The sequence below is a fragment of the Trachurus japonicus genome, chromosome 10 (assembly GCF_045865225.1).
Source record: "Trachurus japonicus isolate A0001 chromosome 10, Traja_1.0".
Classification (NCBI taxonomy): Eukaryota; Metazoa; Chordata; class Actinopteri; order Carangiformes; family Carangidae; genus Trachurus; species Trachurus japonicus.
The window spans coordinates 25,496,801-25,638,332 of NC_140916.1; the positions used below are offsets into that span (position 1 = coordinate 25,496,801).

A 141,532-nucleotide genomic window follows, 5' to 3' on the forward strand; every position below is an offset into this window, starting at 1 on the left:
CCGGGTGTCTGGCTGTAGCAGTCGGGTAGCTGGGACCAGTCCTTCAGGGTGAGCACCTTGGTGGGGATAGGGCAGCTTTTCACCTGGTTTGTGCCTGACATGTTAGCTTCTGTGTAGCTGCTGCAGACGGAGTGGGTCGAGTGTTTTTAAAGAGCCCTCCCACCGACTGTCTGGTACTGAAACAAAAAAAGTTTCAAAGTTCTCTACCGGTATCTTTTTTTTTCCTTTCCTTTTTTTTTTAAACACAATTATCAGTAACTAAATTTAAAGTTGTAAAACTTGACTTGAGAGCTGAGAGTTCAAACAAACTCCGTACTGTTCCTCGTTACGAGCAGCTACCCGATGCTACCATGTGCTGGATTTGTGGCACAGCTGCAGAAGCCACTCGTGATGTTTTTGTGCAGCAGCTCGGAGCCACGTGGGGCAACCGCTATGTGGTGGTGCGACTGTTTTCCTGCAGAAGACAGTCCGTGTGAGCGGTGATAACAATGGAGGAAGGAGCATGGATGTATTAGGAAGGAGGGGGGGAAAGTGTTTACCAAGCATTGATGACCTGTCCACAAAACATTTGCAAACTCGACTGAACGTCTAAATGTTATTTTACAATACAGCATGAAGTAATAATGAGGTACATACGGACAGTCAAATGATTTTGCACCATTGCACTGCATAAAACAATAAAATGTGAACATTTTGTTTTCATGAAACAAACGCATTAAATTCTCACACCTGAGATGCTGCTCTGCTAAGGTCTCTATAAGTTATCTGTTTGATTAATGGGGCTAATGACTTAAGGTTTCAGTGTGGGGTCAACACGTGCATCGAGGAAACTTTATTTCATGGCTTACGGTTCTCAAAACACGCGCTCCTCCGCTCTCTGCTTGTTCCTCCCTCGACAGCACTGCCCCCTACAGGCCTTTCACCATGGAGGTTTTTAATGGACTTTACAAACACGTGCTTCCATAAACGCAAATGTGGTGCAATGTGCGCAATATTGAGACATTTGCACATACGCTCGCACAACTTTCTGTTAACATTTATTGTGGGTTATTTTGTATACGGTTTGTATATACGTTGAAAGCTGTGTGTGTGGTGGCCACGTGACGTGTGACTCCTTATTTCTGCCTCGAGGTGCAGTTACTCTGTGCACCACCAGATGGCAACACTCCCTCACATGATCTCGATCAGAATCCACCAGGCATCCGTACATTTGGAGCATGACATACGGTATGATGCGAATTAGTTAAAATCCACCAAAGGGGGAAAGAAAAAACATAGAGGGGGATTCCCCACCAGGAGTTGTTCCTATGTCTTTTATGGGCAGTCTCATCGCCCTCGAGACATCCCACCTGAGACGGTGTTACAAATTATAGGCTGGAGTAAATTATGTAAATTATTTTCATTCAGTTTTCAAGAAACAAATGCACCAGCAGTACAGATTAAACAAAGAGTACCACAAGAATGCTACAAGACTGGTCCCTAAAATAAAGATGGTTATGACATCCATGCAGTGAGTTAATCAATAAAGGCTCAATGGCCATAATAACGTGATCAATTCAACAATAAATATTTGAATAAAACCCATGTCCTTTGTTCCCAAGCAAAATAATACTATGATATTAGCTGTTTTAGTCCAGATTATAGCCAACTCAAAAAATTCTAGTGTCCTCAATTTCTGAGTGTCTAAGTTTTTCTCGAGTTATGGCCTCTGAGATCAGAGATTTTCACATTGAAATAGAGGGAGTTTCATCTACCCATTTTGCTGTTCCTCTCTAGTAATCGAGTCAACTGAAACAAGTCGAGTCATTTTATCTGTGTTAGCACCAATTCACCACAGAAGCTATTATGGCACTTTACAAACAGAGATGGCGTTGACCTTCTCTTTAATAAAAATATTTACTGAGACCCAACAGTTCCTACCAAGAGGAAGTGTACATGGCAACAGTGGCAAGGAAAACTTCTGCACAAGACAGAAACCATGAGCAGAACCAGAATAGGGATAGATAGATAGATAGATAGATAGATAGATAGATAGATAGATAGATAGATAGATAGATAGATAGATAGATAGATAGATAGATAGATAGATAGATACTTTATTTATCCCAACAACAAGACAACAGATCAGTTCATAAAATTAGTGCATAAAGAATAGAAGGATAATTAAGAATAAAAGAAATTCAAGGTAATAAATAATATAAACAGTGACAATAAATAGCCCATGGTAATAAAAATGCAGGATTGCTGTGGAAAGTGCAAGTGCATACATGTGTGGGACATCATTCCCCTCGTTCCTCTCCCTCCCCTCCCCAGTGATGTGTTATGGAGCTCCTGAATCTGTCTGTGGAGCAGTTCAGTGAGAGCAGCCTCCCACTGAACAAGCTCCTCTGTCCCACCACCAGTTCATGTAGTCGTCATGTAGTCGTTGTCAATGATGGAGAGCAGTTTGGAGAGAGTTCTCCTGTCAGCCACAGACACCACCGAGTCCTGCTCTGCACCAATGACAGAGCTGGCCCTTTTGATTAGTCTGTCCAGCCTCTGTGTGTCCCTCTGTTTGGTGCTGCCACCCCAACACACCCCTCCATACAAGAGGACGCTGAAGACCACAGGCTGGTAAAATGTTTGCAGCATTCTTCTGCAGACATTAAAGGATGCCAGTCTCCTCAGGAAAGACAGCCTACTCTGCACCTTCTTGTAGACATGGTCAGTGTTCGCTGACCAGTCAAGCTTGTGGTCGAGCTGCAGCCCCAGGTACTTGTAGGGGCAACCATCTCAATCTCCTCGCTACTGATGGTGACAGGCGGAGGAGACGGATGACCATCTGCCTCAACTGGTTTGGTTGGAGAGGAAGAGATAGATACTGTAGATAAAGATGATGAATCACATCCTCATTTTCTTTAAGAGAGAAAATAACATTACCAAGCAGACATAGTGGATTTAGCACCTGCTGACCTATTGCTGTACTAGACATGAGCATACTTCCTTCCAGAACATTTGAATTTAATTACCTTTACCTTTATTTAACCCATGGTATGTCCATCAGGTGACTGCAGTGCTTGCCTATTCACTTAAATTGCCTGCAGTTGGCTGGCTTCATATTAGTTATAGGTAGCTACAAGTACTACATTGTCTAAGAGGCATGGAAACCGATGCTGACAAGTTATCTAATATATTTCCAGACTATTACTACCTAAACTAAACTGCTGCTCACACTCCAACCAACCATATGGCCTTTCAACAAGTGTTGCTAAACCATCAGGGGCCCAGCAGCTTATAAAGATTAGATGGTAAAACAATGGTCTCAAAAGACAGAGCTGGCTTGACTGCAGTGTATGTTACCTCCCATGTTTGGATTGAGCAAGTGTTAAATAGAAATTTGAATTACATTTACATGTGGTAAACATGCATGTTTACATGATGTAAATGATATTTACTTGTCCATTTTTAATGCTTGGTCAGCTTTTCTGTTAGACTTTAACCCTGCCTTTCAGCAACAATGTAAATGAAGGTCCTTTCTTCAGTTTTCTCCTGCATAAAATAAAGGAGGATGGTGATCATGGTGATGATTACGTATCTCTTTGACTGCTCAGTTGTAAAGCTACAAATAATATTGATCACATCAAATATGGGCTTACATCTCATTCCATTAATCATCAAAACAAGACCTATTTTCTACTACAATTTTTAGATAATGTGAATACAATGCCATGGTCCACTTTTTTTTTTTTACTTGCATGATCATATCTGTCTGTCTGTCTGTCTGTCTGTCTGTCTGTCTGTCTGTCTGTCTGTCTGTCTATCTATCTATCTATCTATCTATCTATCTATCTATCTATCTATCTATCTATCTATCTATCTATCTATCTATCTATCTATCTATCTATCTATCTAAAAGAAAGAAAATACGTGTTCATTCAGTTCCCTTTAGGCAAATTGCCTCTGGATTGCTGACGGGCTATTTACCCCGATGTAAACAGTTTGTCTTTTACAAAACGTAAACAAGTGATATAGAATTCTACACAGATGACACATTGTGCAAATTTACACATAATCTGTTTAAAAATGAAAGAACATAGATAAACCATGGATGTATTGAGATAAACACGGCAATGGCAATGACACCACCGCCGCCGTGTTGACTTCCTGTAACGTATTTCTTTTATGTAGCGGATATCAGGGGGGGTTGGAGAAAAAAAAAAAAAAAACCGAGGGCAAAGTCGGCGTCGGCAGCCCATTGGTCCAGAATTATGGAATCAGATGACGTAGTGGTTCCGGGTTTCTAGGTCCTCACAAAAGGTAACTCTCGGTCATTTCTCGGCGGCAGGGACAAGAGGCTGATTTCCACGGCTGAAGGTAAGAACAGGCAGCGGACCTGCCAGTTTAACAGGGTATCACTCTCCAGCTGACCGGTGTAATCCAATTACCGCTCTTTTATCCGTTTGTAGATTTACGTTAAGGTTAATTTGTGCTGGCGATAAAGAAAGGGTTTAAACCACCACATCCTCAGTGGCTTGCGCTAATCAACTTGCCCGACGGTTGCTCAGTGATAGCTGTACCAGCAGCCTGAGTGAGTGAGGCGGCTTTTGTCATCGTTTCGTCCGTCATCCCGCTCCTCTCTCATTGTCACATAACCGCCATATAACGCATGAACAAAGAGGTTAGAGCCTCCTCAATATTTTTGCCGCTTTTATTGAAGACGGTCCATTCTGTTCAGGTTTCTTTGACAATTCAGGTTTTTATGCTCTTTTTTATGACGTACTTATAATGAACTTGAGCATTCGCCGGTAGCCTGTTCATTTATGTGTATGTATTTATCTATATGTCATTTCTGTCGGCTGAATTCATGGATCTATACATCCATGGTTGAATAGCCACATCCGTCCGAACCGAGTAGTTCACGTTGCCATGGAGATAACTCATTCATATTGGATGAGTGAATAATGTGGAAATTCGGACTACTCAGCCCAAACATAACGTTACAGTCACCCCTATCTGGCACATCGGTTTGGCACATCTCGCTTTCTCTGGTCGTGCCTACTCATGTATTGTGTAATGTATGATTTTCCATCGTTTATAATGTATTCCAGTAATAACGGGTCTGAACTTAGTGACCCTAACAGCTGTATTACCTGGTAGGGAGTCAAGAATGTCTCAGGATTACTACTGGGTTGCATTCAGATTTTTTTTTCCCTTTAAGATGTGGAAACATCTGTGACGCAGACTAAAGATAATTCAGATATGATTCACTGAAATGTTAAATCACACTATGTGCCGGGTAATGTTTCAGGATAAAAGAGGATCACATTAGTACACTTCTGACTTTTATTACCATCAGTCTTGAACACATACTCTAACTGAGTAGATACACGAGTAGAGATATGAATATTCATTAGAATAAGTAGTTTTTCCTGTTAGAGGGGATCATATCTTTCTGTATCTGTAGCATGAAAATAAGTCCCACATGATAGCTGACATTTGTGAATAGCAGTTACTTTATTACACGGTGTGTGAAGTTGCATTCCTTTTCCTGTTGCAGCGGGTTATTTTATCACGTGTTGGCACTGATAATTGATACTTTGTTGAACACCAGTTAGCCCAGCATTTAGTTTTAACCACTTCATCCACCCCATGCACTGTGAGGTTATTAGTGAGCTAAGCTTGACCTAGAGTGGCCTTTCACTCGCCACACAGTGGGGTGAGGCTTAAGAGTATTGTCATTGGTTGTCCACAGCCCGATCCTCTTCAGCATAACTCATAGGGCTGTGGTCATTGGGCAGTGGTCAGTCTGTTCAGAAGGGCCATGTCTCATCATCACTGTTTCATCCTTTTGTGACCTCGCAGATAACCTTCCCTTTATTGTTGAAAGGGAGGCAGGTGTTTGGACACTATGAGGGCAGGGACCTTAAACTATTGCAACACGCCCATCTAGGAGACCTCACTTATAAGCTTTGAGAGCTGACAGACACACAGAAGCTGCTGGAGCAAGAAGGCGGTGAGTCTCTGAGTGTAGAGGCCAGGGACCAACTTTCATACAGATGGTAGATAACTTTTGGTTTAGTCTGATGATTCACAAGCCATGGTTATGTGGGAGTTCTGTTTTTCTTTTGAGAAGTGTGCTACCAGACACACGTTACCCAACTTCCTCTTCCAGGCAGATATTGACAATATATTTGGGGTAAAATCAGTTCTTTTTTTTTTGGCTTTTAATTTTGACTATAGAAATGCTTAGATTAATTTATTTATTTCATGTTGGCTTGATACACTTTTTTTTTCCTGTCCTAGGTGTAACATCTGGGAGATAGTGGACTGAAGAATTTTTAATACTACAGCTGTGGGATTCTTAAAATCATCTATTCTGGGGGGGCTTTTCTCTTTCTGAGGCTTCCCTTGTGACACAATCCTCCTTACACACATCAAACATCTTCTGGACCAGTGTACCATATAAAACAAGAGTTCCCTTCCTCTGCCACAGAACAGTATGGGTCTCCAGGTAGACTCGGCACTCCAATCTATTCTCCTCTTTCCAATCCACCTTCTGGTATGGCTGTACTCCGTCCTGTCCTTCCTGCCCTGGTACTACATCACTGGTGCGGGGCAGAGACAGACTTTGTCCAAGCGGATAAAGGCTCGCTCCACTTCAGGCCGTCCTGAGGGACCTTACCGCTCTGTGGACCAATTCGACGATCTGGCCAGGGAGGACTTCCCAGGCAAGGACACGCTGGATAAACTTTTCGAGTATGCTGTTCAGCGCTTTGGAGACTCACAGTGTCTTGGCACCAGAGATGTCCTGAGTGAAGAGAATGAAATACAACCTAGTGGTAAAGTATTTAAAAAGGTAAAAGCTTTTAATTTTCTTTATTCTTTTGGTCAGGGATACTTGTGAGGAGGACAAATGTATCTGATGTTGCATCTGATTCTTTCTTCTTCAAGCTGATCCTGGGGGAGTATAGATGGATATCGTACAGTGAACTGGATACTATAGTGAGTCAGTTTGGCAGTGGATTGGCAGCTCTCGGACAACAGCCTAAAAATACCATTGCAATCTTCTGTGAAACCAGAGCAGAGTGGATGATCACTGCCCAGGCGTGCTTCCGGCGCAATTTTCCATGTAAGAATATTCTGTCTGTTGTACAAGATGTTATCTGACATAGTATGAATAATCTATTAGCTGCTGTTGATATGTTTTTGCTCACTGAGTGTTTTGTATTCACAACAGTGGTGACATTCTATGCCACACTGGGAGAGGAGGCTATCGCATATGGACTGAATGAGACTGGTGTTACACATCTAGTCACCAGTGTGGAACTGCTTGAGAGTAGACTGAAAGTGAGTTAATCCCTTCCAACACATGAATTAAAGGGATAGTTCACCCTAGAATGATATTTCGCTCATTATCTACTCACCCTCATGTTGACTAAGGGCTGGAAGAAGTTTCAGAGTCCTCCGTCCCTTCTCTGAGTTACAGGGGGTCTTAGCGTAGCAGTGCATTTCAAAGCAACGGTTGTAAAGGGACACCAGAGCTCTTCGTAAAAAAACACACACAAAAAAACATCCAAATACCTCCATGATGCTCGTATGTAATGTCCGTCTTGTGCTGAAGCCCCAAATTGCGTAATTGTCCCGAAAAAAATTAAATAAGTCCACATTCCAAGCATGTTTGTAGCATTAGCTCTGTGTCTGTTGTCCGGTCTTCCGCTGCCAGCGCGCATGCGCAACCAGACTGAGACTCGAGTCGGTCTCAGTGCGAACTTTGCGCATGCGCGCTGGCAGCGGAAGACCGGACAACAGACACAGAGCTAATGCTACAAACATGCTTGGAATGTGGACTTATTTAATTTTTTTCGGGACAATTACGCAATTTGGGGCTTCAGCACAAGACGGACATTACATACGAGCATCATGGAGGTATTTGGATGTTTTTTTGTGTGTGTTTTTTTACGAAGAGCTCTGGTGTCCCTTTACAACCGTTGCTTTGAAATGCACTGCTACGCTAAGACCCCCTGTAACTCAGAGAAGGGACGGAGGACTCTGAAACTTCTTCCAGCCCTTAGTCAACATGAGGGTGAGTAGATAATGAGCGAAATATCATTCTAGGGTGAACTATCCCTTTAAAACCACTCATTTTAATCAGGTTTTTCCTCGTACGTCTTGTTCCTTAACATCAAATGGGTGAAGGAATGTAAAGAGGAAAAGTAAATTGCATTAACTTCCTGCAAGCGTCTAAGGCCATATGAATAAACACACTATCTGCTATTCAAACTGGATAGGAGACACACACCAACATTAAAAGCCTGCAATGTTACTATATACTTGTGTTTTCAAGCTGGTGTCATTACAAAGTAAGGATGAATGAAAGTCATTATGGCAGATATTTTCACTATGGCATGCTTGTCAGGACAACTTTAAATTAGGTATAACAAAATATGATCTGTATTAGTGTGAGCATTTTCATCGCATTACGTAAGTTCTGTGAATGGAGTGATTAAAATTCTCACATACTCAAGATAAGACGGGAAGGAAATTAATGTAATGTGTTGTAAAAAAAAAAAAAAAGCTCATAGGGATATAAGATCTCAGACATACCTCCTTCGTTTAACATATTTGTGAGTTCTCTGCTCAAGCTGCTGCTCATTATAAAGGTCACGTCAATTATGGACCCGTGTTATAAGAGGATTTAATATTTGGCATCCTGTTTTGAAAGCGGTGTTGTCCTCTCTCTCTGTCCAGAACGTGCTTCCTCAAATCCCCAAACTAAAGCATGTGATCTGTGTGGACCAGAAGAAAGTGAACACAGAAGGCTACCCAGCAGGACTCTCCATCCACAGCATGGAGGCTGTACGAGAGCTGGGCGCACAGCCTGAAAATAGTGTGTATTTCTCTGACTCACTGTCGTTCTTTTTTTTTTTTTTTTTTTTTCTGTGACAAATTCCAAGTGGAAATAGACAGTGTGAGACAATAACTGATTGTTTGTCCTGCAGTGGGTAGAGCAATTGTGAAGCCCGAGTCTGCCGATCTGGCTGTGGTGATGTACACCAGTGGCTCCACAGGCAGACCCAAAGGAGTCATGATTGTCCACAGTAACCTGATCGCAGGAATGACAGGACAGTGCGAGCGCATCCCTGGACTCGGGTGAGTTTCAGTATCGGTCAGTATGTAGGCACAGAGTTCACATAAGACCAGCTTTACAGCTCTTACTGAAAAAGGCGTCTCCCAAAAGGCCTTTTATCTGTTCTATCAAAAACAACATTGGCTTAGTAAAAGCCAAACAGATAACAGTATTTTCCATATAAAATCCGTACTGCAACAGGATTCAAGCAGCACAACAGCCAGAAAGAACCACACTCAAAAGGTTCTGTGTTGAAATTTGGAAAGAGGAACAGAAAACACGTAGAGGCTCCTGTCTCCAACCTTAACTTTCCCCTCTTTGTATTTCTGTAGACCTGATGATACTTACATCGCCTATCTGCCCCTGGCTCATGTTCTGGAAATGACAGCTGAAATCTCCTGTGTCACATATGGCTGTCGGATCGGCTACTCATCTCCGCAGACACTGTCAGACCAGGTAATACTCAGCGCCAACACTAGGTCTCACCTGTATATCACATCTGTCAACATGTTTGGCATATTTTTTTAATACCAGGGTTACCTGGGTGTGGTTGCCAATACTTGCCTACGTACGTTGTGGTTAGCTTAATCACTGTTTTTGTCTAATGTAATCAGGCCTTCAACACTGTTTTCCCCTCCTTTCCCTTTAGTCCACTAAGATAAAGAAGGGGAGTAAAGGAGACTGCTCAGTGCTCAGACCCACCCTGATGGCAGCTGTGCCAGTGAGTACCTTGTGTTATATATATTTTTCTCTCTTCATATTAGTCACAACTTGTTCTCCCTCTCTCTTCTTGTTCAGTCTTGCCCTCTTCCCTTTTTCCACCTACTCGTTACCAAGTGTAGAGATAAATCCTGTATGTCTGTGTTCCCCCTAAAAAATAGGAAATTATGGATCGCATCAACAAGAATGTGATGAGCAAAGTGCAGGAAATGAATTTCATTCAGAAGACTCTGTTTACACTGGGCTACAAGTATAAACTGGAGCAGATCAAGCGGGGCTATGACGCACCACTCTGCAATGCGTAAGAAACCACTATGTTCTTTCTGCCTGAAGAAATACATTTGTTTGTCTGGTTCAACTTCAAACACACAGCCATTTGCTTTTATAGGCTGTTATTCCGGAAAGTCAAGAAACTGCTGGGAGGAAGAGTGAGGATGATGTTGTCAGGAGGAGCTCCTCTGTCCTCAGCCACTCAGAGATTTATGAATGTATGCTTCTGCTGCCCAGTGGGCCAGGGCTATGGCCTCACGGAAACTTGTGGAGCAGGCACCATCACAGAGGGTAAGACTGGATTTAAAGGGCAGACAAAGAAAAAAGTCAAGGTGTGAATTAACAACAACATGTCATTAAGATATTATGTCTTTTCACACAGTTGTGGACATCAGCACAGGCCGCGTCGGAGCACCTCTTATTTGCTGTGAGGTCATGCTCAGGGACTGGGCTGAAGGTATGACTGAAAAATGTTTTGTGTGTTGGTACATGCTGTACTTACTGTGAATGAAAGGTATTTAATTGGAGGGTAATTATGTTTTTGTTAAAGGTCACATGTTTCCACTTTACCACAGGGGGCTACACCAGGAAAGATGAACCAAACCCAAGAGGGGAGGTCCTGGTTGGTGGTCCCAATGTCACTATGGGTTACTACAGGCACGAAAGCAACGATCAGGACTTTTTTGTGGATGAAAAGGGGCAGAGATGGTTCTGCACTGGCGACATAGGAGAGATTTACCCGGATGGCTGTCTACAAATAGTGGGTGTGTACATTCCCAAACCAGTTCCATGTTACAATCATCTGACAGTGTTTGTAAAAGGCACTCCTTTCATACTCAATTTCACAGCCCTAATATGAAGTCAATGTGGTTGTAACATTTGTATGGAAAACTGTCATTACTTGAAACCGCAGCACTGTTGTAAACACATTTATCTTCTCATTTAGACCGCAAGAAAGACCTGGTCAAACTTCAGGCTGGGGAGTATGTGTCTCTTGGTAAAGTCGAGTCTGCGCTGAAAAACTGCCCCATCATAGACAACATCTGTGCTTACGCAAACAGGTGAGAAACTTGATAAGGTATAAAAAAAGTTGGGAGTGTCAGGTTCAAATAAAATTACTAGATAATTTCCAGGTTAGGAAAAAAGTCTTCTGTGATTTTAACAATTTGTCTTATTTTCCAAAATTAAACCAAACTGGGTGAACTTTATTAACCTCTCATATAGTTCTGAGACATTGACCTCATAACTTCAGAGAAACAGCAAGATTTTTTTTTTCCTAAAAACTTTTCATAGGTTTCTGAGATATTTATCTCTTAACTTAAGAGGAATAAAGCTGGAACTTGTTTTTTCTCATTTAATTTATTCTCAGAATTCTGAGACATTTTCTTTGTTAATTCAGAAAAACAGAGCAGATCTTTTACCCTCAGGAAATGTATTACGCCTCCATTGATAAGATCAAACCATGACATTTCCAACTCTTAGAATCTTAAATATTCCCAAGTTTCAAACTCTACTTTTTTTTTTCTTTTAACAGCGATGTTAGCATGACTTTTATTAACCTTGTTTCTTATGTTCATCCTTGCAGTGACCAGAACTATGTGATCAGCTTTGTGGTTCCCAACCAGAAAAAGTTGACGGAACTGGCCAAACAAAGAGGCATCGTGGCACCATGGGAGGAGATCTGCACTCACCCCGAAATGGAAAGCATAGTTCTGAAGGAAATCAAACTGGTCGCTGCTAACAGTAAGAGACACTCATGTCTTGACTTTTACTTCTGACCTTATCTTTACCTCTACATGTATGTTACCAATGCTTTTGTAAAAAAAGTGAACATTGTTCCTCATATTGGTGATATTTAAAGGATCGCTGCTTCACTGTTCTCTTCCTCTTCACTTTTCATCCAGTTAAACTCCAGCGATTTGAGATTCCAGTGAAGGTACATCTGAGTCCAGAGCCGTGGACTCCAGAGACGGGACTCGTGACAGATGCCTTCAAGCTGAAGAGGAAAGAGCTGAAGAACCACTATCTCCAGCACATAGAGAGAATGTATGGTGGCAAATAACTTTGACAAGTTCACCTAAGGTTCACAAGTTATTATCATTACCACTGTTCTGATGTACAGATCATTTTTCCTGGCACCCACTTTAGTTTTTCATGTTGTTTGTGTACCACAGACTCCCAAATGGAAATGTCTTGAACAGAAAAGTTGAAGCTGTAGATAGTGTACCTGTTGATCCATATGTGCTGCTTTTTATTTTTGTGTGTTTTTGATTGTCAAAGAGATGCACTTGAGCGGCAGCTCTTATTCCACGAGAAGGGTTTCAGACCATTATAGCACTCAACTGCCATCCACTTAAATCTGTTGGCACTCTGTAGCTGATAGAGTACCACTAACCTCCATATTGCCAACGCTTTGTTGTACCTCCATTGAAAATATTAACTGTAATCATTGCAGTCGCTTTTTTTTATTTTTTAAGTTGGAGTACTGATGTTACTGTGCCTTCAGTCTGCAGTACTGTGTAGTCAAGCAGAACTAAGTGGCATCTATATGAAAACAAATAGTTCGTGTTCGTTACAATAATGGCTAAACCGCCATGTTAATGTTTACTTGATGCTTTAGGAAAAATGTCCTTACCCAGAGATAAACCAACATGGATCATAGAGAAAGATGCTCATGTCCATGTCTGCTTATCCTTTATTTTGACCAATGTTTTATTTATTCAGTTCTTTGTGTCAGTTTATTGAGAAAGTAAGACCAAAATGTGCAAACATAAATGACTCAGGAAGATAGGCAAATGTTTTAATATATGAATCAAATGATGGGTTGCTTGCATAGACAGCACTTCTGTCAAAATTAGGGGCACCTTATTTATTTGAGCGCAGGATTGCTTAACTACTAACTCCTTACTAAAATGCTTTAAAGCTATAGTTTGACCTGGTATACTGTAATACTGTACGTATTTTACCTCAGTTAACAGGATAACATACAATTTGGTATCAGATGGTTAAGTCTGTGCATTTTAATATTAGAGGAGTGTTTTCTATGTATTTTTCAACGTATTGTGTTGATGGATTTGCATCACTAAAACCTTTAAGGAAGCAGACATTGACAGTCACTTTACAGTTGGTTGTTTGGTGATCCTATTTGTATTTATTACTCCATCATTATGATCACATGCCTTGGTCAACATTTCAGAAATAAAACATTTTTTCGTAAATAGTGTTGTGTATAATTTTTTTTTTATTATTATTTCATTACAAAAACATAGAAAACAGCCAACAGCATGTCAACTTTTCAACATTAGCATAGAAGGGGAGAGCCTCAGTTGTTCCAGTCTTGAAATCGGAAACAGTCACTAGCAATTTTCCAAACAGGCTGGTCATTGTTGGGTGAAGCCTGAGCCGTTAAAAGAAAATTCTGGTTGAAGAAACGCGGTTTGTTCCCTTCAAACTTGACTGTGCCACCAGTCACGACGAGCAGGGTCGTCTGGCCTTGGGTTGCTTGTTCTGAGAAGGAAGAAAGAGGAGATTGATGTTGGAATACCACACCACAACCACACCTTCAGAAGAAAAACATCACATGTTTATGATATTACACTGTAATTTGATAGATTTAACACCCGATACTGATGCAGGCAGCTCTCTTCTATTCCAGGGAATAGAGTGGGAAATCCACCTGACCTGCACTCATGTACAGTCTATTACAGAATACTTAATTGAAAAGTGTATAATCATAAAAAAAAGTATAGCTATAGGTTAATTTTTAGCTCTATTTTTTTATGTATGGTTTTGACTTTGTTTAGTCATTTGATAAAATTCATTGTTTGTTAAAAGCAGGTGTCTTTTGGGATAAAGAGTGTGATCTAATATCTGAGAATCACCATTAGCACTTGAATTGGCTTTTGCAACTGCGGCACTGACCGTGAACTGGCTGACAGTCCAGTGTGTGAACTTGGAACTCGCTTGATGGCAGCGACTCAAAAAACTCTCCCAGAGAGTCGTGTCCTGACACTGCATTTCCATTCCACACCAACGTCGACTTGTCCAGGTAGAGTCGCGTCAAGTTCTGAAACATAGAAGCCAGTCGATTAGTTCAGAATAACAGCAATATACGACATCAAACACAAGCAGAAGGTGTGTGTTCAACAGCCTGACGGACACTGGACACAGGACCAACAATGACACTGCTATTTGAAAACTGAACCAGACTAAAACCATGGCTAAAGGTTTTAATACCCTTAAGTTTGTTCCTAAGGAAAATGTTTACATTAAAATGTCTTTTGTCATGCATACCTGCATGCTTTGGTAAAATAGCTTGGACAAAATTACTGGTATGTATAAGATGTGCTAGTAAATTGTTACCATCCCATTTAAACAGAGAAAGTTCCCATGACTGTTTGGTGTCACTGTGTTAACACTATGCATGGAAAAAAAGAGAGTCGTGCTATATGTTCCTATTAGTATGATTAAGAGGCCGAGGTCCATCCTGCAAGAAGAAAACTGACCCCAGATTGAACAGACATACAGTAGTTCACACAGAACCAAGAAAAACTGCAGAGCAGACCTCTGTGACCAAGGTACAGCTGTGTCCAGTTGCACCCTATGTTGTTTTCTGAATAAAAATGTGCCCTATGGAAGAAAAACACCCTTTTGAAAGGGATACGTACATTAAAAAAAAGGCTGATGACATGATGCATCTGAGATCCTCAGAGATGATGATGAAGAGGATGATGGACAATACTTTTAAGTAGTTTTTTCTTTTCTTCTGAGGATACAGTTTATTACCTAAGTGAAAAGCTACATCAAGCCACGTCTGTGTATGTTTACCTGGAGAGTAAACATAGATACATAGTATGTGGCGTTGTTAACTTACTGCTCCCTAGTGAGCAAACAGTGCAATACCATGACTGTAAGATGCCTCAATCGTGTTAGTAATTATTATGTCGTATTGTCTGATACCAAGACAATAGTCGATAAGTGGCCTTATTGGCTCTATGGTGTTTAATTAAAATAAGTGGAGAAACTTCCAACATGTCATTACTCACCCTCCTTTTCTTGTCCATGCAGTCGTAGTAAATGTTAACAAATTCTTCTGAATATCTGCACGACTGGTCGACATGGGTCCTGAAATCCTGGTGATACAATGACTTATTAAAAACTGATCACGATCATCAAAGACAAAGACGAGTTGTCTACGACTGTTCATAGAGGCGCACATTGGAAACCGGCTGACTAGCAAAACACAACGTTAGCTGGTTGATTAACTTACAGTCTACAAGTCTTTAGGGAAAGTTAGCTTACCAGCGAGCTAGTCATGGCTACATATATGAGAATGGAGCCAATACTAAATAATACTTTGAGATGGACAATAGTAAGTCTTCTCTAGAATCAAGTTCAGGTTGGCTTCTTCTCATGGATGTATTCTTCTTCATCTGGGAGCTAGTACCACCATTTTGTGGCATGTATTACTTCCGCCGGGCACAAGCTATACCTACCAAAATAAAATATTTGTATTGTACTCCATTTCGTAATTTCGTACTTGTACTCTGCTGTATTTTATCCAACAGTGCTCCATTTTTGTTACATTTAATGTAAGTTGCTTTCGCAAGTGCAAATTAAACATAATAAATAAATACACCACGCTCAAAACACATAAAGCTTATAAATACAGCCGTAGCAAAGTGTATTTACATTATGTTATACATTTTTTTACTCAAGTAAATTATCTTAATTATCTGAATTATTCTTAACATTGTATCATGGTATGGTAATTCAGTGTCAGACACTAACGGTATTTTAATTTGAAGGGGGAAAAATCGAGCCATGCGGAAGTAAAATTGTTTCCTGAGTCATTCTGAGTTCGGTTCAAATCTGAAGCGAAACAACTCTAAAGCGCTGAAACTCTTGGCAATTATCAATTTAGCCTGGCACTTTGTTCCAGTACATTCAACAATGGAGGGTTCAGTATCTAATGTGGAGGTCTGTAATTTTGCCTACACGGGGCAGTTTGAGAAATTAAAACAGTGTATTCTGTCAGATAAAACGCTTGCCTGCAAAACGGACCAGGTAAGTGCATGACCCAGCAAATCCCCGCGGCATTTGTTTGCATTATCCTGCCATTAGTGATCAAATATCAACTGAATGCCAACTTTCACATTCTTAATTGTAGATTTTGTGTTATTTCAGGACCGTAGAACCGCCCTTCACTGGGCTTGTTCTGCTGGCCACACCAACATTGTGGAGTTTCTGCTCGACCTGGGAGTTGAAGTGAATCTGCAAGATGATGTAAGTTACACTTGTTTTTTGTCAACTGTATTTATATTTCTTGTGTAAAACCAATTGTGATGTAGTAGTAGTTTTGTCCTTTAAAGTGATGGAGGGATGTCATACCGTGTAACGTTAATTCACCTGTCATAGACAGGTGAAATGCTCCAATTATATCAAACACCACCCAAAGAAATATCATACAATATTCATATTAAGATTTTAGTAGGTAATTTAGTTTATGTTTTAGATGTTCAAGTCGTGTGTGTGTGTGTGTGTGTGTGTGTGACTTTGTTTTAATATATTACTCAAGATTGCTCAACACTGTATGTTAAACATACAGTGTTGAGTAATCTAAATATTATACAGCCTATTTGTTTGTGAAATTAACATATATAATCACCTCCTAGGCTTCGTGGTCTCCTCTTCACATTGCTGCATCTGCAGGCAGAGAAGACATTGTGAGATCTCTAATATCCAAAGGAGCTCAGCTGAATTCGGTGAATCAGAATGGCTGCACTCCTCTGCACTATGCTGCCTCTAAAGACAGATATGAGGTAACTCTCTCACTTTGTGGTAATATTAGCTAATAGTTTAATCCACCACATGATGCCATTTGACTGTACTTAATGCTTGTGATCCTACAATGTATTCAAATTTGATTATAGTTTATTCTGATGCTTTATTTCCAGTATACAGATCAGTTTATTTCTGGATATATTTAGTAATTTCTTTCAATGGCAAAACATTTATTTCAAAACTATATTTTTTCAATAGTTACTTTACAAGCTTGTTAAGCACACTGTGATAGACAGATCAGTATAGAACGATTTTTAATTGTTTGAATTGTTTTTCACTTAGCTGCCTGCTACTTTTCTCATTGAGGTTGAATGATAACTTTAATAATTAGTGTACTCCAGGGTTTGTTATTAATTATTACTGTAATATATAGCTGTTGGTCATTGTATAACAATAAGACTAGAGAATGCATTTCCTGAAGGAAATACGGGTGAATGCTGAAAGCTTGAAGCTGAATGAGCTGAATAAATTGTTGAAACAATGCTGAATTAAATGAAGAAATTGCTGAAGCAATCTTGAAAAGATTAAACAATATCTGAAGAGTTAAACTAAAACATGCAAGAAGGAGGCTGTATGAAATGGTTGGAAATTACTTGAATTGTTGAAGATTAGTATGAAGAAATTGAAAGGCAAAGTACTTCTAGGCACAATATAGAACGTCTCTGCTGAAGTCTACTCAAATATATTTAAAACTGACAGCTTGAAAACATTGTTGAACCATGACTAATAGCCATCTTTTTCCGAACGTCAAAAATGTAAGCCGGTTTTGCTCTTCCGGTGGAATTTTATGTTTACATTTCCATGGTTTCGGTAGTCGCGGTAAATGCACAGATTTTACATTTCAATGAAAATCTGTAAAATGCATGGATCATCACACCAGCTTTTAACAATAGATATCACACAAATTGACATCCGTGTTAGCCAGCGTTAATAGATCCATGTGTTTACCAAAACGAAAAACGTACAATTCCACCAGAAATGCAAAACCGGCTTCCGGTTTTGACCATAGATGACGTTCGGAAACTTGTGGATAGCAAGTTAGAAATGGGACGTTTCTGCTTTTCTCTGAAAATCAGCTCCTACTTTTGAATGGAAGTGAATGAGAGGAAGGGAGGGAACTGGCTGATCTCAGAGGCTCACAGTTCAAATTCTGTAAGTCTCTCTGCATTGTCAAGCACATTGTAAGAGACAGGACAAGCTTGTCTACAAAACTGGAGAAAATTATGTGTACAGTGTAATTTGTGGCCATGGTGACAGGTTAGAGAGTAAAGTGTCAGAGGATTTTTAGACCCTCTCACACTCTAGCTGATGATGTCACCCACTCTAGGTCTCAACATTCTGTGTCATTGACTCCCATTATAAATTTGAATATTTGGTCAAAAATGATCATGAAATTTGAAAGGGTACTAATTAACAATGGTAGAAGATATGAAAAAGTTGAATTCAACGTGAATACTATGATGTTTTGTGAACGTTTTCGAAATGTAATGAAGTCTGTAGGTGAAAGTATGTTGAAGCAGCTGAAGTTCAAAGAAGCAGAAGATTTGAAGAGTTTGAAGACAGTTTCTATTCATTTCAGTGGGGAAAAAATTCAATAAAGTTTGAATATTTTGAAAAGTGTGAATAACATGAAAAAGTTGAATGTACACTATGTTTTCCTGAAGAAGCTGAACTTTTTGATATATGAATTGTTTGAAATTTAGTACAAATTATGAAGAAGTAGTTGAAGACCGAAAAAAGGGAAGAAGAAGCAAGAATAATAAGTATAAAGATTTGAATAACAATAGTGTGATTGCTTTAAGCATTCGATTCCCACCTTCCTCTTAGTAAGAAACAAGCATGGGGGAACCAAACCATACCCTAGAATCACCACAATGATGAGATTTACTTGTGGGCGAAAAAGCCACACAGAAAGTGAACTTTCTTGCTCATTGTTATAGACATTTGGCCATTCCACTGATTCGTCAGATGTGAATAAAATAGTGTCCAACTTATTTCCAGATGAGTGGGGTATTATGTCATTACTTATTCATACTGAGATGAAATGTTTTTTTTAATATAAATAAATATATATATATATATATATATATATATATATATATTGAAGTCTGTGAAAGCACCCTGTAATCAACCTTTTGGCAACATGCAGAAAGTCACAAAAACACAGACATATGGATGGTAAAATGTACAGTATTTATCAGATGAAACACATACATTTTCGTTGCTAATCTAAAATTATATTTTCATGTGAGAATAGACATTCCGTTTTATTGCTGCTTGTTAACCAACGCAGGAACAGTGGCTTACCTTTCCAGGAACTGAGATGGTGCATTTCATGTGAATGGGACATAGAGAAATCTAAAATAAGGATGCCTGTGACTGAGTGACTGCAGAGTAAAGCACTTTTCACTCTCTTTGTAGATTGCCTTGCTGTTGTTGGAAAATGGAGCAGACCCCAATGCCACCGACAAGTTGGAGTCTACTCCTCTTCACAGAGCATCAGCCAAGGGCAACTACCGTCTCATCCAGCTGCTTCTCAAACAGAGTGCTTCTACAAACATCCAGGACACACAGGGCAACACCCCACTGTAAGTGCGAATAAATAGTGGGATTTTTAAAGGCTGATAGAATAAAGTTATAGTTTGGAACAGGAAATGGTTGATGGCCAATTAATCAGCTAATAGCCCACAAAAAAAGACATTGAAATGAGTCCATTTATATTAAAAGAAAAAAAATAGAGTCTACACATTGGAGGGCCCCAATTAAACCTTGAGAGGACACTGATAGACTGTAAGGAAGCTATCTGTACGTCATCTGACCATTAAACTTAGTTTGACACAAATCTAAAATGTGTCAAACTAAGTTTAACTAATGCTATGTGTGCGTGCAGCGATAACACACACCACAGCGTCAGACACAGGGGAAGTTGTCGGTGGCATTGGGGAAGCTGACATTGGCCACCATCAGAGCCTAACTTCTGCATTAACGATAATTTATAAAATGTGCTATCAGTCTGAGAGTTTTACATTCACCTTAATAAAAAAGCATTCTTGTACTTACAATTCTGCATGCATTGTTTGTCACCAGTCACCTGGCGTGTGATGAGGAGCGTGTGGAAGCGGCCAAGTTGTTGGTAGAACACGGAGCCAGCATCTACATTGAGAACAAAGAGGAGAAGACACCTCTCCAGATAGCCAAGGGTGGTCTAGGCAACTTACTTCGCCGGATCGTGGAGGGATGATGCACTGACTTACTGACCTACAAGTCCTATTCCAGCTTGAATCCCCACCGTCGCCAAGTTACATAATGAGAATTCTCTGCCCTGTCAATCCTCATTGAGTGGACTGATGTGACACATTCAGATGTGTAACATGTGGAAGATGAGGCAGCGTGAGCGAGAAAAGTTGGACCGAACTGCATCAGTCCAACATCCCCTCAGCATGGGATTTAAAGCTATACAGACTTTAGATGCCTGATTAAAAATACTCTTCTGCACTAAGTGTAGTCTAAAACTACAGCCTATTTTCTGTGCAGTCTGATTTGTTGCAAAAACAACTCAATAAAAATCAGTGGTCAGACTCTTAACATGGTATGTTTGGGATACATTTGTGCATTGGATCTAGCTGTTTGTCATTTGACCTATTGCCAGGTTTGTTTGAATGTTTGAGTGATGTTCACTTATTGTTATTAGTGTGGTATTTGTGTTAATGCAGAGACAGTTGAATAGGAGCAGGCATTAAAACAGTTTAGAAAAATAGATTGATAAAAATGTAGCCCTCTGTAAAATAAGTAGCAATAAGCTTTGATGCAGTGTTGGTTCCTCTACCCTGTGATATTAATGTTTGATGTGGTTACTGATGCAACAAAGCTCACTTGGTGTATTCACAAGTCACAGCACAACTTAATGATAAATAAAATGAAAAAGAAAGTAAACTGTTGAACCTTAAAATGCGGGGCTTTATGAGTTTTATAGGGAATACCCCACCTACACCCCTCTAAAGGGATTTATTTTCATGACCTCATCGCAACCATACCACGCTTTTGTGTGGTTTGGTACAAGAAAGCACGTTTACATATCTGTAATGCTTAGAGGACTATAACATTTGTACTATTTTAAAACATGTCACAATTGGCAGCTTTTCCCATGAACCTGACCCTAGCTTCAATATAGTATTCAAAGGGAAAGGATGACTGAAGCATTAACATGCAAGAATATTTTGTTTTAATGGAACAAGCCAAGGAGGAACATTCTGTTTGATAGCTCTGAAATAAATGTGGACTAAAATACAATTGTTTCTTCATAAATGTAGCGTTATTAAGTACAAGTGGCAAAATTGTAACTAGTCAAGTAAAAAAATACCTCAGAATCGTATTTACATAAGTAGTAATAGTTAAACTATGGGTTTTTATTTTTATTGGGAAACCCCAGCCTAAAACTCAGCGGAATGTCTGTTTTCGTGACGTCAGAATGGGTGGTCGGTGCACGAGCCGATGCGCTGCGCAGTTCTCACTTCCTGAAACCGAGGTCACTTATAAACGGAGTTCTCGTTAATCATTGGTGTCTCCTGTAGGCGGTGTCCACGCCAAAGACTGACGAGAATTACAGACCGAGGAGCTGCTTATAAGGTATTAAAAGATAATTATCGAAGTTTTGCGACGATTTTAACTTTTTTTAAACGTAGAATATGTAAGCTAACCTAGCTAGCTAACATTTGTTGCTAGCGTGAGATGATATTTTTTGTCAATCCTACTATCTAACGTAACCTTGCAGCGAACGAGCACTGATCAAAGTCTATTGTTTCTGTAAAAAAAAACGCACTGAGCAAAGCCTGAACTCCTGTTACGGCTATAAGTACGCCACGGAGCTGGTGCACTGCGTGTCTGGTTAGCCAAGTGCTAGCTGTCAGATTAAAGCAGCAGTCCGTTTGCTTTCATCGACGTTCACCCACCACCAGACACCATGGGCTGTTCAGTCGCTATTGTCAAACTGAAAGCGTGACTGCGTTTCTCGAGGTTTCGGGGGCCAGTAAATATGTGGTTGGTGGGTTCCTGAGCTGTGACTCGTTATTGCATACCTTTGACGGCGTGTACGTCAAAACTTTTGCGAAGAGCAACTTGGACTGAATCCAGATCTTGGGAGTGTGTTTACAAAAGCCTCTCATGTTACGCGACACAAAATGCACGAGTAGTTTAGTCACACTGTTTAGGTGCTGACGCGTAAGTTGTTCCAAAGATCACAAGCCTCTCTAATCAACACCGTTCAGGACAGCTAGATCGATAAATAGGTATTTATTTAGTTCTGATGGTGCTGATGTATGTAGGTTGCCATGCCCTGTGCATATCTGGCGCTACTGATCTAATCTGTCAGAGGTCAGTTAAGTTGATATTTAGCCTTACACACAAATAATTACATATTTAAGAATATTATCTGTACCTATACTGGATGAGGAGGCAGCCCAGGCACTCAGATAAAGAGAAGACATTGTGCTAGACAAATACTTTAATGAATCGTTAAAGTCACACCCTCTTGGAAAATATCTTTGAGGGAGTGAGACATGCTCTCCCATGAAGTGTTGCAACATAATTTGCACCAATATCTGCTTTTTAAACTATTGTGACATGTCTGTCCATTATACTTACCTCTTCTTTTAGTTCTACGTCATATTGTATTGGTTTTTCATTTAATAATATTTTGTTTTTGTAAATGATTATAAGTTGCGTAACTGCCTCACATCTTTATGGTGTATTGGCATGGGATACACCCCACACACACACACACCACCACCATATTACGTGTACGGTGTACCTAGTTTGTAGACAATCCTGCCTCTCCTGTGCCCATCCCTCACATGGAATATTCAATGCCTACATGTGATTACTGACTGGGTGCTTCTCTTAAAGGCACAGTGACCCTCTAGGAGCCTATTCTCAATGTGCACTGTAGAAGTTTGCATTTCAAATAGTAGAGAAAAAGTAGCATAGTCATTTTCTGATATTGTTTGACCTATTAAACTTTGTTTTGCTTGACTTCAAGATTTAAAGGCACTCTTTGTCTCTGTTTTTCCTGCAGACCTTCTGTCCATCAAGTGATCCCACTCTGCAGGTTCCATCATGTGTGCTCCTGGACAAGACAGCAATTTGGAAACGGATCATATGGCTGATTTTTCTTTGTTGAAGAGTCGCCTGGACTCATTCCGTGGCTCCAGCCTGGTCCAGCAGGTCCCAGCAGAAAGATTGGCCCGAGCCGGCTTTTATTTCACAGGCCAAGCCGACCGTGTCCGCTGTTACTGCTGTCAGACGACTGTGGAAAACTGGTGCACGGGTGACAGACCTGTAGAGAGGCATAAAGAGGTGATTATAATAGTATTGGAGACAAATGTAATTAACTTTTTTATTCTCCATTCTGTTCCCTAATAACTGAATCATGCAATCCCTCTGTCACAGGTTTCCCCATCATGCACGTTTCTCAACTGCATCTACCGCAACAGTTTTAACCCTAATTCTGATACCACACTGACTAATGGTTCAATCTACAACGAAGCAGCAGAGGACCTAGAGTTTCGTTTGAGAACAGGAGAGGTGGTTGATGAGTCCACCTACCCTATGGTCCCTCACATGAAGAGTGAGGAGGCCCGGCGTCAGACCTTTTCTTCTTGGCCGTCTTCTGCACCCGTGACACCCCGTGATCTGGCCCAAGCTGGCCTCTACTACTTGGGGGAGAGCGATCGGGTACAGTGTTTCTGCTGTGCTGGCATGCTGGCTGGCTGGGAAACAGGGGACACCGCCTGGGGAGAACATACCAAACATTTTCCCAACTGCTTCTTCATCCTTGGACACGATGTGGGCAACATACCGTTCCTGGGGGATACAGAGGAGGAGGAGGATAGCAGCAGCAACAGCCAACACAGAAATGCTCACATCCCTATGGGCAGTTTTGAGGAGAGGCTTCATAGTTTTGCAGACGTCAGGCTTCCTGTTGACCATGAGAGGCTTGCCAGAGCTGGCTTCTACAGCATAGGTAGAGCAACATAAAAGAAATTGAGTTATTACGTTGGCTGGGTGGTGTTGATCATGGCCCTTATAAGGTCTAAATTGTGTGTATGTTACAGGGACAGGAGACAAGGTGCTGTGTTTCCGATGTGGTGGAGGTTTGAAAGGCTGGCAGCCTGAGGAAGATCCTTGGGAAGAACATGCCAAACACTACCCTGGGTATATATTTACATACTATATGTAAATACATTACAAAGATTAACCAATGTAGTGGCAGTTTAAGTTTTGTTTTGTTCTGTATTAATTCAGTTGCATGTTTTTCATTCAGATGCAGCTTCCTATTGGCAGAAAAAGGACAAGAATTTGTCAACAGCATCCAGCTGCAAGGCCCACGACAAAATGGAGCTGTAAGTTTTCAGAGCATTTACCACTTGCTTTTTATGCTTTGTGATTAAATAGCTAAGTTTCTATGTTTATTTATTTGCTATTTAAGTTAGCTTAACTTGGTTTCTAAATATGTGTTTACATGTGGCAGAAGTGCATGATACGTTATTGCTGTGTATACAAATGTCTAAATCCAGAATTTGGACAGAATTGAAGTAAAGAAAAAATTCACTCCCCAAAATTAAACTGGACAGAGATGTCACAGTAAGGAGAGAATTAAAATACACCAGTCTTTGTTGGAAAAAAAAATAAAGAAAATTGGTCAGGTCGTCTTATAACAGCACCAGCTAAACGTAACTGGCTTTTAGAGCAGCCCAATTATTGCAGTGCATGAAACACTTTTCTGTGGTTTTCTGCTCTAATCTGAGTTCTCTTAATAGGCTTTAAACTTCTGTGCAGGCATGCAAAATCAGCCTAATGTATGTCTCTCAGACAGTTACACAGATGCACACATAAGTGACACATGACAATATTGTCATTTCTAGTCAAAGTAAAAAAAACAAACTTGTTTTAAAAAAAAGTGCACTTACACTGTTAAAGTGAAGTACTTTGGTTTGCCAAAAGTTTGAGTATGGGGAAATATCACAAACCACATGGGCCATATTTATAATTACACTCAAAATAACTATTTAACTGTTTGTTTCCAGGCTTCAAGTCACCAGAATGGATTTTCAGGAAATGTGAATGGTAAATATTTCAGTATTTTATGTTGTCTACCCTTTTAATTAAAATTATGACTCTAAACATTTAAGAAAGTCACCACATTTGATGCATTTTTTTCTACAATCTGAAAAATCATTTTAATAGAAAATTCCAACTTCACTGTTTACATGGACGTGAAATAAAGTGATCCGATTAAAACGTGCGTGTACTGGGGGGGCGGCGTTTAGCTCACTGTGTAGAGCTGCCGCCCCATGTTGAGGCTCAGTCCTCGGTGCAGGTGGCCCCGGTTCGAGTCCCGCGTCGGACGGCCCTTTCCTGCGTGTCATTCCCCCACTCTCTGCCTCCCCATTTCCTGTCTCTCTCTCGACTGAACTATCAATTAAAGGCAATAAAAGCCCAAAAAATATACTTAAAAAAACAAAACAAAAAAAAACAAAAAACGTGCATGTATGTGCGTGTATGTGCGTCAAGCAACGATTTGTGTCCATGTAAACATGGCTAATGAAAGTTACAAATACACTGATCAGACATTACATTACACACCACCTGCCTCATATTATGTTCCTCACGTGTATCAGTGAGCCTTGGCCTTATCTGACAGATACTGACCACTGCAGACCGGGAACTCCCAACAAGAGCTGCAGTTTTTGATGCTCTTTCCCAGTTGTCTAGCCATCACAGTTGGGCCCTTGTCAAACCGGCTCAAATCCTTACGCTTTTCCATTTTTCCTGCTTCTAACGCCTCAACTTTGAGGACATAATGTTCACTTGCTGGCTAGTAAACCCCACCCACTAACAGGTGCCATGATGAAGTGTTATTCAGTGTTATTCACTTTAACTGTTGTCAGTGGTCATAATATTATGCCTGTTTGGTGTATATTGCTAATATACTAAAATAAAGAAGTTGTTGCACACACTGATGTTTCCTTCTTGTGTTCAGGGGTACTCCAGTCTGAGGTCGCTCAGACTGCTATTGGAATGGGTCTAGAGCCGTGTGTGGTGGAAAACACCATCTTGATGAAGATCAGAAGAACGGGCTTGGGCTACTCCAATGTGGAAGCACTTCTGGAGGATTGCTTGCACAACACACCAGAGAGTGTGACTGCCATGTCGGAGCAGCAAGGTACTTTACCCCATATACTGTGCCAACTTTCCACTACAAACAACTAATGTTGTCGGCTACATCAAATTGAACCTGAGCATAATTTACGAGCACATACATTCTTATCCTTTTTTTTCTTTTCATCTTTCAGATGAGGACCCCCTGCAGAAACTAATGAAGCTACAGAGAGAAAAACAGTGTAAAATATGTATGGACAAAGATATTTGCATGGTCTTCATCCCATGTGGTCATCTGGTGGCTTGTGAGACATGTTCAAAGAAATTGGTCAAATGTCCAATCTGCTGCGGAGCGATATCACAGAAGCTCAAGACCTACATCTCTTAAGAAAACACAGACTCTTGCAATACTCAATGCTGCTTTCTCTCTTTGTAATATTGTAATTTAATATCAAAGGTAAATCACCTGTACTATGTTTAAGGACCATATTGTTTGTATGATAGTGTCACAATAAGATAATATTTTAAGAGATGGTAAATGGATGTTAATACTGAGATGATATTGTAAATAACTTATGTTAATTTTCATAGGTACTGATGCCTGTTAATAAACACTAAAAGACACTTCCCATTTTGCAACAATTTCTCACCAGAGGTGCCTTTCTCTAGGTTCATGTACTTGTGCCATGTGTTTTTTTTTGTTTTGTTTTATTTTGGACATTTAGCACAATTGAATTGGAGATGGGATGTAATATTTCAGTACTTTCACAACATTTCCATACACTTATGTGCTCTGCTCATTTATTCTGTCTGGTGTGTTTAATGTTTTAGACCCAGTTTTCTCAATGTTTGCTGCTCTGTGTGGACATTTATAATGGTAGATCAGTATATCCTTTTAGACTTTACTTTGTAATCAACAAAATCAGCTCTAGTTTAAGGACTGCGATTAATCAGTGTGGTGTGAAATTATTTTACCATTCCATCATGCAATCTGTTGTCATCAAGAGTGAATAAATTTGAATAATTGGAGTTGATGTGTTTTCTTTTTCTTTCTTATATATATATATATATATATTTTTTTTTTTTTGACATTTTCAACTACAACTAATTTTTTAAATTAGCATCATGAATTTTCCTCAGGACTTGTTCCAGTGTCAGCTGGAAACATTACTTTTTGTGCGGTAAGTGCAAGTTAGATTTGACTTTTTATAAGTGTAGATATTACTTATCTATATTAATTCTGCATTAGAGATACATGTATAGGGATTAATTGGATCCCCACCTCATTTGCTATTTCACATTCTGCCTGAATGAAGCTATAGATCCACGTAATGGTAGTTGTGAGTTTTGTGTAAAGAAAAAAAAACTAATTTCTCAGTTCACTTTTTTAAATGGGAAGAAGATGAAATTTCAGTCATGTTTTTTTTTTTTTTAAATTATTGGACGTTTTCCACAGCAGCGTGTGGGAGAGGATCAGGAGAGGACAGCACACAAAAAGCGACGGTCCTCAGCTGTAGTACTCGGCAGTGACCACTGGGTGTCAGTTCATCAAAGGTTTATCTAGCACGGGTATTGTGGCCGCTAGGTGGTAGCTCTGCACCAGGATTTCCTCCTCCCAGGTCGTCGAAACAACAAACCGAACTACGGAGCAAGCGGGGTGAGAGAACGTCCGAAACCGCCTCTGACCGCGACTTTTAAACTCTTTTTGCTGAATTGTGGCGGAATCCAGGCGGAGGCTGTGTAAGAATAGTAAAAGTTACGATTCTAGCGGGACTACATTTCTCAACAAGGTAAGTTAGCTGTAAAATGGCGGAGAGCTATCTGGAAGTTAGTTGATTTGTATTTTGCTAGCCGTCTCGCTAGCCAGGCTAGCTCTGGATGAGCCCAGAGCGCGGATGTCTGCCTGAACCAAGTCGCTTCGCTAGCCCGCGGTACGAGGCTACTTCGGTTGTTAGCAGGCTAACGAGCTGGATTTTTGGCACACTAGCTCAAAATATTTAGTTCGTAAACAAAATAATCGTTTTGTTGTTTCGAGCGACTTACTTGCACTTTATATATTTGTAAACAAAGTGTTTGTTGCTTATGCAATACGGCACTGGAACTCCCGAGGCAAGATGGAGGACGCAAGGACGTGATGTTTTTTTAAGGTAACGTTAGCAGTAGCAGTTAGCACAGATAACTAGTGGGAGTTATTCTCAGCTCGTTAAAAGCAGCATATCAATTGTGATTAGTGGCTTCGTCTTCGGATGAGCATTATATATGACCAATGTGAGGACAGAGGGTGGTTATTGTCCTTGGAAATTTTAGAGACTAGCCTTATTGTGTATTAGCCACCGTTAGCTTGCGCTAGTACAGTAGGGCTTGCGTTGTTTTGTTATTATGGTCTAACTACGATAGCGTCAGTAAACGCTGGTGTGTGCCCGATATCTAACCATAATGTGTTGTATGAGACTGTCGCCCTTCCTGGTCAACAGATCGCAGTCAGTTTGAGCTTGAGCTATGCACGCTCACTTTATCAAATTTCAAGTAGCCGACGCTGGTGAAAGACGCCAAAATCCTCCGTCGCTTAGCTAGTGGCGCTAGCACCAGCAGCGCACCGGTGTCAATTTTGACAGGAACCGACCGAGAGCATAGCCATGCCGGCGTTGTTGGAGGGAACCGGCGCGGTACATCGTGGAGTCGTTGATTTGCAGCAATTCCCATAGTTAAGTTTCTCCATTTCGTTTTCTCCAAAATCGCTCTGTCTTAGCGTCGCAGTAACAAGTTTATGAGATACACTGCTCGATTTGGCGCCACTTTTTTCAGTCTACACCCATAGATTGTCGTCGTCTTGTCATGCAGTAGCCCCTCACTACTAAGGAAATAGGCACGTAAACACATCTCCAAACAAAATAAATACCCCCAATTTAATTTAAACTCTGAAACTCGCAAGTAACCCATGCCGAGTTGATGTTGTATTGGTCGACGCTGACAGAGTACTCGACGGTGGGGGGATTTCACGTTGATTATTGTATACAAAAAAAAAGGTCGGAGGGGAAAAAACTGTCTGGCATATGTGGGCCATCATTTGCAGGATACTGAGAGGGAAATGAGTGTGTGACTAACGTTACGTCGGGTGTATGTCGTACAGTTACCGTGAGAGAAAGTCTACTCTTTTCTCATGCATGCTATTGTAATGTAAGAATGACACACTTTTATGTCATAACTGCGTGTACTAGGAGTGAGACACGCACCTACGGGAACTAGATTTGGAATAAGATGGGCGGAGTTTATGTTTTGCTGGAGTGCTTTTATTGACTTCTTTGAAAGCTGAGGAGGTTTTATCATTTGTTTTTGAATTGCGGAGAAAATAAGAATCCTTTTTATTTTAAGTTGTGTATACTGCCCCCGTTTGATGTATGTGCCGTTAATTTACACATCACTACCCAGCAATAGTTTCTCTGTGGCCTGCGGTATCTTGTTGATGTTGAGACTGTATTTTGATTGGTTAAGATATGAATGGGGCGGATAGGCAGTGCCATATTTGGCCATTGAGGAAGACACTCCAATCTTCATTGCATGACGTTGTCTGTAAACCAAGGGAAGCAGAGAAAGAGAGGGAGCCAATGGCCAGACAGCTGAGTGTGACAGGAGCATTTGTGTCCGCCCCCTGTTACCATGTGAAACCGTTTTTTTTTCCTTGCTGAATGGCATCAGAAAACATTTGCACACTACAGTGTAGATTTCTGTGAGCACGTATTTGATGTTTGTTTTTGTGATGTGTTTTGTTTCTGCTCTGCTGTAGAGAAATGTGAAATAAATCTTCATGTGCAGCTCTCTAAATTACTGTTTCATTTTCTAGGTCACATGCAATCTCTCCTGTCTTGTATTTTCTGAGGATCTCAAGTCAGTTATAAGTTGGAAGTTGTCCAGAAGATGTTACAGAAATGATAGCAGCACCAGAAATACCATCAGAGTACTCCTATACTCAGTAAGTGTATGCTTCCATGTGTTGTTTGCTGTTAAGTTTGATGTTGATATGAATTTTCAGTCTAACGTCTACTTGTGTCTACCAGGGACACAGACACACGATTCTCTTCAGACACAGACTTTTCTGAGGATCTAGATGGAAGGACTGCAAACACAACTAAAGGAAAGGTATAGAAACCTTCGGAACATCCTGGTCAAATAATACACTCTTGAATCATTTTGTTCAGAGATAAATGGATAGATATTTGTGAAACGTACAAAATATCTTTGTCCTCTCCGATAATCATAGCATACTCAGTTGATCCTCATGCTCTTCTACTCTGTTCCAGGGTGGGAAGAAGGGGAAGAAGGCGGCCGGGGAGAAAGGCAAAGGAGGGAAGGGCGCTGGTCGGCTAAATGGCCACCACCAAGAGAATGGCATGGAAAACATGATGCTGTTTGAGGTGGTGAAGCTCGGCAGGAGTGCAATGCAGGTATGAATGTCAAGAGCTGTAATAGCCACTTTGTTTTAAAAAAGGTCATGCGAAAAAATGGTGGTCTACATTCTCTATTAATTCATGATTGTGTATCTGTCATTATCTTCCTGCAGTCTGTTGTTGATGACTGGATTGAGTCTTACAAACATGACAGAGATGTTGCACTACTAGACCTCATCAATTTCTTCATCCAGTGCTCAGGATGTAAAGGTATGCGTGTCTGTCTTAGTCACTGAATATTGCAATGGATCCCTTTTTATAATGTGTTGTGGGAACTGAGTTTGTGCATCCCACAGACCCACCCAGATAAACTTGGTACCCTCTAGATGACTTTCTCTTCCACTTACAACTTGCAGTGTCTTCAGTCTAACCCTCTCTGTGTTTATCAGGTGTGGTCAGTGGTGAAATGTTTCGCAACATGCAGAATTCTGAGATCATCCGACGAATGACAGAAGAATTTGATGAGGTAATTCAACTTTTCCCAGCATAATCATTACCATATTACAAACCCGTAATTTTAGATTAAATATTCACCATAGAATTCTTCTGTCTACAAACAACAATGGAGCTTGCTAACCTTTTTTGCTGGATAGAGATGGTAACCAACTATAGTTGCATGTCATCATTGCGTGATCTGATGTTCTTCCCATGTGGTCTCTGTAGGACAGCGGCGACTACCCTCTAACCATAGCAGGGCCCCAGTGGAAGAAGTTCAAATCAAGCTTTTGTGAATTCATTTCGGTGCTAGTGCGCCAGTGTCAATACAGTATCATCTATGATGAATACATGATGGACACAGTCATCTCTCTTCTCACCGGACTATCAGACTCCCAAGTCCGAGCCTTCAGACACACCTCAACACTGGCAGGTAAAGTGAATCGTATTTGTTTGCAGCTGTGAGTGTTGATGTGTGAGGGGTACATTTGGTTTTCTGTGTTTGCCATTGTGTTATGTTTTCACAATACGCTGTTGTGAAACACATTTTCCCTGATCCCAAAAGTAAGTAGTGATTTTAAGCAAATGACTGAATTTATTATAACTACTGATAAACATCCACAAGTTTTTTGACTTTTGGCTGATCAGACCTCTTAGTTTTGTTAAAAGGGAAAAACAGCTTCCACCTATGTTGTTGGCTGTGTTATTTTTCACAAGAGTGATAGGTTGTTAGCCGTGTAGGTGGATTTACCCAACAAAATTAAGTACTAAAAGCACCTGGTTGAGGCAGATCATGTGTTCCAAAATCACCAACGGTATGCAAAACATGCAGCAAATATTAGTTATGTAGAAGCAGCATTGTAGTTTACAGCACTTTCAACTGACAAACATGGAATAAACCTTAAAACATAGTTGAGGTTAGCATTTTTGCACCTCTGGTTCCCTTGTCCCAAAATCTTTTTCTTTTCTTTTTTGAGTCATTTTAAGCCAGGTGCCAGAAATGCATTTGTTCTACAATATAAAATAAAGTAAATATCCAACATATGATTTTTCTTTTTAGCTTTTATCTTTCTTAAAAAAATGTGGCAAAATGTCATCAAGTTGTGCAACGTTAACGTTTTACTTGTGGCAATTGTATTGAGACTTCCTTGCTGAAGAAAATGTGTAAGTAACCAACCGTTATCAGTTAAGGGTATTATTATTTTTTGCGAGAGGTGGGAATTATAATACATATCAAAAAATTTAGTTGGCTTTTTGTCAAGGTAAATTCTAGCCAGGTCACGTGAACTTCCAGGTTGGCCTACAAAATCACCCCTTTAGTTCTCTGTTGTCTGTCTTGGAAACAGTTTTTGTTCTAACCTGTCAGTGTTTAATTGTAATGGGTTTTTTCTACTCAAGACATGTACTTATAAAAACGTATTACTTATGTACTTGTCCTTCTAACAGCCATGAAGCTGATGACAGCCCTGGTGAATGTAGCTCTGAACCTGAGCATCAACATGGACAACACCCAGCGCCAGTATGAGGCGGAGAGGAATAAAGCAGTGCCTAAAAGGGCCAACGACAGGCTAGAGCTTCTCCTGCAGAAACGCAAAGAGGTAAGGTCAGCCATGTGGCTGAAATACCCATTACTAAGTACATGCCTTTTTCATTCATGCACATGCACACTGGTTGGTTCAGAATCTAACTTGAGTGTCAGCAAGTTCTGGGTCGGCTGTATCTGCATCTTCCTTTTCACATCTGGTAGAGAGTCTGATGACAATATAGTCCTGATGTTCCACATCAACCATTCAGCCCCCCACCCCCCTTTCCTCTCACTGTACATACTGTAGTGTTCATTGACTGAAGGTCTCATATTGCAGGTAGAATTAAATGTCAGCAACTAAATCTGATTTAAGGACATTTTTAACTTTGCCCTACACAGTATCCATTTTTCTATCCATTTTGTATCTATTCATAACATGAATTTGATTGAGGATTTAATTTAGACTATTTTACCATAACTGAAATCATAATTGATCATTGGCCGTTGATTACTGGATGTATTGTTCAGGCAAGTCAAGAAAGCCACATGCACACAGGAACCTTGCCATCCACCACACACACACATAGGTGTTAATAATTACTCTAGCTTGTGATCATAAATCTGTTCCATTTTTAGAAATGCAACATCTCTGTAGGTGGTGGACCTGCAGTGACTGTGTTAGTGCTGAGTGTTATTTAGCTAGCATTGTCAGTTTATTAGGTTATATAACAGCGGGTCCCACCGGGCATCCATCTGTTAGTCGACTGTGCAGCCACACCACAGCATGGTGGCATATTTGGCCATCACACATGTCTTGTTATGTTAACCATGCCTCTTCGTCACCTCTTACGGCAACATTCTAGTCAGTCAAGCCTTATGTTTGACCAAACAATCATGCTCATGTATTTTGTTTTTCATTTCAGCTCCAAGAAAATCAGGATGAGATTGAAAACATGATGAATGCAATATTCAAAGGAGTGTTTGTTCACAGATATCGGTATGACTTGATAGAGCACATCTTTTGTCAAAAATGTAAATTTTTTTGTACTGTTTTGGTTGGTTTCATTGATGTAAATTTTAACAAGGAATGATGTTTCAACAGTGATTCGATAGCAGAAATCAGGGCAATCTGTATAGAAGAGATTGGAGTTTGGATGAAACTATATAGCGATGCCTTCCTCAACGACAGCTATCTGAAGTATGTCGGATGGACAATGCATGATAAGGTGAGTAAGAGCATGATTTCTTTAATTCAGGTTTGTAGTCATAGTAAAGCTCTTACACTTTCACTGTCCACAAGAGTTTTCACATTATTCTCCTGATTAGACCCCTTCTCAGGACTGTGTGGGCATACACAGACTGAGTCTGATTGACATCTTCCTCACTCTCCAGCTAGTGTTGTTGTTTGAGTGTAGGATGACTTAAACCTCTAAGTAGCACAGATGTCTAATCAGCCAGTAAAAGTGAAAACACCTGTGTGGGTGTGCAGGGCTGTTAAAGCCACAAACTCTGACTAAATTGTAAACAAAGTGAGGCCACAAAAATTCAGAGCACAGGACTGAAACTCCAGCAGTGATTGACAGTATAATAATAATAATAGTATAATGGGAAATCAGAAATTAAAAAGCAGGTAAAACACAAGAAATTTCATGATTGTTTTATTTTTAAGATTGGATCATTTCAGGTGATTCTGTAGGCAAGAGAAACATGTTACTTCCATTTTCAAACGGCACTTATGCATTATGTTAATTTTTATGGTTTTACATTGATTAAAAAAAGTGATTGCTGTTGGTAACTGTAGTATCAATAACTGATAAATAACTGCTTTATATTTCTGTATTACAGCAAGGAGAGGTACGTTTGAAGTGTCTGACGGCTCTGCAGGGTCTCTACTACAACAGAGAACTCAATGCCAGATTGGAACTCTTCACCAGTCGCTTCAAGGTCAGCACCGCCTGCTGGACAAGTTACACACAGCAGCTCACACTGAATTGTTTAACATGTGTTCACACTATACCGTCTACATTGCACTAATATAATTTCACACAGTAATGAAATTACTCCCTTTTGCCCAATAACTTATTCAGTCTGTTTTTTCTTTGCCCAGGACCGCATTGTCTCCATGACTCTTGACAAGGAGTATGATGTTGCAGTACAAGCAATTAAACTACTCACTCTAGTGTTGAAGTAAGTGACAGTTTTCTTGATATTGTAGTGCTGTTATTGTCCCAACTGGGATGTAGACTCTGCCAAGAGCAAGAGTGTGTGTTATTTTTAACTACTTTTTGTAACTTTAGTTGACTGATTCTTTGTGTTTGTCTCTGCAGTAGCACGGATGAGGTGTTGACCCCTGAAGACTGTGAGAGTGTCTATCACTTGGTCTACTCGGCACACAGGCCTGTTGCTATTGCAGCTGGAGAATTCCTCTTTAAGAAGTATGTCAGATATAAATCTATCTCTACACTAAATAGTGGTGAAAGCTGGGAACAGAAGCTTTGAGCAGATTCATGGAAATTAATATACAGCAGGATAAGAAAGAAGGAGGAATAAAAAGAGACAGAAAATTAAAGATGTGTAAAAATATGAGATTGTTAATGAGAGTTAAATAGTTGCCTCAGCATCACTAAGTTGTAGGTGATGTAAGAAGTCTATGATTGGCCTCCGTTAGAAGTTGAATTAAACAAGTTAGTCAGTTATCAGCCTGGCTTATGTGTTTTTAATTTAGAAGTTTTCTAAGAAATGTAGTTCAAGGGTTATGTGGGGGCTGTTTCTGCGTGATACCTAACTAATGATTAATATTTTCAAAGATTGTTCAGTCAACGGGAACCAGAGGAGGAAGGTGCCCCCAAGAGAAGAGGCAGACAAAGCCCCAACGCCAACCTCATTAAGACCACTGTCTTCTTCTTCCTGGAGAGTGAGGTATATAATCATTCTCTTTAATCCTCAGACGTGGACTGTCATTTCTGTCTTCATTGGCTTGCTGTAACCAGACCGAATTATCCATTCTTTGTGTGAACATCTCTCGTTAGCTCCACGAGCATGCAGCCTATCTGGTGGACTCTCTCTGGGAATGTGGTGCAGAGCTACTGAAGGACTGGGAGTGTATGATCAGCTTACTGCTAGATGAACCATTACCAGGAGAGGAAGGTATGGCCCTGGTTTATTGCAGTCCCGCATACATTGGTACATTTAAAGTACACTACCAACACCGATTCTGTTATTTGAACAGAAGAGAAAAAACCTTATTCTTCACAATGTGAAAATAAGTCTTGAACTTCACAGTTCTTTTCACCGTTCTTCTGTCTTTCTTTTTTTTTGCACCATACGCTGCTTTGAATTCAAGTGTGATTCTGAAAGAAGATCCAATAGAAATACATTTTTAAAAATCTGTCAAAATTGAGATGCTGTGTTGACAAGCCACAATGCATTTAGGACAATGTCTTTTGGACAGATAAGAATAAAGAGAGAGAATTATGTGTATGATGATGTGAGCTCTATGTTCACAGAAAAAAAAAATCAAAGTAGACTGATACAATTTGTAACTCTAAAGTATGCAAAAAGCTCCTACAGTCTTGTGAGTTTGGCTTGATCAACTGTTCAGTACTAAATTTTACACAACATGAAAATGGTGTGACATACTCCCAAGACTGTCTACAAAGTGGCGCGCCTGTCCCCACTGTAGAATGGAAGAGGCACATTGTGTAATGGGGATACTTTGTTGGGTCTGGCACAGGGTGTCTTGAATCTGTGGCAGGCAGGTTGTGGCTCCTTCAGCAGGATAATGACTCAAAACATAAAATCAGCCAAGAATGGATGAGACAAACACATTGGACCGTTTTGAAGTGGCCTGCTATGAGTCAATAATTTTAATCCAATTGAATATCTATGAAAAGAGCTGAAATTCTCAGTGAGGAGAAGGCAACCAGAAAAATGAGAGAACATGTGCTGTTTGTCCAAGTGTGAGTCAATCTACCTGCAGTGTTTTTAAGGCCCTGTTAGACCTGGTGTCAACATGTCTCCATGTGCATCTCGAGTGAACACTTGTGATTGGATCTGACTTCCCCATCCTGTGTACAAATAAGAACATAGCCATTCTTGTTTTCCTTATGTGGTTTGAGTAATTGCATCTCAGATGCCAAATGTGCAAATGCATCTCGGGCATTTTCCTGCTTGTCCTTGCAGCTGTTCACTTGTTTGGATCACCTGAGGTGGATGTTAATGCCAGTTCAGAACAGGGCTTAAGACCTATTGATGCAGTGATTGCCTCAAAACGATGTTGTTATTAAATGTCAGGTCAAGGGTTCTAATATTTTTGTCAGTGCTATTGATAGTTGTATGTTAAAAATATGTTGAAGAAAAGTGGAAGCCTGAACTTCTCTCAACCTTTAATGATTACAGAGATTATATAGGCTATATTTTTTCTTTTTAAGGGTATCAGCCCTGTCAAAATACAGATTGTGTGGTGTATATTGATTGTTTTTTCTGTTTTGTTTTTGTAGCTCTTACAGACAGACAAGAGACAGCCTTGATCGAAATCATGCTGTGCACTGTACGCCAGGCTGCTGAATGCCACCCACCTGTTGGAAGAGGCACGGGGAAGAGGGTAAGTGTGGCTATCACATCTAGAACAATGGTAGTAGATGTACTGTTTAAAGGATAATTCACTTTTTTTCCCCCTAACATGGACATAGCTGTCCTGGGATCGCCATGATGACAGGGTTGAACATTGATCACTTAGCAGGGCCAGAACAGACTGTACTTGGGTTGAAAGGACCTGTTGTGCTACATATTTATAATTGAAACAGTGGGAAATTGAGAAATATAGCATTAATGAAGAAACAGCTGAGATAGAAATTAAGGAGAATAAGTAGTAACAGGAGCTTTGCTGACATTATATTGAGAGTCAGACAACAGTGTACCAAAATTTAGGTAGCACTCCCTGAGGGGTTAAAGATTAAAAACAATTCTTGGGTTAAAAAAAAAAAAAGAGCAGTCAGAAGTTTTATGCTTGTTCTTAAAACTAGTTTGTATGCAAAAAGTCAACCGTTTTCTACTATGATCTCTGCCTCTATGATCAGGTGATGACGGCTAAAGAGAAGAAGACTCAGCTGGATGACAGGACCAGAATGACAGAGCTCTTTGCTGTGTCTTTGCCCCCTCTACTGGCCAAGGTTTGTTACATCCACTCACAGTGTTTTCAACAAGCAGGGCTGCGAGCTTCAGGTGTGTATTCATGAATCAGAAAATGTGATTTGGTTGAATTGTTTGTTCTGCAGTATGCCGTGGATGCAGAGAAGGTGACCAATTTGTTGCAGTTGCCTCAGTTCTTTGACCTGGAAATTTATACCACAGGGCGTCTGGAGAAGGTAAGAAATGCACAGCAGTAGTGCATATAACACGCTCATATTGTTGCTTATTTTCCTCATTGATGATCTCACATGATTTTATCTCTAATCCAGCACCTGGAGTCCCTGTTACGTCAGATCAGGGAAATTGTGGAGAAGCACACAGACACTGAAGTTTTGGAGGCCTGCTCCAAGACTTATCATGCCCTCTGCAATGAGGAGTTCACAATCTTTAATAGGGTGGACATTGCCCGTTCCCAGCTGCTGGATGAGTTGGTTGACAAGTTCAACAGACTACTGGAGGATTTTCTGCAGGAGGTAGGAGTAACAGGATGCACATGTCAACATTCCTGAGCATGCATCATTATTCTCCCTTTTCTCTTTGGAAAAGTGGGCCTAATCCTCTTAGACCAACATATGCATTGCCTCATTTTATAGTATCACCACTTGCCTCTTTGTTGGCCATAAATTGTTGCACTCTTCTCTTATTTTATGTCAATGAATTCTGTACATCTTGATTCATCTGCAGAAGAGATTTACGTCTCAGATTGTGATGTAATTTCAATGGTTATTTGTTAAGTGCACCCTGAAAGTAGTGTTTGTGTGGTTATATTTTGAATAATCAAAGCATATCTTACAAAGATGTTAACACTAGAAAACTAAATTAATCTCCTTCAATTTTTGTATTTAACCTTAGAAATGTATTTTTCCCTCTTGTAAAAAAGATGTTCATGCACAGGGCTTTACATTAACTAGACCAGTATAAATGTTTTGTTGTTGTTTTTTTTGTCCGTAAATTCAACACAGTTGTAATTTCTCTTTCCAGGGTGAAGATGCTGATGAAGATGATGCATATCAGGTTTTGTCGACTCTAAAGAGGATCACAGCATTTCACAAGTATGAAAATTATACACTCCATATTTCTCCTTCACAGTTCCTGAAACGTGTCCTTTTTAGAACAATGATGTGCTTGTGTCTAAACCTGACAGAGACTTTCTTAAATCTGTTGCAGTGCACATGACCTGTCGGGGTGGGACCTTTTTACCAGCAACTTCAAACTTCTCAACACAGGCATAGAGAATGGGGATATGCCTGAGCAGGTTATTAAATTGTTATCATAAGGTTATGTGGTTGCGACGATGACAAATTATGAGTTTTTAAGAAATGTTGACCCCTCTGGGAATTTTTTGTTTTTCCCTCCTCTTTTGTGAGCAGATAGTCATCCACTCATTGCAGTGCACCCACTATGTGATCTTGTGGCATCTGGCTAAATTATCTGAGGGGAGCTCCAGGAAGGTGAGGTCCAGGTTCACTGTCTCAAGTCTGTTTCTACACTGTTTTGAGGATATTTTAATAGGTGTACAGAGTGTAAATTAATGAAAATTCTGATTTTTGTTTTTGAATCAGGATGACATGGTGACCCTGAGGAAGCAGATGAGGGCATTCTGTATGATGTGTCAGCGCTACCTCACCAATGTCAACACAGCTGTCAAAGAACAGGTGACACAGACATGACAACTAATCTGCATTTTTAGCAGCAGCGGTGGTTACAGTTGTCAAAGCAAGGATTGTATGTAAAATGGACAACATTCACCATGGGGCAACATGGTAAAACCTTTAAAGTCAGATGAACTGGCGTGGCTGTTTAGCTACGGTGGATTTTTAATCGACTAAGTGCCATGAAGAATGGTGTTCTCACAAAAATAGATTTCACTGCTTATTCTATATTTCTATACTTCGTTCATGATGAAACAGTCTTTGATGCCGATACCACCTGTGCCTCATAACTGACATAAAGAGTAGGATTTACATGAATCCATATGCTGTCCTATGTGATTATGTACAGATATCAATGATTAAAATCTAATTTGCAAGTACTGCTTTTATACTTTGCTTGTGCAAACTGAGCTTTAACTTGCTTTCCTTTTTTCCCCCCTGTTCTCCCTCAGGCATTCACCATCCTGTGTGATCTCCTGCTCATCTTCAGCCACCAGATGGTGTCCGGAGGCAGGGAACACCTGGAGCCCCTTGTCTATTCCCCAGAGGACTCGCTGCAGTCTGAACTACTCTCCTTCATCCTGAACCATGTCTTCATAGACCAGGACGATGATACAAATAGCACAGGTACAAATGCAAATGTGCAGTTACTCTCCGCTCTGCTCCAGTGACCTGGGAGAGCAAGTGAAAGCACAGTTTTGTGCATCTTAAAGAACTACTTTTCCCCTTCCTCTCTCTCCAGATGGGCAACAGGACGACGAGGCTGTAAAGATTGAAGCTCTGCACAAGAGGAGAAACCTCCTTGCTGCCTACTGTAAACTGATCATCTACTGTGTGGTAGAGATGAAGACAGGAGCTGACATCTTTAAGCAGTATATGCGGGTAAATTCAGCTTTTCTACAACTTTAGCTATACAGTTTGCAAATACTTTTTCAGTATTAAACACAGGGTTTGTCAAACAAGTGGGCATGTAAATCATCTAATGTACATAGATATATAATTATTTTTCCCTTCTTCACAGTATTACAATGATTATGGTGACATCATCAAGGAGACTATGAGTAAGACTCGGCAAATCGACAAGATTCAGTGTGCCAAGACGCTCATCCTCAGTTTGCAGCAGGTCGGCGAACACTCACTCATTGACTCACTTATTCAGCAGTTTTATTGTTTTTGATCATGTATCTCATTTTTAACACATTGTTCAAGCAATCTTTCCTATTCAATTTCTTTCCAGTTGTTCAATGAAATGCTGTCTGAGCTGGGTCACGGGTTCGATCGCTCCTCCTCTGCGTTTTGTGGAATCAAAGAGTTGGCTCGTCGTTTTTCTCTAACCTTTGGTCTTGATCAAGTCAAAACCAGAGATGCCATCGCTATGCTGCACAAGTAAGGCTTCACTGTGGTCTTGTTACACTGCATTGCTCTTCTCACATTTTTGGACTTGCATCTGGGAACTGCCATGTCAGACAAATTACTCTTTGAATAGTGTGTTTCCTCTGGCCATGTTTTTTCCTCCTCTGGATTTCAGAGGCTTAAGTGATAAAATGGTGTATTTTTTTTTATTCCCATGCACTGGTAAGTACTGTAGTACTGAAGAAAATGTACAAACACTGTCAGACTGTTCAAACACAGAAGAGCCACGGTGCTTATAAAAACAAAAAAGGTCTGTTGCCAGCACCATGTAAGAAACCCACACATAAGCTCTTATCTAGTAAAATATTGAGAAGATTTGTAACACAACACTTTTGTCTGCCACTGCATTATCCTGTTTTTCCCACCGCTTTGTGTAAACATTAACTGGTGCAGTGGAAAAATAAGAAAATATTGTTCATGCAGTCTTGACCTTTCAGGATGATGCATGTTGTTTCATTTTAGCAGTGATGGAGAGTTGAGTGTATAAAATCACACAATCCTTCACATCTGTAATTACCCAATTCATCACAGTGGCTTTGTTTTTCCCCTGTGAATTATTAAATTATAATCTCAGTCTGGTTCCAAGGAAGCCAGTATTTGTGATGTTTGCCTGGGTATCTCCCATACTTGTCCAACATATGGGCATGCTTTACAATGTTGAGCGTGTGTGTGGATGTTGAGAATTCAAGTAATGAAACACAGACTGAAAGATCTGCTTTATATCTGTCTTGATTTTATTTACCTTTTTATCTAACAAAATAAAACATATTGAGGTTAACAGTCTCGCTTAGACCTAGCTGGCAGCATTACGAGTTTCAGACAAGACAAAATTCTGACTTTGAACACCTCATACATAATCACCTTAGTTTTTAGCATCACTTATGTCAATTTTTGTTTTGTTGTATTAGGTCATGTCTACTGGCTGTAGTTGTGAGGAACAGACCAAACATCTTTCCACAGTGATGTAGGGAATGTGCATTGCCTGAGCAATAAGGCTGATAGATTTAGAAAACCATCAGGGTTCCTTTAGAAACAAACAAAAATCATGTATCTTGGCACATTTAGTGGTCATGCACTTTAAGATGTGGGACTCTGTTTAGAAGAATTCATTTTGACTTGGTGCGTCCCAGAGGACAATATACCTTTTAAGAGAAACTTCAGTTTTTTATGATACCTTAGACTTTGAATTTTCACCCCTCGGTATGCATCTGTCTTTTTTGGTTCGATGTCCATTAAACCGTTTCTTCTTCTCTGCTCACTGTGTGTTACTGTTCCTCTCTGTCTCTGTACAACTCTCAGGGATGGTATCGAGTTTGCATTTAAGGAGCCTAGTCCCCAGGGAGAAGGAGGCCCTCCCCTCAACCTGGCATTCTTAGACATCCTCAGCGAGTTCTCCTCCAAGCTTATGAGACAAGACAAGAGGACTGTGTAAGTTGTTGTTTTTTTTCTGCTGAGCTGACAGGTGGGAGGCCTCAGAGTGTCAGTGCAACAGGTGTTTGTGACAACTGGTGCAACTGGTGTTTTGTGATGCGTGTGGGGCTGCTCTGAGGCTTGTTTTTTCACCCTCCAGTTGGAATGTGCACCTGGTTTTGTGTGTAAAGTTTGTTCTCTGCATGCATGGATGCATGGGTTTATTCATCTTGTCTATGTGACCTCCTGCTTCTCCCCAGCCACATGTACCTGGAGCGCTTCATGACGTTCCAGATGGCACTGCAGCGAGAAGACTGCTGGCTCCCCCTCATCTCCTACAGAAATTCCCTGCAGGCTGGCGGTGATGATGATACCATGTCAGTGATGAGTGGCTACTCCAGCAGAGGCTCTTCCATTCGCTCCAAGAAGACCAAGCCCCCTGCTGCTGCAGCTGGAACTTCAGCAGCCAAGAGGAAGCTGCCAGAAGGTACAGCACGTTTGGGAATCAACAAAATCATTAATAATGTTTTGTATCTGGCACTCTGAGCTTCTTCTTTTTTTCCCCACTTGAGGAAAAAAATAAAAAATTACCTTCATTGTAGATAGTGGTGACAGCTACAATTGGACTCTGGCAGCCTCCTTATTAACAATAAACATCCATCAGTTCAACTCCTCAGTGTCTGCCGATGTACAAATACACAGAGCACAGTTTTTCATGAGAACCACATACATTATAACCCAGCCCAACCATGATTTTACGAAAAGCAGCATCAGAGCCCAGATTAACCCAGATGCGTTTCTACTGGCCTAGCTCAGCCAGTGGAGCTGATGGGTGAGGAGATTAAACAGCAGATGGGTGGAGAGAGTTGTCACAGACTGTTTCCTTACCAATCACAGCATCACTTAAATCTGTGTCCATGTGTTTGCTTAAGACTTTCATGACCAGAGGTTTCTCTAGAATATATAATAGAGGGCCTTGTATAGCATTTTAGTTACAGTGTACTGTTTGGGGAAAATCAGTGAGTAGGGCTGCCAGTATGGTGCCGGCAAAGTCAAATTGCAGAAAATATCAGACGCTCCAGTGTTTGATTCAACCACTCCTGTTATCTTTGTTTTTGATGTCACTGATTATTTCTGGTTTTCCCTCTTTCACCATGAATTGCAAATTTCCTCTGGCATCAAAGGGCAAACCTCTGAATGGAACATTGCAACCAGAACTGGATTCGATTTTGGAAATAACTGCACCAATGCTCTGACATCTTTTTTGAGGTCTTCAGAAAAACAAATGATGAGAACCCCTGCCCGAGTTTTACAGATAAAAACATTTGTTTTGTTATTGTAGCCAATAACGGTTTTAACATTCGCTCAGTTATGTTTTGAAACTCAACATTTGTTGACAGTAAAGGAACATTTCCCCCCAGAAATTGGCTTTCTGGAGGAAAATATCAGGCCCTTCAAACAAGTATTAAAAAAAAGAAAGAAGAATGTGCACATTTGTTTAGTTTGTCTCACACTTCTGCCCTTCCTCTCCAGAGGAGAGCAGCAGCAGCGGTGAGGTGTGGCAGCAGACCATGCAGACCCCAGTCATGATGCCGTCCCCTCACCTCACCTCCACTGCCATGCGAGACCCTAAGAGGGGTCGTGATGACAGCTACATGGGGGTCTACCCTCTTCCTCATGACCAGCCGCAACCCCACCAACACCCACAGCACCATCAACAGACGCCTCAGCACCACCAGACACCCATGGATTACAAGTAAGCATTCCTCTGTTTTAAGGTACAGCGACAGTTTGGTACAACACATGTTGCACATGATTACAAGATGTTTACAAGTCCATTGATTCTTTCTCAGTCGCAACATGTAAACACTGTTTTTGATTTTCATTTAAGGGGACACTTGATTGCATTGAAAAGTTCCATTTCATGACAAAAACTTTTATGTCCCCAGACATACTCTGATACTCAAATAGTTAGTGCAGCATTAACTTTTCTTGTACATTTGTAGTGTGGGCCTAGCATTTCCAAAACTCTTTGAAGGCCTTTTACTTTTAATTAACTGTGTTATTTTTCAATATGTCCTATCACAAGATTTTATAAATTTAACTGGGCATATATCCAAGCCCATCACTCAGTTCCATACATCCCTGATCGCCTAAGAATGGGATCGGAGGACTGGAATACGAGCCAGAATACATTAGGACAGCATTCACTGTAATTTCCAATTTGGTGTGTTATTAATTTGGAGGGCAAATGGTAGCAAAATGCTTGTACTTAACAGCCTGCCAAGTGTTAGCTCTTCAGGGACAGTGACTGACTAGTTTATTTATCCACCCTGACTTTTCACAGGCACCAGTCCAGTGGCCATCTATATTGCTCTAACTGAGCTCCTTGTGGTATAGCCAGTTAAATCACCAAACAACATGGCTAATTACTCTTTTGCATTCAGTTCCCAGGTGACGTGGATGCTGACTCAGAGACAGCAAGAAGAGGCACGCCAGCAACAGGAAAGAGCCATGAACTACGCCAAGCTCAGAACCAACCTGCAGCATGCTATGTAAGACACAAACCCACCTCTACAAAAATGCGCCTGTGAAAGGAATTCACATCATCCATTGACAGTATGATTCCATCTTTTTATAATGGTGGTGGTGTTGTTTTTTTTACAGTCGTCGCGGCACTGGGCTTATGGAGGAAGATGAAGAGCCAATTGTGGAGGATGTGATGATGTCGTCTGAGGGACGCATGGATGACCTCAATGAAGGCATGGACTTTGACACCATGGACATTGATCTGGTGAGATATACATTTTACACATTCATTCTTGACTGTTATTTTTTGGTTCCCCTTTCACAGGGAAAAACCTGGAGAGGTGTAACTTCAATCGTCAATTAAATCCCCTTTCAAAATCACACTAACTGTGACCATAATATATGCCAATTTAATTATATTTTGGTAGCTGGTTTCATGCACACTCTGTCTGCGTTGACAAGAGACATCATCCCATAGAATTGTAGCCTGGGGGAAAGGATATATCTGGTCTTTAGGCTTTAAAAATATGATGAAACCCACTCTGTTGACCGGGCCATGCAACTGTTGGTACAACACGAGAAAACATGGCTAATTTATTTGACTGTTTCACGCCAAGACTGCAGAACCATGTATGCCGAGTGTAAAGCCAGAACTAAATTTTATCCAAGACAAATGTCTATTTTGGATGCTTCTGCTAGTGCTGGGCTCCAAATGTCATGTTGAATCAACCAGAAAATTGAACAACTGCCCTAGATCCTCTAAATTCAAATGTTTGTTGCACATGTGATTTAATTATTTCCATTTAACTTCTTTTTTTAATATTGTCATGCATGTTGCAAAAATCCATTTCACCACTTAGTTTTTTCCCAGTATGATTTAAACCTGGTTTTTAGTATAAGCGAAGGTTGTTCAAGCATTCATTGGTTGTCTGCCAAAGCAGCTGTTACAGCAAGAAAAGTTAGTGAAATATGTGTTGCTGAACTGCTCCTCTTTGTCTTCCAGCCACCCTCCAAGAACCGTCGTGAGAGGTCTGAGCTCAAGCCAGACTATTTTGACCCTGCTTCTATCATGGATGAATCAGTAAGGAGCACTTCTCTATTACTAAAATTTGAAAGCCATGCATATTCACAGGCTAGCTCCGCAATTCAGTTTTCCTTTCAGACTGCTCTTATTTGGAGCACTGTAAACAAAAACCAACACACTTGTTGAGACTCCAGGTGTGTTTGTGTTATGGCATGCTGGAGAACCTTGGAGGCACAGTGAGAGTCACACAACCTGTGATTTTCTTCAAAGAAAGAAAACACTAAAATTAGTATAACTCTATGGAAGTCATTTGAAAATACATGGCTTGCAACCAGTTACATTACATGGAACACTTGCAAGCGTGTTGTATTTGGGGCACTGAATGAGACATCAAAACATTTAGACAAGTTCAGTAGACCAGGCTGCACGCATGGCAGCCAAATGCAACATTTCTTATTGGTTGCAAAGCTGCTATTTGTGCCTGTATAAACACGCCAAATTTTATTTATTCCAGAGTTTACTGCCAGCCTTAAGTCTTGTTAAAATATGTCCCGACCTTAAGAAACCCTGAGGTTATGCCTTTTAAAATGCAGGATTCTTCAGACACCATCTCACTAGAGCACTGTGTGGGTGTTCTATGTCGACTTTTTAAATGATTTAATTGTCATAAAAACAGAAACACTTAACTTCTTCTATTAAGCTTTTTTTTCTGAACTAAGTTATAATACAGCACATTTGGTCACTCGGTGTATGACACAACTCACTGCACCACAGCTCAGAACAAGTCTGGCTCAGGGCCATTTTTTCCACTCTGAATTATTTTTCCAGAGTTAAAAATGGATGTGGCTGTAGATAAGATTATATTGTGAAACAGCAGACAGAAAGTCAAAACACCCAATGCAGCATGATGTCAGCAATGTTGAAAACAGACAGCAATTTCCATACTGCATTCTTGCTGTGAGCAGGCATTAGTCAAAACCTTGTGACGCTGTCACTTTCTGTCCCAGTGTCTTATGTTGTCTGATTTTACACAACATGACCTTTAACCTTTATATTTAGGTTTGAATAAACCTAGCATCATTGTTTATTTAAATTTGATCAGCAGCCGCAGCATTATCAGCTAGTTTTCATTAAAAGGTGTGACTGGTAGATTGGTGACTAGAAGCATTAAGTCCAATCACCTTTAAGTAATCACCTGTGGTTAACACTCTGGTGTCTTCGATTGAGAGAAGCAGTGTGTGCTGTGTGTGTGCTGTGGAGTGTAGTCCTGCCTCCCACCCTGTTCAAAGCAACGATGCGTGACAGGCCACCAAAACAAAACATGTCTTCCATGTGGAACAAGTACAAAGTACAACGTCTTTCTTTCTTTTTCCTTTATTTGTTCGAGAGGGACAGTGTCCATTAATGAACATTTTAAAAAGATAAAATGTAAATGCACCCAATTATAGCCAATAGGCTAATTTCCGTTGGCAGTCCCCCTGCCGGATGGAGCATGGCAATGAGACCTATAATAAAGGTAGCAAATTACATTAAGACAAATAGCACAATATTTACAGCAGTAACATTATACTTTGACCCCCACCCCTCCCACCCATACGCACACATGCACACACACCATCCAATCCACAACCAGTACTCCCTTTACCCCTCAACCACACAGAAATGTACATCCCCCATTCAGACAGGGGAATATTCATATCAACAACAAGAACAACAAGTACATGTCAGATTACACTTAATTAATTAAGCCATGTACTACAGGGGATTCAGGGACTAGTGTTCACAAATTTGGTTTTCTATTAACCATTTCTTTAGATTGGCTTTTAATGCACCGTATGAAATGGACTCTCTTATGTTTTGTGGTATTGTATTCCACTCTTTGCCTGCCCTACAGGAAAACACTGACTGACCAAATAAAGTTTTTCTAAATGGGATCTCGCAATCTCCTCTAGCGTGTGAGATTTAATGTTCATCATCTGCAATACAACCATCCTGCATTCTTCATTTTTATTCTATACAAGGGAAAGTGTAATTTCCAGGTTTTGTCTTTGACAATCAGCATGTCATTACTCGAACAATTCCTTTCATATTAAATGTGAGTTTAACTAAATTAAAATTGTTGTTAATTGATTTTCTTTCTCCTTTGCTTCTTCCAGGTTCTTGGGGTGTCCATGTTTTAAGCTAATATCCAGATGATTTTGACGCTGGGATAACAGAAGAGGCGCTTTGTATTTAAAGAGAATTTTAGATGCGAAAACAGAAGCGTTTTCTCTAAGAAAAAGCAAAAACAAGACAAAAAAAATTCTGGCTTGTACTCCACGTGGACCAATGACAACCCACACTCAGTGTTGCTTGCTCAGAGAGGACTTTGTTTCAAATATTTACTTTTATAATCTTGGGTAAGCTCTTCCTGTTCAGAAATAGTGTAACAGGCCACTTCCAAACCTATTAGAAATGAGACATGTCTGAAGAAAAATCCATAATAGCTTTTTTTTTTTTCCCTTTCCTTTTTTTTTCTTTTTCCTATATTTTTTTTTAAACGGGGATGAATTGGTGTGTTTAACTTAAGAAACATTTTTTGTTTATGTCTAACCCTTTTTACAATTGTAGTAAGTTACCAGGTGTGAAGTAGTAATTTATAAACAGACTGTAGTAGCTTGCTTGTACTGTGTTAGCCAAGTGGATGGAGGTCTTTATGTTTCTGTGCTCTTTCTTTTTTTTCTCCCCTCCCTCTATCTCTTAAGTTTCTTTTCCCTGTTGTTGGGCCTGAGTTGAGGTCCTGATAAACCACTGGTGGTTAAGATGGTGAGACGTCGCGTAGAATCAGTCAGGATCTCTTTATGCTGTGAAGATTCCCAGAGTCCACTGAATGCTCCACACTGTTAAGCAGTAAATCCTAGAGCTTACCCCAAGATCTGGACCACTCCTGAACCACCATCTACTAGGGAAACATGTCCCCCAACAATGAGCAGAGATAATTCCCAGTAGTGCCACTGTGTGGGCTCTGGAAGGAAGACGCTCAGTCAAAGAAAATCACAGCAAACTCCAGCAGCATAATGTTGAAATGGGTATCTCTACATTTTAAATAAAAGTTATATATGAATTGGTGCTGATTTTATATGTGCTTTTGGTTTTCTTATTTTCAACTTTTCAACCTTCAGTCACAAAGTTTGAGAAATGTGTAAGTACAACTTAAAAAAATGAAAGCATGTGAAGCCATGCATCAAGGAAGATTTTTAAATTTGTATTTTTATGTTTTTTCTTTTTTTCTTTATTTTCTTTTTGTCTTGATAATGTCTTCGGGTTTCTACCTTTTTTCCTACATGTAAATTAGTTTGGATAAAACTAATGAAAAGACTTGTGAAATTCAGCTTTAAGGTTTTCTCAACATGAAAAGTCCTGTCACAAAATACTTAAAGATTTCAAATGTTAAAAGTGAAAGGTAGTCATTCAGACAATACTGAAGATGAAAGTTATTCAGCAGCGCTGTGGCAGCTAGACAAAGCTTAGATTTTGACATATATTTGTCACACACAAGTTTTAATGAAATGTTTTGTCTACTGAGGTTTTTATTTTGTAGTCATTCCATGCTTAAGCCTTAAACATGCTTGTGAAGGTCACCTTCTCTCACAGTAATCTTCCATGTCAGAGGATCAGTCATGTTTAAAGGTGGATAATTGGCTTCTTAGAACATGAAACATGAGGTGGTCAGATGTAATGTGATAAAGTAGATGAACAGCCTATATGTGTTTTGCCTAATTATTTTATGTAAGTAAAAAAGAAAATTCTTTTAAGGAAAAAGTACTGTTTATTGTTTGTTACTTACCACTACATTGGTATAAATTCTTATTAGATCATGTGTATATATACAAAATTTAATTTCTTTCCTTCCTTCCTTTTGGCCATGTCTGTGTTTCGTTTTATGTTTTTTTTTTTTTTTTCATGCACTCTTGCCTACACTCTAAGTTGTTGTCTATTATCCCATCCTCCTTCAGTCACTCTGTTTTCTGATTTGTACTTGTCTGGAGACAGTAACTTTTGAATAAAAATCAACACATTTCATCTGTGCTACTTTTTACTGACCACACTGAACTCAATGTGCTATTTCACTACAATGCACTTTTTGTTTTTACCCACATCCAGACGACACACAACTACAACTATAGTCTTTCTCCACAAGCAGTTTGTGGGGGGAAAAATGTAGTTGGAAGTTCTGATGATAATCCCTTAAAATGTGTTCACTTTAACACCATAAGGGGGCAGTATGGTCTACAGCAGACAGTCTAATCTCTCCACAGTGGCAGTGCTATTAGTCTATATGGTGTCACACTGTGTAATATATGTATCTTTTTCCGCGTGCTGACGGGGCTATGAATATGTATCCATTGGTCCTCTGCATCTTAAATGTACATATCTCAGTGTGTGACAGCTCTTACATTTGTGTTGACTATCAAAAGGGCCCATTGTGGCGAGAGTAATGTGTTCAGTGGAGACAAAGCGCGCCACAGTTGCTGTAATGATAAAAGTAAGGACACGAGGAAGCAGAGGAAGGGATGAAAGCATCAGAGACTTCTGTGTTAAGTGCATGATTAATAAAGAGGAGCTCAGATCAATGCGGGCCTATTAGAATGGGACCTGGCAGAGAGCTCCCCTTCATGTCCAGCCTGTGATACATGAAGAGACTCATCTATCACTACGTCAGTCTGCTTGTCACATGTCGCCTGTCAGAATAATGTGCAGAAAAGCACTTACCTCGGCAGCCCTGCTTGATTCTCTTTTGAGCTGTCAGCCCTTTCTGAAACGTACTGCTCGTGGTGTTCCTGCAGAGAGAGACCAAAGTGAAATTTTAGATTAGTGTATAGCGGTTGTCACACAAGTTAGAAAAGTTTAGGGGGTGTTTTATTCCACATCTCACACATTCATGCACCAAACAATTGTTCCCCCTCTGCTTTTCTCTCTGATTTGCTCTCAGTGCATCTGTATATGGGTTGACTTTGGTTCGGTGACTAAGTTGTGTTGCTGAGGTCAGAGCTGCTGAGTTGAAATCAGAGCCACAGCCTCTGTGGGGCTTCCAGCTTCTATTTACCTCTGATAACCCGGAGGCCTCCAGAGTCCCTATCAGTTTAGCTGTGTTGAGACCTCAAAGAGGGTCAAGGAGGACTGGGAATTGTGAATCACACCAAACGTGGGGGACTCACTCATCTAACTAGAGCTGAAAAATATTTCACAGGCAATTTGAAATATACTCGTTTGCTGTACATCTTTAATTGATTACAACTCTCAGAAGAGCTGTTATATATGGAGGACGAGGCTTTGCCAGAGTTTTGCGAGAAGATAAACCCACAGAATTTTAATTCCGTGGATAAATCATTAATGAGAGCATTGGATGTAATCTCCTTGGCTTGTAAGGGCAGAGGAAAGCAGCTGACCCTGGAAAATCATTTACCAGAACCTGCCTCAGATTAAGCACAGGGACACATGCACATAGACAGAGCAGCTTCCAGGCCACTGAAGCTCAAATGTCTCGTCTTCATCTTCTAGAGCCCCGTTGTGCGCTTTAGTGCAGCCCATCCTTGACATTTCCGTCACACGCATCATTCCAACAATGCACCGTGCATTCAATAAAATATCTGGTAACCAAATAAAGGGAAAGAATCTCTCCAGGATTAGGAGTAGACGCTCTGTGGACCGCAACACAGATGTCAAGGTGAATGTGAAATGAGAAAAAGGATCAATGCCCTTCATTATGAGGAGCAGGTTTCATGAGACAGGCCAGAACAGGTCAAAGATTCCAGTGCTAAAGCTATGAATAGAGTGCCGTGGGAACCTACTGTCTGCCTCCTGTCGGTTTTCTCGGTATTGACACACAGGCAGAGCAGCTAAAGGTATTCTGAATGAGTGAACGAGTGACAGGACTATTGTACTTGGAGGACAGAAGCAGGAGGATTAGTCTCCCTTTGGCACTGATGGTCCTGTGTGCGAAGGGAATCTGTCATCAGCATGGCTGCAGGTGGTCCAGAGGTCTGGGCAGGGCAAACGAGAAAACAAGACGAGGTTTTCAGCAGGGAGCAGAGTGATATTTACCCTGGGTTACCCTGGAATCTGATTCTCTACACCTTCTCTCTTCACCTCGCATTCATTGTTGTGGAGCCACTTTCACTCGTCCCAGTGGGGCCTGAGCTGTGCAGCGAGGATAATAATGTTTTCCCTGCAGGAAGAGGAAACAAGATTATGGTTTTTCAATTAGAAAAGGGGAGGGAAACTGGAAAACATGCAAGCTAGTCAGCTAGCAGCACAATGTTGCCACACAAAGACGGCATTTTCTTCGCTCACATTTTTGAATCCCTTGCAGCTCATTCAAAGGTGACCTGCAGATGACTGAACGCGTCTCTGGGCCGAGCCAGCTCTGCTAAATCATGAGTCTCAGTAAAGTTTGGATGAGTGTCTTATAAGGGCGTGATGAGACAGGTCTCATAAAGATGACAGAGAGCTCTGCATGTCACCAGCCCCTGCCAGGAAACCCCAGTGATTAACGAGGGCCAGGACACCTCTGCTAATAAGACTCATCTCTTTAATTGGCTCTATGATATGACTGTGCAAATGGCCCAGGGTGTATGTATGTGTGTGTGAGTGTGTATGTGTGTTAAATGTGCGCACAATGTCCACGTCTGCGTTGTGTCCATTGGTGCATGTATATTGTGCATGTGCATGTGGAGGGCATGTGTATGCAGGGGGAAGGTGGGGGGCAGGTGTCTCATGCATGTGCCTGTTATTAGCTTTCTCACTTCCCTCCTGCACGGATACGAGCCAGAGACGAGGCAGGGGAGCCTCATTAGAAAGAGAGCACTTCTATTGCTGGCCAAGATTTAACACCTCACCCAATAATAATTTATTCAATCTATTCTTAAGTATTGCATGCGCTGGTAGATAGGGGTTAGGTTATGTAAGAGTGCGACAGTGCCTAGTTTGAATGTGATATGATGATAATTTTAAATCCAGGGGAGACGACAGATGGTGCGGCACTTTAAAGGTTCAGCAGGTATAAGTATTGCTACTCTGCTTCTGCCAGATCAGTTCCCAGGAGAGTGGAAAGGGGGAGGCGGGGGAGAATTAGAAGTAGTCAAAGACAAGAGGAGAGAGTGCAGACACAGTAAAGAGAGAGCTGGTCCCCGTTAACACGCTATTCATCAGTCCTGTGAGGTCAGGGTTCAGGGAGCCCTGAGGGGTGGTGTGTGACCTCTGACCCCTCACCTCTCACCTCCCAACCAGCACCTGGAGCTGAGGTATTTCCTCATAACATTACCTTGTAACATTTTGTCTCTATTACCCATGTTGGACCAAGCAGCTTCAGATGGTTGTAAACTTGGCTTCCACTCTACAGAATACATCGCATACCGGCCGAGCGGGGAGCGCGCGGGAGTGGACGACACGGACAGGAAGGAGGAAATGCAGAGGGCACAGGGAGGTACAGGAGAGAGAATAGACTGGATAAGGTTTGAGGAGGGAGGTCAGGTCACAGCTGCGATAAAGAGGTCAGAATGAAAGATGTTGCTTCAGTCCAGCCATGAGGAAAATAAACATCCTCCTAAAAATACTTTCAAGAGCTGCTCCTTTGCCGTCGCTGCTGCTACAGCCAGGTGCGAGCAACTTTGCTCTCCACAACAAGAACCAGGGATCTGCCGAGTCGACCTCGCTGCACAATCTGGGTTAATAATGTAAAAAATGTGTCCGAGGCCCTCGACCCTCACATCTCCGGAGCTCATAGGCCCTTTGAGACTCAGAGTCAGTGATTATCTTAACCCCTCCAATAAATATGACAAGCTGGTCTTAACTTCATATCTGCCCCCTGTCTACTAAATCTTCAACTCTGACCTTTTTACCCCAACCGGAGCTGTTGACCTTCCGTTTCTTCATACATCTTAATTTCCTGTGAAGATTTTATCCTGAGCTGAGAAGAAGCTGCTTGGAAATCACTTTTTTTTCTGGTCTGGCTGATTGACAGTGTGAATGAGCCCAAATGCCCAAGGCAAATAAGACAAGCAGAAACACACAGCCCTGTGCCTCCCTCTACCTATCTTTCATTCTCTGTTTTTCTCTATGCGCCCCCTCCCAACCCATCCTACACTCCCTTGCTTCTTCCGGTGCCCCTCCTTCCTTTATTTATGCCTGCAGAGCCACTTTGTTGTGCTTTTAGTGGCTGGGTTTGTAGATGGAGCAGATGCTGGAGCTGATATTCCCTGATCCTGCAGCGAGCTGAGATAAGAGCAGATTTATGCCAGAGTGAGGGAGCATGGGAGTAATTGCTGAGGCTTTGATGATGCGGCTGAGAGCACTCGTGCACCCTCAGCTGCTTACCAACAAGGACACCCTCAGATTTAGGAGTTTGTCTCCCTGGGTTTAAAGTGTGGTTTTTTGGTGTACATTGTTAGTTGCCCAGAGGTGTGTTTGTGTATTCCCCTCTTCAACAGCAGCACGCTAGGGTGCGGTCCCACCCTGTTCCCTCAGAGTGTGTATTTCAGGCATGTGCACATTAGCTATGATTATTCTTGCGTCTTTGTTTTACAGGCGTGTCACAATTACCGCATTGTGTGTATGTGTGTGTGTGTGGGCATTACACATTACAGACCTCCTCCAGGATTTTTATGGCCTCTTTATTTATAGCTGCACAGAATAACGCTCAGCTGAAAACACATGACATAATCAGGATGACAGATAACATTCTATCTGCAGATAAGGTTATCTCAATGTGATTTTCTATAGCTCAAACATAAGCGTATTTTCCCAGAGACAGATGACAGGGAAACTGCTAGATTTAATGATTTAAAGGCATATTGAGAGGATATTTCTCAACACAAGGACTGTGCCTGCGTGCAAGACTACTGTTCTATCTCTTAAAATATAAATATATGATCAAAGCTGCAGCAGCCTACGCCACCACAATACACCTGCCAGGAGAGGATTTAAAAAAAAAAAAAAAAAAAAGGCACCGCTGATGAGGTTGATGGGGCTACTTTATTCTGTACTCTGATTAGAGGTGGGTTCTAATGGCTCTTCAGCTGGGCACTGAATAGAAATGAATCATCTGTTCAGTGTCCCCAGGTGATGATGTCACTGAGGACATGTCAGTGACACCAGGCAGCAACAATGACACGTTGATCCCAGGGGCTTTGGAGCCTGACCTGACTCTTGACTGGTGCAAGTGGGCTTGGACAGGACAGATACCTTTGTGAGGCCTGCAAACACACACACACACACACACACACATGCACACATGATAACACAAATGCCGAAGCCCACAGAACACATACACAAATCTTATCTGTGTGCGTGACCTGGCCATCACCCTGTGGTCTTCCTGTTTTTCTCAGGGGCCCATGCAGAAAGACTCTGTGTAGTAGTCATCAGAGTTGTGTTAGGCTATTAGCTGTTCTGGGAGAGACACTTTGAGGAGTGTCTACTGTACAGAGAGAGGGGTGATAAGTGGAGGATCATTAGAGGCCCTGAACCACAGCCAAATAGAATTAGATGACGCACACCGCAAGATCATAGCACAGGCCAAAATCAGTAAGGACACTGGGATCAAATTAGACGCTAAATCCCTCTGTATCATTTAGCAACAATAATTTCTTCAACACGTCAGCTCTGTGGGCTACTTGTTTCACTTCCAACCCTGCCAAAGAGAGCCAGCACTCAGTTCAGAGAGAGAGAGCAATGAGTCAGATCCCCTGCTCCAATTATATCTGCATCCTGCAGTCTGCTCTTTAAAGCAAACACACACACACACACATCCCAGCGTAAGAAAGAAACACACACGGACAGACCGACACACTTGAAATCCACACTGCACGCAAAGCTGCCAAGAAATGCATGTAGCAGTCAGAAAATAACAGACTCACACATGCACACACACACACACGCACGCATGCAGACACACACATAGACACACTCCACTTGAGCAGAAGCTTGTTGACCATCACACAGCCAAGGGACTGTGAAGAAGAGGTGGTGGTGGTGGTGGTGGCGATGGGGGGGGGGGGGGGCTGAGCTCACAGAGGTCGCTTTGAAGTTTCTATTCAGGTCTTTGTCCCATTCAGGCTGCTGGCAGTAGACATCTCTACTAGAGGCCTGGCCCCTCCCATCGTCACACCGTCCACAGAAACTCTCTCTCTCACACACACACACACACACACACACACACACACACACACACACACACACACACACACACACTCAAACTGAAAAGAAGGCACGTCCGCAGGTCCTGTCCATCACACATCACACAGGCCTTGATTAGAGTGGATTCGAATGCACCCCTTTGTACCCTTCTCACTCTCCCCTCTTTCTTCAACCCCCCACCCTCACTCATTTCACTTTCTCCCATCACCGGCTCCCACCCTCTCTCTTTCACCCGGTCCTCCCTCTCTCTCCCCTAACCCTTTTTCACTTTTGTTGCCCTCCTTTTCTTGGCAGGGAGCGAGGCACCTCTCGAGACGTTTTCTTCTCTGTGCCTTGAGCCCCCTTTACCACCCCCCCCTCATCCGAGTGTGGAAGCTGAGTGTGACCTAATGTTTGACAGACAAGTAGCCTTGGAGAAAAGACTCATCTATCAGAGGCTTGTAATTCTATTAGAATGGACAGAACACCCCCCCAGGGCCAGCATTTGGCATATTCTCTCCATCAATTTAGCTCATCTCTAAACCCTTCGGGCCACGGGCCTACAAAATGCAGTTTACGCTGACAAATAATCACAGGGAGTTAATAACATGTGTGTCTGTGAGCGTTCCTGTCCCAACTTTTGGCCCATTTTTTTCACGGGGAATTGTTGAGCGTCGAGTTCTTTGATATTTAGCATCAAAGAACAGTTTCTCTTTTCAAATTCTAATCTCATCTGAGAGACTAAAAAGGTATAATGCAGGGGAGCCGTGGTGAGTGAAGCTGGGAGGATCACAACCAGCTACTAGTCAGGATTGTTATCAAGATTTCACAATGTTTATATGTAGACAAAGATGGCTATACACCAAACATCTATTGTCTCGGCTTGTTATCAGTCCTAATTACTGATTGGAGAGACGTGGAAAGGAGACGAAAAGATGTTTTTTTGCTTACATCACCTGCTGGGATGTTAAATCGAGGACGTGTTTGGCACAGATTGTTATTTGTCTGTAATCAGTGCTTTCCTGTCAGTCGTGATCGCTGAGATGAGTAAGGGAGAGGACGAAGAGTGAGGAAGCAGAACGAGATGAGAGAAGAGGAAGACGTCTGGACAGCAATCAGCCACAAACAGGAAATGTACGTCTGCGGATGCCCCCAGCTGTTGTGTTTGGCCCTGCTGCTGTTACAGTGAAATCAAAGCAGCACGAATGGCTCATACAACAACTTTTCAAGTGTCTGCCTCCGAAAATAGTTGGTTTACATTAACAGAATTTTCCCACTGTTACAGTCGGCTCAGTGTTTGGAGTTAGTCCATGTTGTTTGCGTTTGTGCCCTTGTGTTTCCTTTAGCGAGTGCATTACAGTGCGTGAGATGGACGGGAAACATGTGCTGTTAAGTGCCTGTGTGTGCGTGTTTGTGAGGGTGTGTTGTCTCAGTGGTTAATGGCTGTTCAATATTGATTACAGCTGGAACATCTGAGTCACATGTTCCTTGTCCTCTCCAGATAAAAAGGGGTTAACCACTTGACCCCGTGCATGCCAAAGGGTCTCCGCTCATACCTGGATCTGTGCAGCCCAGGCTGTAACCACATCTCCAACAGCTCGACCGAGGCCGCAGCCCTCTGGTCTCCAAGCCTGGCCCCGTAGATCACTGCCGTGTCATGGAGCCACACCAGAGAGGGAATTGTGCCAGACTTCATTAAGGGCAGATTAAAAGCAAGAAGAGGCCACTTTAACTGTGATTTATTTTCTCTGAGGTTGCTGGACTGACTGCAGACCCACAGAGCCTTCATCCCGGAACGATGATGTCATGGTTTCAGTGTTTACCAAGCGTAAATATCAGATTGGGAAGGAGCTATGTCCTCAGCACCAAGGTTCATCTTGGAGTTTCAGAGAGCAGAAAACAAAAGCTACAGCAAATGATTAACTATTCTTCGTTTTAGAGCTTAAACAAACAATTAGACAATGAGTAATGGCATTGAATAATAATTTACAGCAATTAATAATAGCTCTATCATTTCATATAGAAAGAATGCAAAATATTCTCTGGTTTTAGCCTCCTAAACGAAAGGATTTCCTGCTTCTGCTACAGTATAAACAGGACATTTCTAGCTGTGATTGCGGCATGTTGGTCTTTTGCTCCAACACTTTGGACTTTAGACTGCTACATCTTAACTGCTACATGAATTTGCTGGGAAGTTTTTTAGACATTTTAGTTTCTAGTGGATGAATCCTTTAGTGGCCATTAATGCATCTTCACGACTGCTTGTCAGATGGCTGAGTAATTTGGGGACCCTCCTCCCCTCAGACCCTCCTGACAGCACATTAGGGAAGACCGTGTTCAACCACTTCTGTACATTTTCTGAAAAACCAACAATCTGACATTCACATCCTGTTCAAGCTGTGAGTGGTCAGCTTTGCAGAGGTGAGGCAGCAAGATGGCTTTGAACTTCTCTCTCTCTTGCTCTTTTTTTCCTCCCCACTCTTAACACAGCTATTTCTGTCACTTTTCATGTACCAGGCTATTAATGCCTTTCAGGAGAGACTGCCTGAAAATGAACACCATTATCACCATGTTTAAGCAATATCACAGGCTTTCTACTCCAACTTCCAGAGCGACCTTTCAGAACAACTAAATACTTGTGATTTCTGACATTGTCGGGCATAGCATTAAATGAACTAGTTCTTATGGAGTATAAGCTGATCCTTATGACTACGATTACCCATTGACTTTTCCTCTATCAGCACCATGATGTTGATATTTTTGGTTTCAAGTAGGCCTAAGACATTTCAACAGCTTTTGAATGGGTTGCAATAAAATTTGGTACATTCATATAAGCCTACCCCTCAGGATGAACTGCAATAACATTGATGACCCTCTGACTTTTCCTCCAGCCCCTTTATCGTGTCATAATTTCAATCTGTAGGCCTAATTCTTGATAGGCTAACACTTTCCAAGCAGTCTCAGCTGTGAATAATGCTAATTAGCCAATGTTAGCGTGGTAACAAGCTGATGGTGTACATGGTAAACATTATACCTGCTTAGCAGAAGCACAGTAGCATTGTCAGCATGTTAATATGCTGACCTTAGCATTCAGCTTGAAAGCACAACTGTGCCTATTCCAGCCTCACAGGGCTTTCGTGGCTGCAGACCAGCAGTTTGAAGGTGTCAGATTTGGTACGGGGAGATTTTTGTCATGATCTAATTCATCAAAACAATTATCATTACTGAAAATTACCTAGCTGCAGCCCTACTTTCTGAAGCATAGGGGGAATGTCTGCATATGAGCTACTGAGGTATCAAAGTACATTCTGGCTATTTATAGAAGCACTAATCAGCCACCTATAAAGATTAACATGATGACCTCATTACTTGAAAATGCCTGTATTTTATAGGTGGCTGTCTGAGGAGGAAAAAAAAAAGTACACTGCGCTCCATGGAGAGTTTGAGTGAACATGAGTAGCCCAATGCGCTCCTTTGTCCTTACATGCAGCTACTGCACTGTGTCACATTGCATAAAGTTTTTGTGTTTATGTAGAGTAATGTGGACAGTCCATTATCTGCTACATATCCTCTACAATCCCTCTGTGCTGTATATGATGTTTTGTTCTCGCACCACGTGTACTGGTGCATACTGTCAGTGATGATTTGTTGAGATTACTTCCCAAGGCAAAGCTCTCTGTATGGTGTTGTACTTGGCTTATGGTGTGTTTTTGATTCTGCTGATCCCAGACTGTGGTTTGATCAGAGTCTTACAACAACAGCTTGGTATGTCCGCCATCATTGTCCCGCAGTCAGTCATTGGTCAGTCAGCGTTGGCCGCAGCTGTGACAGCCGTCAAAGTTGTACACGGGAGGCGTCTCATTGGCTCGCAGCAGATCAGGTATCTATCTGTGACCATTTGATTGGCTGCTGAGGTATCGGTTGTCCCATATGGCTACGTCTAGGCCATCAGATGGGACATGCCAGCTCTGTGGCAACTGGCCTATGTTTGCTGTTACTATGACAACACTATGATAGTCTGTAGCCAGGCTCCTTAGGACGCAGCTATGGCACTCCAACTTCTGTGGCCTCTATTATGACACACACTCAGCCTACACACACACACACATAAAACACACACATAAAACACATACAAACATAAATACACTCACATAATTAGAGTGTATAACAATTTGGGCGTGAGGCTGATAGTGAGTCTACAGTTTCATAAAGATTTATGGGCTGTCAACCCACAACAGTGTGTAATACAAATGATTTAAGGAACAAAGAGACATGTCTGTAAATGTCTGTTATCTTTCCTTTCCAATTACTCTGAATTCCCCTCCTGTACTCTGTGAATCTGTTTCATCACAACCATTAGGGGGCGGCATTGATTGAATAAATGCACGGAAATTAAGGGAAACTCTCCCCTTCTTTCACTCTCTCTCTCTCACTCACACTCACACACACTCACACACACACACACACATTGATATGCACACACAAAGGGGGCACAGACATGGACATGATCAATTATGTGTCAAGCGTTTCTTCCTCAATGAATGAATAGACCGATGACTATAGGCTACCGACCGTCTATTGTCTATTGACACTGGAGACTAAGTTCTCATGCAGTTCATTATCCCAGAAGGGGACAACTAGGAAGAGATCCAAAGAGACCATTAATCATCATTCCCTTCAAAGAGGAAAAAAAAGAAAGGACCAGAATAACATACTGTAATCCTACACGGTTAAGTATCCTAGAAGATTTTTTTTTTTCAAAGAATCAAAACATATTAAAAATTCACTTATCCTACCTACCACTGAGATAATTATAACTCTCTATATAGGTGGTGGTGGTGGGGGGTATTATAGAAATCTTATGGCATATATTAGCAAAATTCGGGATGAGCAGGGTCATCGAGGTCCTGGATTTAAAAAGAGGCCAAAGTTTTGCTCCTCTAAGCACTTTTCACGCACGCTCCCGCAGCCTGTCGCGCTCCTTGTCCCTACAAAAGCTTTTGGTATGACGAATAACTCCAAAGTTCATTTCAATTTGAGTGGATGGCTCAGGCCGAGGAGGTGGGGGGTGGAGATGTGGGGTCAACCCAATAACAGACCCCCCCTTCTTCTTCCACCACCACCAACACACACTCACACACCACCCCTCCTTCTACCCACCATCCACCCCTCCACGTCCCCATAAATGCCTTCGCTTCCTGCTTCCAAGTTCGGACAGAGCGCTGTGATTGGCCGCGGCTCGCACTGTGGGCTGCCCCCCTCCCTCCCCCCGCCATCGCCCTCCCTCCCTCCCTCCGCTCCGCTCCCCTCTCCTCGCCCCCCTCCTCCTCCTCCTCCTCCTCCCCTCCCACCTTCGCTGTGCTCGGCTCGGGTTACAGTTGAGCAGGAGCTGCCGCACACACCGGAGCACGGAGAGTTTTTACAGACGGATAACAAGCGTACACCGGCATGGAAGCGCTGGCGAGCGGATTTAGACGCACCGAGCGGGCTGGTGAGCGGGTCTAACCTTCCCTCGGCACTTTTTTCCCCCTTCTTTGCGTCCGCACAGCGAGCGAAAAGGAAGGAGAAGAGGGCAGTTGTATTTTTACGCACCGGCCACGCAGCATGTCCGAGTTGGACTAGAGAGGCTTGCCCTGCTGGAGCGCAACACGCACGCGGAACGGCGCTGAGAGCCGGGAGGAATATTTACAATAGAAACTCAATTCCTTTGCGAAGAAGAATAGCAAAAGGGGAGGGAGGAGTGAAAGATAACACTGGAATGAAGTGGACCTCGGGATTCCCAGCGTGCTGCGGAGTTGTGACTGATGGATGAATGTGGTCATCTGTAGGGTAGCTATATACAGCGACAGGTACAGACACCATCAGGGGAGCTTTGACAAAAGGCACGGCGCAGCGCTTCATCAGGCAGCCGCATCGCCAGATTGTGTCTCCAAAAAAACTGAACGACTGCTTTAGATCGGTCTCATCTCACAGCAGATCTCGCCGTCGACTTCTCTCTTCAGAGTAAAGAAGAAGAGGAGGTGGTGAAGGGCTGTTTTTGTCTCAGCCACAGGTCAATCAGGACACTCGGGGGCTGCTTTCCTTTCAGATCCTACCAAGAAGCGAGGGGTGTCTTCTCACGTCCTGCGGACAGTTCAGTCAAGGACACCGGGGTCTGGAGCATTTTTTCAAGAAGTCGGACAGAGGGACATGTATCTGATATCGACCTCACATGCTCCCGACTGATCGTAGCTCACCTTCCCACCGGGCGAACCACAGATAAAGGCTGCCAGGCGCACAGTCCGACGCTCTGACTAATCGGCTCCCAGTCTGTACATATATCAGAATGGCGGGACTCGGTTGTTGGAAGTATTACCTCTGGATCTTTATTTTAATGTGCAGGTCGGCGTTACCTTCGGCGAAATCGCTGGAGACTATAATTTGGAGCTCACAGAATTCCAAGTAAGTCTCGTATTTCATTTGTAAAAGCATGCCAAACTCGCAGGGTGTGTGCGTAATGGAGGACTAACATTACGGGAAAAGTTGCCATTGTGTGCAAGCTGGGTTAAATGTTCTGTTAAATGTAGCAATTATCTCAAAAAGAACATAATTTATTTAGTTTTAATTGTCACTGCTGCGCCGCAGAGTTTGGTGCTGATTTATTCCTCTGTGGGGAATTTCCCAACACCAGAGAAACACACAAGTTTAAAGGCTTACACATAATAGCCCACGCCAGGCCTCACTTCAATCACAATAATAGATGTTTAATTATAGCAATTCATAACTGCATTACATGCACCTGTATGTTACCAGAGGGGAGGTCTGCTGGGACACTTAAATCAGGGCTACCTGGGAGTTATGGCTTTGTCCACCCCTTCTTTTCCCCTTCCCAAGTTTCCGTGTAGCCGATGCCATTTGCTGAAGACCGAAACAGCAAAAGACAGGTAAAACATGCCAAGCGTGTCAAGCGGTAGCACAGGTTGCCCCCCCTCATTCAGCCCGTCTCAGCAGCCCTGAACACGGGGCTCTGTCTGGCCTCTGCAAGGGCCAGGCCACACTGCGTCCCAGGTCTCCTAAGTTTGAATTCAGTTCCCCCCGTGTACACACAGTACACAGTACACAGAAAAAAGGAAATCTATAACAGGATTTCAGACGTAAGAGGAGCAAATGCTTGAAATTAATTAAATTTTTCTTAATTGCCCTGGCTTGAATCCAGCTTTATTTCTTTCCCAACATCAAATCAAGTTTCTCAAAAAGCCAGCAGCTGAAACAAGGCATTTCTTCCCCCTCTCCTGTAAATTTATATTATTCCCATCAAAACAAGCAGAGTGAGCCCAGACTGCTGATAATAAAACACACTCTGGTAACAATTATCACCCACTTAGACTTGACTCCCACATTTGCATGATGTTGGAAAGCATACATAAGGGGAAAATAAACTAAAAGAGGGAGGGGAGGGAAAAAAAAACCTTCAATCTCCTGAATGTCTGTGTGGTTGGGGCTGAGGAGCTGACCTTCATTTGAGTTCACAGCAGTGAGGGGAAATGGAGAGTAGCTCGACCAGCTTATAACTAGAACTTATTCATTCAAGTGAATCCATGATTTATCCCCCAAATGTCAGATGTCATAGGAGCTCGTTGTGCAGTCAGCGAGTATGAATATTGCTGCCATGTTCACTGGAGTGTGGGTAGATAGGTGTGTGTGTGTGCGTGCGTGTGTGGCCTGGTCCTAATGGTAAGACTTACGGCCCATCAGCTTTTATTTGACTATAGCTGCAGAGGTAGTGGAACAATGAGCGTCATCAGACGGAGATATACACGCACATATAACCCCTGCACAAAAACCCACACCTTGTGTCAGCTATGGGAAGACAAATGATAAAAAAGAAAAAAAAAGAAATGGGGGAGACATTTATTGATTGATGATGTCACCTGGAGGGAATGTCTTAGAAGGTTACCACGCTGGGTTTAGGGATTGGAAGATCATTTCTCCATCTGTTCCTTTCACTCTGCTCCTTGTAAAAATCCCCATGCCGGCCGAATATTTCATAAAGTTCACAGTGGAACAATAATGCACTCTGCTCTGTGTTCTCTCAACCTAATTATCCTGCTGCTCTGCACTTAGAAAACAATAGACAATTATCTTGCTGCATGCAGGCTTTGCAATAACAAAAGACAAACCCGTTTTTCGGTGTCTGATTGGCAATAAAAAAAGGTATATATGTCTGTCTTCCCTGTTTGTTGTTTTAAACTCCATCTCCCTGTCTTGGCCTGTATTGCTCCATAGGAATAACAGACAGAGAGGAGGCCTATAGAAATGTACAGTACACTATCTGGTGACTTATCTAGATTTACGATGTCTTACTTCCTGTACCTACTTTGGGGAGCAGTGCTGCCTCAGCTAATAAATTAATCTGGCCCTCTGCTTGCACACTGTACCACATACACACGATATATAACAATACCAGCGCCTCCCTACAGGCCATGAGTTATGAGACAAAGTATAGGAAACCAGCAGGTTTGGGCCACTATGTTGTGTACGTATGTGTGTGTGTGTGTGTGTGTGTGTGTGTGGTTTTTTTCCTTACGTGTGCGTGCAAGGTTTATAGTGCGCGTCCCCTTGAGCGTTCACCGTTATGGATTTCCATGTGAGGATGCTATCACTCCAGCTTCTGCATTATCAATAACTGGGGTTTGCTTAATTGATTTCCTCCCAGCATGCTTGAACAGGCAACATACATCATTGCTGTAAGCCCGGAAATCTGGAGAGAAGAGGAAGAAGAAGAAAACATCCCTAAGTGTTTAGCTTTGCTGCAGGATGTATCAGACCTTTTTTGATATTTAATTTGAGGCTGGATGATTGTGGGGTGGGGTTGCTGGTGGTGGTGGTGCTGATGTGTGTGTGTGTGTGGCGGTGGGGGGGGGCAACTGTGCAGAAGAAGGCTGGATGTGTCAACGTCCCCAGCCCGGTAAAGAACTGCCTAACATTTGATCAGAGCAAATCGGATTAGTTCTCATTTAGCTGAGTGGGATTATGCCAGAAAATGTCACTTTGTTATGACTGATCACGTCCCGTCGGTTTGGCTGAAGCCAGCGCCGCGACGTACAGGAGGGAGTCCATACATCACGCTCACACATGCACGCTCGCAGTGTGCTTGGGAATGCTGCAGCGATGCCATTTTAATGATAATCTGACAAGGTTGTTTTGAGTGGTTGCTGCACGTCCTCTAACCCTCCTTAGCTAATATTTACCTCATGACCCCGTAGCTACCACCAGCCCTGTTTGCAGCGGCTCAGGAGACAAACAAGATGATGGGAGGGAGATGGAAAACACGCTGGCACATTTGATAGCGCGCGGCGGCGGCGAGGAAAACAGCCACAGGCCGGCCAGGAGTCTGCTGGAATAGTGTTGAACTCGTAGCATCTTGGTGAGGCTTGGAAAGCGTTTGCAGACATTTTTCTGGCCTCGATCAGTTTTGAGGCCCCACAAAAGAGCACAAAATAGCCTGACAGAAAGAGAGGCGTTTGTGTTGATAAAAGTCCACTAAAGCCTCTGCTGCTGTGGGCCTTTACTTACTCATCTTATTTCGCTCTCTGTTGACCTCAGCTGCCTGGCTCACAGTTTAACAGTTGACTGATTTGGTTTATAACGTGCTTGCGTGGTTTTAAGGTTCAGTGGGTTTGACGATGATTACTCCAGATTTGATTACCACTGTGATATTTAGCAAATAAGGTTATTTTTTTTTCCAAAATAGAGGAGCAATTTAATGTTGGAACTTTTTTACTTTTTTAAGGAGGCAAAGGGGCCCCTGTACTTTCACATGATGAGGTGGCAAGTTTATTGTTAACTACCTTTTGAAGACAGCATAATTTTATTTGTCTGCTATTAGTAGAATAGCTGCACAGAACGCCTAATTAAGTTAAAGTTTTGTTTTCCTGATTTGCTTTTTTTGGAAGGATAATTGGAGAGGGGAAAAAACACATGAGGTAATTAGGACAAAACAAACTTCTGCCTTATCTTTGCTTTTGGAAGCTGCTGTTATCAAAAGGAAATGCTGTCAAGGTTTATTCTTGAACACAAGAGCAACCTTTGGCTCCCGTGAAGTGACGTTCACAAAAGCTCTACAGCGTTGACATTTAAATATAACCAGGATTTCAGAGCGAGGTTAAAAAAACAAGCATGCGATTGCAAAACTCGAATCCGCCGCAACCTGTTGAACAAGGGCCGGATGAAACTCCAGGACGAGACCTGAAACAGGATTTGGTTCCTTGCAAAGGAGTCCACTGAACGCTCCCCTCTGTTGCTCGCTGCACCGCGGGTCACTGCTGAGAGGGTCAGAGGCCTGTTTTTGTTTCTTGCCTGCCCCGCGCCCTGCTGCTTGCCCCCTTTACCCCTTTGCGATATACACCTTCTCTCTCCTTGCCTCCCTGAGTCCCCCCTCTCTCCCCCCTTTAGACTCTGATCATGTTTCCCCATGATACAGATCTCATTACACACAGAGAGGACTTAGAGCCTGAGCCCCACTCAGAGAGAAAGAGAGAGGGCCGAGCAATAAGAAATACTTGTGGATAGCAACTGGCCCACAGTGCTGTAAAGGCACCCTGTGTCTCACTATAAGGACAGCTGCGTTTGCTTTTATGTGTGCACTTCTGTGTCGACATGGCTGTTGTTTCAGTGGTGTGTAACGACAGATTCTTCATTTGGTTATCTACGTGAGGCACCTGGACTGAGAAAGGGGCTGCAGTGCTTTAGGATATTTCATGGAAAAAATGCTGTTTTTTTCCATCATGGTTTCGCTCCAGATGGACTCACTTTATCCGCTGGTGGTTTGGCTGCCACATCACTGAAAACTGATCATTGTGCTTTTTGTGTGTTATTGATGCGTTCATGTCTTTATATGCAAGCAGTGGTGCACATGAATCCGAGCTTCATTCCCCGGCTTGCAACTAATTCTTTTTTTTTTTTTTTTTTTTGCAAGCCATGTTTTTTTTTCTCCTTCATGTTCTGGTCCTCGTGAGTCGGAGCTGCAGTCAGTTTTCTTTCAGGGCACATTACAACTGGGACAGCAGCTGAATGTAATGAATCGCTTGGGAGAGCAGAGTTTTGAAAAGATTAATCTATTGATCAGTTGGTGGTCAAACACAATCAACAGAAAACTTTAAAAATTTGTCATGTATTGATAAAATCTTGTGTCATGGCACAATTCAAATATTGTCACAGTATCAGTGTATACTATACTGACTTCATTTCCTAGAACTTCAGCTGAGGAACTAACCAGACAGGAATGTCTGAGTTTTTTTTATTTACCCAGGGATTTAAAACAACTGACAGATCAAGATACTTCATTACACTGGTGCAACCATCTTATACACCAGGGGATGTGAGGAGGATAGAAACCAATATAAAGAAAAGAACATTCTCTGACAGCTCACAATGATATTGATACTGTTTCAAGGTATATATATCTTTATATCTGCTGATACTTAAAACTGATAAATTGCCTATAATTTATCAAACACAAAGCGTGCGCTTCCTGATTCTTAGGCCTGAGAATTTCCTGCTTTTCTGTTTTGTATCATTTGGAATTTGAATCTTTATTTTCTGGAGTCAGACCAAAAAAAGTAATAGACAATCAATTGATAATGAAAATAATAGCCCGGTAATAGCCCTTGAATAGGCCACTGATAAATATCTTGACAACCAGAGAATGAAACTTCGAGATAGTCATACAGGCGTGACAGACATGGGCTTATGGTGTCTGTGGTGAGTCATTAAAATATGACAAAAACTGTCGAAACTTTGTATTACTCAACCTAGTTTTTGTTTTTCTAGCAGAGAACCACATTCACATTCACCCTAAGTGAACCAAAACAAACACAAGTATTAGATATTCACTCTTTACGGTCCAATAATTGCAAGTCCCATTATTTTGTAAAAATAAATTGCAAATCAATATGGGTATTGTTTATTTTTACTCCGTATCTGTTTTCACACTGCAATTAAAGGACACTAAGGCTCATATGAAAAGGACAAGTATAGGCTTATGGCTGTGAATGAGTGCTTGAGAGTGCATGTCGGTGTGCTATTGTTCTTTGTCCAGCCACAGTGGAGCATTAAGGAAGTGTTAGGAGCGTGCCAGTGTGCCCCTGTGAAAGTGTCGAGGGCCGAGCGGTGGACGAGTGTGGAGTGGCTGAACAGTGGCTGCCTTACAGGCAGTTAGCGACCAGGCTTCATTAGACGGAGGCCTGGCTGGCAGCGACCAGGAAGTTCCCATCAGCTCCAGCTCTGCCAAGCAGAGGCACAGGCGCTGGAAAGCTTCCCTTAAGATTTCTGTGCGCCGCCTCGACTGTGCTTTAGCTGAATCAAGAGAAAATGTAGCGATGCAGAGTTACAGGAAGTGGGGAAAAAAGTTGAATGGGCAAAGTCTGCCTTTTGTTTGCCATCTTAGTTCTTTTACATAAGAGCAGCTGAAAATAAGGGGATTAAACAGGAGAGGAAAGGAAGCTAATGTAGAGCGTTGAAACGCAGTCCTGGGCTCAACCGCACATCCTTTCAGTCCAGCATAGAGCTCCCAGATTACTTCCATGTGTCAGTGCGAGGGGGAAAGAGTGGGAGAAAAGAAGAAAAGGGGACAGGCAGAGAGAAGTTGAGCGATTGAAAAGCAAGCGGACTTGGATTGGTGGAGATCAGCGGCGGTGTTGGACAGTGGAACGGATCTGTGTGACAGCCATCTCTAAAACCATTACCCCTGCGGCTCCGACTCGGGAACTCGTAACCTCCTCCTCCGGACTGACCTCATAGACTTAACTCTTTCTCAGAGAACCCCTCTGTGCTGTGGAGGCAGACCTCATCAGTCGCCAGGCCCAAACAGCGGGCAGGCAACCTTAACAGCCAGCTGCACTACAAGTTCTTTAAGACGTCATGAGTTGTCACCAGCATACAGGCAGCGAGGGATCTGTTTTCCCCCAGTTTGTGGCACTCCAAAGACTTTTGTGGGAAAGTTTGAATTTAATGTGCCAGGACTTTGGGGAAGAGGATGACGGATCCCAACAAATAATGACCAGAAAAAATGAACAGAGGAGGGCTCAGAGTCCTGTTGTGGTTTTACTGAGAAACTGAGCAGTTGAAATTATGATGCAAGCGTAGACAGTTTTTTCTTGCTTTTTTTTTAATGCTGAAAAACAAAGAAGAAAAAGAATTTTAACTCAATGCCCTCTTCCTTGCCTAATTAGTATGTTGACTAACTTTTTCAGGACCTTTCAGCCACAAAAAAACTACAAAAAAAAATCTTACACTGAATTTTCCAACTTTTAAGAACTTTTCCCTCAACTTTTAGCAGCATTTCCTAAAGTGTAAGTATCAACTCAATGTGCATTATTATGTAATTTTTCATCTGTTTCTGAAGCGTTCAACCATATCTAAAAAACAAAACAAAAAGTATATTAGACCATAATATCCTGACCCAACTCTAACTTTCTAGCTTTTTCTCCCAGCTTTATCTCAAGCTTTCAGTCACATCTACAACATCTAAAAAGTATGTTAAAATAAATAAATAAAAAAATAAAATAAAATAAAATCCTCAAATGCACTGACTTTATGAGTAATTTTACATTTTTTCCTGGAAATATAGTACATACCATAAAATTGTGAAAAACATAGCAGACCAAAAGTCACGACCCAAGGTCTGCTCACAAGCTTTAGCACCCATTTTACTTGCTTCTGATTACACTCAATCACGAAAACTACAAAAGACAGTGAACAGGAAAAAACAGCTCAAGTTCACCTTCACTAGTAATTGTAATCCTAGCTTTTGTTATACTTCTTATGAAAAGAAGACCTTGGCAAACACTCTCAAAAAAGCTAGTAAGTGGACCATGAGTTATTTTCCATTGTCAAACATATGTCAATGTCAAGAGATCAAAATGGGCTTTTCAAGTGTTTTTTCTGTTCCACAAATAGTGCATTAATATAATATAATATAATATAATATAATATAATATAATATAATATAATATAATATAATATTATATTATATTATATTATATTATATTATATTATAATAATATTCTTGTGGGAGCAGCTGAATTACCTGTGGCTCCTTCAGTGGAACCAATGAGCTATACTTTTGTAACAGGTAATATTTTACTGGATGAAGCATGACCATACCCAACCAGCCCTGAACATATCATTTATGATCATCATGGAGCTCTTTGTTCACTGTTATGAGTACACTAATGGAGTGACAGTGTAATTGAATGGAGTGGTAGGATAATAGAATGATAGAATGATAAAGTAATGGAATAGTGTGGTAGCGGCCCCCTTTTCCCAAGGGATACCCCCCGTAAGTGTGTCAGCGTGGCAGATGGGCGGTCTGTAACTACCCCCCTCCCCCATGTTAATTATAAAGCATCATAATCCATCTATGGCATACAGAGGCAGGACATGGAGACTATTAGGGGGAGCATGGAAATGGCACAGTGTATAATCCTCAGGACTTTACCACCATTAGGCTCCCCAGGCATTGAGCAAAAACTACTAATTTCTACGGTAATCTAGCTTGAGCAGTCCCTTTCTTGCCCATTCTCGGTGTGTTTCTATGTAAATGTGTGCCCCAAAATTTTCAGATGTTAACTGGAGATTTGATTTATCTTAGATTTTTTTCTTTTCCCCTCTTCTTCGTCCTTTTTTTTCCCACCATGCCCACAGGCAAGACAGACAGCCCCAAAAGCATTTGAGTTTCTGTGTGTGTGTGTGAGTGTGTATGCATGCCTCCGTTAACCCATTCTGCCAAGTTTTGGCTCAGCCTTTTCTAAGCAAACTCCCAGCGTGATCCCGGTCCCCCTTGTGCTGGTGAGAGGAGTTGGAAGAAAAGGCCTGTGGGACTCCTGCTGCTCCCAGGCCTGGCCCCGGCCCCTCTGCCTGCGAGGGCCGGGCCTGGGATTTGCTGCGCGCCGGGGCTCTGTGTGGCAGCTGTGACTGACGCTTCAATCGCCTCTCCCTGGGACACCCCAGTGCAACCCTGCATTCCCTTTCACACCTCGGAAACGGGGGGAAAAAGACAATTACACACATATTCAGCAACCTCCCTCTCCCAGTCTCTCCACAATCCTGCATCTCTGATGTACGGCCATTTACCAGACCTATAAAAAACATTTCTAAAGTTTCCTGTGTTTTGCAAATCTCCTTCTAAACAAATTGCAAATTAGTTTAGTTGTCTGGACTGCCTGTCTGCAATTTCATTATGTAGTAGAAGTTGCTCTTGTTTATTTAATTTTTTCTGAGTTGTCCTCTTCCTAAGTAAACAGTATAACTCAGCTATTTCCTTTACATTCCCCTTGATATTTAGGAAATATAAGTAATGGAAAAAGATTTGAGCCTTAAAGTGGAGTTAATGCTATCATGTATGGATTGTCAGTAAATTGAGTTTGTCTCTGGGCTATTGGAGCAGGAACTCGTAAGCCAGCGGGATTTAAGTCTCTTAATTGAATTATTTTGATTGCTGACTTGATTGATGGAGTCAGATGTGGTGCGTTTTCCATGCGTTTTTGTCTGACTAATTCTTCTTCCAATAGAGCCATACCAGACAGATACAAAAGGAACCTGCAATCAATCACAACTGCAACCCCGAGCATTTTGTTTGGAGAGAAATGTGCCTGCCATCAGGTCCGAGTTCCACAAGCCATCCAGACAACGTAAAACCAACAATGACATCAGATAGTAGAGCACTCTAAAGTCTAATCTTCCCATAATGCCATGCTAAACCCCACAGAGACCCACGGCAGGGAGAAAGGCTTTTTTATGCCCCGGCGCTGCTCCTCCTCCCATGGCCTCTGGCACTATGTGTGTGTGGGTGTGCATGTGTGTGTCCATGCATGTTGGGAAGAGAAAAGGAATTCAAGAGTGAATGGAGATGTCACTGTCAGACCCTGGCCTCCGCATGAATCCGCTCCAGAATGGCCATATTGGCAGTTTGTGTATGTTGAGTGAGAGAGCCTGTCGGGGGTCTGCCGTTTCCCCTCCACACCGAGTTCTTACGGCCGTGATTGGAGCACGGCAGGACACAGGTCTATATTTCATCCTATTCATATGAGGGAGGCCGTTTCATCTCCCACACACATGTTTCCCATTAGATGTGTGTTTATTCTCCCCCATGATGTGCTTGGCCATGGAAGCCTCTCATCTCTCCGATATTGGAAATAGCAGTGAAGGTCTGCTAAAGCAAACACAATATCCTAAACCTCTCCGCTCGCTTTATGAACTATGCGGAGAATAAGACTGAAGGCTTTGCGTTGACTCGATTTAATGAGTAACCGTGGTAGTTTCTCCTCTAAAAGACCCGTAATATTATACTTCACACTGTGATGTTAACTCACTAATCTTAATGTGCCAGTGTGCTCCACTGTCTCTTCTTCCATTTTCCCTCTACGGAAAAGTTTGACTACTTTTAGCTATTCTCCTCATCTGTCTCTCAAGTCCCCCACCGTGAAACATGACAGCCCAAACCTCCACCACATCACTCCTCTTCTCTCCTCTCCTGTCTCTGAGATGAAAGCTTTTCTTTGCAGACAAACCTCTGTGAGTCCTTTCTGCGCACCAGGCCCAGGCCTGTGTTGCTGCTTTTAGTAGCTCTGTTTGCTGCATTTTCTGATTTATTTATGCACCTCTGATTGTAGCACCTCGTGCATGTCAAGAATCTCAAAGTCAGAACCTCGCACGTGCATTATGCGGGCTGAGTCAAATTCCTATTTGAAATATACATGAATGCATGAATATATTTATTGTTGAGTTTCCCCTGTGCATTTGAGGGGGGGTGAGTTTCATTTCCTGCTGTGACCCGGCACAGGAGTGGAGTGGCGTGATCCTTGTGGGCGCCCCACATGCCGCCACCAAACAGAACCGCTTGGTGCACCTTTCACACAATGGAAGTGGAAGAGGCAAGGGAAATGATTTGGCTCCTATTGGAAGCACTGGAGCAGTCCCTTCAAAGCAGTATGCCTGGCTTAGGCTTTAACCGGCCTTCTCCCTGCATTAGATGTGCGTCCTGTGATGAGCCTTTGAAGGGTGCGAGTAGCTCTGGCTGGCTGGGAGATTGCGATTGCATTGCGCGGGTGTTGGGGTTCAGCCTCGCACAGAGACTTGCAAGTCGGTGGCTTCAGCCGGATTCAAGTGCTGCGCTTGGCGTTGCTTAAGTAGGCTGGACTAAAACGTGTTGACCTGAAAGCCGCAATGTGACGAGGGAACAGCTGCCGTGTCACGTTTGAATATACACACACGCATACGCACCCATATATCACAAGCGGAAGGTAGCGGGGATATGTGTGTGTTCACTAGCTCAGGAGTCAGCTGTGGTTGGCTTGTGCAGATTAAGGTTTGAGTGTGCCTTACAGATGGCAGTAATAATGATCAGATAGCCCTTGTAATGGAGACGGCCCAGTTTGTAATGGCTTCCTAAAACAACACATGGACCGTCTTTACGAGGCCACAATCCGCCCGGTTATCACAGAACAAACTGTGTGAATGAGAATAGCTTCATGTCAAACAAGCTATTTATTAGCACGCACATCACACACACATTTCATTTTAATACCGACAGCCTGCATCTTGCCCGCGCTCTGCTTGTTAAAGGCGAGTGTTATCAGAGGAGACACAGACTCCCGCTACACCAGTTAGGCCGTCCTCCCCTTTTACATTCACTGTTAATGAGCCTAATGATGTGTGTCTCTGTGATTGCATCAGTCAATATGCTGTTCAATATGGGTTTTAGAAATCCACTGACAACTTAAGCATGTCCGCCTGGATAAGATCTCCCATCCAAGGGAGGAAAGAAAGAGCAACTAATTTGTCTTGGATTGGATGGGACATGTGTAGCTGTCTTTTACAATCATGAGCTGAGATTGTAAGCGGAGAATAGACTTGTCACTCAAATTCTCTGATAAGAAGCCGCTTTTAAGACACAGACAGCAGCTGTGTATTAAAAACACCATGTCCCAGTTATAGCTGCGCCTGCTGCTCCCTCTTATATGGAGATCTATTGATTGTTTGGCGGAGATAGTTTTCAGATTTTTTTTGTTGTTCTTTTCTCTTTGTCTTTCTGTTGTGCTCCTATTTGATTTGAGTGCGGGTTGGTTCAGACTTTATGTTTCACATGAGGCTCTAGCCGGGGTTTTTATTTCAGTTTATGTCAGGAGGTATTTAATATGTTAGAGATCAGGGACATTTAGCTTTATGCTTTGTCAGGGAGTTGCAGTATGACTTTAGTAGTCTCAGTATACTGATTACAGATGTGCCTTTTTCATTTCTGCTGAGCTTTTTTTCCACTGGATTTGGCTTATTACCTTTAGTCATAATACTTAGTGTTGTTTTCAACACAGTTACCACAGATAGTTTCTCTTCCTTTTTTTATATTTAACTCCCTGTTCTAATATTGGATCCTTTCCTCAATGAAAAAAGAGCTGCTAGAGGAGACCCCTGTGACACTGCAAAGCTGTTTCTTTTATAAACCACACTGCATTTGATTGATCTGTCCCGTGCTCTTGATCCCTGGGCTTGGCTGATTAAACCTATCCATCAGCTTCTCTTATCAGCGCCCTAACAGATCGACTGCAGGACACTGAACTAAAACCCCCTGTATTGTTGTTACACAGAAAAAGTCAAAGGCTAAGGACGGGGAGGGGAGAGGTTTACCCAAACTCGTCTCTTCAAGGCCTTTCAAACAAAGAAAAAATCCCCACCATGTTATTTTAAAGAAATAGCTTGTGTAAAAAAAGATTTTGTGATAAATATCTGTCATGTTTTTGTCACGAGTGTCTGGCACTCACACACACACATTCTTTTCTGTTGCGCATATTGAAATAACCTCTAAATGAGGTCGAACAGTAGCGTTGGAGATTGTGACAAGAGTGTTTCCCCTCTAGAGGGAAATCAGAAAGTAATGTTTCCTGTCCGCAGAGTGTCAACTCCCCGCTAGTGCTGTGACCCTGCCCCCGGTCACAGCTCACACAGACATCAGCCAGATAATGACGTTTCTTTCACTGACAGGGTGTCATTCACATGCCTGCGCAAGTGTTGACACAGACACACTTGAACGTATGCACGCAGCTACGCTCACGTGCGCGCCTGAAAACGAGGGCAGACAAGCACGGTTGCCGTTATGAATCATCTGAATGATTTGCAAGTCAAATAGCCAGTTTCGTAAGATGTGCCTGCTATTTTCTGAAATAAATTTGAGCTTCTCATCTCCGGGTGACTGTTAAAGCAAATACATCAAGGCTACTAAAACGTGGATGATTGCATGTCACTTTGCTCTCATTTATCTGCAAGCATCTATTACCATCATGTTGTCAAGTAAATGAAAACTGCAGAGGAAAAGCCAGCAGATGGGCTTTTATAATACACAGATGTATGATTTCGGGACAGTTTTTAAAGATAAAACCTCTCTTATCTCTTAAACATCTTAAATTGCATTGATCTATCAATCTTAACATCCAGAAAGAGAAAAACTATTTCACATGGTTGAACATAAACACAGACTTTTGCAGTGGATAACGATCGCATCGCGGCCTGCATGCTGGTTTATAGTCACTTTACAGCATGTCAAAATCAGATAGTGCTGAAGTTTGCAACTTTCTGCCTTATCAAGGAACGATCGACCTGAGTTTACATAGCCAGATTTCATGTTGGAAGAACACGGTTTATTGAAATCCTGTTGCAGCATGCCCCGCAGAAGCAGGTGTGGACCTGTTAGCTTGCCTACTTGCCACTAGTGATTTCTGGGGGAAGGGGGTGTGAAAGCTCCCCAAATGTTAGACAGGAGAAGTTGCCTGCGTGGCACATTCATTAACCTGGTATCTAGCTAATCTCCTGGCTAATTCATTTAGTCCTCCGAGCACTCCTGTGTATTAATATCCTCTCTGTGCTGCCGCTCATGGGCTGCAGTAGGAGCGTAGCCATGGCGATGATTGTGTCATTATTTTGCAGTCAGATGAGTGATATCCCAGAGGGCTGTAGCTGGGTTGTCCAGGCCAGTTGAGAGGGACTGATTAGAATTGCAAATGGACGCCAAGTGTTGTGTTTATTGTGTGTCTCAATATTGGAGACAATCAGGCGAATCAAAGCCCTCAGCTGGAGAGATGGGACTGAGGCACGGTGGGCCTCTCTGGTTGGCACCATGTCCTCAGTGCTTGCACAGCGCCTCCCTCCCTCCCTCCCCCCTCCGTCCTTCCCTCTCTCCTTCTCTCTGTTGCCCCCTCTCCCGGTCGACTCAGTCGTGTGTATAAGGTCCTGAAGTATGTGAACACAGCTGGAGAAAGAGAAGGAAAGACGGAGAGAGCCACTAAATCTAGTGCACTCAATCATCTGTAGTGTGGCGCTCCTCTCACACAGCTGAGAAATATTAAACACGCTTTATGATAATGAAAGTGCTGGCGACAGACATAAATATCAGAGGCAAAGTGCTGAAGGATTAAAATGTCTTGTACGTTTGCTCATAACACAAATTTGTCATTGATTTCATGGCTTCCTGAATCGTTAGAGACAGAATTATCAGCTTTTCATCAGGAGAATTTCTTTTTTTTTTCTCCCCCTATCTCCGAGGCCTGTCTCTGATGAAGAATATCTAGTCACTGCACATGTTAAGGGATAAGGAATATTCTGATATCTTCGTGCAGTTTTGTTATCAAGCCCCGCAAATGGAAGCTATTGGCACCATGCCCTTGTTATGGCTGGGTGACAGACTGCGGTGCAAAGTGCCCCAAACACTCATTTTCTCCGCAAATCACTTGTGAATTGTTCTTCTTTAACGATTGCCCATTACCCAGATATTGACTCACTGTTTGTACAAGATTCAGCGAAATCCATCTGAAAGCCATCCAGTGCTGTTGTGTGAGACAGGAAGCTAGTGTTTTAGCTCAGCATGTAATTCATTCTGTCAGTTGCACACAGAGAGGCCTACCTTCTCTTGTTTCGCTACTGTTGGCTTTTAAAGAATGTGTGTGTGTGCGTGCAAGGTGCATGCACAGGCAAGAATGTGTGTGTGTGTGTGTGTGCGCGCTCATGCATGCATATGTCCCTGTCCGAACACAGGATAATTCCTCAGCTCATACATTCACCCCCATATAGCACCGCATGACCAGTCACAACAGGCATGCGTGGGGCCCAGGTACGGGCATGCACAGTGAACAGATATTGCTACAGGGAAATGACTGTTAAAACTTAAGTTTTATTGCACCACACACGTTCTCTCAAGCTCAGGCCGCTGTAGGCTAAATGAAAAACTTTTTTTTGAAGTTAAGAGGAATCTGTTCACGCTCTGCGGAAATCCCTTAGATTCTCTGTGAGCTTTTACTGTGCGCTTGTGAAGGAAGAGAAGGCCAGCAGGCATCATAAGACGTACATGTTTGACATGATATGATCAAGAGTCACCGGTCTTGAAAGGCAACAGTCAGCGCATGTGAGACTGAAGCTGCAGCTCACGGCCTGTTTGGACAGCGCTGTGTGCCATTGAGCTTGACGAGCAGTTGGTGAGAGATCCTTAGAGTTGTGTGTGCGTGCGTGCGTGTGCGCGCGAGTGAGTAAGGAGAAAAAAGAGAATGGTTGAGAGGGAGAGAGTGTGTGTCAGATCGCCGACGTGGCTGTTTGTGAGTGTGTGAAACCGAGGGGAGAGTTCATGAGGTGACATCTCATCAGCTGTTTGACTTTCCCAGTTTCCCAGGGAAGCAGTTTCAAGAACAATGCAGAAGAAAAACCACCAACCACAGACAATTGAAATGCCACAAAAAAAAGAAGAAGAAGGAAAAAAAACGCCAGCGCTGTTTGTTGGTGACTGAATTATTGCTGTTGCTTGAGACTGGAGACAGGGGAAATGTGTGAGTGACTGCACTGTGCTTGTACCAGACACATATCACCTACCGGACTCCTCTACCCATCCATCTCCCAGCGCTCCTCACAATAACAGGAATACATTAGAAAAGAAAGAGTCAGAAGGGAAGGGGACGCAAGATAAATATTGTGTTAGTATTTTCCCTCCCTCTCCCTTGCAATTGTCTTTCACACTGACAGATGAACAATGAAAGTATTTTGAACTTTGCTGCGTGCTATCTTTTTACTTCTGGGTTCAGAACCGCGCTGTCAAAGCCAGACGTGTCCTGGCAGAGATTGATTGATTTGCTTTCTGTGCTCTGTGTCTTCCCTTTGTTCCTCTTGGAAAGCTTTTGGTTTCTCTCCAGTACTCCAGACGTTCTGTAGCTGTGCCATATTAACACCTGTTTACAACATACAGACTCATAAAATATCGATTCTGCCCTCCTTTGATCATAAAATGCTGCCATAAAAATTGCGACTGGATGCAGTTCATTTCTAGCTTCTGACAGAGACAAACCCAACTCTTTAGGTAACACACCCTGCTGTCTGGAAGAGGTGGGGCAGGCAAAAAAAAGAGAAAAAAATTCTTTCAAGGAAATGCAGGCCTTAGCTTTCTTGCCAAGAGTTAGACGAGAAGATGGAGTTGATTCTCACAGCTGCTAAGCTGAAGCCACAGCTAGCTTAAGGGAGCTATTTGTAAGTTTTGCTATTGCTACAATGTAGCGTTACAATATGAACACACTGTGAGGCCAATTCTGGCAACAGAAATAAAACAAGTCCCACTCAGAACAGGCAGAGCAGCTAACTTTGCTGTTAAAACGTGACAAATCCACCTACCTACACATCTAAATCTACTAATAAACATGTAGTAGCCTATCTTTTTGTATTATCTGTACTAAAACTGAAAAAAATTACACTCAAGTGGATCCTTTTACCCACTCTCTAGCTCCTGTTTCCTTATCTTTAACTGGCTGCTGGTTCCAGCTCCAGCTCCTGTTTTTTTTTTATTTATCTTTTTTTCCTCTCCCCGTGCTGCACATATATGCAATGATATCACTTCTCTCACCTAACTCTAGGGAAGAAAAACAAATAAACATATTACCCACAATGTCAAATTATTCTTTCAAAAGAGGCCTCATTAGTAATGGGTGTCAGGTTTAGTTGGGAGATGTCTTTGCTGATTTGATTCCCAGATGTTTTGGTGCCAAAATACTGCTGTGCCGGGCAAATAAACCCCCACCCACGCCCTCTCTCCCTGGCGTGTCTTGAGAGGCGACTCATTCCGAGCACGAGTTAGGAAAATTAGCTAACTTTAGCTACAAACCAGCCTGTCTCTCATCCTCAATGAGCTTCACTTTGCTTCATTATTCAGTCTAAAACTGTGATCCCTCGGCTAATTTTTAACCGTACTGAGATAGGAGGCCAATTTTATTTTTTTTAAAAATTGAATTTAACCATGACTGGCTCTATCTAAGCCAAACAGAATTTAAATAACTAGTGTATAATGTAGAGCTGTGTGACTGTGGGGTGTCGACGTGCATGCTGGTGTGTGTGTTTATTAGTGTCCTACATGTGATGTCCTGATTGAGTAGTGACTTTAAAGAGCTGGTTTTCTGAGAAATGCTTTCTGAGGGCTTATCAATGAGGTTGGAGATACAGAGCAGAAAATGGCCACTGGTGAACAACCCGGGCAAGCTGCGTGGGTTTGATAATGGTTGTGATTCTTTTTCTCTCTAGTTTCTTCGTCTTTCCCCTAAACGAGAGTGAAACACAATTGGGGGAGTGTGAGAGATGCTATTGTTCGTCTCAGAGGTCCTCCTGCTTGCTCTCCCCTCCCGCTCTGCTCGGCACTGATTACAACCTTGCATCCTAGTCCAGCTCTTGACTCTGTTCACTGCAGCTCTCAGTCCTGAGGGATTCCTCTCCCCAGGACTGTCCAGCTTTTCGACCACCACACACACACACACACACACACACACACACACACACACATGCACCAACCCTGGCACATTCAGGGTGTCTGGCTCACTAACACGCACACCCACTCAGGCATGTATGGACACACGTATATCTGCACACACAGTCACACAAACACGCTCACACATACAGTGGGCTCGGGCCAGGCGGGTTTGGCAGCGAGTGTAGACTGGGCCTGTGGAGAGATCTTTACGGAGCATGCAGAGCCCATCTGTGGCTGCTCCTCAGTGATGGGAGGCAGCTGGCTGTGTGTGTGTATGTGTTTGTGCATGTGTGTGAGTGTGTGTGTGTTGTGTCGTGGCCAGGGAAGGAACTGGGAGAAGAGGAAAGAGGCTTGTGTGTGTTTGGGTCACAGAGCAACCCCAGAATGAGGGCTAAACTCAAGCTGAAGCTGACCTAAGCTCTCTCGTCTAGCCAAGCCAAGACAAAATCTCCTCTCTCCTCTGCTCTCCTCTCCTCTCCTCTCCTCTCCTCTCCTCTCCTCTCCTCTCCTCTCCTCTCCTCTCTCTTCTCCTCTCCTCTCCACCCGGCCCTCCAGCTGGAAAAGCTCAGTCCCTGGGCTCCAGGATGAATAAGTGGAGACGCAGAGAGCAACAGTCTGGGCCTTCTCTTGCTGTCAGTGATACCGTGGATGACGTTCAATCACGACCGCATACACCCATGCTCGCTTAACTCCCCTGCTCTTAGAGAGGGATGGGCTCAGCATTGACAGAAACCACAGAGGCCATAAGAAGAAACAGATTATGCTCTTTCTCCTCCCTAATGACTTCTGACACTCCTCTCGCTCGACAGTCCTCTTCAGCATGTTCGTCTAGTAACAATGTCCACTTCTGTCCTCCTTGTGGCAAGGCCATCTGGGTGTCATCTTGTTAGCTCATTACAGCGGCTGACGGTGGGACGCTAACCCCTCATGTGACAGTGATCGAGGGCAAGCATACTGAGCTTGTTTGGTGAACATGAGAGGTGTGTGTCAGCCGCTCGACTGTGTGTGTATTCTTTGTGTGTGTGTGTGTGTGTGTGTGTCCTAACTCGCCTGTGTGCAACTGTTATGAGTCACGCTGAATCTGATTTGCTGTGCATGCCAGCCTGTTGACTGAGCTAACTGTAGCTAGTGTGTGTTTGTGTCTGTGTCTGTGAGGGAGAGAAAGAGAGCGAGAGGGTGTCTGTGTTCACACGTACAAAAGCTGTTCTCTGCGGGGTGGAATTCAGGATATTCTGTCTGTCTTTTTTTGCCTCTGACATCTTCATTTATGTCCCGCTAATGGGGACAGCCCGGAGGGAAAATACCAAGCTTTCTGCTTTTCAGCAAGTCAGTGTTGCCAAGTTTGGCCTACTGGAGTTTAAATGAAACTTGGAATGAGTTTATAGTTTATCCAATACCACTACCCGTTGGCCAGCCCGTCCTGCTTTTCTATAGTCGGGGTCAAATCCTTCCTGCTTTGTTAAACAGTTCTGGAGCCAGATGGGCCTTGTTTCCCTTAATTTCGGGATCCTTGTGTTTGTTCGTGTGTCTCTCCATGTGTGTGTGTGTGGCCTGCGCTAGCAGTGGGGCGACTTGTTTACTGTGCTTGACGTGAGGAAATCGGTGTGTGTACACTTCAGGGCTTGTGTTTATGTATGCGTGTTTATAGCCAGGCCTTCCTAAGAACATCTGCCCCTGCGACAGCCTGACAGAAGCCAGCTATGTATACAAGCACTCGGGTTGAGCTGCCGGTGACGAGAGCAGACCTGCGACCAGCTCACCTTCCCACGGGGGGCGCCTTCAAACGCTAGAGGGAGACGGTTCGGGCCGGTTTCAGATCTGTTAGTCGTATTGCTGACACCTCACATGACTCGACAGTATCATAGATGTGGCAAATTTCTCTGTGGCCATACAAACATGCTGACAGTTTGATGATATGTGCCTTTCTCCCAAGTATGAAATGATCACACTGTGTCAACAGCGCTCAGTGGATCTTAACCACATATCAAAAGCGGAGCCATTTCAGAAGCTGCCGTTTGAATGTTTCCATTGTGAGCCTGAGCGAACATGTGGCTCTATCTTGATGGATCTGAAAGTGGTTTAAGGCTGAAACAGTCCCTGCTAGCAGACAATTATTTAATATTGATTGACTTGAATGAGAGCAGGATGGGTTTGTAGCCTGTGATTACAGAAAACATAGACTGCCGTGGGCGAGTGAAGCTTTAAATCCCCACCGCTACATATATATTACACAAGAGCTCAACAACAATACTCTTTGCATAACACAGCTTTGTGTCCATTACGGACTTAAGTGTAACCCTGTCATGTGGGTAATGTTTCACTTGAAGTCGTAAAATCTGTCTGAACTGCAGGCCTAAGGAATATTGATTGAGATGGCTGTAAATATGGCTGCTGTATGGAAAGTGGCATCTGTAATAACAGGAGGGAAGCAGCCGCACTGATTTTTGCAGATAATATGAGAGAGAAATGATAATTGTTGAGGGAACGCTGTTCCTGGCGTGGTAATTACCACGCTGATAGCAAGGGGAATAGAGTACCTATTGTGGTGATGATTGTGTTTGGAGGGTATGCATGCGTGTTTGTTTTTACATGGCGTTCTCGTGTGTTTTAAAGGCCAGAGAGGAAGATCAACTGCTGGTCTGCAGCAGGAAAAAAAAAACGAGACAGAAAGAAGAAGTAGTACCTGTATCCGGGCCGCTGGCAGGTGCCCCCAGTGGAGATGGATTGCCCCGTATACATGGTTGAGGATAATTGATTTTAATTGATATGTATGGCATGTTCATGCTGTAGCTCAGGAGGAACAAATCAATTTGACACCATTCTGTTGATATGAGCCGTCTCTGCCTCTTTCTCTCACAGTTCCTGTGTCTCGGGTCCATTCATTCGGCGGTCGAGGCTGCCTGCCAGTGCAATGCTCGGGGCAGAGGCCTGAGTTGACTGGACGGGGGTGGAGAGCACGGGGGGGAAGGGCTGGTTTGAGGCTCTGTAAGGGGCTTTGAGTGGGCCTTAGTGTAGGCGGTGTTTTATATGAAAGTCGGTGAGGGCAAGGCTCTTGAATAGAGGTGGCTGGGAAGTTGGGCTGGGAAGGTCCAGGATGCACCCCACAGTGCTTTTGTGCGCTCTCACATCCGTGTGTGTGTGTATGGGGAGGTGGTGCTGGTGGTGGTGGTGGTGGGGCGGGGGTGTAGCATATGTGAGATCATGTGCTCATATTCACCAGTGGAATGTAAAAAGAAAAGAGGAGGGGGCTCTCCTCTCGCCTCTCTTTTCCACCGCTTCGTTGTTTTCTGTTCTCTCTCTGCTGCGCTGTAGCGTAGGTCTGTTTGTATAAGCTCTTTACAGGATTGAGCACACTGCGGAGCCATCCAGATGAAACAAAACCAACCTCATTTGGTTGTTTTGAAAATGATTCTCTTTATTTTGTTTGGTTCAGGCAGATCCACCTCGTTTGACATGAGGGGGATAAAGGCTCTCTCACGTTCAGGGTCATTTCCCAGAAACATCGTTTGTATCTGCACGGCTCTTCCTCTGTGCACTCAAACTTCTTTCATCAACAGGTCTTATAAAGTCTCCAGACAACATGAATGAAAGATGCAATTCAACCTCCCTTTTCCCCCCTTTTTTCCCTTTCGACCTCCTCAAAAGTACAATAATCTTCAGTCACTCGTCTCCTCCTCTCCATTGCGTGGCTGTGTGTAGTACCGGAGTGGCGCTGATTAAGCCAACAGAGAGACAAACGGGAGACAAAGTCCCAGCCCACCAGTTTAGTTTCACATCCTGGACTGGAGCTGGGCCGCAGCTTGCCAAGTGGAGGGCTTTTAAACTGGGCTAAACACTAATTGCTGCCCTATTTCTTTTATGTTGCTTCTTTCCCATCTGCGATGGCGCTTCCAGACCTCCACAGCAGCCAGAGCCTCATTATAGCAGACAGTTAACAAAGGCTGGGAAACAGAAGCGGAGAATTCACTTAGGATAGCTATCTAACCGCCAAATAGGAGGCCTGCTCGGAAAATTGAATCAATGACAGGGGCCGGCTTGTGATTAAATCCTTCAGGGATATTAAGATATTATGATTTTGGAAATCTTAATTATTCATCTGAATTGTTGCTGCTCGCTTTGATAATCAAATAAATGGGTTGTAAAACTGGTAAGTGGGGTGTGAGGCTCATTGTTTTATTTGAGAGGTAGGCTTTTAAGTACGGTTTTAACACTTTTGAAACAGAACATTGTGGAAAAAGTTGCCAACAATTTCCCGACAAACAGAAAATAGAAAACACCTACTTGTTGAGCGGAATAAATCAAGGTTTAATTGTGATGTTTGCCCGCTCTTTCTTTTTTGTCCCTCCGGTTTCACGCTTGTTTTTCTGTAGGTGTTTTTGTGTGTGTGTGGAGAGAGAGAGAGAGAGAGAGAGAGAGAGAGAGATGAGAGTGGAGGAGTGGGGGTGGTGAGGGGGAGGATGGAGAAGCGACGATGAAGCAGAAAAAAAGCAGAATGAGGGAAATGTTGAGGAGGTGAATGAGAGGGAAGGATAAAGCGAGAGGGAATGAGATTGGGGAGCAGAAATAGAGGGGGCCGAGATTGGGGGGATCGAGGGAGGAATAGAGAGAAGGTGGGGAGGAAAGGGGGTGGTCAACAACAAAGCCTAATGTTGCCATGGAAACTTGTTTATGCCTCACTGATGCATCTTGTAGATCCAATTAGAGACTGATTGTGTCCATGTTTTCATAGACACACGCACGTGTAGCCAGGCATGGTGCGCACACACTCACACACACACACACACACACACACACACACACACACACACACACACACACACATGAAGACATATGTACACCCACACACACAAACACATGAGCATATGCAGAGTTTTGCTGCTGAAAACCAGTAAATTGCTGGAAGAGGTAGGACAAAGGATACCCCACATTCTCTCTCTTATCGGTCCTTGAATTAGCGCAACCCCTCCCCTCACCCCCAGCCCCCGCCTCACTCCCATGAGCATCAGACAATAGCGGGGAAATAACGTCTCACCCGCTTCCAAGCCTTGTACAAGAGCCCCTGTCCGCACATGCTTTCATGACATCATATTCAGCAAAAAAATAAAGGTGTGTGGGGGAGCGACAGACAGGATTTTGACCGTTTTGCAAATTTCATTTTGCATTTATCTCTTTATTGAATGAAGTCATTTATTTGGTAATGCCCCTGTCCAAGAATAATGCCCATGAATGTTGAAAAGGCCTTAATCCAATCATGTTCATTTTCATGGGGGGTATTTCTTCAGAAAATAGGACTTTTTAAATGATCATTTCCCACAATGGCTGGCTGTTTGCCAGTGTTTAACATCAGAGGAGGAGAGAAGACGATCATAGCCCCCCCCCCCATACACTCACACACTACTCTATCAGTCTCTTTCAGGAGGCATCACGGTCCTCCCTTTCCTTGGCCAGTCTGAAGAGTCAGTTATTTAGCGGTGAAATGATGTGTGTGATGATGAAATGAGGGGCTGGAGATAAGGTGAGATTACACACTGAGAGAAAAAGAAGGGAGCGGCAGAGAGACAGAGAGGGGCCCAGCCCCTGATGTCTTGTTAAAACGTGAGGGATCAGAAAGAACAACAAATGCATTGCGCGCTGCTAAATCCTGCTTAAATCCGCTGGCATGGGCAGATCTAGCAGATAGCCCCGCTGCTGTGCTCACTGTCTGCAACCACAACACACATACACACATACACACACTTACATAAACACACCCGTGGTCAGTCCGGCTGTCTGGGTTAATGCTTGGCTAACTGGGACAGCAGAGCTGAACCATGTTGACATTTTAAGCCTCAAACAAGTCCAGAACAATGATTCAGCCCGTCTGCCCCCCCATCAGACCGCAACCTCAGCCCATTTTGCTGACCGACTAGCACACATACACACACATGCAGACCTGCATAAACATACACACCACTGCCCAAACACACTGCAAGTACTCAGTACCCCCGCCCCCTCTCTTCACACACACTTACACACGCACACTGGGTCTCCTCCTGTTCCCCACCTTTAGTGCATAAAGGAGAACAAGAGCTGATCTGATTGAGTTGGCAGCAGAGAGCGAGGTGGAGAGGTACAGTAAGGCCAGATGGATTATCTTAATCCACCAGTAGATGATCATGGCAGAGGGAAGATGAACCAGGAAGCCTTAACCTCCCGACCTGTGCTCCTGACTGACCCCAGCACTGTTTTCCTCCAGAAGCTCTGACCTCTAAAACAGAGGCGGCGTTGATATTATGTTAAAGCATATAAAAATCTAAAAAATATGGGGGAAAAAAGAAAAAGAATCTGCGGCATTCATTGGATGTAATCCTATCTGTAGCCATTTCTGTGGCAGCCATTTTGTGTTTGGCCATCTTGTTTCCCTCCTCGCAAACTTTTGGTATGCTTTGATATGGATCCAAGTATGGAGTGAGGAACTTTAGGGGATTTGTGTGAAACGCTCTGTGAAGTAACACTGAACGATGTCAAGCTGCTACATGTAGCGCTTTTGTGGGGTTAAATTAACGACGCTCTTCCTAAAAGCCAATGCCAGACATATCTAAACCCATAACTCCTATAGCTCAAGGTATTAAGACTGTATAAACTACTTTTGAATTATGTGACTGCTTTTCCAGACTGCCTTTTTTATGTGTGAGTAACAATTTGTCTTCTTCTTCTTCTTCTTCCTCTCGTCTTCCAGGTTTGTGGCTGGAAAAGGCCTGGTGATCTACCCAGACATTGGGGACAAGCTGGACATCATCTGTCCCAAAGCTGACCAAGGCAGAGACTATGAGTTCTACAAGCTGTATCTGGTGAAGAGGGAGCAGGCGGAGAGCTGCAGTACCGTCCTTGATCCTAATGTCCTGGTCAACTGCAACAAGCCTGAGAAGGACATCAAGTTCACCATCAAATTCCAGGAGTTCAGCCCCAACTACATGGGCCTGGAGTTCAAGAAGAACGTCAACTACTACATCACCTGTAAGTTTGTTGTGAACAATTATAATTCTCGTTCATTTCACATTCAGCTTTTTAACCTTCATTAAACCGCAGAAGCCTGAATAAATAATACGAACAATAATCTTTTCTTCACACTTGGTTACACACAGTCACACCTGGGACTTTCATAGTCAAACTGTATTTTAATGGGCGCTGCAGCAGCTCCATAGCAACAAGTGGCTTGTGTTATAACATGCGTTTCTCATGGCACAGTGGTATAAGGTGTTCAAGGTGGAAGTTATCCCCATCAGTGAAAGCTAGATGACACACTCAGTGTTTCCTTCCTTCATTCATTTTTTTTCATAACATATACGGTATAACAACTACACTGTGGTTAAGATGAGTTGTGCCTCAGTCATATTTAATGCAGCAGTGACATTAATACTGGAATTATTCAATATCTTAAAATGAGGTGATCTTTCATTCCATGTGTCTATACAGCTTCTTATCACGTTATAGAAGCTTCCAGAGAAGAACTGTGTGTTTTGACTCTACTTTAGGGAAAATAAAGACAGGGTCTAGTTGGCACACATTTAATTACTTCCAATTAATTGCAAGTGTAACCCAGAGAGTTTTTAGTCAGTGCACAGCAAGTTCAGGTAGATATGCAATAATGTAAAATAAACAAGGCAGAGTGCAATTTAACATATATGGAGATTAAGTTTTTTCATTCAGGGAAATTGCTATTTTACTTGTAATGTAACACCAAATGATGTTACTCCTGGAAATGTTTTAAATTATTAGAAACCATGCAGAATAACATTTGTAGAAATCATTCTGTAAATATAGCACCTTTAATTTAGTTTACTTTGCATTGTACATTATGAGGCCTACATCTTGTTTATATTTCTATCTCAACTTGTAACTGAACAATTTGGCCTTGTTTGATTACCATATTTACTGGGAGTAAAGGCTCTAAACATGTTACAAAACAATACTCTGAATGAAAAAGGTAATTTAAACATTTCTTTAAACATTTAGCCAGTTTTCACGCATCACAGTCATGCTATGCTTTAATTTGAATTTATTAATTAACTGCAGCATATCAACACATCACATTCATTAAAACAGTCGGTCAGTTTGTTTTTCGTGGAAAACAACAAAACAGGGGTCGAAGCCAGTTGAGGAAGGGTCTCACTCTCCCCCTCATAGACGTGTTGACAGCTGAGTGCTCTATCACAGTCACCACAGGTTCAAGAGGAACTTGTGTATTTGGTCCATTAAAGTGTTTAGGTTCCTCCTTCACCTGGCAGTTACCTTCAGTGAACTCCTCCTTGGCCTGAACCTTGGATGCAGGTTTGGCATGTGGTGTAACTACAACAGAATCTGGAGTTTCAGGTCCATCTCAGGGCCGGGATCTCTACTGCCATCCTCTGTGCCCTTAACTCTTGACTGTAGGTTCAGTAGGTTGTGACACCAGAGATGTCCCCACAGCCACAGCAGTGTCTAGTTCAGTGTAGAGTTTGGTGTCCATTTCATAGCTGGGTCCTCCACTGCTATCCTCCCTGGCCTCATCCTTTCAAACAGATGTTGCTTCAGCAGGGGGTGACAGAAGAGGTTTCACCACAGCAGTGTCTAGTTCAGGTGAGGGGTCCATTCATGGCTGGGTCCTTCGTTGCCATCCTCCTCGTCCAGAACCTCATAGCTGCAGGTTCAGCGGGGGGTGACAGCAGAGGTGTTACCACAGCGGCAGTGTCTAGTTAAATGGAGTGTGTCATTTCAAGGCTGGCTTCTTCACTGCCATCATCCCTGGCCTGAACCGTGGCTGCAGATTTGTCAGCGCATCTTGAACCGCAGCAGAATGTATCTCTGGATTGCTGATTTGCTGCTCCTCAGAGGTGACAGCAGGCGCTTCAACATCAGGTACCAGAAGAGCTGGTACTTTGGGGCTCCTAGGTTGAAACATCTCACAAATGTGCCTCATTGTGAGTGAAGTGAAGCTCCTGATGCTGTTCACCAGCCCTGCAGGACTCTAGGAACCTCCTCTTCCCGTGGACAGAGCAGTTTGGAGCAGGTGCCTCCAGATTCTGTAGGATCATGGCGTAGTCTTGTGCTAGGACTGTATGATGTCTGTGGGTTACAGTCAAAAAAATTCAAATTTAAAACCCTTCAGAAAATCATAGACGTATTAAAACCAAATTATTTTATCTGTCAATAAATAATGTCCAATTTAACTTACTGAAAATTAGGAGGTACAGCCTCTGGGGACTTGAGGAGCATTCTGGCCTCAAATTCAACATCTCTCATTTTATTACTGACATTTACTGCCCACAACTGAAACAACAAATTAGATATTAAATGCAGCTATTGCATAAGTAGAGATTAAAATGCACACAATATGATAAACTATCAAGTTTTCAAGTCTCAAGTTTTCTCTGGATTCTTATCTTACCAGTGACAGAAGTGGCGTGGCTTTGTCCTCATCAAAGCCCTCCAGCTCAAACTCCCAAAGACTTCAAACACAACACAAAACAGAAGCTACAATTTACACCTTGTATCACTACAGACAGATTGGTGTGACATGAGAAGAGTTGAAGATGTAGTGGTGGACTGTGTTTAGGTGTCCGCAACTCACCGCTCTCTTTTTGCTCTTCTCCAAAATGAGCTCAATCATGTCTTCAGCCGTCATCCAAGATGGGATCAGGTTTTTCTGCTGAAGGCTCAGGAGCTCCATCATAAATGCAACCTGAAAAAATTAAAGAGATATGTCATCTCTAAGCACGACAACACAAAGTTTATCAGGATTTATCTGGTTTATGTGTGGACTTTGAAGGATTGCAGTTCACACCCGAGACTTGTAGCTTTTACTGTAATATGCCATCAGAGTTAAAGAGCCCGATCATAGATTGGTGTGTCAAACAACACCTGTACACCAAACAATATATATATAATGTTATTCATTACCTTTATTTGATAAAATACACCTGACAGGTCTAACTCCAGTAGAAACAAACTAAGTGAAACAAACAAACTAGCTTGACATACCCTGTAGATTCCTCTGCTTCCCCCTAGAAACTCCATATTCAACTTCTGTACATCACAATACAGAACAAGCAAAGCTGTCAAAGCAACAAACGAAATTGTCGGTACGACGAAAAAGGCTGAGAGTTGATCCTCCTGAACAGACTGAGAGAGTGAGCTCAGGCTGGGTCGGTTTGGGATTCTAAAGAAGAACCGTGTTTGTTAAGTCACAGTCTCACAGTTCTAGAGCTGCTCTCACATTCTGATCACAGGTCACTAAGGGGGTGCATTTAATTGAAAAAACAGTAACAATAACACATTTAAAACACTACTGTGAAACATAATTGCATCCACAAGTTTCTGAACGGCAAAAACTGAAGTTTTACTCTTCCAGTGGAATTGTATGTTTACATTTCCATAGTTTCACTAGTTGTCATAGTTGTGGTAAATGCATGGATCTATTAACGGTGGCTTTTAACAATGGTTGTCCATTTGTGTAATATCCATTGTTAAAAGCTGGCATGATGATCCATGTGTTTTACAGATTTTTAATGAAAAAAAAAGATCCATGCATTTACTGTGACTACTGAAACCATGGAAACATAAACATTCAATTCCACCGGAAGAGCAAAACCGGCGTACGTTTTTGACATTCGGAAAAAAGTGGATAGAATACTACAACAACATTTATTTCACACCACATACATTTCAGTTGTATACATACCCAGCTAAATCCATTGGCGTATTGCAGTAAAGTCTGAGGCTGATGATGGGCTGTATTTTTATAATTGTCAACAAATCCCATGAAAACACCAAAACCAAAAGTCCTGCATTTCCTGGAATGACATGAACAGTTTTCTAAAGTCATAACATGTGTTGTGGTTGATCTGGTCGGAGGATAGTGACAGCTGGAGGCTCTGCAGCATCTGTGATTGATTGCACCGTGAATCAATGAAATGATCAGAGATGATCTTGGCATTAGGGATGTAATGTCTAAACTATCATGCAACAAGCTTTTCTTTAAGAGCTGCTGGCTCAGTGAGAAATCAATAGAGGCTCTGCAGGCCAGCAGAAAGAAATGAATCCACCACCAATCTTCTCTTATAAAGCGTAATATATAATACTGATGCATCTTTGACATAATTAACCTTTCAACATGTTAAAGTAGTCATAAAAAGTTTATGGTATTAATCTCATCTCATTGCATTCTTTCCCGAATATGGATATAATGCTCCCTTGGATGATTTAACTTCATATCCTTCTAAGCTGCTGGAAGGTATGAAGTTACATTTCCCCTATATCAATAGAGAAACAAGCTACAGTGTGTTTCACTCTCATGAAATAGCGTCTTTATATGGTCTCCCCGAGAAGGAAAAGTCCACATTAAGTTAAGTCTCACATATGTTTTTTCTTTGATCTGCAGCAGTTCAATCGATATTTGTGAACTCTCCCTCAAAGTCAGAATGCAGGGAAGCATGAAGCTTGTGATGTTATCAAGCAGCAATTTTGGGGGGGCGCTCCTGTGGCAACATATCATGTGGACTTTAAGAAATATTTCTTTGAGCTTTATTACACCCACATGTCTTTAGAAAACACCTTGGGCACTTTCGGCGTCTGCTCATACTCTTCCTAGCTGCCTGTTAGCGGGCCTGCTCCACATATTGTCTCCTGATTACATCATAAATATTTTAACTAACTCTATTTGTGACATGTGCGTGGGCGTGCGTCTCCTCTACAGTACGACCCAACATCAAAGCCAGAGCGTCAACCAACTTTACTTTAGGTTAAATTTGCTTTTATACAACACTTTTTTGTGTCTCCGCCGCATAACGACATTCTCGCTGATGTGTGTATAATGCAAGTGCTAAGACTACTTAACACTCACAACATAGTGTTTCAGAGTGTGAAGTCATATCTACAGACAGTTATGTGATCAACAAATCCTTCACAGGGGAGGCTGGTCGTGCTGGATCCAGTCTGATGGTGGATCATTATTAGGCTCATATACTGTAGCGTTCTCGTGTCAGCAGTAATCGGATGTAGTATTTGTCTCTGTATTATGTTAATGTTGTTGTCCTTTGCAACAGGAAGAGTTCGCTTTATTTATTCCACTGCAGCCTGCATGCATACACCATGACACACTTCATCTATCATTTAGATAATGGCCATGCGTCGCTGTGTGTTGCTATGTGTGTGTGTGCGTGCGTGCGTGCGTGTGTTATATATGTGTTTTCTGGTGGGAGCAGGCGAGCGAGAGAGAGAAAGAAAGAGAGCAAACACCTCCACTAAACTCACTTTTCCAGTTTTTCCTGTTCAGTAGAATTCTCATTACGTTGGTGTGTGTTTCTTCAAGTGTGTGTTGAGGTCCCTTTAGACCAGCTTATCCCCGCCTAGGGGATGTAAGTGCGTTATCCCACCGTCTCTGCTGGGGATGCGGTCCAGCCGGCCAGCAGAGCGGTGTAAATCTCCTCGGCCTATAAAGACCCGGCTTATCTGACCTGATTAACGGTCAAACGTGGCAGACACTGTTTGAGACGAGAAGAAGATGCATAGGGAGTGGACATTCCACTGAATCTTCCAACAGCGTTTTTCTTGTCCCCGGCCTCCACGGCTCTGTTTGTCTTTCATCCCCACCCCCCACCCCACCCTTACTGCTGCTCCTTCCAAGGGGTTGAATAAGCAACAAAAGGTGTGGGGTAAAGTAAGCAACAAATGGTGTGTGCATGTGTGTGTGTGTATTTGTTTATGTGTGTCTTGTGCAGCAGCGGCACCGTAGGGGATCCCGTCCACGCAGGCCTGTCCATCCCGAGCCCGACTCCTGACAGGAGTCTCGGGGAGGGGGTGGGGTGAAAGGTCAGAACTCATGGGCAAAGGGTCACGGAAACACAGCAGGGGTTCAGTAATGATAACCCTGCACTGATCTAAACCCCAGACCCAGCACCAGGTTGTGCTGTCCATCAGCACTCAGACCCCCGATGTGCACACACACACACACACACACACACACACACACACACACACACATGCATACATACATACCCATACACCTTCCCAACCCCCTGTGTATGAGCGAACAAACTGCTTGTATTTCATTGCGTTGTCTAAACACAGGATATGGAATGAGCTGTTTGTGAGGAAAATGGCTGCGCTGTGTTTGGGGGTTAGAGTCAGGAGAGAAGTGATTTTAGACAGGAGGCTTTTAAAGCGAAGGAAATATAATGGAGAAAATGAGCAACAGAGCGGGAAAGAGAGAGAAGGGACAAGCATACATATATATACAGACAGTCTTTATACGTCCCCAGTGGAGCCAGAAAAAGTCCCTCCATTTTCTCTCCCATTCGCCCCTCATTGAAATAATGTACCATGACTGCTCGGTGATATGCTTTCGGTGGTTAGGCGGGCCGGTGCGTCTCTGTTCTATATAAGGGTAAGGCCATGAGGCAGTAAACAGAGGCAGCCTGTCGCCATGCACCCCTCTTCTCTCTTGATTTCCTGTGTAGCGGACTGGGTAAGCCTGATCTTTCCTGACAGCTGTCACTCTCCATCTCAGTGTACCATCGTGGTCTCTGACACTCGCCGACTTCCCGACCAGAATACAGCTGGAGTGGAGCACGCGCTATCTCACCTCCACAGGATTGCCTTAGTCAAATACATGCAGCAAACACCAAAGTTGTTTTTCATTCTTGCCGCCGCTGTCTAGTTTCTTCTTTGACTTGGCAGGTAAATCCAGTGGAACTCCTTCTAATTTTTTTTTTTTTAGTGTGGAAACACAAGAGTGACTGATAAGCACCTCATTGTTCATGGATAAATTGGAAATGGAAAAGCTTTATTTGTTCCCTGACTGGTTTAAACATGGGTGCTTAACCAGTCTTCAAAAACAATACCTAAGAATATATCTGACAAATCGCATTTGACACTGTGGGATGATCTTTCTGTGGTGCTCACACCTGACAGGATTAAGGTTAGGAGGTATGTTGCATATCACTAACATTCATGCTCCTTAGCGTGGGCTCTCTCTCTGTATCGCTGTTAATTTTTTCCTCTGGCATCCTACACACTATTCACCCCCCCACCCCCCACCCACATTCCTTTATTGAGCAATGTGCATCAAGCGCTATCTACTTTTGCTTTCCAAGTCAGCTTCTTCTCCTCTCTTTTGCCCTTGGGAGAGTTAAAGGTGAAGTTTGAAATCCCTGGCCCGGCTGCAGCCGTTCTCAAGATCCTCCCCTGCCCTACATTTGCGAGGATGTAAACACTCCAACATATGTGCACACGTGCGCTCCCACGCAGGTACTTGCGGTAATAAGGCAAGTGAGCTCAAGACTCAACACACAGATAAGTAGAAGCTTGTTCACAGTCAAATAAATATAAACACTGCCAGCCACATAGCTCGATTTAAGTGCAATAACAGTAATCTGATTAGGAAGGAGAAAAAAAGTTAAATGTCATGTTTTTGAGTTAACATAAAATTACCATAATCAAATCAAAGCCACTTGGAAAAAAAGCTACTTGCATTTGTCAGCAGCGCATTTGAGAAAAACAAAAGGCATTTTGATCGTCAGATTATAGAGATGCAAATAACTCGCGCATTTCTTACTCGCAATTACATGAATTTTTGTTGAGAAACAGTAACCGTTCACATCTGGTAACCTCCCTCTGTAAAAACCACACTAAAATATTTTAATTACAAGCAAGAGACACTGTGCAGGATTTTCCTTTTGCAACAATTACGGACTCTCCCACGTAGCTGCCATCAATAAAGAACAAAGGACACAGTGTTTTATTGGGTTGAAAATTCACTTACAAGGCCCATGTTATATGCTGTGGTGTACACCATGGGATCAAGTAATATTAAAGCTCAATGAATGTTTTATCACTTCATTTCCCATAAATCTGTTAAAAACGTCTAAAAGCATCATTCCCATCATAGATAGATTGAAGGACAGAGTATACTTATTTATTCCTCAGGGGGAATTCAATTAAATTGACTTCATTTGTTCCAGCGTAGCTTGTCATGTTTTTCAAATAGCAAATTATCATAAAAAGCAAGTGGATTCACCTAGAAAGTCAGTGGTGGGTTGACTCTGGAGTAGCTGTCACTGATGTTACCTTTTAGAGTTTTAAGTAGCTAATCAGGAAGCCTTAACGGATTTCATTTTCAAAGTAAACCCTGCTAACAGGTCAGGTTAGCACCGGTGAAGCAGCATGGCCGGGGATAAGGAGATTTAACCCCCACAATCCGCCATCTCCCCCCCATGAGTGAATGTAGCCCAGTGTTTATTAGACTGCCAGTGTAATATATGACTTTCTGCTTGCTTTGCAAATCTATCCAGGCTGCCTCTGCTACTTCTCCTCTGGATATTTCATTCAGAGAGGGTTAGCAGGCACAGCGTTATTGTCGCTGGTTATTGCCTTTCGTTTATTACAGAGGAGTTTGTTTAGAGTGAAGGGGCGGCAGCGGGGTGGGGGGTACTGGGTCGGGAGGTGGTGGTGGGGGGGGGCAGACAGCGGGTAGGAGGGACATGAAGATTTTCTTTTAGAGGGAGGGCTGGTTCACGTGGCTGTACAAGTGAATGGTAACCATTGGTTACGACTGAACCCGTCGCTGCTAGATGAAGCTGATATATTCATTTATTCATCTCAATTAGTCCGCTCCGTGCATCTCCAAACGCAGACACTCATCCCTCCTCGGCTGTGCTCCATGCTTATCTTATTAGAATATTTTATCCTGTGCATAAGGCCTCCCTACCTCTTTCTCTCTCCCTCTTTCCCTCTCTATTCTTCTTCTGTCACCCCTCACTCCCACTACTCCAACCATCCTTTTCTCCTTCCATTATTCTGCTCTCACGTTGAGAAGTTGTTTATATGTGTGTGTGTAGTTTCTGTGGGAAGTCTGTGTTCAAGTCATTTTTGTTAACTGATAGCTTAGATCTCCTCTCAGCACACAGACCACGAGAGACCACAGAGCTAACTCTGCGAAACAACAACACTGTTGATTTTTTTGTTTTCGTTTTTCTTCTCTCAACTAACACAAACTCATTTGCTGAATGACTCTTGTCTCTATGAGCGATTTTCAATTATTGAAAGCAGCTTCCTGGTTTTCTTTAATTCCATCCGCCTTGCAGAAACCATCTCTGTGGTTTTGCAGCCCTAAAATAGCTTCAGGCAAAAGGAGAGGAGACATCTTAAGACTGCTGGGAAGATGCATGTTTGGAGTAGAGTCCATGGTGATTAGGAAAAGTAAATGTAGGACACGAAAAGATGAACATCATTGTCCACGAGGCAAATTGTAACGGACAATGGTGTATGACTGTATAAAAAAAAAACATAAGCGTAGAAAAAACAATGACAGCCCATAATCTAAAACACTCTGGAAATGCATATTTCCCTTTCCATCTGAGATGTCTGAGGTTGTTTGCCCTCTGCTTTGCCAACAACACATATTCTCAGTGTCTTTCTTCTCCGGCCAATAGCTAAGCTCAAATCACAGCTCTCTGTCTGTCAGACTGAGCTCGCTCTCCCTCTCCACCAACCCTAGAACAGTGGTTTCTCTTTTCCAAGGCACACTCTGAAATGGCTTTGTTTTCCGACAGCCATTCAGTGGCACCCTCAGCCTGGGCCTGCCAAGAAGTCCGCCTCCCCGAGCTGGAGCCCGGGCCTGTTTACACAAACTCATCGGAGAAATATGGATGTATAATTATAGAGGTTGTTAGTTTTAATGTCGCATCCTTGCTATGGAAACCACTGCATGCTTGGTCAGCTACGCTGAGGGGTGGCTGATGAAACCCTGACCGGGGATGGCGTGAACATTTCTGCGGAAAACGTTTTGGGGGAGCTAGAGAGAAAAAGGAGCTTCTTGATGGAATCGAATCAGCGCCGAGCAAAGCAAACAAACATGAATCACAAGGCGGTGATAGAGATTGCTGTGGTTGTCCAAGCATAAATACAGAGTCTAAATACTGCTCTGCAGGCCAGGACCAAGCCCGTTTCTGTGAATTCAGCTCAGTGGCAAAATGTCCATGTTCCATTCCAGCACGACCGCAGGCACACAAACACAGTAACAGGAGCAGACAAACACACAAGAGGCGTGTGTGCGCACAAACACACAGGCATAAATAAGCACAAAGCCACATAAGCAAATTCAAATATATATATACTCATAAGCTCGCACTAGCATGCAAATAGATGCTCACAAAAACGCACACACATACAATGCGCCGCACACGTCTGTCCTCTTCCTCTGTGCACATATTTGCTTGCGTAATAGAATCTGCTATATGCATTGCACATTTGTTAATGCACATTCAAGAGAACTGTTGCTTAGCTGAGCACAAGATGCTGTCAGTCAGCAGTCCCATGGGCAGGAGTGTGTGTGTGCGCTCTGAGTTTGTGCATGCGTACCATGATGGATGCATAGATGGAAGCGTCATGTCTTCAAATAAATGCGTGTTGTGTTCGAGTTCAGGCTGTGCTGCCTCTCACACTGAGTTGATGATTTCGTAGATGGCGACGGAACAATTTTACCTCCCGTTCCAAACCCACAGGTCCAATTTCTTTCTCTCTTTCTGCTCCTCTCTCCCTTTTTTTCTCCTGCAACTTGATCTTTTTCTCCCTCTGCCTTTCCATTCCACCTATTTTCTCTCCTCCTTAGATCTTACCCTCCTCCCTCGCTTCCTCCCCCCTCCTCCCCTGCCTCCCCTGCCTCCTCTGCCTCCTCTCTCCTGCACAGTGACAGATCCTTCAGGAAATTGTTTCGAGTCTGCCAGACATTTTTGTGTTGTGGCTGTTTATTTGTGCTGGGGGCACAGGGGTCCGGAGCCTCAGTTTCTCTCCGCTCTCGGACTAGAGGTTAAGCTCCCGGACTCTTTCACCGCCTTGCGCCAAAAAACACTGATCCTCGATCAGCGTGGCTTTACCGTGTAACCGATACCAGGGATGAGGATAGAGGAGCACCAGAGAGGATGTAATCAGTGCGTGCGTGTGTGTGCGTGTTTGTATATGTGCGTCAGCTGCTGGCTTTGTGTGTATTAGGATGTAATCAGCAGCATTTTCTCTGTGGTCTGCAGTGCTCTCTGATTGGGGTTTTGGCAAATAACAGGGGAAGGGAGGAAGAGTGTGTTTCTTTTCCTGCTTCTTGTGTTGCAGCCTGGCCTCAGAGCTCCGAGGAGCCTTCGCTGTGGTTTGGAGCTGCGCTCGGAGCTCTGGCACTTTACACATCAGCTACATCAGACCCTCTATCTATTATATATCTGTCTGTCTGTATGTCACCATGTGTCTCTTAGTGTGTGTGTGCGTGCGTGCAGTGGAGCTGCACTGACTCGGGTCCCATGTTGACTGCAGTCAGCTTTGTTCAGTCGGCTCTATGTTAGCAGGTACAGAGGATTCCCTGAGGCTTTTAGCACATAGGCTCACACACATACACACACACATGGATGGTCACAGGGACACATGCAGCCGCACACCTGTGCACTGTCCTCTCTCTCTTGGTCCGTGTCTCTGCCTCAGTCCTGTCTCTTGCAGATTTTCTGCCAACAGATGGGGTAACATCGACTCACTCCTCTTTAACAAGTGAAGTCTCTGTCTCTTGCCTCTGTCTCTCCGGACATCTCTCTTTCTCTCTCTCTCTCTCTTTCACTCTGCCCGTCTCACTGTCTTTACTGCCTGGCTGCGCTGTAATCTCTCCAGTGCTAAAACGTTTATTCAACCACTCATTGCGAGGCATATATCACGCAAAAATCTTAAACGTTCGCTTCCTGCAGCCTCCCAGATGTGAGGATTTGCTGCTTCTCTGTGTTATACATCACTGGAAATTGAATGGATTTTGGTTTTGAAGTGATGGTTTTACATCTGGAAACATCACTCTGTGCTCTGGGAGATTATGATAGCCATTTTTCATTATTTTCTTCTAGATGAAACGGTGAATCGGTTGATAAAAAAAGAAAAAAAAAAAACCGACAAAAACACTAAGCTGCAGCCCTAGATCTTTCACTCTCTGTTTTCCTCTGGCCTGATCATCACACAGGCAGCTTCATTAGCCTGAAGGCAGTTTTCTCACCTGAGCCTCAACTCCTGCTCTGTCTATCCTCGCACATCACATCACATCACCGCACGCTTCCCTGTCCCTTTACTTCCAATGGCCCACCTCATTGGGTTTGTTTTGAGTCACCTATTTGGGATGGGAAGTGCTGAGCCTGCGGTAAGAGTTATTGTTTGTTTGTTTGTTGCCCCATCTTTGATGTTTGTTATTGTGCTGAGGAACACAGGGCCGGCTCAGTTGTCATAACTCTCTTCTGGGGGCCAGATTGAAAAGGTCAGTGAAAATGAAGCTCCACAGAGAATGAATGGACGCAGTGTAAGAGCCCCACACAGACACAGACGAGCCTCATACGCATATGTACACACATCTGCATAAACGCACACAGAGACACACACACACACACACACACACACACACACACAGTCCCTGTGAGCACTTTTTCTTTTACATGCACCAGCATGAGCAGCGGGTTCTCTGAGGATATATCGGCCTCCTCTGTTCATGTTCGTTAACTTGTTCCAAGGCTTTAACTCTGATTTCCCTTTTGGGTGGAGGGTGGGAGGGGGTCGCTCACAGATTAGTTCTTTAGTCGGTCTGGATTTCTGGAGCCTTGTGGCCTTTGACATGCCACAACTATCTCCCACCACATTCCGATCCATCCCAGCGCTTCTTTTATCAGGCAGCACAGACTGATTTGTGGCTGGTGGACCTTCAGATCGAGCAGGGCGACTCCTCTCCAGAGTCCAAAGTCCCATATCACCTTTGTAGATGACCACAAAGGCCACAGAGAAGACGGAGAGGATCAGTTTTATCATCAGCTGGGATTTAGCGAGTGAACCACGGTTCACCTCATGAGATTATCACTGCAAATGAAGCAAGACAAAAACATCAATGAGCCTCCTGCTGAGGAACAAACTCACCAAGAGACTCTCTGTGGGCATCTGTCAGCTGATTACACATGTAACCTGACAATACCGATACCACCCACTAATGTGGATGCTTGTGAGGAACACTACTGGGATTTATAATGCAAAGGCATTTCTTTTAAATAGAAACAATAAAGTGATAATCAGAGCTCCACAATTTGTTTTCTCTCTTGACAACCTGTAATTTCAGTAAGTTTCATCACAATAATAAGGAGCTCAGAACACTGTGTGTTTATTCATTGAGTATTGGAGAGCACGTTCTGAATGCATTTGCTGTGGAGGAAAAATAGTTCTGAACAATGAAAGTGCAGAAAAATATCACATCGTCTCACCAGTGATTCCAAACCGCAGGATGCAGACTCAGCAAGGGGTCCCAAGAAAAACCTGAGGGGTCACAAGGTGATTAACGATGATACGGATAAGGAAGAAAAGATTATATTTCTGTTGCACAACAGTCATACTATTTGACTTTCCTCTTATGAATAATGTTCACCTCTCCAGGCCTCTTAAAATGAGACAATCTGAGATGGAAAAATCTCCTATAATTTGTGGTGAGGGGTCACAATTCAAAAGGCTGGGAATCACTGACACAAATCATTTAAGTTGGCTCGCTGCTAGGCTTCATGTCTATGGCTGCATTTCACATTTTTCTTCACAGTAAGAGTTTGGTGGTTCAGTTTGTATTAATATGATCATATCATGAAGCCGCATGTAATTGTATAATTACAAAATGTTTTTTTTTTTTTCAGATTGTTAACAGGACCTGACTCAATATTTAGACCCATTTGTAATAATTAAGAAGCTAGGGACAGCAAAAACTAATTTCATAAATAAATAAATGCAAGGCATTAAAGGCAAATATTAATCAGATAGCAAGCAACTCAACATATTTCATCCATCCTTTCTCATACAAACTGTTCTCCTTATTTTATATCTTATCTATCTGATATGTTGAATTATTTATCCCTCTATTGTCATAAATGGACATATTTTTTGCAGCCGTTTGGTAGCAGTAATTTCAGGGCAGTTACTCTTAATATTCTCCACAGATAGTTATCTCTTCGTCTCTCAGTTTCTCTTGGCATTCTCCCCAAGTCTCTCCAGTATAAAATGATGGTTAATAGAGAATGAAAATTGAATAATATGCTCCATTTCTTTGTGTAGAATTTCCCAAAATGATCTCAACTCTGGGCATGGCCAAAGGGTACGTCTGAGGTAGAGACTGCATGGCTCTTAATTTGAAGCAGCAGCAGAAAGTGATCAGTCAGTTTCACAGAAGCTCCCCACATGGAATGAGGGTAGATGGGGGACCGATGAGGGAATACAGGAGAAGAGGAAGTCATGTTGACTGACTGTTGATGTGAATTAATGGGCTGCTGGTCGATGAGCGTGGGCATCTCGCCCACTATCTTCTGCGTTCAGAGAAACACAGGGCCGGTGATGGGATTAATGAAACACTAATGTGGAACTCCCCTTTGTCTTTAGCAAGGATAAAACTCTTTGTACTCATTGTTCACTACACACACAAGCACACAAGCGAGCCCTGTGCACACACACACACACACACAAGCACAAACACAGACACTCAGGTTAAGAGCGAGATAAACAGTAACTCCGCAACTCCCACATGTACAATATTAACCTTTAGCTTTAGTGCGTATGTGTGCTTCAGCATGTGTTGCAGCTCCCCTAACCTTTAGCTCTGACCAAGAGGAAGGTGAAATGCCAGTTTTTTCTCTCTGACCCATTTTCCTGCCTGCTTATTTCTCTAAACACGCAACATTTCAGCTGCTATTAGTCAAATGATGCACTGTCTGAGATGGGAGTTCAGACGCTAGTGTGTGTATGTGTGTATAAGTGTGTGTGCGGGTGTTTGTGTTTTTGTAGCTCTCAGGGCATGTTTGTTCACCTGTTAGTTTTGTGTATTCAGTGGTGTTAATGTGCGTTAGCCCACAAGGGTTGTGCCGTTTGTTTTCTTCTTCGAAATAATCATCTAATTGATGGCGTGTGACGTTTACAGCAAACAAAGAAAAATAACAGTTGAAACCATCTGAAAGGTTTCTTTTCCTCTTTGCGGTTGTGAATTTAGATGCACACAACTGCTGGTCAGCTGAAGCAAATAAACTGCAGGCCAGGCTTCTCCTTCTTCTCCTCCTTCTTCTCCTTCTTCTTCTTCAAGCTGTTTTTTCCCCCTGCACATGGTTTGTGTAAAATTGCTGAGGTTTTCTGCGGCTGCAGCTCAGTGATATCGGTGAAAAGAGCCATTACAGCCAATTAGCTACTCTGTCATTAGGGAGGGTTGTGTGGGCTACTGGCAACTTCTCCACACAACAGAATACATTATAGCTGGTAAAGTTGAAAAAGCTAATATCTAAAAATGTTCCATATTGAGAACAACAGAGTCACGCTAGGCTTAAATTTCACAGTCACAGCGTGGTTATGAAATTAATATGGGATGTTTTGGCTGCTGTCGTTGCAGCTCGTAACTTTAATACTATATGCAACAGCTTATAATATTATAAGCTTCAACCCCCCCACCCCCACAACCACCTCAGGTTGTTTTATTATGGCAATCGGCCGCATTCAGAATTCTATGATCTGCACTCCCCCGGTGCACACCTGTCAGATTATGTGGGTTTGGGCTTAGGAGCGTGCGTGCACATTTTGAACAGGCCTGAGTGTTTGTGTGTGTGTGTGTGTGTGGAGGGGAGGGGGTGTGGGGTGGGTTGGGGGCCAGCGAGTGCAGGAGAGAGGTTTGGGATGCGATGTGCTCGAAGATGAGTCTGTCTACATCTGTCATGTTGGAGTGCGCTCAGTCTGTTCATGTTTGAGACAGATGACTTGCTCTGCTCCCCAAGGTCCTCCTGTTATTCTGCATCCTTTATCTCCTACTGATCCGACAGACGGCCTGCACCGTGTGTGTACTTTTGTTTGCGTGTAGGCGTGGGTGTGTGTGTATGTGAAAAATTTCCCCATGTGCGCATCCTGTCTTATGCGATTCCTTGAGCACACGCGCACAGGACAATGTCATCCTCTGTTTTTGTGGTTGCACAGGGAAGTTTTGTGCTGTGGACAGGAGGGTGGTGTGGGGGGGAACACGGGGTTTTTCATCATGCTGATTTGGGAAATGGGGAGTGGAAAAAGCAGCAATGTAAAAAGCCCTACCCTGTTGGATTCACCGGAGAGGTGACACACAGGCACCCGCAGCTAAATGATGCAGAAGCTCTCTGTGTCTGCGGGCTGTGAGTGTTGTACAGACACGCACACACTGGCAGATACACACACAGACACTTTGGGAGCCGCTGACAGGTCCTCTGCAGAGGTTAAAAGCTGTCATAAGTAGTCTTGAAGCACCAGCCCAGTGGTACAGCCCATGGAAGTCCATAATGCGAAACCTTTGGCTCAGTAATCTGGGACTGCCTTGACTGTTATCCAGAAACTGTACACACATACACACACACAGTCAGAGACATGGACAAACACACAGAACCTCACACCATTAAAAAAAAAAAAACACCAATGAAAGTCCACATATTCCCAAACACAGGCAGACATACAAATTCACATTCATGCACATATCTGTCCAAGCATACGCACAAACACTGCATGTGCACAATTCAACACAGAGATGCTCAAATGCACACAGTTGCGTGGAGGCCAAAATACACACAAGAGACTCAGGTGACAATGTAACAGAAATGGCGAGGTGAGTGTGAGTGAGAGGGAGGCAAGCTGGCAGCCACACGCATACACACTCATACACACACAATCCAACACACACATATGCTTCCTCTGCTTCACAAAGAGAGATCACCTCCCACTTCTTCTTTTTTCCAAACTGAGCTCTCCTCCTCCTCCTCCTCCTCCTCTTCTCAACTCCTCACTTCATCACCTCCTTCCATATTCTCTCACTGACATATGCATGCACGCACACTCATCTCCATCCACCGTCCTACACACTCACTCACACACACACACAGACATGCAAACACACTTCAGACAGATCAAGTCTCACTCCTCCCCGGCTTGCACACTCGCTCGTCTTCAAAAAAAAAAAAAAAAAAAAAAAGAGGAATCTCCCGCTTCCTCTCCTGCCCCTCCTCACCCCGCACTCCTCTTTCCATCTACTCTCTAAACACCTCACCCCCCCCAACTACACACACACATAGACACACACACACCTCGTCACTTCACCTCCCTCCCTCCCTCCCTCACCCCTCCACAGCACCACCAACCCCTCCTCACCCCACCCCGCGCTATCCCATAGTGCTCTCTGCTGGGAGGATTTAGAGGTACCCTGTAATTTTGGTGCCGGAGGAGCTCTTAAGTCCTGCCTGATCTTCTGGCTACACAGGCAGCCAACGTTTGTGTGTGTGTGTGCATGTGTTATGTGTGAATATGTATTTGTGTGTGTGCATGCACATATCAGTGTGTGTGCTTCAGTGTGTGTTAGCTACTGTGGGTCCAAGTGCTTACATGTCTGTATTTTTTTTTTTCCTGCAACCATTTCAAGTGTGGCTGTATATGTGTGTGTGTGTGTGTGTGTGTGCGTGTGCAGCTGCACATGCTGTTTTTGGTTTTGTGTGTGTGCATGTGCACGCGTGCATGTGTGTGAGAGTGAGCAGTCTAATCAGTACACAGGAGAGGAGCTCCCCCTCTGGCTGTATACTAAAGCAGTGAGCTGAGCAACAGTTGTGTGCATTGGGCCGCTAACCATCTTAAACCTTGACACTAATGTTGCTACCTTCTTACCTTACGCGCAACAAAGCGGCTCCTGGGAACAGGCAGCACGCAACGATGTTAGAGCAGCTACATGATAATCCTTTGCAAAAAAAACAAAAAAAAAACAATATAGGAGGGGTTAAAAAAACATTACTGTTCAGCATGAAGATTAGAAAGTCAGCTGCGTCCACGCACATTACTCAAAACCACATTTATTTTAACCTAAATTCAATATTGGATTTTCAAAATAGCATGAAAAATGTGCGGCGCTAGTGTCAAAGATATGACTGTTTCTATATCGTCTGCCGAGTTCTATTATCCATAGAAACACGAGAAGAAAACACTGGCTGAGTCGAGTGTGCCTAATACATCTGAGATAATGTGAAAAGTCTGAATGAATTTTCTTTGCCCACTGCCAAACCTGCGGAGGAGACTACGTGGGAGAGACGGCGAGTGAGGGGTTGGAGGTTGATTACTGATTTCCATTTCTATTTCTAGGACAAAGAAATGGAGGGCTGATGGGCTGGGACATCTATTTAGATCCATTTCATTCTGCCATAATCAGGCTTTAGCCATGCCCTAATACTCAGGATTAGAAAAGGTTCAAAGTGCAAACATCCAGATCCCCCAGTATTATTCCAGTCTGCCAACCTCACTCTGTATGTGTTTGCATGTCTGTGTGTGTGTATTTGAGTGTGTATGTGTGTGTGTTCACGTGAAAGCTTGCATGCATGCCAGATCTGCTGGGGAGGGTTATCTCTGGAATCAGGCCCATAAACCTAATCTAACCCTCTCTGTGCTCATTCAGGAGTGAAATATTTTGTGCAAATAGGCTCGCTTTTCCTTCTCCCCACTTTGACTCTGGTTTGCTAATGTAAACAAAAACCGAGATAGGAAACATCGCAGGTATGAGAAATAGCCATTTCTGTTGTGACGCTCTGTTTGGTGCAGACACGTACAGCTGACAGGCTGTGTTCGGCTCCCTGCTTCGCCTCAAATGGATGAAACAGCTCTGTGTGCTGGTGTTTTTCCTTGATGCTAAGTGTGAGTGATCAGATCGCGGTTGTGCCTGTTTATGTATTTAGCTTCTTTTTTTTTTTTTTGGTTTGGAAATGTAGACATTATTATTGGTGGTTACTGTGACTACCCGCTGCCTGCTTGGCTCGTCTAAGTGGAAGTCTGAATGCTGTGGAGAATGGGGGGGCGGTGTGTGAAAGGTAGCCAATGAATGTCACCTCTCATCCACTTTCTCATTAAACAACCTGCTCTCTGTCTGTCACATGGGCTGTATCTATCCCCTCGTTCAGTGCTTTGGGCAGATGTTGCGCACGCTGGCACGCACGCGCACGCATAGACACTGGCATTGGCACGCACGCACGCATGCACACACACACACACACACACACACACACACACACACACACACACACACACACACACACACACACACACACACACACACACACACACACACACACACACTCGTACACATGAGCCCATTGCTCTGTATGAAAGCAAAACCCTCCTGGGCTGGACAGGAATAATAAGCAGCAGATGATTCATGATGGAGATGGGGAATGTATTCAGCAGGACCACCTGAGTGACCTCATTTAGCAGACCTGAGAATAAATATAGACCACCGCATCGCACTCTAGCCTTAGCTTGTGTCGTCTCGGCCAGTCAGCACTGCATCTCTCACACATCTCCCACTCTTCTCCTCGGAGCACCTCAGGGAGCAGACTTTCCCGTCTACCCTGAATGTCCTTGTGAAATCTGTGTGCATTTGTGTATATGGAAGTGTGCGCATTCATATATACATGTTAATGTGTTAGCAGTAGTGGTAGGTGTGCAGTATTGGAGCTGGGGCTTTTGTTGCAGGCCAGCTATTTCCCTTGTACGGTTTTCTCTTGGCTGATACATTTGTACTGTAGATATTTCCCAACATCAACATTTGGCACCTGGTTTCTCTTATGACTTCAGCAGCTGTAGATCTTTTGTTCTCTCACTAGTCACTCTGCGGCCAATGATCCACACCCACAAAGAGAGCCTTAAATCACATACAAAAATCCTCTTTGGAGCCGACCGCTTTATTAAAAAAAAAAAAAAGAAGAAAAAAAAAGCAACATTCCTTCATGCAATGACCAGTTCTTTTGGTATTCTGGACCGCTAACGTTAAACTGGTTTGCTCCACTAAATCATCAGCAGCAGGCTGGAAGCTTCTTTGTTCTTGGTCCTGTTGATGCTTTATCCCCTTGTGTTTTTATCTCCGCTGAGACACATACTGTAGGAAGACCCAATTCCCCAGTTTCCTCTTTCCAAAACATGACATGACCGTCGGCCTTTTAATATCGGGAAATCCAGATTTGGATTAACGTCAGTATGCCAGGATGAAATGAGGGAGAGAGGGTTAGAGAGAGGGAGAAAAAATTGAGTGAGAGAAAGAGTAGATGGAGTGACTGAGAGGCTTTCAGATTAAAAAAAAAAAAAGCTGGCAGTGTGTCCTTGTTGTGGAGTAGGGTTTCAGTCAGAGTTGGAGAATTGTAGCTGGCAATCATCTTTTTTTTTTTTTTTGAGTGAACCCTGACATGATAGATGTAAATACACTGATACCAGACGGGAACCAACACAGGAGCGCGTGGTGCTTTACGGACTGCAAGAGTTTTTTTTTTTACACACTCAACAGTTGCTCCTGTAGTAGATTTCCATCTTGAATAGTACTTAAAGATGGATTCACATAAGGAAATGTGGTTAAAATTGGACACGGTTAATCCGATTATGAATTTCCAGTGGTACTGTAAAGGCCTTGAATTATTTGACGTTTTAAATGGCCTGAATACAAACAACGTATAAAGCGATCATCTCTTTATAAATACAGCTCTCTTTCAGTTTTTAGCCTAAACAGGAGCCTCCCAAGACCAACTTATCATCATGCCACATCAGTAATGCAGGAGCCTGTTCAGCCAGCCTGAAGGAATAGTTAATTTAGATGACAGAAGCAAGTTAACATAAGAGAAGATTTGCTCTCCCTGAGTGGATGAAATTCATAGCATGACGCTTACTCTTAGTCAGATTATTCAGCGCCTTTGAGCTCGATCTTCAAAGCACTAATTTTTGTATAACATTGCCCTGGAAATTTAAAAATTGAAAGAAGAGGAGAAATTGGGTGGAAAATGGCAGGATGAGGTTAGCACGTGTGGCAGCGTCTGGGCCGTTCTGGCTGCGAGTCAGTGTGCCTTTAAGACTGGAAACAGGCCGTTCACCTCACTGTCTTTGAATGTTCCCGTTAGCAGAGACATGGTCCTTGCATAGACTTTACATAAATCATAAGACTCACTTAGCCCTGAGTGTTCATTCACATTAATGTCCCACGTAAATTTAAAATCTTTTTGTTCCTGCTGTGCACTCTTTCCTCTGGCCCCTCATATATACATTATATATATATATACCTCCGTATATATTTCAGTGTCGGGTTCACTCAGTCATGTTGAGTCTACAGCGGGGGAATTTGCCAAAGAGCTCCTGACACGATGTTATCACAATCATTCTCACAAATTATCACGTACTCCAGCCGCACTAACAAAATGTTGTGGTTCCCTTTGTAATTTAGAGCCTGAGTATGATCTGATAATGTAACATAATATTAGTGCAATTCATTATTTAGTTTTCTTCAATTTTGCTGGAGTACAAAGCTGAAATCCCACAGGGCAGAAAAATGTCAGCATTAATAATGCTTTGGAATGACAAGGCATGAATCAACTAGATGAGTCTTTCCGTTGCTGCAGAGCCAGATCCAGATTTGAACTCAGCTTGGTACAACATCAGTTTACAGCGGGGAAATGCATGTAGAAACATTGATACATCGTGCCAGCGAGACAAGTAACTGAATGTTTGGAGCGCATTGTTTTTGGATCCACCCTAACCGCCCCCACCCCCACTACATCTGTAGCCGAGTCTGCCGCTCATTGTGTCATCATTAGATAAGCACCCTCTCCAAGACTATCTCATCATAATGAGGGTGCCATCTGAAGCAATCACCCAGGGAGATGGTCATTGAGTTAAGAGGGAGGGAAAGGGAGGGGTAGAGCCAGATAGTGCAGATAAAAAACTAAATGAAGTGAGCGAAAAAACAGAGGGAGGGAGAGACAGAGTGAGTGACCAAGACGGATACTGTGGGGAAAAGAAACAAAAGCATTTCAGAGGAAGGGAGAAGTTAGTCCAGCAGGAGCGGAGATGGAGAGCATTTGGGGAATTCCAAAATTAGAGCTGCCATCGCATGCGCCCACACAGACGCACGCCCACACACACACACACACGTACACATATACACAACTGCCTTGTGCATAGCCACTCAGTGTAAAGGTCAGAGTCACACTCTGTCTCCCTAGGTCATTATCATGGGCCCTAAAATAGACAGCCAATTGTGTCACACTGTCTGAAGTGAATGTGACATTGAATAAACAACCCTCGACCCTGAGCTCCTCACTCAAGTCAGAGCCCGACGCACACTTACAAAACAAATGAAGAGAGGCTGACACGCACACACACACAGATACAGACACAGACACGCTCTAATATATAAATGTACGCACGAACATTAAGGGAGGCATTTAGCTCTCAGCACAACCAGCAAGTAATGACACATGTGGCTCAGAGGGAGTAAGCAGCTCGAGGACTTGGCAAGCAGCTGGAACTCTGGCTGGCATGTCTCACTGCTAAACTATGCACAGACTGAAAACACACACTTTCTCAGACACACACACACACACACACACACACACACACACAGGTCTGTCCATAGTCCTCCTCTCCACCTCAGCACCCCCCCGCCCCCTTCAGTAGCCTCTAATGTTGTTCCATTCATTTGACTTCACTTTATTGTGTTAATGAGAGATACCGTTGAGAGGAGCTGCCGGTTGATTGAGGGTGAGAACGGCTAATCACTGGAACAGCTAATCAGTGCTTGTCGTAAATATTGATTAGTTCTGTGTGTTATGGACGTGCTCATTAACCAGTGTGTCATCTTCTCTCCTCCTCTTTCTCCTGCCTCCCCTCTCTTTACTCCCCATCACTTCTTGTCCTACACCTTCTCCCCTCTATCCCTTTGTCTCCTTCTCCTTCCCCCTCCTCCAGCAACCTCCAACGGCACAGTGGAGGGCCTGGAGAACCGAGAGGGAGGCGTGTGCAAGAGCCGAGCCATGAAAGTCATCATGAAAGTCGGGCAAGGTAAATGTGCGCTCACCTCACATGTAGAACACAATACAGCAGTGCTGCCTCAAAGCCATGTTTCACTTTGGTGTGACATTTTCATTTATCGCCATGTGTGCCTAGCGTGACTTTGTCCGCCACCGGCCTCTGACGGGACTCGCATTTCTGAAACTGTAAAGTTGTGTTATGAAATGAACAGGCCACCAGCGTTGAAGCTTTTACGTTTTTTAACTGCTGTAGTCTTATTACTTTGAGCTGGGTTTTGCAACTTTCATTACTGTTGCATCATAATGACACGTGACTCACTTGAAAATAAAAAGGAACCCAAGCAAAATATCTCCTCAATTTACTTACTTTTACATCAAATTTTACATTTGCATTTGATGCACTGTAGCTGAAATCTGTAAAAATCTTAATATTATGCTATTCTGATTATTGCAGTTAAGCGTCCCTGTATATAAGAAACCACGCATCTCCACATGTGGTGATTTAGAGTCTTACTTAAGTGATCATTCATTTTGGAAGAAAAAAAAATCTGTCAACAAAATTTGTCAACAATTATTACTTAGCATTGATAACCGTTTTGTGTGAGTAATTGATAACACAGTTAAACGTTGCGTTAATTATTTTTAATGACATACAATTACACACTTAAACAGATAACCCCAGAGTGTAAAGAAACCTTTATGTCTGAGAATGTACATGGGTTGGGCGACGTCACTGATTTATGGTGTACGTCGATGACAGAGATGTGTCATCTTTGCATACCAGTGACTCTGAGGTAACTGCCCCTTTAATATATGCAGTTGTACCAGGTCATTGCAGGCAATGCTACAAATCAATAAGCAGGACTACTTTATGGACTGCACTATTGGATTTATGGGATTTTTGCTTCAATGTGATGTAGTGCTCTGATTTGTTCGGTGTAAGTTTGCCATAAAAGAACTTTCCCATCCGGCTGGTTTCTCAATTAAATCATGATATGTCTCAATATTATGGTGTAAAATTATGATAGAAGATTGTTACCATATCAGTCACCTCCACTGACCATACACAGTAGTTTTGAGCACATCTATTCATATTTAAATTCAGTTTGCACAAACAGTGTAGAAAATTGGATAATTTATAAGAAACAATAGCACATTGAAGAATGGCCCCACTTCATCTTCTGATGTTCCTCAGCTGCTTCTCAGCTCGTTTATTACACAGTCATCACTGAGTGAAAATGTGTTTGAAATCACAATGTAAGAGCACAGTCGGGATAAGTCATCTAAAAATGCTGGAAGTAAACAAGAGAGTTTTGTTTAGATATCCTTGGACACAACATTTGGTTTGCATCACACATTTCACTTTTAGACATACTTTTACTCAATACGTGGACATCTATATCCTGATTTTGACAGTGTACAGTACACAGATGTGTTACTCCGTAAACATTCCCCCCTTCCTTAGTATGGTTGTTTTGACCGAAACAGACACTAACCATCGTCTCAGAGGAACATCTGCCCGCCACGATGATCTGATTCAGCTTAGATGCTGGATCTCAACATGTCAGAAATAAACTGACTTTCTAAGGAATCTGCAGATAGAAAAAGAGGCAGAGAGAGAGAGAGAAAATGTGTGTGTGGGTGTGTGTGTTTGTGTGTGTGTAGGCCTAGTGGGTTGACAGCAGTGTATCCTGGCAGTCAGAGGGAGAATAGAAGCTAACAAGCTGCTGATGCTAGCAAGGTCTGAGTATGAACAAATTCAGCAGATACAGAGAAAAATACCCACTGCCATCCCAGAAACAGGCAGGCATCACATTATCTCTCCATGTAGGTCAATTAGAGCATCCGACAGCCTGGGATTGCAACACTATCGCCAAATGACAACACGTCTGCATGAGTGCAGGAAACACAGACTTTTACACTGAACTATTACCTGAGAGGAAGGAAAAAAAAGAAAACAACAACTCTCTGAGCATATTAATGAAATTTGAAAGAAAACGTGTCATTCGAGGAAAGTTCTAGGAAAGTTCCTCTCGGCTCCTGTCTGTGTGTGTTCCTGCGGCTGCCGGCTGTTCCTCAACCTCGCCAGAGCCATGCACTCATTTCCCAAAACGGTCTGAAGTGAGCTGTCACTCACAATCGATGTGCCCTAAAAACCTTGTTAGAAGAGATGCTGCTGGCCCAGCTGCTACTACTTTTTAAAAATCTATTTCTGTGGGTGGAATTTTTGATGCATAATGTGCCCACCCAACCCAGTAACTATTTGAAGAAGGGCCGTGAGAAATGAGAGCATTGACAGAAACTTTGTTTTGACTTTTTCTAGGTGATTGTTTTCCCCTGCAAACATAAAGCAGGCACTATCAGGACTGCAATAATGACTGTTTTCATTATCGGGGGAAACTGCCAATTATTCTAATTAACATGTGAGAAAATACAGAAAAATGAATAATGTAAATTCCCACAGCACAAGATGACACATTTAAATTACTTGTTTTATTGGACAATTTACAATTTGAGTGCATTCATTAAAGTACTGTGCTTAAGAATGCTTTTGAAGTAATTTTACTTTGCTTGAGTATTTCTATATAATTTATTGGATATCTTGACCTAAAAATGAAGTATTTTCCATGTCATCTGAATAATACTTAACTTTTAAAGTTGTTAAGAAAGCTCCACATTGACTAATTACAATTGTACTAAAAATGCTGCTTATATTTGCAAGATTTTGTTTTTTCATGTAAAAAATCTGAATATTTTCTCCGCCACTGTGATCCAACCATTTTCAGTTTTATGCAAACAGGTCAAACCCAAATATATTCAGTTGACGAAGAAAAACAGCAGTCCCTCATTTATCAGATCATCATCTCTCTGCATGGAAGAGATATAATTTGCTGTCTTTAAAAATAGGTATGTTTTTGATTGGCTCCAATAGGGCTGAAAGTATTTGCTGATTAACTGGCTAAAGGGTTGACAGGAAATTCATTTGATTGCATTTGATTGCCATTTCATGCAACAAATTCATTTATCATGCTAAAAAAATTCAAACATTTTCAGGTTGTAGCCTCTGAAAACTGAAAATATGCTGCTCTCTCTTTGGTTTTGTTGAATCCAAAATGGAAATGAATTTGGCTCCTGGGCTGTTTGTTCATCACCTTGGGCTCTGAAAAACCGTGATTGACTCACTATTTTCTGACATTTCAATCAATTTATTGAAGGAAAAGCCCTCAAAAGAATGCTCAGTAATGAAAACAATCCTTATTTGCAGCTTTACCCTCAACCTTCAGCGGCCACACTAGATTGTTGTTTCAACAAACACAAAAAAAAAACCTGTGCTCCGCTTGGCTCTGGCCCAAGATGCTATTGTGTTTAGGCCACATTTCCGCTGTCTCCGTATCTGAATGCCAACACTTTTCTCCAGCCAATTCCCCAAGATCGTCCCATATGTCCACTCTTACTCCTTTGCACTTTGCACTATGTATCACATTTTGGTGACTCATCCTGCTGTGCGATATGAGCACATTCTTTTAATGTTACATTTGCATTTTCCTGTTAAGACACTCCTGCGGTTTAATCACGTTGAATCATCCATTTGTGGGAAGTTATGCGCCCTGACACGCTGATATCTAATTGTGCTTTAAATGCCTCGTGTTCCGTCTTTTGTCTTGATGTAAAATGTGAAGTTAAAAGGAAGAGAAATTGAATGAACAGGAAATATGGGCAGGCCATATTTTATACATCTATCGCCGTTCAGCGGATTCTTTCTCCTCTACCACATCATGTCACTGCGCTCATTAGAAATATGTTGACTCACTGCCTCGCACGCATCTCTGCCCCCCACCCCCCACCCCCCACCCCATTTTCTCTCCCTTCTATACTTCTCAACATATCTGTCTCTCCTGTGTCGCTCGATCACTGTCTCCCTCTCTCCTCCGCCTCCCCCTCCCGCCTTCTCCCTCCTTCTGGTGGGTTGGCAGTTCTGAGGTAGTTGCTGTCTGCATAGCTAAGGGAAATGTCAGCAGTACACACAGAAAAATGGGTCAGAACATTACAACGCTCCCCGCACATGCTCAGTGGTTGACACACAGTGCCGAGGCTATATGCATGGAGTGAATCAGATCACTGTGTCCTCTCATATCCTCTGCCATGCGTGAATGTTCCCACTTCTCACTCCTGTCTTTTCTCATCAATTATTGACGGCACACAACAGCTCACGGCTATGTTCACCACTGCTGCAATCAGTATGGTGCAATGTGGTGGTGGTCTGGACACAGAGAGAGGATAGAAGAGTAGGGGGGATCGATTTGTCTAAAATGTTATTTCCGCCAGAAAACAAACAAAAAAAAGAAGTGGACACTGCCATGAATTTATCTTCCTTTCCTTCTTTGTCTGTCCTCATTTTCCTGTCTCTTTTCTATCGTTCAATCTGCCAGACGTTCCACACCCGAATTATTTCCCTCCGCGAGTCTCGGACAAACTGGGTTGGAAATAGAAAATACTGCTGGGCTGTCAGGGCCTTCTCACTCACACACTCACAGTCACATATGCACGACCACACACACGCCACACAAACTTGCCACGAGGGACTCAAATGAAAATTGCCTCCCCACATGCCTCACTCTTCTGTTTCTCACACACACACGCCTTGAGCAAGCCTTTGGGCAGATGCAGATAAGGCATGATAGAGGAGCAGCATCAGATAGGCGACTGTGGAATCCATCTGACCGGCATCGGTAATAGTTTATAACAGCGCTCTGTCTGCCGGCCCGGCCCTGCTAAATAGCCGCGCCGTGGACCCACCGGTGTTTACCGCACAAAGACTTCAAAGTGCATGTGCTGGAATCACAACAGACAGACAGATAAACTGTCTGTTTCCTTTGCCTTCCCCTCAGAGCTTATGCAACCCCCTCCCCACTTCTCCTCTCCTTGCCTCCCCTCTTCTCTTCCTGTCCTCCTATTCTCTCCTCTTCAGAAGTGTGCCTCATTCAGGCAGAGTTAAAGCCAGAGCAATAAATAAGGCATATTATGGCCTTTTAACGTGATGAATAATGTAAAAACAATAAAAAGTTAATATATAACTACTTTACCCTCATTCTGCCATGCCTAAGTATATTGTAAGTATACTCTGGGTGTGTGCTTACGTGTGTGCATGTGCGTCTGTGTTTGTGTGGGAGAGTGTGTTACGTTCTCATGAAAGTGTCAGTGTTGGAAATGCCTGTCTGAGTGTTTGCTGAAGGAGTCGCTGATGTAGATGTGAGCTCAGTTTTTACGACAGGACAGGGATACTGGCATGTCTCACAGACGGTTGCTAACTTGTCCTTCCTCTTTTTGTGCTTTTATCTTCACTTCTGAGATGCTTTCAACACATGCAAAGATAACCTTCTCTGTGTATAAAAGATGTATCAAAAGATAATAAAAAATAATCCTTGCCGATGCAGAGGAGCGAGTCATTGTAATTCAGGGGGTGCTGCTCGCCAAGGCTGAGTTTTTCTGTGTGTTTCTTGTTTCCCACAGTTCCGAACGCAGCGAACCCTGCGGCGCCGGAGGCTCCGGAAGACAATGCCATACCGGAGTCCAGTCCCAGTCCGCCTGACCAGGGTCGTATTGGACCCGAGATGCCAGGAAACCCTGGTGAGTAGATTGACAGGCCAAGAGCACGCTCATAAACTATTGCTCGAAACTCTTTCCAGAATTCTGTCTAGTGTCTAGTGTGCAAACATTTTAGTAAGATAAAGGTTTTCAAAATGAAAAGGAAAAAAAAAAAAAGAATATTCACAGCCTCAAGGGTTTTGGTAATAATTAATCACATTTAGCCTCAAAAGAGAAAATAAAAATCATAGTTGACTCTCCAGTGTGTTGCCTCATATGGCTCTCTCATGCTGCAGGCTTGCCCTTGATTGCCGGGGGTCAACATGCTGAAATAGGTGTAGACCCGGTGTTGTACAGAATAAAATAATGCGCACAAAACACAGCTTGCAATTAAACAATATGGAACCCCACCTAAAACAAATACAGCTTGCCCTGAGTCACTTCACTTGTTCATACTTTACATAAAGGGTGTGCTGCACCCAAGGAGACTCAAAGACATACTTCTTTATTATATACCTTTTTACACCTCATTAGAATTGCAGATCAATGAAGATTAAAAGCAGAGATAATTGAAGAAGTCACTTGAGCCTCCTCGGATGCTCTGGGCCCTACTTGTTTCCTGTTTTCACCAACACCTTTCATAGCTGCTTCCCACAAAAGGGACCACTTTCTTCTTCGTCTTCCTTTTTTTTTCAGATCACTCCCTACACAAACTTTTTGACTTACTCCACAACTTTGTATCCCACAAACTTCCTCCTCCAAGTACAGACTGTACTGCCTGTCCCAATGTGATAAGCAGTCCTTTTTTTAATAATTGCTTATTTGACATTAGTTTCTCTATAAAAAGACTTCCTAATGTCACTTTTCCCTATTCTGGGGCTTTTACCTGTCTACCATTGTTAGATCAGTGATTATGTCAAGTGAAGAAGTGGAGGGTGGATGAAGGACGTGTCATTGTGGTTTGAGGGGCTGATATTTCAGGAATGAAATTTCTGACAGCCCCTCTCCAGCTCCCAGAATGTACAAAATTCCTCACGCCTCTGATTACACTGATAAGACTGGAATCAGTAGCTTTCAGTGTTGTCATTTGGACGTGATAAGGTAGAAGGCGCAGTTATTCCCTCCTCAATAAATGGTTAAGTGCAGAGTGGTCAGTCGGGTGCGGAGACACAGTCATTAGTGGGGATGGCAGCTTCCCGAGGTATGAAGCTTTCTTCTGACTGTGTGTGTGTGTGTGTGTGTGTGTTAGGAAGGGGGTTGGGGTGGGGGTCATGGACAGAAAAGAGGTGGTGCTGGTGGGACGGGATGGGGGTGGAGTGGGGGGAATGGTGAGTCCTGCTCTTTGGCAGCAGCTGCATGCATACATGGAAAACAGATTTGGTTCCTCTCAGATTTCAGTCACTGGAGGAGCCAGTCATTCTCTCTCCCATCCAGCAACAGCCCCCCCCCCCCCAAAAAAAAAAAAATCCTGAACCCTTCAGACAAAAGGATAAATAAAAATCAGATGTTCAGATATGCCCTCGTCTATTTCTGCTTTGCATATCTCACTCGGCCTCTGCCATACAAACGTGGCCTCGACATGTCGTACAACTTACCCGTGTTCAATCTTATCAAAGCTCGCAATCTTTGTCATGTTGAGTGATGACTACAGATTTCATTAGTAAGCTATTTTGACTGAGCTAATTCAATTAGATTACATCAATGGGAGTGTTAGTCATGTAGAGCAAACAACAAACGGGACTGTGATCATAGTTGATTTAGTACCAGAACAGTGATATCTACATATGACACAACTGGCTTACTGTAAATGTTATTGCCCCCTGATTGCCTATAGTTGCTTGGTCAGGGTACTGTATGCAATATTTCAAAATCATATGTTTATTCACAAATGTTGAAAGCACAGCCGCTTTCTGTTTGTGAGTACAGAGCTGCTAAATTGTGGCTATTTTCAAGAACAGACGTCTGTGCTGAAAGGATTTTGCACCCCATATTGTCTACATATGGAAAAATAAAACTCCACATGAGATTCGTCTTTTTGATGTACATATTTCAGCTTTTTTTTTCGTATAATAAATCTCACAAATATAAAATAGAAATATGGGGTAAAAAAAAAAAGAAAGGAGAGGGGAGGGGTTAGAATTGAACTACCCTCCCCTCAGCTAAAGTAAATGGCAATACCTTCCTTCTCTGACCCTCCCTCCCCCCATAATAACTCCTGCACAGTTCCTAACCTCTCTCTCTTTTTATTTCTCCCTCTAGACACCATGAATCAGGACCAGGGTTCCTCGCCAAACTCGGACGGCTTCCTCGGATCCAGAGTGGCCGTGTTCTCCGCCATCGGGGCCGGCTGCATCATCTTCCTCTTGCTCATCCTCCTCCTCGTCATCCTTCTCATCAAGATGCGCAAGCGTGCCAGGAAGAATGCCCACTCGCAGCCCCGCCCCTCGGCGCTTTCGCTCAGCACGCTGTCCAATCCCAAGCTGCCCGGGGGCACGGCTGGCACGGAGCCCAGTGACATCATCATTCCACTGCGGACAGAGAACAACTACTGCCCTCACTATGAGAAGGTGAGCGGCGACTATGGGCACCCCGTCTACATTGTCCAGGAGATGCCGCCGCAGAGCCCTGCCAACATCTACTACAAAGTCTGACATGCTCCGCACAGCCAGCGACACAGCCAGGAGAGAGAAGAGAGGAGCGCTTGATTTATGTTCTTGGGAAGAACACCTTCCTTTGCATTCTGGGGACTTGATGCTTCTTCAAGCCCCTGTTATTACTACCACCTGCTGCACAAATCTGGAGAGATACGCACTGACCAGTAACCAGCGGGGTTGCGAGCTGACTGATGAGAGGTTTATTCTGTTTGTTTGGGTCGTCTGACAATCCCCACACCCCTCCTCCTCCTCCTCCTCCTCCTCATCCCTTCACCTTCCACCTTCTTCGTCGCCCTGCTGTGCTCCGACAGGGGGGCGGGGCTGGAGCAAACCAACAGATGGAACTTAAGCTTCCTGGTTTGCTGTCCCCTTTTAATGGGCAGGATATAACTTATCTCAGTTCCCTGAAGTACAGTCTGTGCTACACCCAATTAAACACACCATCCTAGCGCACAGGCAGGAGCAGGCTGACACAGGCCCCGAACGCCACTCAGCCTGCAGTTTGTGTGCGAGCATTAAACATGTGTGTATGTGTGTGTATGTGTGCGTGTCTGGGCGTGTGTGTGTTAGTCAGGGCTCCATGCTGGGCCAGGAAACTCTCCAGATAGCTCAGGTATCAGACACAGTGTGTGGAATAATGTGTTCCTCTCCCTTCGCACCTCTGATGTTTGCCTTACTTACTATTTTTGATGGAGGATTTCCTCGAACCCTAAGTCAGTTCACAAAGCAGTTGTATTTTGTTAGACTTTTCCTACAAGTGCACAATGTATAGAGTTGAATAGATCATCATTATCACTCCATCTCACCACCCACGTCATCCATTGAGTTCATTTTCATTTTCCCAAGAAAGTACCTTGACCTGGACTGTTGATGTCAAGGTGTGTATGTATGTATGTGTGTATACGTGTGTGTGTTTCCGGGGATACTCCCTTCTCCACTGGTCTGATATGGGCTTTACCATTACTCTGGTATTTATGACCTACTTGTGTGTATCTGAGGGTGTTAGTGAGTGCATGTGCGTGTGTGTGTGTGTGTTTGGGCATGTCCAGGCCTGTCTTATATCTAGGCAGACTTATTGGCTTAGGGGTAGAACAGTAAGTTACTGTATCATGAACTTCAAAAACAAGACAGACCGACAGACTGACGCGCTGACAGACAGGTATCTTATAAAGCCCTTCTAGTGCTCCAGCTGGCAGCGAGTGAGGGTTTTTATTGTGTCTGATGAGCTTTTGGGGAGATGGTTTTCAAGACAGCAGGCAGGTTGATAGTTGTTTGTTCTAGCCTTTGGTGCTACACTGTAAGCATCAAACGGTTAGTCTGGTGCCTGCTGCCTTGGCGAGGTGGGTGTAGGTTGGATGGTGGGCACTGATTGGCTGGCCTACATAGGTAGAATGCCCTATATATAAGTTGGATGGCTACAGAGCTACGGATGAACATTGGGATACAGTATTGTCAGATGCCTATTGCCAATTGGCTGCCATCTGTAGATGAGTCAGTGGAGTGCACAGTCAGTGGCATCGCCAGCATGTGACTAATCTATGTGCCATCTCTGTGCCCACACTCACCAGCCGGGGAGGAGAGGGAGAAAGAGAGATAGAAAGCGTCAGATGAAGGAGAAAATGTTCCTGTGACTTGGCTTTAACCTGAGAGGAAGATGGCGGGTGGGGGTTGGGGTATGGGCTGGGGTGGGGTGGCGGGGTTGGGGGTGGGTGGGGTATACGGAGGTAGTTTAGCATTCATTTTTCCATCCTCTCACCAGTTGTGCTGTGAATAAAAATGCTGTGCAGAATATTCCACAGTCAAGGTGTTCAGCCAGCGAGGACACTGCAGCTCAGCTATCACACAGCCCAGGGCAGCGGCACCCAGACAGGATTTACTGCAGCTGGATTTGTGCACGTGTGCACGCCGAAGCTCGCCTTTAGGTGGGGCGGTGTTGGCGGCGGTGGTGGTGGTGGTGGCGGTGGCGGGGATGGTGTTTAAGTCTGTCTGTGTGCACATGTAGGGGCTTCTATGTGTGCTTATTTGTGCTTATATTTGCAGTTTTCTCCCCGTCTGTGGGTATGTGTGTGTGTGTGTGTGTGTGTGTGTGTGTGTGAATGCCTCTGTGGTGTAGCAGCTGAACAGGCTTGTTTTGGGACCGGAGCTAGGTGCTCCCAAACAGTGTGGCTGCCAAAGTACGGAGCGCCGCAGTCCCAGTTAATGATGTGTGAGAGGAGAGGAGATAAGAACAGCTATTCCTCAGCACGCAGACATGAGCTGACGTTTGATGCACACGTGCACGCACACGCACAGACACACCGAGAGTGACGGGTCCAGGTTTATCTCCAGTCAAACGGTCAGACTGCCGGTGAATGTTTATTCACCAGGAGAGAGACCCATCATCCGCTGCCACAAACTATTGCCATCCACCGATATACACTGCTGAGATAAAAGGCAGCCCAGCTTGAAGACTCGGGGAAGACTCCAATGGCTTTTGCGTGTCGTTGACCTTAGAGTTAACAACCTAAACAGCTGCTCGTGCTTTTGTGGTCCTGTGTTTTAACTCAGCATGCAGCCCTCTGTGGCCCTCTGTGAAACACATCTAGATCAAATATTTTTGTTTCGGATCGGTGCGCATCCATTCACCTACACCAGCCAAGGGAGTCATTACCAAATTACCACAAACCATATCTCATTTTCATTCATTCTCGTGACCACTTAATGTTATTCAAATTTTTGGGGGAGAAAAAAAAAATTAAGAAGAGATAGAAAAATGTAAATATATGGATAGAGCCCAATTTAAGATGTAATTTCACCTGAACACTGCTCATAATAAAAATTTAAAAAATTAGATTTTTGTAATGGAGGATGTTTGTAAATAGCTGTCTTTTTAAAGTGTGTTTTGTATGAATCCTTGCATTTTTGTCTCTGTTTGCAATATGTTTTTATTTTCTTTTTCTTTTAGAGTTAAAATGAATATTGCAGCGGACACATGAGCTGTCTTTTTTTGCAGTGTCCAGTATTGTCAAAAAGTCTTTGTTACCACATGTGTTAAAAGAAAAAAAAAAACTGGGGTTCAGAGTTTTTACATCGCCATTCAACAGGATTCTAGTTGCTCAGAAACTGTTCAGGACTGAAGCTTTGTCACCGAGCAGCTTTGAAATGGATAGGTCATTGAAACTATGAATGATAAGGCCCCTTCCCTGTTGGAGACAGCACTTAACTCTGCATATGAAGACTGTGTTATTCCACTGCCTTTGCGTTACCTACACCTTCCACTCCATTATGAAATGTAACAAAAACATTTTTGCTCCACAAAGATTAATCTTTTTCTCAGTTTTAGTAAGACTATCGGGCCAGACAGAGAGACGTAGAGAGAGGGAGAGAGAGAGACTCGGGGAGAGGAAGTACAGGAGGCGGGGAGAAAAGGGGGCCACGTATGAGAGTGTGACCGTACCGCGCTCGCCAATAAATCATCCCGTTTACACCACTCATTATCTCCCAGGCGGTCCTTTGTTTTAAAGTTGCTCTCTCTCCTCCTCTTTCTCTCCCTCCGCCCCTCTCCTTTGTCATCCCTCCTTTCCTAATTTAGCACAAGGATGTTGGTCGCTCATGGTTTGAGTCTCACTGTAGGTTGATTTCTGCTATTGTTCAAAGCCACAGTATTATTTTTTTCAATGTGCATGTGTAAGCAAAACCTGTTGAATTTGTTTCCCTACGTTTGAATCATTACTGTCAAGTTTTGTTATTTTATTTCTTTTTCTTTTTTCTTTTTTTTTTTGCCATTCACTTTCTTGCCGCTTCTCAGCGTAACCTATTGGCACCAGCTACAATGGAAATAACGTTCCACCAGTTTGGAAACAACCGCATATTGATAAATAAAATTTTTCCCATGGAACTTGTTCTGGTGTGATCCTTCTTTCTTTTTTTCTTCCTTACAAAAGTAGATAGAAGATTTCTTCCCCAATCCTCACTGACCACCTTGGTTCATTGTGGGAGCTTAAACCAACCGCCCACGCTTGCAGCACCTCCCCTCTCAGCTCCCCCACCCACCCCCCAAACCCTCACCTCAGGGGTCAGTGCTGCACAGATGGGTTTGTTCTGATACATTAGTCAGATTGAAATCGCAAGCAGGCTTCATAAATTCATATTCGGGGAGTATGGACACGCCTTTTTGCATAGTAACTAATACCCGTATCAACCCACTCTGCCCTGGTGTCCTCCAGAATTACATTTCTTCATACATGATTAAATCTGATTGGCTGCACTCGGCATTTCCATTGCGTTTGTCTGAAATTACAGTCTGCGTTTATCCGACTGAGAAACAAACTTCAAGTCCTTGGTGAAAGCAGAGATGCCATGAAATGTTATTAAAGTGATTGGGCCTTTTCTCTGACAAACGCAGCAGTGTTGTGGGCATGGCTTCCGTACGGCGGATGATGTGAACAGAGACAGAGTGGGCGAGTGAAGAGACTCCATGGCAGGAGAGAGAAAAAGTCAGGGCAATGAGAGACATAATGTGCCTGTGGCTTCACTGGCTGCCCCCTCCCACCTCCTATTCCCACTCCCACTCCCACTCCCACTCCCCATTCCCCACCCCTCCCTCCCACCTCCCCACCCTCTCTGTTTCTCTCCATGCCCCAGGGCAGGTACGTTCATCTGGTTTCCTGGCGCGGTCCCGAGACGCCCCCATACATCCACGTTACTGTGGGTTTATTAAAACCTTCCCCCACTGAGCTACTGTGTGTGACTGGATCTGTGTATGTCTCTGTTTTAGTGTGTGTGTGTGTGTGTTTGTGCCTTTGCCACAGGGTTCTTCTGTTGTTCTACAACAGTCATCATCACAAAAATAAGAAAATATTATGTTGCAACATGTGCTGCAGTGTTTTTACTCCTCATTTCCTTTTTAGAAAGTGCATCGGCTAGATCTTTATCAAATTAAATATTATCTCTATCTTCAATTGTTCGGTTTATCCAGCAGTTTAAGAGTTTTTAAATCTTTAATACTCTACACATTAGAAGATTCTCCAGCAGCTAAGATGATGATAAAGGGTTGTCTGGTTTCATTGCATTAATTTTTGTCCATTTACTTGTCAGCGTTTAAACATTTGCAAGCTGAGATTTCTCTTCATTTGCATATTTAGACTCCACTACTTTCTTTCTATCTACAGTGAAAACACCCCAGTGAGTTCCCACTTGTTGTGAGCATGTGTAATTACCCACACTGTTTTTCTATTTTCTATTTTATTTTGTATAACATGTTGGCTCACATGTCTTTATAGATGAAACAAGTCACCTGGGAGAGCAACAGCTGCCAGCAGTTTGAGGTGGCTTGGGAACAATTTAACTTACACTCATTTTCAACCATGATCATGAATACTAATTGTTGAAAGAAGCTCAGAGGACTTTTCTTAGCTGTGTAAACCTTTTTACATTGTACCGGTGGTTGTTTTTCCGCAGCTGATCACCAACTGCTTGTGAATTAGCATAGTTTACTTACCATCCCTGCCTGGAAGGCAAATGGTTTTCAGGTCCGGTGAGGCCATGAGGCCGAGGGAACTTGTGAAGAAGCCATGAACGGAATTTAATGTCAACAGGAGCTGTAAGGAGATCGCTAAGCAGATACGTGGAAGAACTCAATAACACGAGTTCCTGTAACGAAGTAAACAGGCGCCGGATCTCAGTTTGCCCTTGTTTTTTTTTTCACACTGCTCCTACACAAAATCTGCTGCATGTGCAGACACCACCCTTGTTCTACTGAAGCAAGTTCAAATTCTGCAACTCTTCAACTGTGACCACGCGTGGAGGGGGAGAGGCCGTCAATATGGCTCTTAAGCCACTTTGCTGTGCATCTCCTAATGTTTTTTCATATGGATTGTGCAGGAGACTCGTAACTTACACCACAATCAATATGACATGCTATGGGACATGTTCTTTCTCATGTAATGTACATATACATATTTAATGAGTTAATGCATCACTCGCCGTTCATAAATAATGCAGGCCCACTAATGCCTTTCATCAAATGCTGCTCATCAAATATCAAGCAGATTTTTGGTCAGTCTTAGAGCTGCAGAGGAAACCTGAGATGGCACAAAGCAGCGGAAACTGAGAGAAGAAAAACCATGAAAGGAGAGTTCATTAGTCAAAGAGTAACATATGGATCGTTCATGAAAGGCCTAATTAATGTGATTCAAATTCCAATCAATGGCTGGAACTATATCTAAACAACGTTCCTCTTTAATCCCTCAGAGGGGCAGGAAATGGAAATTCCACCAAAGCATCTTGGTTCTCTTGGGTTATGGTATGCCTCATTTTTATGTTTCATTACAAACTCTCTCTACTCACACACACTAACACACGCACACACACAGCCGTCAGCCACATATTGATAGCATTGTTATGACCAGAACATGCCTGATCAGGCCTGGGGTATGGCAGGGATCCAGGTCTGACCGAGACTCATCAATCATGCAGTGAGTGAGAGAACCTGAGAGAGTTACACGCATACACACACACACACACACACACACACACACACACACACACACACACACTTTCACACGCACAAACCGTCCAGGCGGCTGGCTGCTGGGTCACAGGTGTGGAGACCGGGGGAAGAAAGTGGGAATTATTCCCTCTCTTTCTTTCTTTCTTTTTTTCCTCCCCTTTAAAGAGAAACAGCTCTCTCTCTTTCTCGGCCTCCCTCCCTCCCTCCCTCCCTCCCTCCCACATCATCCCATTTCCATCCACATTTCCTTCACCCAATTTAAAACCCACACTTCATTCACCCCCCCAGCATCACCACCCCTCTCCTCCTCCATCTCCTACTCTCAATTAGGCCATGCCTCGAATCTCAGGCACTATCTCTGCTGGCCATTTATATAACATGACTCCAAAACGCATTTGCACAATTTTCCAATTACAGTATTATGCCTTGAAGCTTTGGTTCCCTCTGTCTCTCTCATTTCCCCCCTTTCACTCAAACTGCTCTTGATGTTTAACACTACAAAAGAGTCACCCCTGCAAAAACACACACATTTTACTTTAGAGTAATGGCCTTTTTATTTCTTTATACATTGTTGATGTTTAAAAAACTTATTTTCCACCTGCTTTCAAACTACATCAAGGCTTTGTGTGCTAGCCTTGGCTGGCTGACAGGCAGGTGAAGGACAACAAAGTCAGAGGATATGTCTGGCAAAGCCCAAGAAGTAAATTAAAGTCATAAAATTTAAAAACAATACAATCAAATGTACCGTCGGATATACGATTCAGCAAATATTACGCAGAATGAAAATGAATATTTTAAAGGAAACCTGCCAATATTTGAAATGACATTCACAAAATTTAATAAAAATGTAAGACTGAAAATGTTGAAAGAGTACTTTCGGATCTGAAATGAAAACTTGACAAGAATCTGAGGGTGTTGAACAAAACCATGAGACCCTTGATGAAAACTTCTGTCTTCAAACTTATTGATCCAAATCCTGACTGTATTAAATTACAGGTTAAGAATACTGAATCAGAACCTGAGGATATTCAATGAAAAATTCAATATTTTGGATGAAAACCTATCCAAATGTTAAGCAAAAATCATCAATAATTGAACATTAGAAAAATTTTCAATTAAAATTTAGGAGCTGTTGACTGCAAGTCCGAAAAATACAAATAAAAACACAACACAACTCCCATAAACATTGAGTAACATATTGACTTGACTACAAAAAGAAAGTTAATTGGACAACAACTTTAACAAGATTGAATGAAGCCTCAACAATTTTGAACAAATAACAGAGAATACTAAACTTGATGATTTTCTTTGAAAATCTGAGAACAGCAAGAAGCTAAGAATGCAGAATAAAAATTTGTTGATAATGTTGAATAAAAATGAGATGAGTGTTGAATGGAAACACGGAAATACCAAAGAAAACTAAAACTAACTAAAATAATGGGAGAGAGAGTATGTGACAGACAAATGGATATGACACAAAAACCTGAGAAAATCGAATAGAAATAGTGGTAATGTTAAATGGAAAGACTAATTAATGAAAACTTAAACATTCTACAAATATCAGTGTTGCATGAAAACCTGTGAATACTGTCAATAATGCAAAAGATCACAATTCAATTATTATTTTTCAAAATAAAAACTCTAGTATTAAATGAAATATACAGTGCTATGAATGTTGTCCATATAATGTAATTGTCATCTTTTCTGTGTTATATACTGTAACACAGTATTAGCCTGTACTGTGTGTGAATGAGTGGGCCTAAATATTGCTGAAATAACTGGTGCATGGCGACTGAATTTAAAAGTACAGACATACTCATATAAAACCAGCTGCAACGTGCACAGACTTTTAACTTGAGCATACTGTCACTCAGCAGGAGTTGCTGAACTTTTAGCAGTAGTGATCCCGGTGACAATACAATGGTATTGTAACGCATGTTCATAAGTAGCAAATAATCACATGAGAATCACAAGATGATCTTATTTCCACAGCTACAGCATTATTCATGTATACATTGGATCACACAGCGGTCCATATCTCATAGCTCCAGTCATTAGCTGGACCTTAATGCTGTTTGGTATCCGTAAGCGAACACTGTCCGTTATGATTACAAAGAGCTGTACTTCCGGCCTCTCTGGGGTGGCCACTGAGAGCTGACTGGTCTATTGTATCAGTTCCTGGAAACCCAAGCTAATACAAGCGTTGCTGGCCACCCATCTGCAAACTAACTGACCTAAATACTGAGCAACATCTGTGGGGGCAGAGCTGGTAGATGCTGACAGATAGTGTGTGTGTGTGTGTGTGTGTGTGTGAGAGAGAGAGAGAGACAGAGACAGAGAGGGAGAGAGAGAATATGTGTGTGTGTCTGTTTGACAATGACAGTGTCAGAATAATAACATCTCTTAGTGCTGCAGTGAAGGATCTCTCAATGTCACTCGCCTTGAAGAGATCAAAACAGACCTTTTATATTGGAGCCTCTCAGCTTAACAGACAAATTCACAGCAAACACCCCGCTGAGAAATTAAAACTGAGAAGAGCAGTCAGGAAGCATCATGAGCGGGCGCAGACATGCCTTTGTGTTCCCCGCGATGCCGCGGCTGCACAGCAGATGACAGGATGCATTAGAGAATCCCTCAGTGAATGGTGACTGACCTAAACATGTGACCTAAGTGCTGCCCTAGTTTTGAGGGTGCCACATGAGATCAAGAACATTTCACTTGGCTTTGTTTTCTTACTGGCTCCACATCAGCATGCCTTGCAGTTTGGGAGGAAGAACTATAGTACTTTTTTTTTTTTTTTGCTTTTGCTTTGCAGCAGTAAGAGCAGCTTTGGGGCAACATTGTTACCGGGGCAACTTGTTTTCCCACACGCAAGCTGACATCAGTGAGACATCAGTGGAACGCAGGGGGCAACTGAATATTCATGAAGGGCAGGGACCCATTTCAGACCAATGAACACTCCCTCCCTCTCCCTCTCACACATACTCACACACACATGCACGCACGCACGCACGCACGCACATGCACGCACACACACACACATGCACACACACACACTGCAGTCCAGTGACAAAATCATACACACACAAGAAGTGCAAGGACTTGTTCCATACCAGCAGGCACATACTCATCTCACGCCTCACTGCACTCATTCATATCAAAAGCGCATGCTCATTACATACAACAGCAGAACACACACACACACATACACACACACACACACACACACATTAGGCCTGATACAACTCATCTAACTTGACTTCTCTCATAGAGACATAATAAACATTTGAACAATATCTCTTAGCAGCGGCTGCTTATGAATCCATTAGCTCAATAAGTGCATTTCTTGTTTCATTATAAAATAACTGCTTAAAATGGCTTAAGGCAAAATGTGCCATATGCAAAAAAAAAAAAAAAAAAGCAATGAAAGGAGACAGCTCTGCTTTAAGCAGATGGTTCTTAGCTGCAACTAACAGCTGGATTCATGTTTCTTGTTCACGCAGACATTGTTTGACATCGTGATTATTAAACAGGCCCATTTCAGTGCCGTCCCCCCTCTGTGTTATACTCATATTGGTATGCAGAGGCAGCCGCAAGATGAGGAGGAGTGGACGGTGCGATGAGAGGATAGACTTGGATGTGATGAGAGGCTGAGGGCAGTCAGTCAGTCTGGACGTTTGGCACGGAGACAGTAGATTCCATTTCCATGCCAATCTGCCTTGTCTCTTTCTGAATCAGACTTGACCTTCACAGGCTGATGACTCCAGAGGCCTGGGACCGGGAGACGCTTTCTGCCTAAAACCAGATACATGCACACACATACACAGACACACACACACTAAAATATGTTACAGCGGGAAGTATGCACAATGGGAAAAACATTCCCCCTCTGTGTGCTCTATATTTGCACATATGCACATGCAGTCACAAGTATACACGTGCACGAAAGCTTTAACCAGCAGGAAAAAAATGAGTCTCTCCATTGATTTACTGTAAGGGAGTGATACAAAGGATTGAAATGAGACCAGATCGTCTTTAGAGAGCCAACCCTCGGCGCAGATGGCTCTGTTTTTCATCTTCTCTCTCATGAGATCTCATTTTCTGTGCTCTGTTCAGCAATTTCACTGTTTTCCACCATTTGAGTTTGTTTCCATAAAGCAACAACAGAATCCAGTTCAACAAAACAAATAATAAACAAAAACAAATGGCTCTCCAGAGGTCCTTTAACTGCCTCTTACAAGTTTTACACCTCCCCCGCATCTCATGCATCCACAGCTACACCCACCCATGGTCCAGGTATCCGGCACCCATCTTGGCTGCCCTCCCAACCCCCTCCCCTTGTGTTTAAAGCCAGACGAAAATAGACCTTTACAAGTCGTCTAACGAAAGTGACTCCAGGCCCTCTGGTTAATTGACCACCTTTAATGAGTGTCAAACTGAGGCGGTCATTAGACTGGGGTTGCCATGGGTCACCGCTGGGGTGAGACAGAAGGAAAAAAAGGAGGAAAAAGTAGTAAAATTGTCGGCAGTTAAATAGCTCAAATTCTTTTCCTTGTTGTGAGCTCTGGCGTTGCTTTGCTGTGTTTGTTTGTGTGAGAACAGTGTGATGAACAGTGTGTATGGATTTGTTAATGTGCACAGCCTAAGGGCAGCACCTGTCCTGCTAAGAGTCTCCAACAAAGCGAGGAAAGCAGCAGCCATATGGGTGGAAATTCTTGTATATGTAATATTCTACATCCAGATCAGCTGTCCTTCATCCCTCTTCCAGCCTCATTCAGTTTTCTGCCTTAGCAGCAGCTGGCCTCTTTTTCACAAACAAATCTAATAAGGAAGCCAAGGAAAATAGAAAGATGTTGTTTTTTTTGTTTTTTTTTGCATGAGCCTTCCAGGGCTGTCTGTCATTTTCCATCTCTCCTTATGATTTAGGAACCCGAAGCAGTAAATGACCACTATCATCTAGTCTGTCATCGCTGATAGGGAGGAGATCTCTGCTTTCATGTGTTTCAGATGATCATAAATACCTCTTTAAAGCCGAGCATTTACTGTTGATGACCTCATTTCAAAAGCATATTGCAAACAAACAAAATGTCCTTGTCCTTTATTTTGTGTACCGTGCAAACGCTCCTCAAGGGTACGAGCAGACACACTCCTACATGTGCGGGCACATGCACACGCGCACACCTAAAGCCCCTGTGTTATTGGATTGAAATGGAGCCCCACCACACATTTCCTTGGAGTATTGATTTAATCAACTGCGTATCATGTTGAGACCCGTATCATCTCATGCAACACACACCGCCAGCAGCAAAAAGAAGCGATCCATCACCATTTAGCCGGACAGGCCCTTGTAGTCTAAACACGGAACCATTACGCATGGTTTAACATGGACACTTTGACCTCTGAGAGGTGACAAGGTCAATGACATCATTAGACAGAAGTGAGTCTGTGTGCAGGAGCGAGACTAATTGCTATCAGACCTCAATCACAACTAATAAATGCTTAGATTTGTTTCGATACTCATATTATCCACTTCTAATATCCTGTCAGATTTGCTGCCGTTTCCACACCGGCGCGGGGTGAAGCTAGTTTGCACCTCATTTCGGTTTGTTGCTACGGTAGCTCAGTAGATCCCTTTATCTGAAGACTCTGTTAGTCTATTCAAAGGTAGCTAAGCTTACAAAATAGCTAGAGGGTGATTTTACACACACACACACACACACACACACACACAGATTCCCAGACTTGAAAATCACTTTGAAAGCAGGCTCTCCTCTTAAGATGCTTTGAAGCCCCGGAGAGAAGCTTGAAAAAGTGACGCATGGGAACCTGATTTCTGAGTTCAACCGAAATATTGAGACTTTGTTATTCCTCCTCCTGTGCCCTGTGGTGTGGCCTGACGCTGCAGTTCACGTCCTGTCGCTCCGACCTGCTGCTCGTCCGGGAGGCGCCACACACACAGCCTCGCCCATCATGGCTTTGTCAGCGACCTCACTGGACCATGAACGCAGACAGACCACTCTGGAATGTCGGCAAAGGGCCGGTATCGACCTCAGCGCTCAAATGGACAAGAGCACCGATGAGTGCATGCAAATACACACACACACACACACACACACACATACACGCACGTGACGCACACACATATGTGAGCAGAGGTAACTTGATCCAATGACACAGGAGCAGCCTCAGTGTGCGGCTAACTGCCTTATCTCCCTCTGGCCGCGCTCCCCTTTCCTCTCAACATTCTTTCAGGTATTTGGCCGAGACCTTTTCTCTTTGTCTGCCCTTTTCAAAGACCCGCTTTATGCTGGGAGCCCTCTAGCCGTCGCGCTGCAATCTCCCCACTGCCTCTCTCTCTCTCTCTCTCCCTCTCATATCTTTCTTTCTTTCTGCCCACACTCCTCGCTTTCTCTTTTCATACCCTTCCCATCCTCCTCACCTGCTCACTGTGTCTCCCACATCCGTCTGTCCTCCACTCCACCACCCCTCTCCCCCTACACACCACCACCACCACCACCTGTGCTACATCCAAGAGGAGTGTGGGGGTGCAGGAGAGGGGGATTTGCAGTTCCTGGCCTATGACGCTCAGACTGAAGTGGACTGAGGTTGGACTAATGGGACCTGTGATCTGGTCTTTGTAATGCAGCGACAACGGCCTCCCTTGAGGAGACAGGTGAAGTGGTTCTGGATATATAAGGGGGAGGAATGCAATCAGTGTGCATCTGTGAAGGGCCATCCAGCGTCCTCAAAAACCACCAGTCTAATCTGTCATGGGATAACTGACTAGTGATCACACTTCAGAAAGCAATTGCACCCCGCTACCTACACAGATGCTCTTTCCCGAGGTGATCTATAGATTTTTTTCCCTCCTCTCCTTTCGTATATGAACACAATCAACACAATACCTGTGCAGCTTTTGGAGAGCTTTAGGACTAATCAGCTCTGACAAGTGGAACAAAACAATTTAATACAGGGCTGATTTCACATCTGAGCGGCTCGTCATTTACATAAGCTTTTCACAGTCTGCTCACTGAGCTGCGACAGGCATGTGGTGTGCGCCCAGAGAGACCGGAAGGCTGCTCCAAATATTCCCTCTCTATCTGACCTCACCAAGGAGAGGGCTACACACATGTGTCTGTACATGCAAACATTCATTAGGATACACATGTGTGCAGATTTTAGCCCACAGTCACCTTGTTTCCATCACACAGACACACACATGCATGCACACGCACACGCACACGCAGTGTCCTATGGTTAGCAGAGAGTGGAAGCAGTGGTGCATCTCAGTGCTGACTTAATGTCTTTTAACAGTTTGGCTCCAGGACCAGGGGTTGGCCAGAGCTGAGCTAAAGCCAAAACTGGGCCTGATCATCTGTGACGGCAAGAAAAACCTGAGGCAATGTGTGTGTGTGTGTGTGTGTGTGTGTGTGTGTGTGTGTGTGAGAGAGAGAGAGAGAGAGAGACCGAGAGAGAGAGAAAGAGAGAGAGAGAAAGAAAGAAACAGAGAGAGAGAGAGAGAGATGTGTCCCCTCCCCGTCCCTCGCTCCCCTCTCCTCTCATTTTCTCTGTTTCACTCTGCCTGGATCTGCATGTGTGTTCATGAAGTGTGCACAGATGTGCCTGAGACACTTCACCAGTGGAAGCTACAGGGGACAGAAACACAAGTGTGGACTGAATTACCCTGGACAAAGCCACTGACAGAGGCATTAAAGTGACAATAGAATATTTACAACCCACAAAGCTGATTCACTCTACTGCCTAATATGCAGCACATCAATATCCTGGAGAACGCTCATAGCACACTGCAGTGCATCGTGGTGGAAATTAGCCTGGCGTACAATATCACAGACACACACACACACACACACACACGGGCGCACACACAGAAGAAACTCCTAACTGGTGCTGACTTGAAGGCAAACGGGGAGGGATTGGGAGCAGAGCAGAGTGGGGAAATAACTGCTGCTCTGCTTGAGTAAGTTCCTCTCAGCACTGAGGAGAATAGATTGCTGTGTCCCCTCACAGAGCTGTACCTCTCAGGTGGCCCACAGGACACCAAGTCACCTTGTCATTTAATATCAGACACAGTAGAACAGCTGTACCTTACGAATGTTTATGCTGCTGGGGACTGGTACCATAATTACCTGTGGCTCTGTGTGTGTGCGTGCGTGCTCATGTATGTTTGGAAATGATTTGAAGTTCAAAAGGCCCCTGGGTTACCCCATTCCTCCAGAGCTTCTCAGAAAAATCTGCATCAGATCACACAAACATGTCATTCAGTTTGCTAACTTTCCTCCCCAACCGCTAACCACTGGCCCATTCCCTGTATTCACAGCCAGTTAGATCATGCTCACATGCACGACAGACCTCTCTCGTCCTGTCTCAGTTTCATAGTCCAGAGCTGTCGAAATAGCCAACATATGTTTGGAAAATGAATGTACTGCGCGGAGGTCAAACAGTTGCGCAGTGCACAGCTCTCAGCTCATTTAGTTAAGTACGGACCACCGCGTACTTAGCTTGATTATGAAACTCTCTCTGCCATTGCTCTATGCTGCTTTTTAAATCTTTTATATCATTCATAATTCACCGGCTCAGGAAAATTAAGAGCACTTACAATGGTTGTAATTTGAGAGAATAAACAAGTCGGCAGAGTGCTGCATGTTGACAGTGATGTATTTACATAGCACTGATTAGAAATGTACAAATTGCTATGTAACATGCATTAGAGAGAAATAGAGACTGATATATTGCAGGCTGGCATGAACACTGAAGTGTTGAAATATGTTGAGCTCTAATCCTGGAATGTGGCCTCTATGAAAAAAGGCCAATTTCCTGAGTGTTTGGCATTGAAAAGTCTATAAGAAGATCTAGGGAAAGGATTTGCAGTCAGTCTGCGGTGGTACATTATGTGTTAAACCTTGACTGACTGTAAAGTGATTTTACAGTTAAGAGGGTGGGTTAATGCTGTTTTATCACATTCACTGCGAAAAACCACTTTCTATGAAAAACCGAAACAGTGTTCAGTCTACAAAACAATTTGTGAAAGGGGGAGGGGAATGAAAATAATAATGATTGTTATTTTTTGTTACCTGCAAATCTGATCTCAACCATACTTGTGACAAATCAGAAAATACTCATATCAATCATTTTGAAGCAAAAATGACAAAAACCTACTAAAGAAACACAATGATGTGTAATGTAAGCATTACATATTCAAATAGTCTATATAAAAAATTACAGTAGCCCATTTTATTATAAAACAATACTATGTGATCCTTTTCATTGACTTTCACATTATTTGTGATATATCTGCCTTCATGAAACTGCATAAGGAGCAACATTTATATGGGCAGATTTCTGGGAAGAGACTGGGATTAAATGGGTTAAATTAGGCAAAGATGTCTAGTTTTTCTGTCACAGTGACAGATGTTTGGGATATGTGTTTGACAAACCATGCAATAAACTTTTCAGACTTGCTCCCTGTCAGCCATCGCTGAAAAATAGATAGAACATGTTAGTAAGACAAATTAAGACCAGTTGTGGCATGTTAATAATTCACAACAAATGATGCTTGACAAGATTATTCATCTTGGATACGAAATAAAATTAAAGATTTAATCATCCAAATATATCATAACTTTCTTGGACTGCTGCTGAGTTTATCATTTAGATTCATGTCATATTGAGGGAAGTTTGTTCCCACGAACAGAGAGGTGGTTAAAGTAACTACTGCTGGGGTTTTACAGCATGCAACTGAAGCAGACCGGTGAGTAATACCAGTCCCACTGTGAGATGCTAAACTTTCTCCTCAGAGCCAAGTGGGAGCAAGAGCAGAGCCGAGCAGCAGCGCACAGACGTGGATATTGACCAACACCAGACGACACATGAAAGAGTCCAGCCTGTCTGCTGTCCTTCATTAGGACTTGTCCGGGATGCAGCTGGATGTACTTACCTTTAATAGTGCTGATAATTAGCCCTGCCATTCGACATTCTCCTGACATAAACACACTGCCACTCACACACATATACACAACCACACACACACGTACGCTGCCGAGTTTATTACTTGGAAGGGAATCATTATTAGGGATAATTTGAAAGCAATTTTGAGGCTCACCTATTACCTCTGTTTTGGTTCCTCCTGGTCATTAGCGGAGCTGTCAGGAAGATTGAATATTACACATTTAGAGGGGGGTCTCTGACTCCAGGTGTCAGGAGAGGTTAGGTAGAGCAAACGCAATGACAGACCATCACGAATAAAGCCACAGCCTGTCCCCTGACCTGCACCTACATTTGTGTTTCTTGTTGAAAAATGAGTTTAGTAAGTCATTTTGCTCATTTGTGTATCTGCGAGGGGGGTTAGGTGATTCCATTTGAGATAATGCTGGGTTCTGATTGGTTAAGCCAGTTGTGCCAGAGGTGCTGGAGGAAGTTAAGCACGTCTCACCGCAGTTATTTTTTTTACTCTGAAAGATTAATCACTGTTTCAGGAAATGCGCTGGAGAGGCTCTGGAATATCAATAAAGGACCCAATTATGAATTTGAGGTGCAGCCATTGTCTGTGGAAGCCTTCCTCTTTGCTGGATTAATTATGAGGCTGCCTTTTACCTGCTGATTTTATTAAACCTTTTCATGTCTCAGGTTCCATCTATTCTTTGGGCATTAATATGCAGATCAAAAAAGACAGATTTTCCCTGGCAAACAGCGAGGTCATGCTTTAAATTAGCATATTACTAATCTACATAAAATTGCTCCAAAGACATAGTCTTGTTAGAGTCGCAGCTCTGGGTGCAGTTTCACGTTGACTCGACCGTGACAAGGTTGAGTGGGCTTGTTATTCTAAATGTAACACTATTAACTTTACACTGGTACATTCCATGGTATATGCTTGCATATATTTCGTCTAAATGGCGCTGTGCTCATGGTTGGCGATTTACAGCCCTTGTATTGAATATCAGTCCATTTTAAACTTCACTCACTCAACTGTTTCAGCTCAGAGTAAAGAGGGGAAGTGAAAGACAGAGAGAGCTGTCTGTGCCAGCGTCTAAGGGCTTATTGAGAGACGGTAGTAGAACAGGCAAGCCCAGACCTATGAATAATCTGCCTGAGTGTTGTTGATATTTACAAGCTGAATGCAAATGTCATCATCTCAATAGATCATCTCCTTTCCCTCGTGCTTGGTTCTTGGGTCTGTTTTGTATTCTCTCAGCACTTTAAGGTAAAGCCAGAGAAAATTAAATCATGAAATCATTACTGAGAAAGGTCAGAGCATAAATATTTCATAATCTGATATTTTCTATGTAAGATTGAGTTTATGCATGGCGACGTTAAGGCCGTGACAATCCAGAAATACCAGGCCACTGTGTCTTTATTTTAGCAAGTTCACATTGCAATGGCAGGAAAATCACCGGCAAAATTTCTGCTGAGTGTCCAAACTCAGGCCAGAATCTGGACTATGACGAATGAAAACAAGAGCTGCTGCATGTCTTTGTAGTCTCTGCTCCAGCTGTCTTGCATAAGTTAATCCTTTTTACCACTTCACTCAGATCAATAAGGTTCTATACCTGCTGGTCCGACTAATAAAATGGTCGGGTAACCCAAGTCTCCACAGCGTGTCCAGGGGTGCCGAGGCCCACAAGTCTGTGTGCTCTGGCTCCCCACACCCTTCCCTTTCTTAATGATGAGGATTAGAGAGGCTGGGGCCTCTACTGTAGGAGGAAGCAGCTGCTTCCATGCTCATTATAACCTCACAACTCCATAGAGTGGCAACAGCTGGAACACACGTTTCAGTGGGAGAGAGCTGGGATACTACGAAGATCTCATGTGGCAATAAGCATTCCACAATGGGCAGTGAGCTGCAGCGCCGCCGCATCGCATGACAAGCAGATGACAAGGAAAACAGAAGTGAACTGACTGATGCATTAACCAAATCATTTGTTTAGGCACTTTGTAATTTGATGTTATCGGCCGATGTCTGCTGGTCGGAAATGCTGCTCAACTTTCCATTACTTTCATGTCATCTCATAATCACCCAAATTTCTGTGTAGATGAAGAGATGGATTTGTGGCAAAATAACAACAGAGTGTCACTTAATAGAGCATTTTAATCAGGGGCGGTGGCGTAGTTAAACGGCAACTGTTATCTCTGCCAGACAATATCTGCTGCTGATGATAATAACAAGATGAGGTAGGGTAATGAAAGGGATGGTGGAGTGCACTGATAAGACTGCCAAGGCACAGTCCAGATTCAAATATTACTTTAATGACTTGATCATCCTTTGCATTTCTAATAGGGGTGGGGCTTGTCTGCACTAGCTTGATAAAACGGTTACAGAGTGCAAATGTGACAGGCCATTTGCTAAACATAAAATCTCACGGCTCTACCTGCAGTGAAACAGGGACGTACTGAGAATACGACTGCAGTGGCAGAGTAAAAATGAGAATCGCTGTGACACGTAGACACTTAACAATAATGTTTAGAAATTGAATGGCTGGAGCTGCCTCACTCGACATCCCCTAAATACCTGTAGAAATTGAGTTAGCTCCCATTTAAGTTCTGTGAGAGCATTCATTTTCTTTCACAACCCCCCCTACTGTGAGAATGTGAAATATCCCTGCTGGCTGGCAAGGCCAAGGCTAAGGCTGAGGCGAGCCGGACTCCGCAAATTACCCAACGCCTAGCCTTCTATAATTTTCCACTAATTGTCTGAAGGCTCTGCATTCAGGTGTGGAATAATACTGACCGGGTGGCGTATTGAAATCCCACTGCTCTGCTCCCTAGGGTCACATTTACAATATCCAGCACCACAGAGCTGTGAATCTAGAGTTTAGCCTTCTGCATGAGGTAATGAAGAGCCATGTGCATTCAGAAGAGTTCCTCCTCCACTACAATGAGGCAGTGGCACCTTTGGGCTTATTATCGCAGCACTGCTCTGACAGGTGCAGACGCTTCACACCCAGACACGCTGAACTTTCATTACAGAGCACCTTTGCGGAGTTGCAGGAATCATAACAAGGACTTTTATGTTCTTACATCCATCCCATCATACCTGGGATGGAGCTCCAATAATAGAATGAGATAGGAGGAGAGGAGGAAAGAGAACAGAGGGAGTAAATAAATGAAGCAGACACAGTAAGAGATGATAATGGCAAATAAGCAAGACAATGAGAAAGGCGGAAAAAGGATTTTGCATGATAGAGTAGTGCATAACAAAAGCTCCACAGGCCTAAAGCTACTCCCTGGCAAGCCTCCTTTCCATTCTAACCGTGCTATTGAATGTATAGACACCATGTGGGTACACATACATCCTTTACCTCAAACTCCCCATGATGACTAATGAAGTTGACACAGGGCTTTCAACTATTCATGACTTGAGGCCTGAATTATTTGTTGGGTTGATGTAAGCAGGCAAACTGTGTTTCCAGCGATAAAGCCCAGAAAAAAAAACTGTCCCCCTCTGTGGGAATCTTCTGACTAGGCGTGCCTTTGATTTCAGAAGCACTGTCTCTGTTTCCTACATCAGCCTCTCGCAGTTTACAGCAGCTCCTTGGGGTGGATGCTTTGTGCAGCTGTGGGCATGTGAGAGAGAGAGATGGAGAGACAGAAGAAAAGAGAAGGAAGAGGCTAAGCTAAACCTCATTATGCGTCTTGCTTACAGGCGTTGTGTGGATATTCTATTAGCCATATCTAAAGTGTAATTGTACCGTTGGGGGGGACAGTGTTGTCGGGGTGCCAAGCTTTCTCTCAGCGACTAGCGAAGTGTGGTAATCTCACACACCATCTCATTACAGTTTAAACCCCCAGCAGCTGCTCGCATTAGACTTTTATTACACGCTGCCGCTCACAGCTGTGCTGGCATAGCCCTGGACAGGATGGTGAGAGACGGGAACAAAGACAGACAGACACAGGGATTCCAGCACAACATTTGGCTCCCATCAAAAAAGTGGAAATATCGAAGCAGAGGGTTGTAATGACCCTAACAGCCTCTCAGTGTGATAACTTCGCAGCCCCCTCTACCCCAGACCCTAAACCGAGGCCAAGGACAGTCGCACAGATGGACCAAGTCAAACTCAGTCAGATTGGGATTCAATCAAAACTGCCAGAGCAGTGGTCATGCAAAAGCTTCACGCAGAGCCAGCTTTCATAAGCATTTGTCTCATTCTGAAAGCAGCATGGGGTGGTGGTCCTCTGTTATCACAACAGTCACATCTGTTTTATGCAGCTGTAAATGTCCGTGTGTGTGTGTCTCCATTCATCTATACAGGAAACAATGAGCACAAGAGCATAAACAGCTGTACAGCATACACAGTGAATTATTATGTGTCTGGCCGAGTCAGTGGTTCAGACCCCACCCCCAAGAAAATTTCGACCAGACACTATATATATAATCGTTAAATTAACATTGCATTTTGCATTGCATGTTGTATTTAATGAGGTACCTGTTGAACTATGTCCTCAGTATAACACCACATTGGTGGTATGGGAATTTATATTGATATAGAATATAGAATCTGTTGTATACGATCTAAAAATACTGAAATCAACTTTATACAAAATGGTTTTGATTGTAATCTTTTTTCTTCTCTTTCAAATTAACCAAGTGAGCACCAGTATGAAACAAGCCTTGGATTCATACAAACAACACTGATAACATTGACTCAGTGTCCTGCTTGTAGGGATCATATTACAGTATGAGTTTTAAATTGATTTCAAGTAAAGTGCAACACAAGAAAAGAAAAAAAGAGAGAGATCAAATTAGTTTTAAGCAAGACTGAATTAGCACATAATCCTGAATGGAATAGGCCCAGAAAGATGATTACAAAGATGGATATGTAAATTAGACCAAGTATATCAAACTTTAATTAAGAAAAAACGTTGTTATATATTTCATGGGCAGAGGTAATACGTCTGAGTCTGAGGACACAGTCTCTTTCAGCTCATTTATTGTAGTTATGAGAAGAGATTATTTTTTGGGGCGTATACTGAGAAAGATGTTGGCTAGTGTATAGTACAGACCCAGCCAAAATGAACTCAGGTTTAACCAAGAAAATGATTTTCTTGATAAAATAGCAGGATAGTAAGAAAACATTAAGTCTAGACAGTTGGCTAGAGGACCACAGCATGCTAAATATCTTGGGGGGGTGTTCAAATTATTTTGTATCCCCTGAATAAACAGCATAGAGGAGGAACAAAACAACATAAACTGTACAATATAATGCAATCCTGGGTAACAGCAGCATATTGGGGAAAAAAAAACAACATATCTGAATCCACAGCTTTTTGACAGACACAACAAAAGCGGACTGTAACAAGCTTCACAATATTTCTGCAGGGTGATTAAACAAACTGCTATATTGTCCAGGAGATCACGTTATTGTGTGCATGAAATGCATACACTGCTCTCTGTGTGGCTGCACGCCCGCCCGTGCTTCCTCTGTGTGTGTGCACGCTCGTATGTGTGCCTCACCTTGACTTCAGTGTGAATGCGACGAACTCGCAGAGGACACTGGGACACAGAGCCCAGCTGGGGAGGGAGATGAGGCACAGCTGGTGATAATTAAACCCAGTACTGTCTCCATGAAGGGGACGGGCGGCCATGCTGGCCTCGTGTCCCCTAGACAGAGCGGTGCTTGGACTGGGACTGACTGCGCCACAGTCTCCCTTCATTGTGTTCCCAGATCAGAGGGAAAAGGCGCAAATCTGACAGCGACTCAGCAGTGGAAATGTGTCTGGATGAAATCCCAAAGACACAGCTTGACATTGTTGGTATTTCCCCGCAAACGAACAACACTTTGTGATGCCACTTCTCTGCATTGCTAGACAATGCAATGAGTGAAGGCATCTGAAAAGATAATTGGCCAGACCACTGATAACACGGAGGTTAACTGTAACAGACCTGGCCAACTTTATCAGCTCTAAATTTGCCTTGGCTCCGGTACGAAGCGTGGAAGCTGGCCATATCACAGCCAGGGCTTGCCCACATCAAGCTGGGGCTGGGGTTCGTCTAATGTGAGGAATGCTCCTTCCTGTTTCTCCTCCACAAGGCTGATTAATTTACAATGGCACCTCACTCTGTCTCTGCCGCTCTGGTTCTGTATCATTGGAAATGAAAAGGTTTACTTTGGATGTTGTGTTAGAAAAGTGAAACCCCTTGCCAGATCACCCAAATACCTTTTTAAAAAGCTGCACAGCATGCCAACTCAAACAGTTTTACATTGGATGAATTGACCTGTCCTACATATAAAAGGCCTGTGCTTGGTGCGATGATAAAACGGCACTTTCCAAGAACCGTCAAACTCCTCGCTCTTGCCAAAACTGCCGAGGTGAATGACCTAGCGCGCAAAAATTGCAGTGTGATTAATCAGGAATGGCTTGGGAGGAACATACTGCTGGCTGTTCCTGCGCCATCGCCACTGTTTTCACTTCCCACTGTTTGTTTGAATAAGTTTGACTGCTGAACGGAACCATTTGATTACGAAAGGCATTGAGCTGGCTCATTAATGATGCTCTTAATGGCGTCCTCCATCATTGTGGAATCACTATGTTGTTGCACAAGCAGTCAATACAGCAGCCATTTCACCGCCTTTATTAAGTTACACTTTACTGGTCTGTAAAATTTGACTGCAGACGTTTTATTCGCCACTTCTTGATGGCTGTGTTTGACGTATGGGCAGTGCAGAGCATGGAGGGGCATCTATCTTGCTCGTCAACCTGAGCTTATCTCACACTTGCTAAGTTGTAAATAACGCTCCTCCCTCATCTCTTTGCCCACTATTTGGCTGCTTCATTGCAGCCTTCACCTGTGCGTAACTGTGTCTCCTTCGCCGTGAAAGGAAGCGAACAAGGCCAGTGGGAGATCATTAGCTGCAGTTATCTCGGTTATTTTTCTGATCAGAGCCTCGATGCTTCGTCTCAGAATGTGTAATATGTCTTCATTACAAAAATCATTATTATGTATCCTGAGTAATGGAGAGCCCGATTGCACTAGTTGTGAGTAAAACAGCTACAGGATTTTTTGATTAAATCCCAAGATACATACTTTAAATGAAATGAGCTTCATTGGCAGCGATATTAGCATTTATCGCCTGAGCCTTTCGCAAGAAATGGTATTTTAACAAATCCAAGCTCCTTCTTTTCCAAAGGCAAAGCATTTCGACGACAAGCGTTGATCTCACAGGAAGATGAGTCAGTGGCTCTGCTGTAAACAACACACGGTACAGGCAGACACATGGACACGTGCGCGTACCGTGATCAGTCAGGCATGCTTTGCAAAATAGA

General features: G+C 43.0%; 7 protein-coding genes across 9 annotated transcripts in view; 5 read left to right on the forward strand and 2 right to left on the reverse strand.

Annotated features, from left to right (window-relative positions):
• eif4ebp3l (eukaryotic translation initiation factor 4E binding protein 3, like) overlaps positions 1–370 on the reverse strand; it is a 5,143-nt gene extending 4,773 nt beyond the window's left edge. The window contains exon 1 of the mRNA XM_085788359.1: positions 1–370. This exon is cut by the window's left edge and continues 29 nt beyond it. Within this exon, the coding sequence (XP_085644485.1) occupies positions 1–101 (101 nt within the window). The 5' untranslated portion in view covers positions 102–370.
• Positions 371–4,255: 3,885 nt separating this feature from the next.
• Positions 4,256–13,314, forward strand: acsl4a (acyl-CoA synthetase long chain family member 4a). Its single transcript, XM_085788355.1, has 15 exons — positions 4,256–4,353; positions 6,283–6,835; positions 6,931–7,108; positions 7,217–7,326; positions 8,728–8,866; positions 8,979–9,129; positions 9,439–9,562; positions 9,756–9,827; positions 9,988–10,127; positions 10,215–10,387; positions 10,479–10,553; positions 10,672–10,860; positions 11,043–11,157; positions 11,682–11,839; positions 12,001–13,314. Exons 2-15 carry the CDS (start codon positions 6,479–6,481, stop codon positions 12,156–12,158), a joined length of 2,139 nt encoding a protein of 712 aa, XP_085644481.1. The 5' UTR covers positions 4,256–4,353; positions 6,283–6,478; the 3' UTR covers positions 12,159–13,314.
• Positions 13,214–15,564, reverse strand: nxt2 (nuclear transport factor 2-like export factor 2). The gene is made up of 4 exons (XM_085788358.1): positions 15,398–15,564; positions 15,142–15,228; positions 14,018–14,162; positions 13,214–13,603 (listed from the first exon to the last, which is right to left on the reverse strand). The coding sequence occupies exons 1-4, from the start codon at positions 15,410–15,412 to the stop codon at positions 13,419–13,421; spliced, it is 432 nt and encodes a 143-aa protein (XP_085644484.1). The 5' UTR covers positions 15,413–15,564; the 3' UTR covers positions 13,214–13,418.
• Positions 15,565–15,938: 374 nt separating this feature from the next.
• psmd10 (proteasome 26S subunit, non-ATPase 10) lies at positions 15,939–20,524 on the forward strand. Its single transcript, XM_085788356.1, has 5 exons — positions 15,939–16,162; positions 16,283–16,381; positions 16,771–16,917; positions 19,361–19,527; positions 20,027–20,524. The coding sequence occupies exons 1-5, from the start codon at positions 16,049–16,051 to the stop codon at positions 20,178–20,180; spliced, it is 681 nt and encodes a 226-aa protein (XP_085644482.1). The 5' UTR covers positions 15,939–16,048; the 3' UTR covers positions 20,181–20,524.
• A 975-nt stretch (positions 20,525–21,499) lies between these two features.
• Positions 21,500–27,124, forward strand: xiap (X-linked inhibitor of apoptosis). The gene is made up of 8 exons (XM_085788360.1): positions 21,500–21,565; positions 23,010–23,290; positions 23,384–23,957; positions 24,049–24,148; positions 24,258–24,336; positions 25,021–25,060; positions 25,977–26,159; positions 26,290–27,124. Exons 2-8 carry the CDS (start codon positions 23,051–23,053, stop codon positions 26,481–26,483), a joined length of 1,410 nt encoding a protein of 469 aa, XP_085644486.1. The 5' UTR covers positions 21,500–21,565; positions 23,010–23,050; the 3' UTR covers positions 26,484–27,124.
• A 496-nt stretch (positions 27,125–27,620) lies between these two features.
• Positions 27,621–49,780, forward strand: stag2b (STAG2 cohesin complex component b). Of its 3 annotated transcripts, none has more exons than XM_085788373.1 (34): positions 27,621–27,752; positions 29,937–30,065; positions 30,151–30,232; positions 30,394–30,537; positions 30,654–30,750; positions 30,930–31,006; positions 31,204–31,408; positions 32,422–32,573; positions 33,424–33,497; positions 33,603–33,726; positions 34,346–34,444; positions 34,608–34,687; positions 34,828–34,935; positions 35,308–35,419; positions 35,530–35,647; positions 37,000–37,103; positions 37,579–37,671; positions 37,777–37,866; positions 37,960–38,163; positions 38,672–38,742; positions 38,858–38,945; positions 39,061–39,141; positions 39,253–39,345; positions 39,795–39,969; positions 40,085–40,224; positions 40,364–40,465; positions 40,580–40,728; positions 42,055–42,183; positions 42,426–42,652; positions 43,699–43,921; positions 44,613–44,720; positions 44,833–44,959; positions 45,698–45,775; positions 47,875–49,780. In XM_085788373.1, exons 2-34 carry the CDS (start codon positions 30,022–30,024, stop codon positions 47,896–47,898), a joined length of 3,822 nt encoding a protein of 1,273 aa, XP_085644499.1. In that variant the 5' UTR covers positions 27,621–27,752; positions 29,937–30,021; the 3' UTR covers positions 47,899–49,780. The 3 variants fall into 3 exon arrangements, with proteins under 3 accessions (XP_085644499.1, XP_085644498.1, XP_085644497.1); XM_085788372.1 differs by having other exon boundaries at positions 27,729–28,242; XM_085788371.1 differs by having other exon boundaries at positions 27,729–27,885.
• Positions 49,781–61,247: 11,467 nt separating this feature from the next.
• efnb1 (ephrin-B1) lies at positions 61,248–121,639 on the forward strand. The gene is made up of 5 exons (XM_085788374.1): positions 61,248–62,314; positions 86,389–86,666; positions 109,461–109,553; positions 115,034–115,150; positions 117,368–121,639. Exons 1-5 carry the CDS (start codon positions 62,199–62,201, stop codon positions 117,757–117,759), a joined length of 996 nt encoding a protein of 331 aa, XP_085644500.1. The 5' UTR covers positions 61,248–62,198; the 3' UTR covers positions 117,760–121,639.
• The last annotated feature ends 19,893 nt before the right edge of the window (positions 121,640–141,532 follow it).

Excerpts from the sequence above, each read along its gene's own strand:
- stag2b (XM_085788373.1), top strand. The coding sequence starts at position 30,022 with ATGATAGCAGCACCAGAAATACCATCAGAGTACTCCTATACTCA. Across the intron at positions 34,445-34,607 it reads TCTTCACCAGTCGCTTCAAG|GACCGCATTGTCTCCATGAC; the intron begins GTCAGCACCGCC and ends TTCTTTGCCCAG. Across the intron at positions 37,104-37,578 it reads GAAGAGGCACGGGGAAGAGG|GTGATGACGGCTAAAGAGAA; the intron begins GTAAGTGTGGCT and ends CTCTATGATCAG.
- efnb1 (XM_085788374.1), top strand. The coding sequence starts at position 62,199 with ATGGCGGGACTCGGTTGTTGGAAGTATTACCTCTGGATCTTTATTTTA. Across the intron at positions 62,315-86,388 it reads TGGAGCTCACAGAATTCCAA|GTTTGTGGCTGGAAAAGGCC; the intron begins GTAAGTCTCGTA and ends CTCGTCTTCCAG. Across the intron at positions 109,554-115,033 it reads CATCATGAAAGTCGGGCAAG|TTCCGAACGCAGCGAACCCT; the intron begins GTAAATGTGCGC and ends TGTTTCCCACAG.
- acsl4a (XM_085788355.1), top strand. The coding sequence starts at position 6,479 with ATGGGTCTCCAGGTAGACTCGGCACTCCAATCTATTCTCCTCTTTCCA. Across the intron at positions 10,388-10,478 it reads AGCAGGCACCATCACAGAGG|TTGTGGACATCAGCACAGGC; the intron begins GTAAGACTGGAT and ends CTTTTCACACAG. Across the intron at positions 11,158-11,681 it reads ATCTGTGCTTACGCAAACAG|TGACCAGAACTATGTGATCA; the intron begins GTGAGAAACTTG and ends TCATCCTTGCAG.
- xiap (XM_085788360.1), top strand. The coding sequence starts at position 23,051 with ATGTGTGCTCCTGGACAAGACAGCAATTTGGAAACGGATCATATGGCT. Across the intron at positions 24,337-25,020 it reads GCCCACGACAAAATGGAGCT|GCTTCAAGTCACCAGAATGG; the intron begins GTAAGTTTTCAG and ends GTTTGTTTCCAG. Across the intron at positions 26,160-26,289 it reads TGCCATGTCGGAGCAGCAAG|ATGAGGACCCCCTGCAGAAA; the intron begins GTACTTTACCCC and ends TTCATCTTTCAG.
- nxt2 (XM_085788358.1), bottom strand. Across the intron at positions 14,163-15,141 it reads GCATGGACAAGAAAAGGAGG|AACTTGACGCGACTCTACCT; the intron begins GTGAGTAATGAC and ends TCTATGTTTCAG. Across the intron at positions 13,604-14,017 it reads GGACTGTCAGCCAGTTCACG|AACAAGCAACCCAAGGCCAG; the intron begins GTCAGTGCCGCA and ends CTTCCTTCTCAG.
- psmd10 (XM_085788356.1), top strand. The coding sequence starts at position 16,049 with ATGGAGGGTTCAGTATCTAATGTGGAGGTCTGTAATTTTGCCTACACG. Across the intron at positions 16,163-16,282 it reads TTGCCTGCAAAACGGACCAG|GACCGTAGAACCGCCCTTCA; the intron begins GTAAGTGCATGA and ends GTGTTATTTCAG. Across the intron at positions 19,528-20,026 it reads ACACAGGGCAACACCCCACT|TCACCTGGCGTGTGATGAGG; the intron begins GTAAGTGCGAAT and ends GTTTGTCACCAG.